The 130995-nt window shown below is 37.4% G+C and overlaps 4 protein-coding genes and 3 pseudogenes across 7 annotated transcripts; 2 read left to right on the top strand and 5 right to left on the bottom strand.

Annotated features, from left to right (window-relative positions):
• Nucleotides 1–14584: 14584 nt before the first annotated feature.
• On the bottom strand, nucleotides 14585–17398 carry LOC143568379 (uncharacterized). The gene is made up of 6 exons (XM_077054553.1): nucleotides 17370–17398; nucleotides 16236–16938; nucleotides 16103–16153; nucleotides 15301–15399; nucleotides 15044–15208; nucleotides 14585–14951 (listed from the first exon to the last, which is right to left on the bottom strand). Exons 2-6 carry the CDS (start codon nucleotides 16893–16895, stop codon nucleotides 14820–14822), a joined length of 1107 nt encoding a protein of 368 aa, XP_076910668.1. The 5' UTR covers nucleotides 16896–16938; nucleotides 17370–17398; the 3' UTR covers nucleotides 14585–14819.
• Nucleotides 17399–20624: 3226 nt separating this feature from the next.
• LOC143568387 (dehydration-responsive element-binding protein 1B-like) lies at nucleotides 20625–21261 on the top strand (annotated as a pseudogene).
• A 25702-nt stretch (nucleotides 21262–46963) lies between these two features.
• On the bottom strand, nucleotides 46964–48109 carry LOC143568378 (zinc finger protein CONSTANS-LIKE 3-like; annotated as a pseudogene). Its single transcript, XR_013141569.1, has 2 exons — nucleotides 47338–48109; nucleotides 46964–47265 (listed from the first exon to the last, which is right to left on the bottom strand). The product of XR_013141569.1 is annotated as a zinc finger protein CONSTANS-LIKE 3-like (transcript).
• A 3062-nt stretch (nucleotides 48110–51171) lies between these two features.
• On the bottom strand, nucleotides 51172–55894 carry LOC143568386 (uncharacterized). The gene is made up of 8 exons (XM_077054559.1): nucleotides 55795–55894; nucleotides 54800–55156; nucleotides 53080–54704; nucleotides 52012–52281; nucleotides 51855–51935; nucleotides 51661–51772; nucleotides 51485–51551; nucleotides 51172–51386 (listed from the first exon to the last, which is right to left on the bottom strand). Exons 1-8 carry the CDS (start codon nucleotides 55892–55894, stop codon nucleotides 51290–51292), a joined length of 2709 nt encoding a protein of 902 aa, XP_076910674.1. The 3' UTR covers nucleotides 51172–51289.
• A 3686-nt stretch (nucleotides 55895–59580) lies between these two features.
• Nucleotides 59581–62096, bottom strand: LOC143568385 (uncharacterized). Its single transcript, XM_077054558.1, has 2 exons — nucleotides 61773–62096; nucleotides 59581–60069 (listed from the first exon to the last, which is right to left on the bottom strand). The coding sequence occupies exons 1-2, from the start codon at nucleotides 62094–62096 to the stop codon at nucleotides 59581–59583; spliced, it is 813 nt and encodes a 270-aa protein (XP_076910673.1).
• Nucleotides 62097–70081: 7985 nt separating this feature from the next.
• LOC143568384 (bifunctional 3-dehydroquinate dehydratase/shikimate dehydrogenase, chloroplastic-like) lies at nucleotides 70082–73819 on the bottom strand (annotated as a pseudogene). Its single transcript, XR_013141570.1, has 10 exons — nucleotides 73713–73819; nucleotides 72681–72779; nucleotides 72364–72583; nucleotides 71937–72277; nucleotides 71795–71858; nucleotides 71606–71711; nucleotides 70772–70915; nucleotides 70530–70678; nucleotides 70284–70446; nucleotides 70082–70201 (listed from the first exon to the last, which is right to left on the bottom strand). The product of XR_013141570.1 is annotated as a bifunctional 3-dehydroquinate dehydratase/shikimate dehydrogenase, chloroplastic-like (transcript).
• Nucleotides 73820–93729: 19910 nt separating this feature from the next.
• On the top strand, nucleotides 93730–95308 carry LOC143568377 (CASP-like protein 1). 2 transcript variants are annotated; one of them, XM_077054550.1, is made up of 3 exons: nucleotides 93730–94162; nucleotides 94616–94745; nucleotides 94915–95308. In XM_077054550.1, exons 1-3 carry the CDS (start codon nucleotides 93891–93893, stop codon nucleotides 95137–95139), a joined length of 627 nt encoding a protein of 208 aa, XP_076910665.1. In that variant the 5' UTR covers nucleotides 93730–93890; the 3' UTR covers nucleotides 95140–95308. The 2 variants fall into 2 exon arrangements, with proteins under 2 accessions (XP_076910665.1, XP_076910666.1); XM_077054551.1 differs by having other exon boundaries at nucleotides 94925–95146.
• Nucleotides 95309–130995: the final 35687 nt, after the last annotated feature.

The following is a 130995-nucleotide window of genomic DNA, read 5'->3' as shown; positions in this document are numbered from 1 at the left end:
ATAAGCCCAAGATCCAAGATTCTTGGTTCTCATTTATTCCTCGCAGTCAGAAGGTCAAGTGCTGCACTGTTTCATTCAAGAGCCTTCATGACTGGTCTGAGAGATTTTTCTACATCAGGGCTGGTGTGATCCCCATCCGCATGACCATGCGCGCGATTTCTTCTGCGCCTGCGGATGTGGGTGTCCTCAAGAACCCAACTGGCGCCTGGGTAAACAAGTTGACTGCCGAACCATCCCCCGCCAAGAACATTTGCGAGGAGGCGCTGGTGGGGGTTGGCATGAGCAGGAGGTGGGCTGACAGCGCGACTGAGCCCGTTATCCAAGTTGACGGCTTGTGTAAGTTAATCTCATTCCATTACCTCTGCGCTAATGTACCTCGTTTTGCTGATATCATTTGACTTGTTTTGTGCAGTCAGCAAGGAGTATGTCCACGCCGCCTATGACGAGCATATGGAGGGTGGCTCCGTCGCGCTGGGCGCTGGGGAGGTTGGTTTCCCCGATCGCTTCGATGACATGTTCATCCCTGTTGATCTGGGATTTGTCTTTGACAGCGATGCGCCTGGTAAGCCTTTGTACTTATGCTTATGCCTTTATACCAAATTTGGCTAACATTTCCTTTGCACTTATTGTAGATGCGCTCGAAAACTACGAGCTGGAGCTCGCGGAAGAGGAGGAGGAGGAGGAGGCGCCCCAACTAAAGCGTAAGGCTAAAGGGAAAACTGGGGCAGGGGCCAGTAAGAAACAGAAGAAAGATGATGCCCCTGTTGCTCAGGATCCTCCTACCCAGGCGAAGGGACTTGAGAAAACCCAGGTGTTTACCACCAAGTTTTCCTTGTCTTCCCTGCCTCAAAAAGTGGGCAGACCTCCTGTCCACACGAGGTATGGTGGCGCTACCTCCTCCCTTCGCGCGGCGGAAAAGGGAAGCGGTGTTGCGCCTTCGACAGGTATACTTTGCTTATCCTTTGCCTATCTTTTATGGTTCTATGAGCGCGATTATGATAGAATTACTAACGAATCTTTGCTCACTCAAATGTGTGTAGAGCCGGCGACCTTGGTGGATCAACCTCAAGCGCCACAAGATGCCGAGGCTGCGCCGGAGGTCCCTTCGAAGTCCCCCGTTTTACCCTCAAAAAAGGGTAGAATGGACTTCATGGCGATGTTTGCCTCGCGAACGGAGTTGCGCCAAGGTATGTATTGCGCTTTTATTTTCTGACTTTTTTCTTTTAGATCAAGTCATGAACCATTTCTTTTTGTTGATTTTTTCATAGGAGTCATAGCTGGCGTACAAGCTGCTGGCGGCACTCCTGGCGCCTGTGCCAGCGCCGCTGGTTCTGCTCCTGCTCCTGCAAGTGCTGAATCTCCCCTCATCGGGATTACTAAGGAGCAGGAGGCCGTTTTACGCGCCGACATGGCGGCGTCGAGACCTCCTTCACCTCCTCCTGCGCACAGCCCTCCTCGCGAGACTGATTTTGGTTCTAGGTCGCAGGAGAAAAGGCCTGTTTCCGAGGAGGATGAGGAGTTTGAAGTTGAAGACTCCGACGGCGGCCGCGCCAGCCCTGCAGCGCCACGAGGTTTCGCGGCGGAGCCTTCTCGTGGGGCTGGCGCTGACTTTTCTGCTTCATCCCTGCAGGTATAGTTTCGTTTTTGCTCCGCTGCGCGGACTTCCATCTTAGTGTTTTGTTGACTTAGATAATTACATTGTTTTTGCAGGAATCCGATCACATTTACCGCCCGAGATGGAATATTACTGAGGACAGCACATTTCAGTCCATGGGTGTGTGTGCGGAATTCTGGGCTCATTCTGTGCCTCCAGCTGAAAGGAGGTTCCAGGAGGACCGCGCTCGCGATGACTTGCTCAACGATCATCTGTTTGCTGGGTCGGCCTTCTTTGCCGCCTCCCAAGAGCTTCGCTATGATTACGTAAAGGTACGTGATGCTCTTGCGGAAGCCAAGCAAGAGGCTAAAGTGTCTGCTTGGCATCTTTCTGATGCTCGAGAGAGAGCTGACAAGCTCCAAGCAGAGCTCAGTGAGAACAGAGCAAGTGCCAACAGCGCCTTCGTGAAGCGCGGGCATGAGCTCCAGGCTGCGCGGGAGAAGTTACAGGCGGCCGAGGCGGACGCGGCCAAGAACGCGCGTAGAGCGCGCGACTTGGAGCTGGACGCGGAGGCGCGTGACCAAGCTCTTGTCCAGTCTATAACTGAAAAATCATGACTGGAGAGTGAGGTTGCGCGCCTGAAGAAGGAGCTGGCGTCCGCGCAGGCCGAGAAGGATGAAGCCTTGGCGACGGCAGCGTCTAGCCAGGAAGCGCTCGAGCTTGCGCGAGCGGAAAAGGAAGAAGCCCTGGCGGCAGCAGCGTCCGACAAAGAGGAACTGAAACAGACTAAGGAAACTGTTGAGTTGTTAAACTCTCAGATTCCTGCTCTTGAGACGTCTGTTGCTTCCCTCGCGCAAGATCGCCAATGGCTAATCTCACAGGGTATGACTCGTTGCGCTTACGCGATGAAATATTCAGACGAGTTTCAGGCCCTTGTGATGGATTGCAACGCTGCCGCGCGCTTGGTGGGTCGAGCTGAAGGGTTTAAGGATGACTATGAATATGGGATGCTGAAGAAGAACCCATCCGACTACCCTTATCAGAGCGACGTTGCCTGCGCGGACATGGCCGCGATGGGGGAGAAGTATTTGAATACTCCCATTCCCATCCTTGGGCAGGTATTGTAACCTTAATGATATTACCTTGACTTATTTTCCAAGTCTTTTTTGTACTTATATTTTTCCATATGATTTGCAGATATCCGCGCTTGCTGACCAGCCCGACCTCGACGCGCTAAAGAAATTACTTGACGAGTGCGAAGGGGCTGGTGGCGGCGATGATGGCGCGGGGAATGCTGCTCCTGCTAGCGGCTCTGGCGTGGCCAAAGGATCTGCTCCTGACACTATTGTGACAGAAGACTCCATTCAGGATGAACAACTTGACTATGGTCAGTTTGGAGATGACGAGGAGCAGGCTGCGCCAGATGCTGAGGGCGGTGATGAGGATGATGAAGAGGCTGACGTCGACGTGGAGACTTGAGAAGCCCTTCATGTTTTTTGTTTTTTATTTGTAGTTTGTATCTCATCATCTTGTAAACTTGTAAATTTCAATGCTTTGGAATGAAATTTTGTACTTTCCTTATTCGCATCTTGCTCATTCCCCATTCATCTCTTTATATTGCATGTTTGCTTGTTGAATATAAGATATGCTTGCACGTTGAAATAAGAACAAGGTTGTTATGAAATTATTATACTTAATCCTTGTCATATTGTAAGTGACTTTGCCATATCTTGATTATGTTGACACGTGCCTTGGCGTTTTCATTATTCCTCTTTTGCGCGACGTTATCGCGCATTTATTATATGGAATTATGAGTTTTTTAGCCTTTACGTGTCAATATGTGTTACTCAGATATCCATTACAATTTCATGCGCGACCTCGACCTGAGACCTTAACAAATTTTTTTTGGCTTTTGCTTTGCCTTAGTTGTGCTTAGGTATTTTTATGGTCAGTCTGCGCAGCATGTAGGATGGATGTTGTGAGTGATTTGAGCTAAGGCTCACATTATTGGGCTAAGGCCCTGAGCTAAGGCTCATAATTTTGGGCTAAGGCCCTGACGTTTTAGAGTTAAGACTCGTTAACGCGTTTGCGCATGTATGTTTTACTTCGTTTTATTTTGTTTTGATGTCAATACAATGTTGTCATATTGCTCAAAATTAATAAAGGGAAGTGTGAAACATGTATGCAAAAGGTAATAGAATCCACATTAAGAGAAGATAGCGCGTATCATTATTCATAATGGCTTAAAAAGCCTTGATTACAAACTTGACATTTTTTACATGAAACATTTTCTAAGCTGTGCTGCGTTCCATGCGCGCGGGATCTTCTTTCCATTCAAATCTTTTAAGGCGTATGCGCCTTTTCCCAATTCTTCCAAGACTTGATAAGGTCCCTCCCAATTGGGGGACATTTTTCCCGGTTGTATCGCGCGGCTAGCTTCATTGTTTCGAAGGACAAAATCATTTTTCTTGAAGTGGCATTCTTTCACGCGCTGGTTGTAATATTTTTCCAGTTTTTTCTTGTATTTGGCTTCACTGATGATAGCCGCCTCTCTGCGCCCTTCAAGTAAGTTGAGATCCAACCTTCTTTCGCGCTCGTTATCAATCTTGCTCATCATGAGCACTCTATGGGATGGGCATCCAATTTCTGCTGGAATCATTGCCTCTGTTCCATAGGTTAGGCTGAACGGGGATTCGCCATTGCTGGTTTTGCTTAATGTCCTGTGTGCCCACAGGACATTAGGTAGCTCTTCGACCCAAGAATGGGATTCTCCCTCTAACCTTTTCTTCAGCCCATTCAGCACGCTTTGGTTAGCGCGTTCCACTTGGCCATTCCCCTGAGGGTGATAAACTGAAGTGAAAATTTGGTTGATGCGCAATTCCTTGAGCCAGCTGGATATCTTCTTGTCAGTGAATTGCTTGCCATTATCGCTCACAATTTCCATGGGCAAGCCAAAACGGCATATGATGTGGCTCCAGATAAACTGCTTCATCGCTTCGGCTGTGATTTTTGCTAGTGGCTTGGCTTCAACCCATTTTGTGAAATAGTCTACTGCCACTACCAAAAATTTTACTCGTCCTTGTGCTTGCGGAAGGGGACCCACAATGTCGATTGCCCATTTGTGGAAAGGCCATGCAGAGGTCACTGGAATCAAGTTGTTCTTTGGCCGCATGGTGTTTGGCGCATAGCTCTGACATGCTTTGCATTTTTGGATCTCTTTTAGAGCGTCCAAGTACATGCCTGGCCAATAGTAACCTGCGCTCATTGCCTTGGCAACCACCATGCGCGGGCCAGCATGTATTCCACAGATTCCTTCGTGTATCTCTCTGATCACATAACTTGCTTCCTCAGCATCTAGGCATTTCATGAGCGGCCCAAGATAAGAGCGTCGATATAATGTGCCATCAAGGAGTTCATAGTTCTGCGACTTGTGTCTTATCTTCCTCGCCTGTGCGCGATCATCTGGTACCTTTCCCTCCTTCAAGAATTCCATTATTGGAGTTATCCATGATGAAGGGGTTGTATGAGTTACAAGGACAGACTTCGCTACCACCGACGGGTTGCTCATAACTTCTACCCTGACATCTTTGCCAAAGTGATCGAAACTGGTTGATGCCATCTTACTCAGCGCGTCTGCAGATTTGTTTTCACTGCGCGGAATATGAATGATTCTGAAGCAGTCAAATTGCTCGATGAGCTTTTTCGCCTGCTCTAGATATAGAGGCATGGTGTTCTCTTTGGCATCATAAAGGCCATTGACCTGTGCTGCTACCAAGTATGAATCAACATGGGCCTCTAGCTTTTTAACTCCGAATTTGTGCGCGATGCGCAGCCCAGCCAGCAGGGCTTCATACTCAGCCTCATTGTTGGTGCTCTTGAAGTCCAACCTGATGGCATAAGTATATTCATGATTCTCTGGATCCACCAGTTTGAGACCTGCGCCGGACCCTTCGTTGTTTGAAGCTCCGTCAGTGAACAATCTCCAAACATTTTCTTCATCATTGGCTCGCGGAGGGTCTACCTCGCGCTGAGCCTCTTCAACTCTTCCTTCGGGGATTTCTGCGATGAAATCAGCTAAAACTTGCCCCTTTATTGCTGGACGGGGCTTATAGGCGATCGTGTGTTCACCTAATTCCAGGGCCCATTTTGTCAGCCTTCCCGAGAGCGCGGGGCGCCGCAAGACTTGCTGGATGTTGTAACCAGTTAGAACTTCAATAGGATGACCATTGAAATATCTATGAAGCTTGCGCGACGCGTGTGTTAGTGATAAAACTAACTTTTCCATGATGGAGTAGCGCGTCTCAGGATCTGTCAGCACCCGACTCACATAGTATATTGGCGTTTGGATTCCCTTGCGATCCACCAACAATACTGCGCCGATGGCGCGCTCTCCTGCTGATAGGTACAATGTCAAAGTTTCACCAGGAAGTGGAGCTGTGAGCGCGGGCAGATTTATCAAACATTCTTTAATCTCACTAAAAGCTTGCTCGGCCTCAGGAGTCCATTTGAATTGGCTTTTCTTTAAGCAGTTTCTCAATGTATTGACAAATGGGGTAGATTTGCTTGCATGGTTCGCTAGGAACCTGTTGATTGATACCAATCTACCATTCAGCTTCTGAACTTCTTTCATGGTGGATGGCGAGGGCATGTCAAGGATGGCCTCCACCTTCTCAGGGTTCACCTTAAAACCATCCTTGGTGACCATTACACCTAGAAATTTTCCCTCTTGCACGCCGAAAGTGCATTTGCTCGGATTGAGCTTCATGTTAACTTCCTTTAGGCGCCCAAGGGTTTCTTCGATGTCTTTGAGCATTTGTTTTTCCTCCCTACTTTTGATCACCAAATCATCCACATAGACTTCTAGGTTTCTTCCAATTTGCTCGCTGAAAACGGCATCCATAAGTCTTTGGTAGGTGGCTCCCGCATTCTTCAAACCAAAGGGCATCTTTGTGTAACAGAAAACACCCTTGTCGGTTCTGAAGGCGGTCTTGTCCTCGTCTTGTGGTGCCATTTGAATCTGGTGATAGCCCTTGTAGGCATCCAAGAAACATTTGAGCTTGAATGGCGCCACGGAGTCCACCTTTGCGTCGATGTTTGGGAGGGGGTAACAATCCTTTGGGCATGCTTTGTTGAGGTCCTTGAAGTCAATGCACATCCTCCATGACCCGTTACTTTTCTTTACCATCACAGGATTGGCTACCCATGTCTGGTATCGTATCGGGCGGATGATGTTTGCGCGCAGTAGATCCTCAACCTGCTCATTCATGGCCCTCGCTTTCTTATCCCCCATGACTCTCTTCTTTTGAGCAATTGGCTCTACAGACTTGAACGTGTTGAGAGAATGTTGTGCCAGGTCTCGCGGAACCCCAGTCATATCAGAGTGTTGCCACGCGAAGACCGACATATATGCCGTGAGCAATCTTTTCATTCTCAACCTCGTGTCGTCTGATATCGTTGCGCCAATTGTGATCTTCTGCTCCGGGAATTTTGGGTTGAGAATCCATTCCTCTGGCGCGTTGTCTGCCATTGGAAGTTTCATTCTCCCTTCCCGCGGAGTATTTGTCACTGCACACAAATGATCTCGGTATACAAAAGTTACACCTGTTGGTGTTGGGAACCCCAACGCGCCGTGCGCTGGCGACGGTATGGCGTTAAATTGGGCAATCGTTCCTCTACCCAAGATCATATTGTTGCAAGAAGTGGTGGGCAAGACCAAGAAGTTGTCAACTTCGGCTCGCTTGTGTTTCTCATCCCCCATAGTTAGCTCAAATTGTATTTGACCTAGGGGATGAATGATTTCATTTGAAACACCAGAGATTGGTGTATTCACAATTTCAAGCCTTGCTTGGTCTGCCGGATCCAGTTTTCTGAAACATTGCTCATACATGATGTCCGATTCGCTGCCAGTGTCCACCAGGACTTTTGACACTTCGTAATGAGCAATGTGTGTAGTGATGACAAGAGGACTGCTGATAGAAGGGCCTCCCCTGATTCTTGGGAAGATTACTTGTTGTTCGCGCCAATCTCCTTGGATTTGCGCGCTTCTCTTTCTTGATGTTTGCCCTTGCCTTCCTCCCTCGGCTACACAGATTCTTTTGTACTTTTTGCTGGCAGAGGCTCCTTCTGGTTGTTCACTTTCTGGTCTTGGGTTTTTCACCAGGTGAGCCAGCTTGCCTGATTTCACATCTTTTTCAATTGCATCCTTCAAGTGATGGCATGCATCAGTGTTGTGTCCCGTGGACTTGTGAAACTCGCAGTACTTGCCACTGTTTGATGGTCCCTTGTAGTGTAGTGGCTTGGGGCTTTTGAACTAGACATTCTCAGTGCTTAACACTTGTGAGGGTGTTTTAGTGAGGGGAGTCCAGATTCTTGGCAGAGGTCTGCTAGGATCTCTGCCGCCTTCCCTCTTGTCACCCTCCCCGCGATTACGAACGTCTTTTTGGGGCTGGGGTGAGCTTGGTTGCGCCTGCTTTTCTGCGGAAGAAAAACTGGTTGATTGCAACCTGGACCATACAGTGTTCTGTTTGCCCCTTCTTTCGCTGCTGCGCGGTGCCTCTGCTTGATGCCCTCTTTCTCTCGCTCTATCTTGGGCAATTTGTTTTTCATTTCTCGCGAAGACTCGCGATGCTTCCATTAGCTTGGCCCAAGTGGTTGGCATGCCATCTCTGCTTACGAGAGCTCGGCGGAGTTGATCACTGCGCGCGTCTTGTATAAAGGCCACGCGCAATAGTTGCTCAGTGATACCTCCGATTGCCAGAGACTCCTGATTGAAACGAGTGATGTAGTCTTCAATCGTTTCATCATTCCTGCGCACGCAGTGCATGATGTCATCAGGGTCGCGCGTGTGTCTTCGCTGTTGTACGAAGTGAGCTTGGAACTTTTCCAATAGTTCCTCGAACCCATCGATTTGCCCAGTAGGCAAGCTTTCAAACCAGACACGCGCCGCGCCCGTGAGGCAGCGAGCAAACATGTGACACCATGTTGGCATCGTCCAGCTTTCTAGGTTTCCAGTGTTGTAAAAACCTTGTAAGAAATCGTCTGGATCTGTTGTGCCGTCATATTTGCCTAAACCACTTGGCATCTTGGTCTTGTGCTGGATGGGGGCCTTCGCAATGCGCTCAGTGAATTTTGAATGTTTCACCAAGATGGCTGGCCTGTATGGGGTGGTTACATCCACTTGCCCTCTCACTGGTGGGCTGTATGGTGTGTGCAGATCCAGATCGGCTCTGGCTCCAGGCGCCATGTTCATGTGCGCGCGGAGCTGTGAGCCTCCTGCCTGAGTATCTCGCGTCTTCCTGACGCTGTGCACTTCTTCATCACTAAACTCAGCGTGTTCAGTGTGAACAGAGTGACCCTCTTCCGGCGCGCGCGCCCCTTTTGTTCCCTGAATGGCTTGCTTGTCAAACGCTAGCCTTTGTGTTAAGTCGGCTAACTTTCTCTGTTTGACCATCTCATTGTACTTGTCCATTAGACGTCGTTGCTCGTTTATGAGCCATTCCTTAGGGTCATTGGTTTCATCTTCTGGACCCATTGGTCCTTTTTGTTTCGCGCCGGCAAGATTTTGTAACGTGAGATCGTCTGGAGGAGTTTCAGTCTGGCCGTGAGGTGTTGTGATGAAGGGACGGTTACTGGTGGTGCGCGTAGAATCACGCGGCCCCCTCAGAAACTGCTGTCCCTCATTAACATCCTCACGTTCAATATCCTCCAGAACTTGATCGACGTTACGAGCACCAGAAACCATGGTGATAATTTGTTTTTTTAGAGATCTGATGAGATCTTGTTGCCGTTGTAACAGTGGATGGCGCCAATGAAGAAACGTGGATCGACCCACTGGTAGACGATCTACTTTCCTCGGGTGTGATTATGCTCTTCCACCGATGGATTCCTGGGATCTGGGTTCTTCCACCTACAAAATGAACAGCACTGTAAACTTACCCCTCAGAAAGGGACAGAGGGGTCCTCTTTGGGGTAACCCTCCGGTGTGAGAATAAGTGTTTGTAGGAGAAGATAATAATATGAGAGTAAGGAAATTTGGAGAGTATTGCTTTAATATAGCTGAATACTGTGTAGTTAGATGTGATTGTATGTACTTCCTTGTGGAGTTGATGTGGTATTTATAGTGCTAGGGTTTCCAATGATTGGGTTCAGACCCAATTAGGGCCTTGCTGGCCTCCTCCAATTGTTTTGCGCCACGTGTCCTCTGGGACACCTGGTGCTTTTTCATTGGTTATAATCACGTGGTAGCACATGGGTTTTGCTGAGTTGTCCACCTTTCATTGGCAGCTGTCAACATCAGCATATTCTTATTCCTTAAAAAGATACCTTCTGGAAGGTTGTCTGACGTGCACCATCAGGGTTGCCCTAATCCTGATTTGGATAAGGACGAGGTTGATTATGTGCATATGTGATACGCGCCTATCCTGAGGATGCGCGAGGTCTTCTCTTTATTCTCACGCCCAGATGTTTCATGCGCAGATGTGATATGCACAAGCGCGCGGATGCGCCACGCGCGGATGCGCCACGCGCAGATGTGATATGCGTGAGCATATGTGATGCGTGAGCATATGTGATGCCTGAGCATGTGATGCCTGAGCATATGTGATATGCGTGAGCATATGTGATATGCGCCATGCGCATAGGTTTTGGCTTTGTGCCTTCTTGATTTCAAGCCTCTTGTCTATATCTTGTGGGTTGACCCGCCTCGCTCGGTGTTGAGGCGGGTACATACCTCTTCAACCACATATATACTTTTTAAGAATCAACTATCGTATGGAAACAAAACACCAAGCATAAGCCCACACGTGGGAAAGAACCTAGTAACTTTTAAATCTCAAAGATAACAAAGTATAATGCTATTTTATTTTGTTAACAGTACAAATGTGTAATTAAAAAGGTTATAGTTATAAAGCAACTTTTATTTTTTCCATTATTAAAAAAATAATTAAATTGTAATATAAACTACTCAAGTTTAAAAAGTTCTCGTCAGAGAATCACATTTTGCAAGGTTAACATGATGCCAATCAAACTTTATGAAGCTAAGGGAAGCAAAGGGCTTGTAGCTTCGCCATATCAAAGTGTGTGAAAAGATGATTTTATTTTTTCGTGAATGGTAATTGAAGGTTGTAGCATTAGGGTGGACAAATGTGTTAAAAGGGTTTGAATTAGCCGGTTTAAAATAGATCGAATTTTATGAACCAAAGAAATTATATCCTAGTGATAGCAGTGTGTGTGAAAAGATATTCCTCCTCAAGTCTTGTGACAGACAAGTGTGTTCGGATGGTGTGTAAGATATCAAGTTAAAAGAAAAAATCAAGCTTTATGAAAGACACAAATTTTAGAAAATATAAATAGGAGAGAGTAGTTGTAAATGGGAAAGTGTTGGATGATACATATGCAAGGACGGATCTATAAAATGCTTATGGGTAACTCAAGTTACCCCTAAACTTTATCGGTGATGTGCAAAATCAATATAATTTTTTTATTCTCTGTTTTATGTATCCTATACATAGGATACCCCCTAAGTAAACATTAGGAAATTCTTAAGCAAGGGACCTAAAGTGAACTTGGACTCGCCTGAAATTTTTTTTCCAGTGCATGAATAAGTCTAGAAGATGACCGGAGCTTAAAGTGAAGGTTAGGTTGAAGAAGCTACTTGTTTTGTTTTAAAGTGTGAATTAAATATAAAATTTGTGTAAAAAGTAGGTCTAGTGAGTGTAGGGATAAGAACATTCTTATCCCTTCCCCTATTTTTAAATCTAAAAGAGAAAATTACTGTTTACTTCCCTGTGGTTTTAGGGCGGAGACACAATGAGTCCCTGAATTTTTCTTTGAACTGGTTGTGTCCCCATGGTTTCTGAAACGAACAATTTGAGTCCTTGTGGTTTCAGAAACGAACAATTTGAGTCCCTGTGATTTCAATATAATGAAAGTTTATCTTGAAAGTTAAGTAACGACAGAGACTCAAATGGTTCGTTTTTGAAACCACGGGGACTCAAACAATTCAAAAAAATTTTCGGGGACTCATTGTGCCACCGCCTTAAAACCACAGGGACGAAAACAGTAATTTTCTCAATCCAAAATACATTAAAAATCACTACTTCTTGTCTCTCATATTTAATTAAATAATACTTTTCTATACCTTTATCATTACATTTTTGATTTTCTCAACTCACAACCACTTTCAACAAATATTAAAAAATTATGCGGGGTGAACAGTTCTTTTTAAATATACAGAAAAATCGTTGTATTTTCTCTCTCCACTACTCGTAACACCCTAAACTGCTCCCCATATTATAAAAACCTCACTCACAAAAAATGAAGAATGAATTTGAATGCTCTTAATTTAGAGGATGAACAGTAACTTTTTAAATATACAGAAAAATCACTATTTTTTCTAAAATATAAAAACTTTTCACTCACATCATCCTGAATCACTCTCTAAATTATAAAAATACCCCTCACATATTATAAGGGGTTGGTTGAGAATGCTCTTAGATCTAGATTGATAAAACAACTTTTTCTTATTCTTTTTGGGTTGTGTTTATTTAACTGATGATTTATGAATATTTAATAGCCTTGCTTTAATGCTTATTAATGCTTAGTATATATAGAAATAAAGTTTATAGTATATATAGAGATTTCTATAAAATAAAATAAAATAAAAAGCCAGATGAATAGATGATTATATGAGATAATAATGTGATTCGACCCATTCGAGATTGGTAAATGATCCAAATGATTGTTCAATATACATATAATCGGGTGGGTCAGTAGTCCATTAGTAATCCAACTGGCCATTAAAAAAAATTGATTCAACCCGACCCAAACCGAATAATTTACCCGTAAGTTCAAAAAAAGATATTTTTGGTTACCCCTAAGATTTTTTCTCTAGATCCGTCACTGTACATATGACAATATGACATATGTGCGAATAACTAAACGAGTTAAGTCAAAAAGTTTTTACTATGACGTTAATTAATAAAAGAAGACAACGTGAGTAAACCGAATGTGTTGTTCATGCTCAAACATGAACCATATGACCCGACTCAATGGATCATGTCTCAAATTAGTAAAGGGATCATAATTAGACTCGTGAACTAACAAACTAACTTAAACTCATGATTAGAATTTAGAAAAAGGAAAATTTCCAAAATGCATGTTTTAGAAAAACATTCTATTTTTGTCCTTTAAACTTTAGAATTCCTAAAATGTCCTCTAAAATGTCCCTCTCTAACACATGGTAAACGATGTGTTAGACTTCCTAACATATTGTCAAAGACGTGTTTAGCCTATTGTTTGTTTCTTTTAATATCATATTATTATAACTAATTTTACTTATATTTGGTTTTTCTTTTATAACTTTTAATGTATAAAGTTTTATATAATTTCAAATATATCGTTGAAGCATGCTCATTTTTATCCACGGACCGACATAAACTTTACTCAAGCCCGAGCCGTGTCAAATTAATATAGAAATATTCAACAAAATTTGACCCCGCGCTGGGGATATAAGCTAGTATATCAATATATGGAAGAAAGGCTGACCATCTCTTGTTAGTTTCTACGTTCTCCATGCTAAACGCAACTAACATGAAATCGTTGTTGTACAATGTGCATCGTAAATGTATGCTTCATCAGACCCGCAAGGCCGCAAATGAACATATGTATTAGTCGGACTTCTCTCCCGTTGACAAAGTTAATTATCAGTTAAAAGATTCACTATATCATGTTTCATGGAAGAGCAAAATATTTTCAAGCAATCTTACCTTTTATGATACATTGTATTTTCTTGATATCTAAAACATTCTTTAAGGGCGCGTTTATTTCATGGACTTTTTTTAGAGGATTTGGAATTGGAATTGGAATTGGAATGAAATGGAATATTTGAGAATCCCTATCATGTGTTTGGTTGGTTAATATGTATTGGAATTGGAATCTTCTTCATTCTCGGTTTTTTTTTTAAGAACGTGGCAAAGGCGGAAACGTTTTAGTTTTTTTACATTTTTCGTTTTTGATTTATATTTTGAGTTATGATTTTTTTATTAATTTTTTTGAAATTTTTTTGGAGGGGTTTTTATTGTATAAAAAAATTAATAAAAAATTCATAACTCAAAATATAAATCAAAAACGAAAAATGTAAAAAAACTAAAACGTTTCCTCCTTTGCCCTCGTTCTTCAAAAAAAAAAAAATTCCGACCGAACCAAAACAACCCTTTTTTTAGTTTATCCATTCCGACCCTAACCCGTTCCGACCCATGACCCATTTCGACCCGACCCAACCCAACCCATTTGCCACCCCTAGTACTGATTAGGGTTAATAAAACAATCATTTGTTTTCCATAACAATCCTTATAAAATAGGCGTGATTTTAAAATCCCATGAAATATGGGATTTGATAGGATTTAATTTCCATTCCTATTCTTTCATTTAAAGAAACGAACATATTAATTCATGGGATTTAAAATCCCATTTCTTAGAATTCCTTTAAAATCCTTGAAACGAACAGGACCTAAGAGTTATTTGGGGAGTTTTGATGGTGGTGTGGTACAAAATTTTGTTCATGTGTATTTACCGGTGAATGCACTATCACATATAAATGGTTCTACCAACATATTAATTCGTTATAACTCTAGTGATTCAACAACTAGCTGAAACCGGTTTTATGTTAAGAACCGCGAGACATGCATAATACGCTGAACAGTGTGCATTAATAATTAAATGAGATTATGGGTAGACGATTATGTAAGCGTCTTATGTATAACACTTAACGCGAAAGGTACTGGTCCATTATGTTGTTCTCGGAATTCTCAACATATTTATTGGTTCTTATTTGAACATTGTTCCAATTTAAAATCATTCCATATGTGTGTATACAACTATACACGTGTATAACTCTGCCACAGCGAATTACTTCATCGGCACAACCACTTTCGAAAACCCTGATGTCACGAAGGGGGCGTCTCACGAAACAGATGTCACAAAGGGAATTTAAAATGCATGATGCTCCAAAAACAAGATTTGCAGAAATATTATATTTCGCAAGTTTAGTGTGGCATATATGAAACAGCCCCTTAATACTCTGGCAAACAATCCGAATCACGCTCCAGATTTTATGCCATATTAAGGGCTAAATGCCAACCAACAAAAAAAAAAATACCCTATGTATGTATATGCATATACATATGATTGAAAAAAAAATCAAATGTGATTTCCACCATCACAATCTTCAAGCAGTAGTAGGTGAAGCCTTGCAAATTGGGCACCAGTTCTTGAGACCCAGCCACTGGTTTATGCAGGGTGTATGGTACCCATGCCCACACTCCAGCCTTCCCACTTCATCTCCTCTCACAAATTCCTCCTATAAACATAATTATAGCATTCTTAATAATAATGTTAATTAAAACAATATATTAAGCTTATGCAAATGAATAAGGAATTAAGGATAACCACCTGACAAATACTGCATTTACTGTCTTCTGCACACAAAGCGTGCTTTGTTTTCTCGTTCTCTGATTGCAAAGATTCATATACGCTCGTTTTAATGCATTTTGATAGTTCTTCTTCAGATAATGCTGTGCTCACTGTTCCCATTTTCTCTTCAAGCACAAGTAGCTCCTGTGACAAAAAGCGCGCATGAATAAGGCTAATCGCAGCTTTTATCATGCACGATTAAAGATGTATAATGAAAGGTTATCGAGAAAATAAACCTCATATGACATGTTGTCAATATCCAGTCTCATGTCCCTATGTTGATCAAACAAGTTAAGCCAACCAAAGAATAAATTTGCCTCCAGTGACAGTATTTGCTGTAGAAGGAAAAATGCAGTTAGAATCGTGTGCAGGTACATGTTTCTTAAAACTTTACTTTCTGAAGTTTATAGTTGATAGGAATGTGCACTAAACCAAAAGAACCGAACCGAATTATAACACGAATAACCGACCCCATTAAGGACCAGCCGTCTGGTTTTATGTTCTTTAAAATATATGATATTTGGTTCGGTCTCGGTTTTGCTATAACCAAAAGCGAAACCGAACTGAAACAACTAACCATATCCAAAAATACCAAAAAAAAATAATAATAATAATCCAATTTTAAATAGTTTATAGGAAATTAATAAATTGTGGAGCCCACAAATTTTAGCCTTGTGTAATAATCAATTGATATTAACAAAAAATTTAGGCACAAAGTTTTAGGCCCATACAAATGGCGAAACCGAACCCATTGTAAAAATTGAATGAAAAAACAAAATCGGGCGATTTTCAAAATGGAAAACCGAATTGGTTCAGGACCAACCCATGCACACCAGTTGAGATGACAAAACAATTTATTGAATTGCATAAATAGTATATGTGTTAAAAGTTGCAAACTAAATGTATATTATTAAACTACTTTATTTTAATAAAATAATTTATTGTATACACTAGTTGTATACATTTAGAATTCGCTTTGTTAATCTACTAACTCCTAAACAGGTCAAAATCGCAACCTATAAATTTAAAACTAATTACCTCGTATGTTAACTCCTCGTCTTGTTGGTACCTATCAAGCGCCAATAATGCCTACAAATCACGAAACACAGATTACTATATATAAACAACATCAGGAACAAAAATATAAATAAAAACTTTAAAAAATCCCCACATCTGCAATCCCATTAATGTTTAACTGTCCTCTTCCACTAACATTGGAACCATCACTTGTACCATGATCACCATCAATCCGTGATTCCTGAGCCGGGGGCGTACTGGTAATAACACTACTAGACTGCTGATTAACTGATCCTTTAGAAACTTCCAAATTCAATTTCCGAGTCCTACCCGATGAGCCACCATTTTTTCTAGAAGAGTTAACATTTCTTGAGCTTTTAGTACCAGAAACATGCGCCTCATTAGCTGACACATCAATAATCTTTTTCCCTTTACCCAAGGAACTGCTTTCACCCCGGGCCAACCTTTTCCTCCCACCATTGTTTGACTCACTGGTTTGACCTCTTAAACAATTTCCCGCCTTTTTCTGTGTATTCTCTATAGATTTTGAGATGTTTTTGGACGTCCCCCCACCTTTGAAGCTCTTGCTAGACAATGCACAGAATGAAGGTTTCAAAGGTTTTGGTTTCTCTAAGGTTTTATCTTTAGTACTTTTAGTAGTATTATTATTATTAAGTTGGCCACCGCAGCCAATTCTGTTACATAACTGACCCGTTCCATCATGAGATGAAGCCGAATCTTTTACAGCAGCGGGTTGTTTCTTTTTTGGACCAGAATTCTCACGAACAGCTCGTTTGTTATAAGATCCATCCATATACTCGCTGTTCGCCTATTCGGTCTCTTATCTGTCACAAAAACTTTCTGATTTATATTTCATAAACCTCATCAAATCATGCAAAACCTTAAAAGAACACCTAAATCCATTCAAAATTCAATCACAAATTTCATAAATTAAACCTAAAAAATCCTAAATTCAATCACAAAGTTAAAAAATTGAATCATAAATTGAATCACAAAGGTGAAAAATGAAACCCTAAAATCCTTAATCAAAGCAAGCAGTTGATCAAGCATGAGCAATAAGAGAATCTGGATTCATAATTGCATATTTTAGGGTAATTTGAAGAAAATAAGAACATGAATTGCATGTTTTTAGGTTATATACATCTAACAACAATCATTGATGAGCACAATATGAAAAGCAAATTATAAAACCAATCAACCTAATCCCTAAAGCAAGCAAGAATATGTGTTTTAATGGGTACCGGCAGCAGCAGCAGATAAAATAAACCCTAATCGTGAAATATCACGATTAAGAGGGGTTCAATTGATTTGGCTGTTAATTGATTTGATTCACCACCTTATAATAATATTTTGCTTGTAACGAATTGGAGGATTTTGCGGAGAGAATCCGAAGGTGATGTGGGCGAGATTCATTCATCCGTCCGTTATATAATAATAACAATCTAAAATGGCGGGTGAGCACCACACAAATTGCACCTCAAATGTCCAGTCAACGGCCGTCGCGCCTAACTTTATTATAACCAATTCAAACTTAAACCCAAGTTTTAATACGTATATTACTATAATACTAGGATAGAACTCGGGCTAGTAATAAAAAAACAATTAAGAAAATAAAAAACATATAGAAAAATATAAAACAGTTATATCTTAGCAAACATTTGTACATTTAACAATAAAGCAACAACGTAAAAGTTGATGACATATACACAATATACATAATTTCAAATTAAATAAGGCACAAATGGGTTGAGTTGAGAATTAGAAATAATTACAAATTAACTCGAAACGAAACCCGACACCATATTAAAAATGGGTTTCTGAACTAATTCGTAACTCAAGACCGATGACCTGAATTAACCTGAAACATATCCGTTTGGCAAACCATTTGATTTTCCGAAATGAAATCCATAAAAATTATTGTTCTGTAACTAACTTTAATCTTGACTAGTTTCAATACTTGGAAGTCCTTTGCAAAATTTAGCAACTGAAATGGAATTTAAATTTACATAAAACTACCAATCATTGTCAAAATGATTATTCATGAAAACCATAACCTTAACAACACCAAAATGATGAGTAATCAAATGCAGATATTTATGGGAGGCATTCAATCAATGTTTTAAAAACCAGTTTTTTACTCGTACCGAATTGGGTTAAAAAATGATACAACCTGTTGAACCGGGTTATACCGAGAGGTTCAACCGGTTGAATAGTTTACCTTGTAATTTTCTATAAATGCAAGTTAAACTCCAAAAATAACTCAAAAGTAAATAATTCCATGACAAAAAATAATCCAAAAGTAATCCATATTAAAAAAAATAATACAAAATCACTCGATTTTAAAAATTAGTCATATAGTTTGCACGTTTGAATATTAATTGTTGGATGAAAAGTAATTTTGATAAAATATGGGCCGCAAATATCAAAAATTTCTCAGACTTCAAACCAGTTTGCCGGTAAAAACCGGTATTTTAGAAAAAAAAACCGCCGGTATGATGTTCTAGTAAACCGGCCAAAAATACCGGGCTCTAAATACCGGCCTGCTGTACGAAATCCGGTTTAACCGGTTCAATCGGCCGGTTTGAACTGGTTTTTAAAACACTGCATTCAATAGTAATGTGATTAATTGAATCTTTATATTAGCATAGTCGGGTTTGACCCCGTTTCAATACTTGAAAGTCCTTTGCAAAAAATTCGCACTTGCAGTTTGACTTTTCTTTGTCAAATGTCAATCTAATCTAAATTTAACTATTAACCGACTAACCTTGTGCAAAATGACCTTTTTTGCAGCCTTTTAGTCAAAACTTCAGAAATTGCTGCACCAGATTGTTGTATTTATCTCCTATCAAATAAAAACTCGGTTAATTTGTTTTGACCCGTGAATAGACCGTATCTTAAACTGACGGTTGACAAACAGAGTTTTCATAAAGTTCTTTTCTGACCCGTTGACAATTTTGTTGAAGAATTTTAATGTGATTAATCTGTTTCAGTAGTTGTCCCGTAATGGAATTCCAGAAGTAACGTTGTCTGCAAATCTTCAAAACTGATCACATATGTAATTTTTATCACATCCGTAAACACAGCAGAACTGTTCCGTAACAAATAAGAACTCAATCCGCAACATTCCGGTTAACCCGTTTGAAACTCCTTTAAGAACTTAGTGAACCTATTTAAAAAAATAAAAATAAAAAATAATAATCAAACAAATAGCAAAAACTTATAAAGTATAGTATTAAAAAAGTCATTAATCATCACCCATAGAGAGTGTTGAAGCTCCATAAGGTTAGTAATCCTGGTTTTGATATGAAGCTGTTAGCCCATTTGAAACTCCATTCATAAAATTACCACAAGCAATTTGTCAAACCCTATTCAACAAAATTCCAGAACGAACACAAAACCATGTTATTCGAATTATGAACCAAATTATGTATAATCAATTTCAATGGCTTAATTTCGATTGAACTTCAGTTGATCATTTGTATACTATAATTAATATATATATATATATATATATATATATATATATATATATATATATATATATATATATATATATATATATATCGTCTTCATCATCGTAGTGAATGATTTTGTTTAAATTCTAGCAATATTTATTGTATCATCGTCTTCATCACCCAAACGGATATATATATATATATATATATATATATATATAATAGGATTACATATAAATAGGGTATAATCATAATTGACTTAAGTTTTACGCTAGATAATACAAATAAGGTTGTTGGTGCAAGTAGAGTTAGGCCAAAGGTTCTTTCTTCATCTACTAAAGACATCTTTAAGCCATTTGAATTACAAAGAACTGGTTGACAATTTATAAAGCAAAAAATGATTATTCATGAAAACCAAAATCCTAACACCACCAAAACGATGAGTAATCAAATGTAGATATTTATGCAAGATATTCAATAATCTGATTAATTGAATAATTATATTGGCATAATCGGATTAGTGTATAATCGGATTAGGGTTGAGGAGTAGATGAATCGGGTTACATACGAATCAGATTGTGTAACGATCAACATGTAGATTGATCAATTGTTTTAACGATCGACATCAGCTTTGATACATACCTTTAGAGTTGAAGATTGATCGATTAGAAAGCAATTCTGAACATAATAGGCCAGTGGTGATTGTTTTGATTGTAGGGTTAGAAGATCTGAATAGGATGGTGATCAAGTTGGATTCCATAGAGGCGCGATTGCGATTTTGATTTTGATTTTGTAAAGAAATAAAAAAAAGAACAAAAAAAAAAGTAGGAAATGGCACATGACAGTTCGAAGAGATTTGGTGAAAAATCCACTCTTTTATTATATAGGTAGCGGTAGATTTTGAATTTTGGGCTTCGGTTAAAATATATAAATTGTTTTTAAGATCAACAAAAATCTTAACCATTAATTATTATATATTATTCTATATTTTAATAATAATAAAAAAAACCATAACTAACCTAACTATAATTCACATTCGTTTTTTCTATATTCTCTCGATTACTCACATGGAAACAATTGAATATGATGGTTGTTCTTCTCCCTCTTCATCATCATTGACTCAAACCGAGACTAATGAACAACAACTCACTCGGTCAACAAACCACTCGAAAAGAAAGTCGGGGAGGAAGAAATTCAAAGAAACGAGACACCCTGTCTATAGAGGCGTCCGTTTAAGAAAGGGGTCCAAATGGGTGTGTGAAGTTCGCGAGCCCTGTAAGAAATCAAGAATCTAGTTAGGAACATTTCCAACACCATAAATGGTAGCTAGGACTTATGATGCAGCAGCCCTAGCCTTACATGGTGATGACTCACCATTAAAGTTTAGTGACTTGGCATGTCTAATTAGACGGGCCAGGTCATCATCAACTTCTGATATTCGAGAAGCTGTTCTTGAGGCAGCCTTTTGCATTTGGGCTAAAAAGCTATGACACTAAGCCATCTTATTCTTTGGTATTTCAGATGAAAAAAGATGGCAAACCCTCTATAGCATCATTTGTGGACGAAGAGGTGTTTTTTAATGCACCAAGTTTTTATAATAGCATGAAAAAGGGGTTGGTAATTACGGCTTATAGACAGGGTGTCTCGTTTCTTTGTATTTCTTCCTCCCCGGCTTTCTTTTCAAGTGGTTTGTTGACTGAGTGAGTTGTTGTTCATTAGTCTCGGTTTGAGTCGATGATGATGAAGAGGGAGAAGAACAACCATCGTATTCAATTGTTTCCATGTGAGTAATTGAGAGAATATCGAATAAATGGATGTGAATTTATAGTTAGGTTAGTTATGGTTTTTTATTGTTATTACTAAGACCATCCTCAGAGGGGGGGGGGAGGGGCAGTGCCACGTCATTTGAATATTTTAGGTTCCGGGTTACAATCACGTCGAAAAGAGGGCGAAAAAATGCTAAAATAAGCAAAATGGGAGAAGGCCTGTCGCGCGGCACTTTGGGCTCAGTTTTTTAGAATCTTCTACAATTATTAAGTCTATAGGCTAAGATTTCTAGAATCTTCTACAAATATTAAATTTATGGGCTCAGATTTCCAGAATCTTCTACTAATTTTAAGTGTATGGGCCTTGAAAGTCTATATAAACACACATAAACTTAACCCTAATCATAACCTGAATAACCTGAATACCCTAGCCGGCTTGGACAAACTTGGGAGCTCAAAAGGAGATCTTTGGAGGGTTTGAAGGCAAGGAATCAGCCGGTGAAGTGCTTATCATCCAAGGGCGAAGACCACGGGCTTTATCGCCTCTAATCTTTCGTTCTAATTTATTTTCACCATGAATTCCTTTATTATTGTTTTGTTTTATTTTATGATGTTAGGCTAAACATTATAGACTGTCCAGGCTTATGATGAACCTACTTTGACGTTGTGTTTTAATTTGGGATTTATTTATCGTTATGGTTTTATGATTTAGTAAAAGGTTTAATTATATTAAAGTGATGCGTATGAATATTTAGGATTGTTTGATTAATTGTTATTATTCCATAGTTGCCTTGATTATTGTTTGTCATTATGATAGGTTGCTATTAGGTCATCTACTTTGTGTTTTTGACTATTTTATGATTGATTCGCGATTAGATCATAGGAATAATAATTATTAATTAAATAAACCTAAGTATACTGCTAACCTAAATCTGTAAAGTGCTAGGTTGTTGATAGATCTTTATTATGTGATCTTGCTAGATTTAGTTCTTCGTAAGGAGTTCGTCTAGGTTTGATTATCTAATTATTGTCTATTGAATTAATTAAATATATTAAATTGCCTTTGATTTACGCGCTGTAAGGTAGGATTTCGTATAAAGGAACTAAGTCATAAATAATTAGGTGACCGTAAGGAAACTTGATTTTTAATACTGGTGTGCGCTAAAACTTATTAGAAACCCATAGGTGTCTCTTGAGAAGGGTCAGGAGTCATGTTCGGGTTTTCTCTTAGGTGTCTATTTTACGATCCCAGTCCATAACTAAATATTTTTTCGATTAATTAACGACTGAAATTTAGGGGATTCTAACCTATGTAGTTATCTCATCATCATCTGAATTAAGTCCAAGTTCTAAGTTAAGTCGTCTTTAGTTTTCTTAATTAGTTTAAATTAGTTTATTAGTAAAACCCCCCTTAAACAAATAATAAATAAACAGTCGTGTCTGTAGTTGAGTTTAATTTAGCTAGTTTATGTAATTTAAAGAGTCTTGTGGGTTCGATATCCGGACTTACTTAGCTGTACTAGAGTCGACCGGTTCACTTGCCGGTTAGTAGTTTAGTTAAGTTTAAGAGTCTAGAATTTATTACTTAGTGTCTAGATTAGCGTGTTTTTATATAACCACTTTTATCACATCAAGTATTTGGCGCCGTTGCCGGGGACTCTTGGCGATTGCGTTATTAGCTTTGATTAGATTTATCTGCTACATACGTGCTACTTGTTTTGTTTTGTTTTGTCTTTGAGTCGTAGAAGTCTAATTAATTTTAGTTTAATTTTAAGTCTAGTTTAGTTTATTTATTCTTAGTTTTATTTTCGTATTTACATAGAGTCTACTCAGTTGGTCTTGTGTGCTTTTCAGGTTTATGCCACATCTTCGACCACCTCCGTTAAAATCTGAAACCTGTTCGTCTCCACCGAAGTCATCACCACACAGTTCACCGCCGTCGAGTCCCTGAACCATTCCCGATATTCAAATGGCCGACAACCGAACCGTTTACCAACAAGCCTTCGAGGGGTTCACCGTAGATCACTCGCCCATCATCACTCTCGCAATCAATAACCCTAATTCCTGGCAGATTCCCTCTTACGTCATAACCAATCTCATCCAGAGTAATCTATTCCATGGCCGTGACGATGAAGATCCACCAGCGCATATCAACCGTCTCACCAGTGTGCTCAGAACGTTCAATTTACAAGGTGCTAATGAAGATGCCATTTTCCTCCATTTGTTCCCGTTTTCACTTATGGGTCGTGCCGCCACTTGGCTCGATTCATAACCTGCGGGAGCATTCACTACTTGGGAGGCGTTGAGTACTGCTTTCTTGAAGAAATTGTTGATACATGTTTTGTACGTCTCGGTCTTTATTGTCTGATAATGTAATAGTTTAGTATTATAGGGGTTTTAATGTAAATATGCCATTTGCCTATTTGTAAGACACATTCACATTCGTATTAATGTAAGTCCCATTCGTTAACCCAGCTTAACGAATGGAACATAACGAATGAAGGATATTCGTTATGATAATGTATTAACGAATAAGTATGTTTATTCGTTAGGTTAATGTAACGAATGACTCATTCGTTAAGTCTATCTTAACGGAGGTTTTTTTATTTTTAATTTAATTTTGATTGTTGTTTGCTTTTGTGTGTGCATTCATGACTTCATATGAACAACTGGTTGGTAGCAAGATTGCAACAAGTGAGTTGACCGATGAAGACTACGACCAGATTGATCCCGATGATCTTAAACTGATGGATGTCAAATGGAATACGTCAATGATTGTCAGAAAGGTTAAAAGGTTTATGCAAAGAACCGGAAAAGACCTTCCTACTCTTAACAAGCGAGTTGGTTTTGATAAACTAAAGGTCAAGTGTTATAATTGCGGGGACTTTGGCCACTTTGCCAAAGAATGTGATAAACCAAGAAAAGAATATTCTGGTCCGCGCAATGCTGAGAGATCTCAAGGAAAGAATTCATTGGGAAATGATCAAGGTAAAAGGAGTTCTTCTGAAGGTGACAAGAATAAGTCAAACAACAATCAAGCTCTTGTCGTAAATGAAGGGGTTGATTGGTCTCAAAGGTTGTTGGGAAATCAGGCCAACCTTGCGGTATTTGAACCAGTTGATCAATTTGAAGATGCAAGCAGTGATCAAGTATCTGAAGAGAGCGACACATCAGACTCTGAAACTTATTTTGATCAGAGTTCGTCTGACAATTCATTTGTGCAAGTCGAATCTGATAATTCAAATCCTGATCAAGTTGAATCTTATGCTTGCATGGCTAAAATCAAAGAGGTATGTCCTAAACCTCAAGTTAATGTAACTGAATCCTCGGCTGCTGTGATTGAGTGTTCTGAATATGCCGATCTTAAAGCTAAACTTGAAACAGCGTTAAATCAGAACACTACTCTCACAAAATATCATTTTATGATCAATGAATGCTATAGACATAAATCAAAATTACTAGAACAATCAACACTTAAAATTCAAAATCTGTCTGAAAGCAATCATGATCTCAAAGCTGAGATTCAGTTTAAGATTATCGTTGTTGATCAACATTTTAAGGAGATTCTTCGACTCCGAACCTGTATTTCTAATCTCGAAAATGAAGTTATGGAACTTAAAAATAAACTTGGAAAATTTCGAGATTCCTCGTTTCTTTTGAATGTCGGTTTGGGGATGGTAGGCGGTACTTACGTCAATTCGGGTTCCCAAAGCTTCTTGTACTGCTTGCCAGAAATGAGAGGTGAAATGGCTATCGCGATCAGAAATAACTGAAACGGGTACGCCGTGTCGGGATACGATTTCATTGATGTAGATGTGAGCAAGTTTTTCGGTTGTGTAAGTGATTCGGATTGGAAGGAAGTGTGCGGATTTGGTTAGTCGGTCAACTATCACCCATATTGCATCGTTTCCTCTGGAGGTTTTTGGGAGATGTGTTACAAAATCCATGGTAATCTGTTCCCATTTCCATTGTGGTATTTCCGGTTGGTGCAATATTCCCGAAGGTTTTTGATATTCAACCTTAACTCTCGCACACGTTAAACATTTACTGACGTACGTGGCTATATCCTTCTTCATACCGGGCCACCAACAATACTCCTTCAAGTCCTTGTACATCTTATCTGTTCCTGGGTGAATGGAGTATTTGGACTTATGGGCTTCGTCCATGATCAGGTCACGCAGATTACTGAAAGTGGGAATCCAAACTCGGTTTTTGTAGTATAGAATTTCGTCAGTTCTTTCTTCAAAGTTTTGTTCGGTTCCATGCAAGTTTTCATTTCCCAAGTGATCTCCTTTCAGAGCTTCGTTTTGAGCAATACGAATTTGCTCAGTGAGACTGGTTTGGACGATCATTCCAAGTGCTCGAACCCGTAGTGGTTTGATCCTGTCTTTTCTGCTCAAAGCATCTGCCACTATATTAGCCTTGCCCGGATGATATCGAATCTCACAGTCGTAATCGTTTAACAATTCTACCCATCTCTTCTGCCTCATATTTAGTTCCTTCTGGTCGAAAATATGCTGTAGGCTTTTGTGGTCGGTGTATACTGTACACTTTGTGCCATACAAATAGTGCCTCCAGATCTTGAGTGCAAAAATAACCGCGCCTAGTTCCAAATCATGGGTGGTATAATTCTGCTCGTGCATCTTTAATTGTCGAGAAGCGTATGCTATGACTTTGTTTCTTTGCATAAGTACGCACCCTAAACCTTTCCGGGACGCATCACAATAAACTACCAGATCATCAGTTCCCTCTGGAAGACTTAGTATCGGGGCTTGGCATAGTTTATGTTTCAGCAATTGAAAAGCCGCTTATTGTTCTTCTCCCCACACGTAAGCGCGATCTTTTTGAGTCAAAAGAGTTAAAGGTTGGGCTGTGCTGGAAAAGTTAGCAATAAAACGCCGATAATACCCAGCTAAACCCAAAAATTGGCGGATCTCTTTCGGTGACTTTGGGGCTTGCCAATTTTTGATGGTTTCAATCTTACTCGGGTCTACATGGATACCGTGTCGGTTAACAACGTGCCCTAGAAATTGTACTTCTTGTAGCCAAAATTCACACTTTGACAGCTTGGCATACAACTTTTCCTGCCTCAACAGCTCCAAAATAGTTCGCAATTGCTGCTCGTGTTCCTCCTTGGTTTTCGAATATATCAAAATGTCATCAATAAACACGATAACGAATTTGTCGAGGTACGGTTTGCAAACTCGATTCATAAGGTCCATGAAAACTGCGGGAGCATTAGTCAGTCCGAACGGCATAACTAAGAATTCGTAGTGGCCGTAACGAGTTCGGAACGCCGTTTTAGACACGTCTTCCTCTTGGATTTTAACTTGATGGTAACCGGATCGAAGGTCAATTTTCGAGAAGTAGTTTGCCCCTTGGAGTTGGTCAAACAAGTCATCTATTCGTGGAAGAGGGTATCGGTTCTTGATGGTAACTTTGTTTAATTCCCGGTAATCGATGCACATTCTAAAACTTCCATCTTTCTTCTTCACAAATAATACCGGTGTTCCCCAAGGAGAATAACTAGGACGAATAAAACCCTTATCTAACAATTCTTGTAACTGGTTGGATAATTCTTGCATTTCAGAAGGTGCCAACCGGTAAGGTGCCTTAGCAATAGGGGCTGATCCTGGGATTAAGTTAATACGAAATTCAACCTGTCGGTTCGGTGGTAATCCAGGTAAATCGTCAGGAAAAACATTGGGGTATTCACGTACAACGGGAATTTCTTCTATGTGTTTCTCATCAGGGTTCTTTATAGTCACGTTTGCCAAAAATGTCATACAACCTTGGCGTAAACATTTCAATACTTTGAGATGAGACACGAGAGGTAACATCGAACCAGACTTCTCTCCCTGTACTACAATCACCTCACAATTCGAAAAGGGAATTTTAACTGTCTTGTCGTTACACACAATCTCTGCCTTATTCTTGGTTAACCAGTCCATGCCGACAATAACATCAAAACTTCCTAACTCTACTGGGAGTAGGTCAATAAGGAATGGGTGGTCATTAAGAATAATGGAACAGTTTTGGATTATTTGGTTGACAGTTATAGAGTTACCGTTAGCGAGCTCTATAGTATAGGGATTTGTTAGTTCACTAACTGGCATGTTACCCAAGGATACAAAACTAGTGGAAACAAAGCTTCTATCGGCACCAGTATCAAATAACACAGAAGCATATTGATCAGAAACAGTAAATGTACCTGTTACTACGTTCGGGTCTTGTCGTGCTTCTCCTAAGCCAATAACAAACGCGCGTCCCTGAGGCGCACCTGAAGTCGATGCTTGGTTTCGACCGGTGATTGCTCCTCGATTCAGCTTGGGGCAGTCCCTTCTAAAATGTTTCGTGCTCCCACATTCAAAACAAGCACGACGATTCACTACAGTTGAGTTTTGCTGAGCTGGTTGTTGACGAATTGGTTGTGGTCTCGGTAGTTGGGGACGACGGGGTTGGGTTGTCTAGGCTGGTCGGCTCACAATCTCTACACCTGCTCTGCAATTAGGGGCATAATGCCCAGTTCGACCACATTTTTGGCATACCGGTAATCTGCACTCTCCCACATGATGGTAATTACATTTGTCACACTTTGGCAAGGGTCCCTTATACCTGTCTTGCTTCGTATCGGAACCAGTTATAGCATAATTTCTGATTGTCGGACGTGCACGTTTGCTTGATTGTCCTCCTTGTGCTCTCGTCCCATAGTCAGTTCGTTTCATACCTGACGATTCCCCGACCATTCTCAACACTCCGCTTCTTACCAAGTCGAAAGTTACGATGCCGGCCTGAGTCACGGCATTCTCGAACGAAGTGTGACCCACGGAGTTCACCAAACTCCTCACTCCCAGGGCTAAACCCCAAATATAACGTTCAACTCGTTTATTTTCAGGAGTTACTAACCATGGTACTAAGCGGGCCAATTCATTGAAGCGGTTCGTGTATCCCAAATGATCCGCCCCACTCATCTCCAAACTCCAGAGTTCATGTTCTAATCTTTGAATTTCGTTCCTTGGGCAGAAATGTTTCAGCATCAGTGTTTTGAGTTCAGCCCATGTCATGCGATTCACCGTATCTTGACCTTTTATCTGTACCGTAGTGTTCCACCACATTAATGCGTGATCAGTAAAAGTAGAAGCAACATACTTGACAATGTTTTCCGGTGGACAATTACTAATATTGAGAACAGATTCAGTTTTCTCAATCCACTTGATTAATCCGTTTGGTCCTTCAGTGCCCTTGAAATTAATCGGTTTACAGGCCATAAAGTTTTTGATCGAATATTCCCTTCGAGGGGGGTTAGGGTTGTTATTGTTATTGTTTGGGTTCGGTGGGGGATTATTTGCATTGGTGGGGGTATTTGCATTAGGTGGGGGATTGTTATTTGCAACTGTTTCATTGTTGGTTGGGGGAGCATTATTGTTTTGTTGTTGGTTTGTTTGCATATTTGCGTTTACGCCGGCAGTTACTTGTGTTACAATAAGCGGGATTACTGCCTGCATTTGCCGAGCAATCATCTCGGCTATTTCTGCCTCAGTTATAGGGTTTGCTTTCTTTGGGGCCATTCTATAATGATAAACAAATATAAGCCAATTAGTACTAATTCCAGTCTACGGCACTGTATAATAATAATCACAATAAATGTTGTACAAGTAAACCAAATAACATACTGACATTTCACAAATTGTTCCGTACATTGATATCAAAAAGTACATAGACTTAGCCTGATAAAGGCCAGTGCTTGCATGTATATATCAAAATCTGTCACTAAGTGACTGTTAGACTTAACCCTATAAGGGTCAGTGCTTGTAATAATGTACAAAATTGTGCTCCACGTTAACATAACATACTACTATATACATACATGGAGTATCAAAAGATCATGTACACATATCTGTAATATCCTGCATTTATCCGTACAAACGATAGGCCAGCCACAAACATAAAAATAACAGCACCGTAATCACCCGGTAACAATTCCACAGCCGAATTGTCACCCTATCCAAACACCAGTGATGGTAGGCATCTGACTGCTGCAAGTTCAGTACTATCTGATGTAACGTCGATAAGTACTGGGTCATGTCCCTCCTCTCCTGGTTAATGTTAGCTGTAGCTATCGAGTGGTCTATCACACGGTCAGTCAGGACAGCCATCCAAGAGTTGTTTCCTGCATTTGGGAGGTCAGGGCGAGGAGAAGGTATACTCAGTGAACGAGAAGATGAAGTATCTATCCTAGGGCGTGAAGGTCCTCACCGGTCATGGGTAGATCTGAATGGAATGGAAGTAGGGTCGATCGGGGTTACCCGAATACGAGCAGTCTTCCGGACTCGTGCAGTAGCTGAAGTCGTCGGCGACAGGTGTATAGGTGGAGTGGGTAATCTGGCTACTCGAGCTGGTGAACGATACTGACTGTTAACTTCGCCTTGATCCCTACGTGGTGACCTGGGTGGATAACTATCGCATCTGTAACCGGATAGATCAGACACATTCCTGGGTAGTTCTCTACAGATAACTTCTTCTTCCACCTCTTCCTCCTCCTCCTCCGGTTCCTCTTCTGGGTCCTCCTCTTCTGGATCCTCCTCCTCTGGATCCTCCTCTGATTCTTCTTCGGGATTCTCCTCTACAGATATTACCGGTTCTTCTTCCGGTACGTAGTCGTTATTCCTTGACATGACTTTGCACAAAGGTTAGGTATAAGAATAATATCTATTGCTATGGCTAACTATTGTTGAGGAGATTAATTAATTAAACCAAATTTAATATTAATTATATTAGAATATAATATTAGCTTTATCAAGATTTTAATTATTATTATTATTATTTAAATCAATATTGAATATAAATGAATATAATATTCATAGTAAAATGTATCATTATCAACAGCATCGTACGTACACGTATTCATACACCTTGTTCCACATAAACACGTATGAGTGTTACATATATATATACTTTCCCATTACCTTTTATACACATATGTTGCCACTTTTACCTAATCACACGTTCCACGATTTCTCCCAGAATTCCCTCGTACAAGCAAGTCTGTTATTATGTTCCGGACCACAATAACTCACTTGCTCTACAAGTTCATCCCGACATCCATCAGTATATAATATTAATTTATTATTTAATTATTTTCCCAGAGTTAATCGAGCCTACGGTTATATTTTAGGTACCCAAAGGGATAACCTAATCCTTTATAACCAATGGCTCTGATACCAACTTCTGTCACACCCCGACTAGCACAATGCGGAAGCGTAAAACAGGAATGTAACAGACACCTCTGATATCATCACATTGTTTACAAAGAAACATTACAACTAATTTACAATATTTTACATTTCTTCGTTCTATCATTGTTTAAAAGTCTAGGCGATGCAAACAAAACTAATTCGTTAATTATACATTCTTACTACTAACATCCTTGCCTCTATTCACATAGCATCAACCACACACTTCAGACAAGTAACAGATCATCAAATTACTCCGATTTATGTACACCTGAAAAACAGTTTAAAACGGATCAACTACTAGAGTTGGTGAGTTTCACGAGTTTCAAGAAAACAGTAATGAGTGTTCACAAGTCAACACTTGTAATTATGAAATAAGTATGTATGTATGTAAATGATGTATGTGATGTAATTATGCTAAGCTACAGTGAAGCCTGGACTGTTCGTGCTGCGTGCCTCCATTTTCCATGCTCAATCAACCACTGTGGCTCCCCTTCCGCCCACAACATGCCTCGGTAGCTATGTCTAACACTACATAGCCTGTATGTTTAAATATGGTCATGTGCAAACGGCGCTATGTGACACGGCAATCAGGCCGATTCCGTTTGGGTTTGTCAAACCAATAGTACTATTCACAAGCCACCGGCTCGAAGTTAATCACTGTGATTGTGGGGACTTTCGTGTGTTAGCACTTAGATAATTCACATCATCACATGTTTCAGATAAGTGTATAGATATAAGCAAACATGCTTTTCACCCCAAAAGTTCGTAAAACAGTTTAAAAGTGGGGTCATGAAACTCACGGTTTTGTAGATATTCCGTACTGTATCAACTCGTGGTTTGTTCAGTCCGCTATCAGTAGTTCCTATAATTAATATTATAATAATATTAATATTTTAATATTATTATAATCTCAATACTAAACTGGGCTGTATAACTAATCTGGGTGTAGCGGGAACGCCCAGAAAGTGGCAATAGGCTTAGGTTGTGATGTTGTTCAATGTCTAATACTTAAAACTGAACTTGGCTCAGATTCCCGTTTTCCCAGCTGGACCAAGTTGTTCGTTTACGCGTTCAGAAAACAGTTATGAGAAAATAAGCTTGGGTAAATGTATTGGTTAATAAAATGATTAAATTATAAAGAAAGATCACATACTGGGGTCCCGGATTAGCCACGGGGCCCGTTTCCGCTTATTCAGTTTGATTTGAGAAGAAACGCGCACAATCCACCCGGATTGTCCAGGTTTCTCGTAGAAAAGTTCATTTTCACTTAACTAGTCCAAAAATATGATTTTTGATCACTCTTGGTGTTTTGATATTCCCGCAGATTCACTAGTCGCGAACTTGCCGGTTTTTATAAAAACTGAATTTGTTTAATATTCAGATTAGCATAATTAATTAATCGTTAATCATTAAATTATGAAAATTTAACCACTTATCAATTAAAATATGCAGATTTTAATAAAAATATTTCTGGAATTTATTTACTGATTTATTAATTTATAAAAATTCATTTTATCAGCTATATTTCGCCTGAAAATCGTCCGTTTACCCCAAACAATTTCCAAAATTTCACCAAAAATTCCCGAATACTCAATTCATGCCCCAAAACAACCTGTATCAATTCCATAATGTAAAAAGCTCGTGCGATATTCTTTTCGGCCCAAATTCGGCTATAAAAATTCACACGAACGCAAATAAATAAAACACCTTTAAACTTCTCTAAATGATCCCAAAATTCATATGTGATCAAAATACATCAAATCTGAGTTCCCAGAAAAATTTCATAATTTTTGAAGTATTTTAGCTATTTTTCCCAAATAAACGTCCCAATTCGGTAATAAATTCGCCAAATATTCTCGGATGGTTGATAAATTACCAAATTTGAACAGGGACTCATTGACATTGTCCCTGATGTACCTGCAGAATTTCATGTCCAAACAATATGCACATCACAACCTTAACCTAAATAGCCCGTAAGCGAGTGTTTCGGCATTACCTTAGCGGGTTTGGCTCGTTTCCGACCTTTTAATCAAGTTTTCAGGTTCTTGTGCTTCTAAGAAAGCTAGGTACAAGTCCTATATCACAAACCAAGCAATATTTCATCAACATAACAGCCCTTAAGTTAGGGTTTCGGCTAGTGTACAAAAACGAACTTTTGAACCGTAAAAACGTCGTTTCAACCCTTTAATCCGGGTTTATGGCCAAAAAAACTATCAAAACGGGTTCCTTACCATGTGTATGATCAAAACATGTTTATGGGCCATTTTTAGGATTTTTACACGGTTAGGAATGATTTTTAGTAACCAAGACATGTTTTTATGGTATTAAACAGGTAAAAAAGATACTTATTTAAGCTCTTACCTTAGGGTTTCTTGAGTTTTTTGGCTGGAACAGAGTTTATTTCCAGAGTTTTCAAGAAAATGAGGCCAAAATATCTTGTATCTAGTTTAAATATGAAAGCAAAACAAGGGGGGCTGCTGAATTGCGATCGGACCATCATGGGCCCACATTGGGCCCATTTTGGCCTAAATTTCTGATTTCTCAAGCCCAAACACGAAAAGCAAAGTCCAAATTTAGTTCGGGTTCGGTTTTTGGGGCGAAAAACTTATCGGGTGCGTTAAACAACGCGAAAACAAGTGTTTTTCGGCTAGTTTTGTGTAAAATTATAAAAACATACTATATGTTTGTAAAAATCAAAAATATTTTCACGGATCGCTTAAAACATTTCAAATAAGTGTTTGGTAAGTCTTTTTCGGCTTAACGGATGATACAATGCTTGGTTTGTAACTATCTTTCGCGTTTAAATCTATAGCGGGTGGTTAAACGAGCATGTTTTCGTTTAACTTGTTTGCTATCAAACTAAGACCATATTTCTAATATTTCAGCTTGTATAGATCGTATATCACTTATAAATGCCCCCCCGAGATATCTGGGTCATAACCCGACCCGTTCGGTTAATCGTTCGTTTGTTACGCAAAAGGCGTTTATTTGCTTAATCGGTAAATACGTACTGAGGTGTACCTTGTTTTGGCTCAAATGTCACAGTGCCATATCAGCATTACGATGGCTAGAGGAGCTCGAGTCTATCGTTATCATAAGTCAATGTACCTGGTTCAAAAGATTCAGTACGCGTCTCAACAATTCAAGGGTGAAGCTCTAGAATGGTGGAATGACTTAATCATGACGAAGGGTAGAGAAATCTTGTACCAAATGGGATGGGAAGCATTCAAAGAACTTGTAATACGAAGATTCTGTCCCATGCATGAAAGAGATCTTATTCAAACCAAGATTTTGAATCACAATGTGGAAAGCACTAATCTCAGAGAATACAATACTAAGTTTCATGAGTATTGTAGACTGGTACCACACATGGTAACACCCGAATACAACAAAGTGACCCAATATATCTGGGGACTGCCTCGAGAGATTTAAGACATGGTGAGCTCCAATCTGCCTCAACTGCCGACTCAGCCATGGAATTGGCTGGTTATCTCATGAATGGTCTAATCAGAAATCAAGAAGAAGATAAGAATGAGAAGCAAAAGGAAACAGAAATGGAGATAAAGAAAATGAATAAAAACAAAGAAAGGAGGAAAGGTCATTCAAATTTACAAGACCAGTCTGCTCAAACTGTGGAAGGAGACACCATGGGAGATGTTTGAGATCAACTAACATTCCCAAAACTAATCCACTAAATATATGTACCTTTTGCAAAAAAAAAAATTGGTCATTCAGAAAATAATTGTAGAAGGAAGACAGTTGTATGTTTCAACTGTGGAAAAAGTGGGCATTTCAGCACAGAGTGTCCGAAAAAGACAAACAACGCAAGTGGAAACGGTACTAGGAAAGGAAATGCCAAAATAAACATGTTAAACACACAAGAAGCTATGGAAGATTAAGAACAGAAGCAGATAAGAGTATGCTGAATGAATGTGCAAAATTCTAAGGCATTAGAAATAACTAATAGTTAAGTTAGCTCTTATAAACTGCTTGTACACTCGTTTTAAACGAGAAGTTTTGTAACCGTAATAGGGTATTTAAATCTCTAATGTAAATAAAGGAAAATATTAGCATATAGATCGTGTCTTTACACAAGAATGCTTATATTCATTATAGAGACTGTTTTATTCAAAGAATACAAAGACTATATAGTTAATATAGACCATCATCTATAGAAAGGTGAAGTAAAGAAAAAAATATATTGAATTAAATAGAAAGAATATGTCTTGAATCAAAGAAAATCGGTTATACGAACATTGAAAAAGTTCAAGGAGATAACCGTTGGATATAAACGGAAGAAATCCGTTAAGATCATAAAGCCAAGGACAACGCGAGACAAGTGGTGGTATCTTGAATGAATAAGTTGAAAAGATTCAATAGACTGAATCCAAGAGGCATTCTGGTTAACACCAGTAAAATGTTTAGAATTCAAAAGGTAAGATAAATAATTAAATGCAACTGGCCACTGTGTTTAGCAATTTATAATTACCTATGATATTCTGAATCATTGATCACTGATAATATCAATTAAGATGCAACAATACAACGGTTTCAACAATACATCAAAATTCGGAGTTAGACCTAAGTTAGCGAATCTCGAGGACGAGATTTATTTCAATGGGGAGGATGTAACACCACGAGAAGACCCTGTTCAATTTTGGACCAAAAACGACAATTCTGAAACCTAAAGGACTAAAAATGAAATTTTTGATTTTTCCAGACCCATCGCACTACGCGATGGGAAGATAAACAGGATCATCGCGCTACGCGATGCAGATTCCCAGAAGCTAAGAAAAAAGGGGTGCTGCGTTACGCGATGACCCAGGATCAAGAGGGCATCGCGCTACGCGATACCCCATTAAGCAAACCAGCCACGTGTCACCACGTGACAACACCTTAGCAATTGCGGCGTCGCGCTACGCGATGGCCCTGAGAAAAACCATCGCGCTACGCGACGGTCCCCAAAACATTGCCTATAAAAGGGGGCTACGGGATTGAACCATATTCATCACAATTTCACACTTACAATCACACACTTAACATTGGAAATTGTGCCCGGCTGTCGTAAAGTTCGAGGTTCAGTTTTCTTGAAGTTCAATGGGGAGGATGTAACACCACGAGAAGACCCTGTTCAATTTTGGACCAAAAACGACAATTCTGAAACCTAAAGGACTAAAAATGAAATTTTTGATTTTTCCAGACCCATCGCACTACGCGATGGGAAGATAAACAGGATCATCGCGCTACGCGATGCAGATTCCCAGAAGCTAAGAAAAAAGGGGTGCTGCGTTACGCGATGACCCAGGATCAAGAGGGCATCGCGCTACTCGATACCCCATTAAGCAAACCAGCCACGTGTCACCACGTGACAACACCTTAGCAATTGCGGCGTCGCGCTACGCGATGGCCCTGAGAAAAACCATCGCGCTACGCGACGGTCCCCAAAACATTGCCTATAAAAGGGGGCTACGGGATTGAACCATATTCATCACAATTTCACACTTACAATCACACACTTAACATTGGAAATTGTGCCCGGCTGTCGTAAAGTTCGAGGTTCAGTTTTCTTGAAGTTCAATGGGGAGGATGTAACACCACGAGAAGACCCTGTTCAATTTTGGACCAAAAACGACAATTCTGAAACCTAAAGGACTAAAAATGAAATTTTTGATTTTTCCAGACCCATCGCACTACGCGATGGGAAGATAAACAGGATCATCGCGCTACGCGATGCAGATTCCCAGAAGCTAAGAAAAAAGGGGTGCTGCGTTACGCGATGACCCAGGATCAAGAGGGCATCGCGCTACGCGATACCCCATTAAGCAAACCAGCCACGTGTCACCACGTGACAACACCTTAGCAATTGCGGCGTCGCGCTACGCGATGGCCCTGAGAAAAACCATCGCGCTACGCGACGGTCCCCAAAACATTGCCTATAAAAGGGGGCTACGGGATTGAACCATATTCATCACAATTTCACACTTACAATCACACACTTAACATTGGAAATTGTGCCCGGCTGTCGTAAAGTTCGAGGTTCAGTTTTCTTGAAGTTCGTGCGAGAGTCGGAGTTCTGATGCTTCGTAGATCGATTAAGAGAATAGGAAAACAAGGTTCTGCCAATCAAGTTGTCAATCTGCTTTAGTAATTAGCATTCCCGAGTATCGGTATAAGGTAGGGGTTATGCCTAAATATTATTTTATTATTATATTATATGGCTTAGATCATAGTCAGGGGTATAGCCCAAAACCTTGATCATTATTTTGTTTATAAATTCAAAGGTTATAGTTAAAATAATGTTTCTTCATAATTAAGAAAGATAAGCTTTTATATACAAGCAGATATAGTAGTTTCTTCATAATTAAGAAACGTAAAGATTTTACATACCAGGGTTATAGTCAATTCAATGTTTCTTCTTGACGAAGAAACCTATCAATAGATATTTCTTCATGAAGAAGAAACTTAACACATGATTTATAAACAAATGAAAAGACTACTGATTTATTTAAACAAATGATCAGTCAAGGTTTATAGCTATCAAAACCAGACTAAAGGTCTATAGCTGGATCAATGGACGATCCGGGTATTTATATAAACTTATTTTATTATAGATCAATCATCAATCATTCACAAGGGTTTTCAAACGAGATCACCACATCATTCAGAAAAGACAATCACAATCACAGGTGAATACGTTAAACCTTTTTCAGTCATTCAGATAAACGGGTTGTTTATCTTAAAACAGTCTGTCAAATATGAGATTACGTGATCTCTAAATTTTAAGGGATTACGTGATCCCTAAGTCACAAGGTAGATAATAAAAGAAACTCAGACCGAGTACACATGTGTCTGGATCCAAACATATCTGTTAACCTATCAATCAAGGATACGTGGCTACAGGCTAACAGACATACCCAAAGTTCTCCAATGGGCAACAGTTATTGGAGAACCATAATTGTGTGTGTATGGCTGTGGCACAAGTTCCCAGAAATAAGAGACGTTTCTGCTGAGTTTGTTCCAAAACTATCTTGTCAGTCAAATGTTTTCAGAGTCAACAATTCACCAGCATATCGCTGACGTATTTTTCCCCACATTACAGGAAAACAAGTATAGCACAGATAGCAAGAAATTAGAGTCATTCATGGAGATAGATGCTCGCAGATGGAGATGGCTCAGTTTTTAAATAAATAAAATATAGTAAACAAGAATAAACAAGGTTTGTAAACCCAAAATACTTGGATAGTTATTATCCAAGAGATTTTAAAATAAATTAATATTTTATTATAATCAAAGACTTCCTCTAATAACCCGCAACTCTGATATATTTTCAAAACAGGTACCAACTACAAGTGTCACGCCTAGGCCCTAATTCGGGGTGTGACACGAATTTATTTTTATTTTTCGGCCTTATCCTTGCATTGAGGACAATGCAAAATTTAATTGTGGGGATAGGACATTTCAGTCATAGTTAAATTTTAATCAGATTAAAAAAAAGAAATTTTTGAAAAAATGTCCCTTGATTTTGTCTCTTTTTGCATTTAAATAGAAGATTAGGATATTTATCGGGAATCGGTTTTTCAAACTACTAATAATATGAGATAATATTAAAGAAGGCGTACTAAGCTTGGGATGTGTCGGTAGGCCCAACTAATATTGAAATGTTTCCCATTGCATATTCTTAATAAACCTAATTAATCTTAGATTTTGTGGGTTCTCATCCTAAGGGGGGACAGTGAAGCTGAAATTCGATAAGGTATAGAGAGTATTACCATAAGCTGATTACCCTAAGGTGGTGAGAATGAAATGCACTTTAAAATTAGCACGCCACTTCGTTTTATGAAAATAAATAAAGAGTGGTGGCGCCCCGCAAGTGTCCAATTTTATACGAGCTTTAGTATTTAGTTATATATTTATAGGTTAAAGATGCTTAAGTGCACAAAAATAAAAAATAATAATAATAAAAATAAAAATAATATTAAGTATTCCAAACGTTGATCTGAAAAGAAAAAATGAGAAAAGTTATGTAATGAAAAATGCCAAAGAAGCATTCTCAAAAATAGAAAAAGAGGCCAAAGTGCACATACTAGACGAGACTGAGAGTTTACGTGTTACCAAGGGGATGGTGACTCTGAGGATACACTATTGGGGCTCGAAGTTTTTAGTCAATAAATATTTTCTTAGGGCATATATAGGACAAAGTCCAATAATATTTAGGGTATGCTCGTACGACCTCACTTGACATATCATCCATAATTCCATCTAAGTGCATTTTCTTCTTACCATTAAGGGGTTCTTATCTTACGGTGATATGTTGAACCAGTTTGCTTCAACTCGATTATTTTTAATTGTCTTTACTATGCTTGAGATGGGGTAGGTGGATCTTAACTCAAAAGGCATGAGACCCATAGGTTTTTGATATCACATGAACTTAAATGCTTAATGTGCGTGGGGGCTTGATATGCTGGTGGCTGGGTTTAACTGGACAACAATATCGGCAATCGCGGTTTTTACGTTTATCTGAACTTTAAGATAACATAATATGTTTTTAAAACTGTATTTCTCCGAGTCTAATCCCATTGCAATTAGACTTTTTCAGGGACGAAAAAGAGATAAGTGTGGGGATATTTGATATAAGGCTAAATATATATAAATCCTTTGTATATTTAATATAATATTTTATTAGTTTTCGTTAGGTTTTTATTAGAATTTGTATGTTACTAATTCATTTGAATATATTAGGTTCCGGGTTACAATCATGTCGAAAAGAGGGCGAAAAAAATGAGAAAAATAAGCAAAATGGGAGAAGGCCCGTCGCGCGGCACTTTCGGTTCAGTTTTCTAGAATCTTCTACAATTATTAAGTCTATAGGCTAAGATTTCTAGAATCTTCTACAAATATTAAATTTATGGGCTCAGATTTCCAGAATCTTCTACTAATTTTAAGTTTATGGGCCTTGAAAGTCTATATAAACAACCATAAACTTAACCTTAATCATAACCTGAATAACCTGAATACCCTAGCCGGCTTGGACAAATTTGGGAGCTCAAGAGGAGATCTTTGGAGGGTTTGAAGGCAAGGAATCAGCTAGCGAAGTGCTTATCATCCAAGGTCGAAGACCACGGGTTTTATCGCCTTTAATCTTTCGTTCTTATTTATTTTCACCATGAATTCCTTTATTATTGTTTTGTCATTATAGACTGTCTAGGCTTATGATGAACCTACTTTGATGTTGTGTTTTAATTTGGGATTTATTTATCGTTATGGTTTTATGATTTAGTAAAAGGTTTAATTATATTAAATTGATGTGTATGGATATTTAGGATTATTTGATTAATTGTTATTATTCCATAGTTGCCTTGATTATTGTTTGTCATTCTGATAGGTTGCTATTAGGTCATCTACTTTGTGTTTTTGACTATTTTATGATTGATTCACGATTAGATCATAGGAATAATAATTATTAATTAAATAAACCTAAGTATACCACTAACCTAAATCTGTAAAGTGCTAGGTTGTTGATAGATCTTTATAATGTGATCTTGCTAGATTTAGTTCTTTGTAAGGAGTTCGTCTAGGTTTGATTATCTAATTATTGTCTATTGAATCAATTAAATATATTAAATTGTCTTTGATTTCCGCGCTGTAAGGTAGGATTTCGTATAAAGGAACTAAGTCATAAATAATTAGGTGAACGTAAGGAAACTTGATTTTTAATACTGGTGTGTGTTAAAACTTATTAAAAACTCATAGGTGTCTCTTGAGAAGGGTCAAGAGTTCTGTTCGGGTTTTCTCTTAGGTGTCTATTTTACGATCCCAGTCCATAACTAAATATTTTTCCGATTAATTAACGACTGAAATTTAGGGGATTCTAGCCTACGTAGTTATCTCATCATCATCTGAATTAAGTCCAAGTTCTAAGTTTAGTCGTCTTTAGTTTTCTTAATTAGTTAAAATTAGTTTAAAATTAGTTTATTAGTAAAACCCCCCCTTAAATAAATAATAAATAAACAGTCGAGTCTGTAGTTGAGTCTAATTTAGCTAGTTTACGTAATTAAAAGAGTCTCGTGGGTTCGATATCCGGACTTACTTAGCTGTACTAGAGTCAACCGGTTCACTTGCCGGTTAGTAGTTTGGCTAAGTTTAAGGGTCTAGAATTTATTACTTAGTGTCTAGATTAGCGTGTTTTTATATAACTACTTTTAGCACATCACTACCCCTAGCTATATGCTAGGTCCGCCCCTGAACATAACATAAAATTTCATAATATTTCTTCTCAAGATGCCAGCCTCTCAGTCCCTATCATGTGTAATCCTCAAGCCAGCTCCTTTAACCTATTTACCTGCGTGCATACTAAAAGTCAGCTTAGAAAAATTTTATTTTCATTAATAAGCCTTTATTAATAATTCCTCAGAGAAATGGGTCGAGTTAAGTTTTACAACCATTCGAATTGCATACGAAACCAATCACATCGCATGGCTAAAGGAATCGTATGGCATGGATGCACCTAGTCGCATCGCATGGCTCCGCGAATCGCATCGCATAGATGCAACAACTCAAATCGCATGATTCAACGAATCGCATCGCATGGATGCAACCAATCGCATCGCATGGGTCCACGATTCGCATTGCATTTCCCCAACGAATTGCATCGCATGAATATACGATGTGTTTCTTCTTTATGCAATCAGACTTGGGGTTTTCTTCATTTAACCATTCTTTTACCCATTTAGCCCTTAAACACTCCTTATGCCCCTTTTTATTGCTCTGGTGAGTTTCGGGTCGTAACAACTTGGTCTTCTTGTTTTTACAAGGCCCCGAGGTTGCTCGTTCGCCCCCAACCGCTCGTTAACTTGCAGCTCAGCAAGTTTATGTTTTTTCTTGTGTTTCACAGCCCGATCTACTATCCTAACAACTTTCATGGCAAACCGACCTCAAACACTTAACCTTTTTAATTAAAACGTACCTTTTTGTATCCGGTTTTGCATCGGATCTGATTAGAAACCGGATTAGTGCTTTGTTACTTGTTGTTTAGGTGAAGATCTAACACAAACTTGTTTTGGTTAGATTCGGATATGGCCGAAATATGGAAAAGGGGGGGGGGTTTGTGTGTATTTTGAGTATGTGGAGGCAAGGTGAAAGAATGAGGGTTTTAGGGTTTTAAGGAGGGTTAAGGGGTGCTTATATACCCCAAACCCATGGACCTTAAGGCCCATTATCATCCCTTAGTCCATCTTTTATTCTAAGCCTACCACTCAAACCCGTAATTACTTAATAAGTTATATAACATCACACATTTAATAATAAAACTTTTTTTATTTAATATTCTCAAAGGACGGATGTTACATAGTATTAATCTCGTAATTAAAATAGTCTTAAAATATTAACAAATCGTTAAAATACCGTTAAAGTTTAAAAATAACTTTATAATTAATTCAAAATGTTTCAAAATAATAAAATATAAAACGCGTCATCTTTAAAATAATTTATTAACTTTTTTAATCCCGTTCGTTCGTCTTTAATTTTTGTCGTATTCTTTACTTATAGTTCGTGAGGTTCAACCGTTTTCAATTTCTTTAACGCACTTTCGGTTGCTTCGGTTTCATCATCGTGATTTCGGCTTTTATTGCATGTTTATCTTCAATTTCGAGGTGAGTTTTTCACACCCCCTTTTACTCTTTTATTACTTTTGGGGGTAGCACATGTATCTTACAACTTTAAAGTATTTGCGATATCGTTTACAAACTATAATTCATTATATGGACTTGTGTGTTACTTGATCACATGCTCGAACTTACTTGCATGTAGTAGCCTCAATAAGTATGATCATACGTCCCTCTTTGCACTCAGGACCATTTTGTTTTGAGTGGAAAAGGGCCTCATTATCCGAGTACGTTGGTTGTTACCAACTGGAAAGGACTTACTTGCGCGATTATCCGAGAACGTTGGTTGTTACCAACTGGAAAGGACCTTACTTGCTCGTTTAACACTTGTTCATAAATTGTATGATTTTTACGTATTTATATCAAACTGTGTGAACTCACCAACTATTTAGTTAGTTGACATTATTTTATACATATGCTACAGATACCGTTATTAGAAGATGAAGCTCTATGAAGACTCTAGACTTAGTTTATTTAAACAAATGGACAAAATGTTTAGTTGTATTTATTTTTCTTGTATTCTTTTATTTCAAACTTGTGTGTTACTTGATCACATGCTCGAACTTACTTGCATGTGGTAGCCTCAATAAGTATGATCATACGCCCCTTTTTTGCACTCAGGACCATTTTGTTTTGAGTGGAAAAGGGCCTCATTATCCGAGTACGTTGGTTGCTACTAGCTGGAAAGGACTTACTTGTGTGATTATCCAAGTATGTTGGTTGTTACCAACTGGAAAGGACCTTACTTGCTCGTTTAACACTTGTTCATGAATTGTATGATTTTTACGTATTTATATCAAACTGTGTGAACTCACCAACTATTTAGTTAGTTAACATTATTTTATACATATGCTACAGATACCGTTATTAGAAGATGTAGCTCGATGAAGACTCTAGACTTAGGTTATTTAAACAAATGGACAAAATGTTAGTTGTATTTATTTTTCTTGTATTCTTTGATTTCAAACTTGTGTATTTGATGTTGAAATTAATTAATGATAATATCTATATATCTATTAAAACAACATGTTTTACCCCTTTTCTATTGGTCCATTTGATTAATTTCCATAAATACAAAGCATTCTTAGAATTTCTTGATAATATAATAATTCAAAAATAAATTTAAAAATCACCAATATCATTTTGAAACTTAATTTGCATTTATGTCTATTAACCATATGTTACTTTGTAATTTTGAATTCATTTTGAAACCTAATTTGCATTTATGTCTATTAACCATATATTACTTTAGGACTATTGGTTTTTATTGGTCCCAAGTATTTCATTTTTGTCGGCGCTGGTCCTAACTATCACTTTAACTGCCAACGGTCCCAACTTTCACACATGTGTCTGCCACCAGTCCACGACTAACCGAGTACTAACTCCGTTATGTTTTAGATGACGTGTCCATCCTACGTGTTAAAAAACCTTGACGTGGCTGCCTGCGTGTATATTAATAACAAAAAACCCAATTTATATGTGTTGATTGGCAGCCTCACCAAACTCTCCGACCGAGACACCCTCTCCGTCGCCTCAACTGAACTCGAATCCATCGGCTGTCGAGGGCGATGGTGGAGTCGGCCATGGAAGGCGGCGATGGCGTCGACTGTGAAAGGCGGTGAGATCTGGGTTTGGTTTTGATGGTTAGGTCACGGAGCCTGAGGCCGCCGGAGAATGAGAGAGTTGGTGAATTGACGGAATGGATTTGTGGGTATCGAGATTGAAATGTGACCGGATATTTTTGAAGAGTGGTGGTGGAAGAAGCGACGGTGACAGCAGCGGCAGCGGCGACGGCCATATGGTGAGGGGTGTTTGGGGATGAATAAAATTGGAGTTTGGAAGCATTTTGTGAAGGAGGAGATAATAGGGTGGACACGTAGCTACTGATTCCAGCAGCCGGAGAGCAACGCCGGGAAACGGGGGGCCTGGGACTGGAGACAAAACAGAAAAGAGAAAAGGAAATTGGTTTTTGTTATTAATATACACGCAGGCAGCCACGTCAAGGTTTTTTAACACGTAGGATGGACACGTCATCTAAAACATAACGGAGTTAGTACTCGGTTAGTCGTGGACTGGTGGCAGACACATGTGTGAAAGTTGGGACCGTTGGCAGTTAAAGTGATAGTTGGGACCAGCGCCGGCAAAAATGAAATACTTGGGACCAATAAAAACCAATAGTCCATTACTTTATAACTTTGAATAAATAAAAAGAAATGACAACATGGATTTCTACCTATTTAACTTTAATTTTTAAATGTCCTTCAATCAACAGAAATTTTTGAACGGATTAATCCCAACAAGTAGGTTATATAGTTCTTTTTATGTGTGTCTAATCTATATCTATATATCTATTAAAACAACATGTTTTGCCCCTTTTCTATTGGTCCATTTGATTAATTTTCATAAATACAAAGCATTCTTAGAATTTCTTGATAATATAATAATTCAAAAATAAATTTAAAAATCACCAATATGATTTTGAAACTTAATTTTATTTATGTCTCATTAACCATATGTTACTTTGTAATTTTGAATTCATTTTGAAACCTAATTTGCATTTATATCTATTAACCATATATACTTTGTAATTTTGAATAAATGAAAAGAAAGGACAACATGGATTTCTATATATTTTAACTTTAATTTTTAAATGTCTTTCAATCAATAGAAGTTTTTCAAACGGATTAATTCCAATAAGTAGGTTATATATTTCTTTTTATGTGTGTCTAATTTCATTAACTTAACTCATATAAATTATTTGCTGTCTTTTACTTTTACCAGGTTCAAGGCATTAAATAAACAACTAAGAAAGCTACACATCTTCTTTCCTCTCATACACAATATACACCAATGCAAACTTCTTTTATTTTATTTTGGCTTTGTTTTCATTTATATTTCTATCATGACTATCTGCTAAAAGTTCAACTTTGTATGCATATATTTCTAAAAGAATAAAGATGTCTTTAAACTATAAGTAGTTAATGTTCTTCAATCTAGATGGAATTTTATGGATAAACTTTATGTAAAATTCAACACTTTATTACATAGGATATTAATTTTTTAATTATTGGTATATGGTTAAACGCTTTCTAATATGCCAACAATCCAACAACATTGGAGAAGATGAGGACAGAGTCAAAAATTAAATACCTTGGTTTATTATTTCAAAAATTAAAGAACTAGACAAGGAGGTTGGATTATATACATCATATATATTTCTTTTGGTCTTTTTTCTTTTGAAAATTATTCAACCACATTATAACTTATTATTTTCCCTTTCTTATTTTTTATAGTAAACTTTGAATTATAACACTAAATATTAATTTCAAACTTTTCTTGAAACTTGATTTGTGAGTAGCGGCAATGTATATTGAATGCCATTTAAAAGTTCTTTATAAGCATTCTACTATGTAATGTAATATTTTATAAGTCTATATCTTTTGATTTTATGTTTCTGTTTAAATGACTTGCATTTATAAATCATGTTTCCGTCCCAACAAACAAATAAAAAATATATTGTCGTTTGAAATTATATATGTTTAATTGACGATTTTTATATTTCCACCCGTGTAATACACGGGTCAATAACCTAGTTGTCACTTAATAGTGTCTCATGTGTTTTGAGTAATATGTACATCACACTCGGGCGTTTCCAGTTAAGCCGGGGTGTTACAGTGCTGCCGGTGATTTTGTGGTTTGTGGGTACATGAGGGTAAAAATGAGATGGCAGTGCGGGATTAACCGGTGCATGGATAATACCCATTAGTGCCACTTCCCCTTTTATAGGATTACGATTTCCATCACGACCAAAACAAGATACGAAAACAATTAAGTTTTGGGCTATCAGATTTAAGTATTTAACTTGCTAATTAACAGGTCGTGCATAAATGACATGCTTAATTAAATTAATCGTGTTTGAGCTGACATGTTTAAATCATTTAATTAAACAGATTGACTCGCACCAATTTGACCAACATTATTTTTTTTACAAATAGGCATGAATAACGTGTTTACGTTTTATAGCATAATCACTACTGGCCTTCTCATTTGACACATTTAGATAATGGGTCAAACGAGTCTTATATAGCTTACACGATTTTAAAGTGTCTGTGAGTTCATACTTTGAACATGAATAAAAATATAGGGCCTATCCGGCTTGAAGAGTTCACATTAACCCTAAAGGCGCAAACCAAACATCATGATATTCATATTTGGTACTCATGTTCTATGATTCAACCTAAAAAGTATTCCCCTGGCCCCGTAGCTAGGCATGTGTCAGTTGTAGGTGGCCATCACATAGTGACCCACCCATATATAGTCGTGATAAACATATTCTTCTTCCCTCATACATTATATCTGCACAATCTTTACATTCTTCACAACTCTTAGTCTCTTACTAACACGTACACGCCAACCATGACAAACCGACTTCAGCGATAGAGGTGCCTTAAAGCTAGCCTGGACGTTGCCGACAAGTTTCTATCCATCAAAATGAAACAAAAATTTTGAAGCAAAATGAATTCATCTCCACAACTATTGTTGTGGTGATCCTAATATTCATTCATCTATGAGACCGACTAACTTAACTATTGTACTAAAAACAAATAAACATTAGGGCTCAAATATTTTAATAATAAGTTTAATAATAATACAAGGAAGCCAAAATCGACGGTTAACAGTTACACCTAATAATTTAAATATATACACATAGATTAACCGAAAAGCTTAATGGTAACAAACGTTATTAGTACGACGGAACGACCCCGTATCGTCTGGCGAGATGAACACGTCACTGGCTTCCACCTCCGTTTCCGTTCGTTTTGCAAACCGTCCTTTGATCCTCGGTCTCGTCTCCGCGTACGCCTTCCTGGACGCATACCGAATCGTCTTCTCGAACTTCCTGTTCTTCCGCTTCTCTCTGTACCTTAAAACCCTAGCTTCTCGATCGAATCCCGTGACCGGCGTTGGATAAACCTCCGTCGACACGTCAGCAGCGGTGTGGCCGGGGACAACGCCTACGTCAATTTCCAGCGATGATGACGATACCTGGTATGAGAATTTCATAATTAGTTACTGTCATGATGAAACTGAGAGTTAAGTTAAATTGATTAAACTTACGCTTTGACTGATGGATCCAGATGTGAAATTGTACATGAACGGCTTAGATCCGGCGTAATCGATGTCATAAGCAGGTAATCCTTCAACTACATCTGGCGGAATCCGGTAATTGTGATTATTATTGTTATTATTATTAGTGTCCTGTACCGGAACAACGCCGTCCGTTGGAGAATTGTATTTTCGAACGATCGGATTAGCTTTTAGATCCGGCGTCTTCAGATCTATATCGATGTACGGATCCATCTCGTTAAACAAGTACTCCGATTCCGATTCAGTAACTTTCAGTTCATCATCCTCAGATCCGTCAGCTAGTTTATTCATATTTGGATTCGGAAGTAGCCACGACGCAGCTTCCGCCTCCACCGCGTCACTTCCGGCGACATTAACGTCAAAATCAAGTAGATAATGATGTTCGTGATTCTCACCGCCACCGCCGGCGTTGATTTTGGCTACTTCAGTTGCCGGATCGTAAAACGGAACCACCGGAAAACGCTCGTGGCGGCGAGCGAGAGGATTAGCGGAGTGAATATCGCGGTCGCACGTGACGCATAGGTTAGCAGCGTCGGCCTTGCACGTGATGCTTGCTGGAGCCTGCTCACAGACCTCACACATCCAGACGCGCGGGTGGCGTGAGGCGAGTTTGTTAGCGACGTGTACCTTGCCGTCGCATGGTATACAGAGGAAGGCGGAGTCTACTCTACAGAACAAACTCGCCGACGTCGTTTTGCATGAATCGCATAGGGTTGTAGCCATGGTCCAGTTCTCTTTGCCCGCGGAGGTTTGGTTATGTCGTTTTGAGTGTTTATGCTTATGATTTTTGCTTCTTGTTGTTCCAACTTCCAAAAGTCATATCGCATTCCTTCCGGTATCCATCAAGGCTATCCGCTTAGGGTGTAGAGCCAATGGTTGATTGCCACGTGGAGGAGGCTTAGCCAAAATGGGTGGAGGGACCTTTTTTTGCCATAATTGAGGGATGGGCAATGTTTTGATTCGGACAAATCTTGCCATTGACTTACGGTAAAAGCATGGGTTTTAAAACGTGTGGGGTGAGCAAAGTTTAATCCAAATAATTCACGGTTCAACTGCGCTCATTTAAACACTTCAATTTATAATGAAAGTGACACTTAAAGACTCCAATTTATAATAAAGGTATTGAGTTAAAGTCCAACATATGATAAAAAATAGAGGGTTACAGATTGGGCCATCGCGTTTTATAACTTATGATTGGTTTCCTTATGAAGGTGAAATGGAGATTATCAGGTGAATTTATGGTCTATTATTGATACAAATGGCCATTCCAAAAAATAAATAAATAAATAAACTCGTTTTTGAATGTGCCAACCGGTTAGGGTAATGGATAGTTACTAGTATTTGTGCCCGCGTGTTGCTGCGGGACATGTTAAATGCATTAAAATTGTTACCAATAAAATCCAAGTTGTAATAGGATTTGTTAGCAATAAAATATAAATTGTAACCCACGCGTTGCAGCAATGTCGACAATTCACAACGCAATACTCATTTTCTGTTAGTTTGTCAAGTCTTTTATGATATACAACAATAAATATAGTATGTCTATATTGTTTCGGTTCATTACGGTTTTGGCATGACGCCAGCCCAAGAAGATACACACAACACGATTTTAATGAACGACAAAATCAAATTGCTAAAACTATTATATAAAACAACATAATTCTTAAAACAAAGACATAATGATTCAGCAAGCAGCAGCCTCATCTTCAATTTGCATATCCATTCCTATTGTAGCAGCCTATGCCAAGCAAGCCCAATTCTTGGTCTTCACCACAACAACTTTAAACCCACCATTCTTAGCCACAACTAGACGTGCACAAATCGGGTTCAACTGGAAAACCTGAACCGGTTCGAAACCGGTTTTTTCACACCGGGTTGTAAAATGGAACCGGTTCCAATCAAGAACCGGTTCGGTTCCCGACCCGAACCGATGCCCAGATATGCTAACTTTTAAGAACCGGGTAGGGTATGAACCGGAACCGGTTTTTACGTAAAAACCGGTTCCACCGGCTTTTTTTGAAATTTAAATATTATAGCCGTTAGGAACCGGTTCCAACGGCTATATAGCCGTTTTTGACCGTTGGAACCGGTTTTTTAACTACAAATAGGTTATTTTCTTACTATAAATAGCAAGGTTTGTTTGTGTACTTGTTAAACCAATTCCAAAACTATAAAACACACTCCAAACCACAATTAACCTTAAACCGACAACAAATGGCAACTAATGATGACGTTGTTATGGTGATCGAAACAACAAGATGCCCCGATGTTTGGGTTCATTACGATTTGTGTCTCATGACCGACTCACATGAGTTGGCACGTTGCAAATATTGCTCGAAGTTTCTTAAAGCATGGTCCAACTCAACATTACGAAAACATACGAATAAGTATTGTCGAGAGAAAAGAAGGTTGGAAGCTAAAAAAACGGAAGTGGGAGAGTCGTCCGGCTCTACAACCCAAAAATAAGTATTCCCGGATTAAAACGACGGACTTTGTTTTTTATGTTTTAGTTGTTATGTTTAGTATCGTTTATGTTTTAATAATGTTTGTAATAGTTATTTTTTAAATAAATAAAATGTTCGTCGGGTAAATAATAATATTTAGTTGGATGGTCGGGTAAAGGAACGGGTTTGCTAAAGGAGTAGTATTTTAGTTTGTTTTTGAGTTTGGTGGTGAAACAAGTGGTGGAAACAAGTTATATATAGGTTTGGGCATCAAAAACCGGTTCCAACGGCTATATTACCGTTGGAACCGGTTCCAACGGATCTATTGTCTCAAAAACCGGTTCCAACGGCTATATTACCGTAGGAACCGGTTCCAACGGCTAATTGGTGTCTAAAAAACCGGTTCCAACGGCTATATTACCGTTGGAACCGGTTCCAACGGCTAGTTTGACTTTTGTTTGACCCTTCAAAAAAAACCCGTCGGAACCGGTTTTTCCAGGTACGAACCGAACCGGTTCCAATTAAGAACCGGGTAGGAACCGGGTTGGAACTGATACTGACATACAAATAGGAGAACCGGGTACGATTTTCGGATACAAAAATACCCAAACCGGGTATTGTACCAACCAGATTGGAACTGGAACCGGTTCCGGTTCGGTTCCACCAGTTAGGTTCCGGAACCGGTTTTTTTTGCACGTCTAGTGTAGACAAGGTAGGTGTGGTACTTCTAATTACACAAGACATTACCAGCCGTCATAGTTGACCTACTATAGAGATTTGTCTTCAGTTAGGCTTGGCTACTTTTTCTTTTAAACTAACAACAAAGCGCTTTTTTATATCAACAAGGGGCTACTAATTGTAAATCGACCATATTTCACAAAGTAATTACGCCCAAATCAAAATAAAATACATCAATAATTATGAAAATGCTTGATGATTTGCTCGTTTAGTGACTTTAATAACATGGAAGTCTATGTTTACACATAGAACGCACCACTAGTTCAAAGCTGTTGTTGCTCTCAATGACGGAACGAAACCAATAACCCTTATCATAATCTAGACAGACCGAATAGCTCTCAAACAACCGAAACAGCCGAGGACGTCACGTGAGGCCTCAAAAGATGACTCCATGACGATATTATTCTTTCAGTCTGATAATTGTTGTTCGACAGTTGATTCAATTATTAAATCACTATTCTCAATTCAGTTTTGTATCAAAACACCTACAAATTGGTAAAAAAATGAACATTTATTTTGTTCTCCAGAACACAAACCATACAAACCAACATGCTCATAGGAAGACTCGGGCTCGCTTAAAATTGTATATCTACCGAAAGCTGAAAACCACACGATCAAAAAAACAAGAAACAAGACTAACCGGCTCACATTTACATGCTAAAACCAGAAAATGAAAGAAAAAAAATCAGATACCGAGTGATATGTGCAGAAAAATGTCTATAAATATTGTTCATGAACATTTACTTCACTTTACCAACAGGCTTATACCGATTATCATCTTCTTTCAGCCAAATTGTCGAACGGGTTCTTTTCACATGATCTAAAAAGAGACGATGCCTGCCATTAAAAAGTATAAGTATTATAAGAAATTAAATATATGATTACAGAAATGATTAAAAATCCAACTATTAATAAAATGATTTAAGAGGGCCAACCTTTCATATTCCAGTCTCTGAGTAAGAATGCCATTAAGTAGAAGCTCTGAACTATAAATTGCGGTTCCTGCAATAATATACAATAGAAGGCAAAGTTTCAAATGATGTTTGATAATACTGCAATTTATTTACCCAAAAATAGTATTTATTTTATTAAAAATATAAATTATACAAACCTTTTTCAAGAAAAGGCAAACAGACTGCATAATCTTCTTCGCATGACAGAATCAACAATCCCTCATGAGCTTTATCATCATTCAATAAATTTCTGCCCATTCGTTCAACCACCTGAGGAAAGATATTAATATGTATTTATATATTATAACAAAATATAACAATAATAACTACATAAGTGAGAAATGTTACACACCACACCGTGAACAGCTTTGACCAAGCATGATAATATCTCTTTTCCAGGTTTTGTATTTGGTGTAATCAAGACTCCATGTCCCTGCAAGAAAATATAAACTATTAAAATAAAAGGTGTATTAGTATAATGATATTTTATGAAATCAATTTAACAATACCTTTAAAAGTGGATGTTGGGAAGCACGTGCTAATGAAGATGGAATACTGAAACCGAATTCTTTTTCTTTCTTAGCATCTCTTAATATGAATCTTTTTTCATCAATGTGACAGCAAGCTTGTCCACAGCTTTCAAGCCAGAGATGTGTAACTACTGGTTTCCCAAGAGCAATTGCTTCCAACATGTTCCTCGTACGAGCGAAACTATCTGCTATGAAGTGTGTTGCATCTGACATTGAAGACGACTCTGAAGCCCCCAATCGAGATAAAATCTGTGACAGTTGTGTCAGTCATGTGTAGCAGTTAGCAACCCGTGAAGTTTGGTAAATGTGTCAATATGGATAGGTTGGTTAACGAGCCTGGTCAAAATAACGGGTCAAAATGAGCAGGGCCGTGTACAGTTGGCATGATGTCCAATAAGTTTAGTTCTTTGTGCATACTTAGGGTGTAAAATATGACTATTTCGATAATAATCTATTTCTTAAGTTCAGATCATCTAGACTTATTTGGCATGTTTCCTTTTAGATAAACTTATTTATTTGACAATAACATGAAGTTAAATAATAACATTGTCTTATGGGTTGATCATAACAAGTCATTTTTATTGTTTATACGAGTTGACGACACGAACAACATCGAGCTGGGTCTGCCAAAAAAAACTATGTCCAAATATAAAGTTTTTTTTAATGTTCGATTCAGTTTGATTCTTACTGAAATCAGTTCGATTTGGTTTTCAGTTATGATTGAATAAAATCCAAACGGAATAAACCGAATAAACCAAAAATCGAACCAATGAACCAATCAACCAAACAAGATCGAATTGGGTCCGCCCAAAAAACTACAAAATCAAGTTTTTTAATAAATAATGTGTGTCCAAAATATTAGAAAAGATTATTTTACTTCAAGAATAACCTAACTTCAAAAAAAATTATTTAAAAGGTTTTAATGTTTTATGCAATATAACTAAACTTTGGTGACTTAAAAGTTCTTTGGGCTGATTTTCCTGTTCCCTTTTTAGCAACCATTTGGCTCATTAAGAAAAACGCATGAGTGCATGATCTGAATCAAACCTTTTTTTGCTGCTTGATTATATCTCCATCTAAGTGGCGACTGAACAGAACACGGATCAATGTCACATCTCTCCTCTGTCTTGTATCCTTGTTTGGAGATATCAATGATGAATCTGTAGGAAATAACCCATTGACTTCTTTGATAAGTGATGGTCTCCTGCATGACTGCTTTAAATATTCATCTCCCATGCAGATTGGAGATGATTCTTTTAAAGGTGTTGCACGGTTTACAGGAGTCGAGCATACTGAAAGATTTTGTTCAAATCTTTCTCTAGCTAACCCTTTTTCTTGTTCGGTCAAAGTAGCAGCTTTTGACCTTGTTAATCTAGAGAGAGATTGTGTACCAACTTCTTTTCTTGTTCTTTTGCCTTTTGGATGGAATCCAGTAAGAAAATTTATCTCCTTGTTTGGCTCGGCTATTTTAACAGATTGCCTGGTTCTACGAGGTGCGGGTGTAATGTTTTGAACACGCTGTTTTTTGACCGGCGTTTGGTTAACAGATGCAACTGGATTGTCTACCAACTCAAGTTCTACTCTTTTCTGTGACATCTTACGTGCTCTTTTTGCCACATCAGATGTCGTGTTGTCAAGATTCTCACTCTTTTTAGCAGCTGACTTGGTGCGCTTCACTTCCTTAAAATGATCATCACTCATCTTTGACTTTGACCGTGTTGTTCTGACTCCCTCATTAGACACGGGTAAAGATTGACTTTTTTTACCAGTTTCTTGCAACCCAAAGCATAATTCTTCCATTGCTTCAGCAGCCATTTGAGTGTCAAACCGAACTTCAGTCGTTGCCTGAATTGTTCCTTGAATATCTGTGCCACCTGGCATTATTGGCATATCAGTTGACTGATTATCCAAGTCTTTTATAAGATTCTTCCATAAAGTCAAATCCTTTATGACTGTTCCTATGCTTTTCCTTGATTTGCCATTTTCTTTATTTTTACCCGACACCAATTTCCTGGAACTTCTAGAAGGAACCGAAGATTTTACCTTCCGACTTCCACTTGCAAAAAATACTTCCTTCTTTTTTCTATAAAACTCTCCTCCTCCTTCATCTTCGAGATTATTATCCCAACAAAAACTCAGTCTTTTATCAAACTCATCGATAATACTAGCACTTTTGGCAAACGTTTGAGCCCCTTTAGCACTTAAAACCGGCTTTGACTTGCCTCCAGTTGACTTTCTAACACCAAAATCATCATCACACTCGATATTAACTTTCAAAAAGTTATCCACAAAGTCAAGTGCATTTGCTTGTGATGCATCCCCGGGTTCTTGAGAATCAAGATAGCTTAACCCGGCCAACTCAGTATCCAACACAGGCGACTTAGCTCCTCCACCAAGGTCAATTTTATCATTTTCATCTTTAGTTTCAGAAACTGTATCCACATCAAAAAGTTTTCTTGCAATTGACCTACCAAATCCAAATGTGTTTCCAGTTTCTTGATGATCAATTAGTTGGTTGACCTTTTCCGTGCCATGAGGTTGACTGTTTTCCAATTGTATTCTTCCATGTTCAATTGTATTCATACTTGTTTTAGGAGCTTTGTTGAGTGCTGTCAGGCCCGCAGCCCTCATAGATGCTGCACGAATTGAGGTAAATGTCCTGAAACCGGCTCCTGCCATGCATATAACATAAATTTGTTTTCATGGTACTTTTAACACTTATCATCAATTGTAAATTTAAAGAACAATAATTTTATTAAACAACTACCAGAAGTGTTATTCTCCTTGCATTGATGTAACTTCTCTGTGTGCTGTACATCTGCTGAATCAGCACAATCTCCCGTACCAAAGCCATCATCAGAATCATCCACAATTTCAGTCTTCTCAGTCCCTTCATTGTCACTAACCACTTCTTCAGTATCATAACCATCAAACAACTGAGTCTCATTCCCTTGAACATCATCAAACATGTCCATCTCCTCAATTTCATCCTCAACGTTCACCACTTGAGTCTCACCACACAGGTTAACCGGTTCAGTTTCACCATCAGGATCCATCACTTGGGTTGCTAACTCATCATGATCCATCACTTGGGTTGCTAACTCGGCCTCATCAACTCTATGACCTAATTTGTATGATTATATCAGCAAAGATGAAGACTGATACGACTGTAAACAAACCGAACGTTCAGCAAACTATTTTGTCGGGGAGTTCATTTAAGCACGTTTGTTTAATAAACAAACATGAACAAGTGATTTCGTTCGATTAGCTAAATGAGCGAACACAAACAGAGGCTATGTTCATTCAATTGTGTCCGAGAACATTTGAAAATGTATCCGCTAATGTTTGTTTATTTATGCTTGTTAGTTAAAGGTTTTTAAATATTTTTTATTGACTTCTCTAAGCTAATCATATAGATTTAACAAAAAAATATAAAGTAGAAAACAAAATAATATATGTGTATTAGATGATTAATTATATGCAAAATTAGCATATGAAAACGAATGTTAAAAAGCAACACCAATGCACACATGGTAGCTGGTGTGAACCGTTAACACTGACCATTCTCGGTTAGCCAAATCATATAAAACAAAACATTGTTTGTGTTCATTTGTGTTTGTGAACCATTGGCTTGTCTGATAAAAGCTTAACAAACTAACATGAACAAGACTCTGTTTAGTTCGGTTCGCCTGTTATAATAATATATAGATTGATCACTCAGTCATAACTGTAATTGATTGATTAAAAGCATAGTGTTCTTACCGAAGGATGAAGTTGGGGATTCGCATAGCTGACTATCGAAAACCTGCGTCTCATCGCCGCCAAAATCCCAAGTGCTGCTATCAGATTCGTCATCACCCATGTTGCAACGGAAGATCGTTAATTTTACAATTGAATTGCACAATCAGACAGACGTATTGGGAAGTGGAAGCATTACAGAATATCGTCAATTCGGTGGTGTTGACGTTTGATGCGACTGTGAGAGTTAGGGTTTGTTTCATTATTGGTAACAGGGGGACATTTGGGGAAAGCGGTGAAATTGACATAAATAATAATTATCGACACTTGCAAATCAATAATTATTCACTTTTTTTTACACTATATTTATATAATATCTATATATTTTTATAAATATAATATTAACATATTATTTTACTGTATATTTCAAAATACTTGATGAATTTCAAAAATCAACAACAAATCATGTTTCTCAAATAAAAATTGTTTCAGGTTTTTTGTGGAAGTCAAATTTGATTTTATAGATCAAAAGTTGGTAAATAGATTGTTGGGTACAATTTAACTACATTTAGATCAAAATTTGTTACAGGTCAAAAATTAAAATTTTGAGTATTTTTAAAAGTTTGAGAATGAAAAATAGATTTATCGTCAAATTTGTTATGGGTTTAAAGTGTTGATCTTAAAATGTCAAAAGTATGAAAGTTATAATTTTAAACATGATTCGGGTTTCAAGTTTATTTTTAAGGGTATTTTTTGAAATAATCAAAAGGTTCGGGATTTGACAAATTGATTATTTTTCCCTCAACTATTAAAACTTAAGAAAAGATTGCGAACACTTTCGACATGCCACCCCCATGCATATCAATGCTTCTAACTTTTATCAAATTTCAAATATTTATGTCAACATTAATTTTTCCTTCACTGGTAATCAGAATGTTGTATAGGAAGCATGTCATGCAAAGCTATGCTCAAATGAAACAAAATATTCACAAAATTGAATGGATTAACATGTTATTTTTTATGTTGTCATTATGACAAAGTCGAGAAACCCTCTGAAACTTATCAAAATCTTTTTTATGGTGTAACTCAGAAAAACATAGTTCTTGAAGAACATCCATTGTGACAATTTAATATCCTACTTTCCTTTGATGGGTGGTAAATTGATAAATATATCAATAAAGGTAACGCCTTTTTTATATTTAGGCTGAGTGTTTAGAACTACTATCGTATGAGAAGTCTTATTTTCAAAATTGGTTCATAACCATAATTCTTTCAATTATACATATATGACACCGAGAATGAATTTTTCAATAGAAAGAAGCATTATCGGGTACGATTTTGCATGGACATTTTTTTATTAAGTTCATTTAAAAAAACCATTTTGTGATATAAATAAAATCAATTTATGTACACATTGTATAGATACAAGCATAGATGTAATACATTTTTTTTTCATACATGCTATGTAATTATTTGTTTTATTTATAATTTTATAATTTGAATTATCCCGTGTGTAACATGGGTTCTAAAACTAGTAATAATAATAATCAAATGTGTTTTTTTAAATGGAAACTATGAATATAAATTAACCCAAAAAGGACACTATCATGGATTGTGTATGAATATGAATTCGCTAGATTAAGTATAAGTGACGCTAGAATAGCGTTATAGAGAGTTAAACAACGAATCATTAGCTAAAAGTCACAAACAAAACACATGAAATAAATATACGGGTTAAAACTTTTACGTTAACCACCTTCTCATGTTATGGTGACTGGTGAAGACGTTGAACCGTAAAGAAAATGGAGGTTGAATATGGGTACAACTTTAATGTAGGTTCTAAGGACGCCTATGAGGCAGGGCCGGCTGGTCGACCGACCACGGCGCAACACCCTGATAAGCTCGATTTTTTTTAAGTTATATATATATATATATATATATATATATATTTTTTTTTTTGATGTTTATTAATGTTTAAACCCAATTACTTAATTAATTTAAGGCTCAATTTTTTTTTTCGCATTTGACACAGAATTTTTTGTTCTTGAAGACGGCTCTGATAGTTGCTTAGATGACCTGTAGATTAAATGCGAAACTCCGTTTTAAATTAAACCTACATGGAAGCAAAAGCGGAGATAAAAATAAACACATGATAACGGTTTATTCGAAATTTTATGAAATATCATATTTTAAAAGTTATAAACAAAAAAAAACAAAAGGAAATTATAAGTGAGATACTTGCCAACTTGTAATTGGTCAAAATAAAATAAAGCTTTATAAAGTATAGGGTGTAAATGGCATTTAGTTAAAGAGGAAGGAGCCATATTGTACTCTGATCGCCTTCAATTTCCTCATTTTCCTTTTTTCTTCTTTTTCTTTTTTTTTTTTAAAGGCCAATTTTATAAAACCAAAATAAAGGGCCACTAGCAAAATACAAGGATCCTAAGATATAAGAAATAAAACGACAAACACAACTAACCAACCTATACAAGTGATCTACAAAGAAAAACAAAGGAAAGTTAACAAAGTTGAAACGACACCACTTCTCTCATTCTTGTCCCAATTTCTTGTTTCGACAAAGGAAAGACATGACCTTTATGTCATTTATTAGTTTCGCCCTTGAGAAACCTTATCATTAGAAACCATCTTGTTTCTCGTTAACTAGATCATCCAACATGTTATTAACACAATCGCTTGAATCACTTCTCATTCCATCTTGTTTCCTTTGAGCTTGGTTGGATATCCTATGATCTTCTGTATGGAGTCAAACAAATTATTAGCTTGGTTGGATTTTCTATAGCCCACAAATGTCTTTTCTATTCATATATAGTGGACTCCTTTTTCAGTACATGTGTACTTTCATGAGTACATAACCTAGTTGTGTGTATCTTCTTTGTTTAAACTCTAGTTCCTTCCGCCTGTCATGTCTAGAAGAAATACAATCTACATATGGTAAGATTATTCTATAAAGGAGGATAAAAATGAGAAGATGAGAAGGATTTGTAGCAAAAAAAATCCTCTTAAAAAAATAATGAGAAATTAATTTTAAAAAAATCATACCTCAAAATTTAATAAAAAAATGAAAAATATAAAAACATAAAAATGTTTTCATCGCTTCCTATTCACAAAAAAAACACTGTTGAGGAAAAAAGATCCGTGTCTTTTTATTTATTATTGTGTTTTTTTTTGTCATTGATTGTTTCTTTTTTTCCTTGATATTGTGCTTTTTTTTTCTTGATATTGCGTTATATTACTCAGCATTGTGTTATATTTTACGATATATTGTGTCTTTTTTTATTTATCATGTTGTTTGTTCATTTTCGGTATTGTATCTTTTCAGCGTTTCTTTTTATTTGGAACGGGAATGACGGAGGAAACATTTTGGTTTTTAAATTTTTTTTCGATTTTTATTTATATTTTGAGTTATGATTTTTCTATTATCTTTTTCAAATTTTTTTAAAAGCTTTTTTGTCTGGCCACAAATCCTTCTCACACTTCTTATTTTTGTCTTCCTTCGCATTTTAACTTTTTTGCAGTTTTTTTAACTTTTCCATGGTAATCGATTTCAAAACACTACTAAAATCACACCATCAAAGGAAACCCAAAAAAAGAAAAAAGGAAAAACATTTCTTACATTTCTGATATCCATTAGATCATCATGTACTACAAGTCTACAACACTTTAGAATGCACATAAATGGATGTTGCATGAAAAGGGTAAATCTTCAGAATGCTAATCACTTAACAGGTCAACACAGCTCCCAGAACATACAATATTCACATATTTCAACAAGTAACCAAGCTATGATCCCTAGTTAATGGAACCATTTGCAACCAGTTGCGCCATGCGAAATTTCCCATCCACATCCAACCGATCAAACATTTTGGCAAGTGGTGCACTCCTACCAATCACAGACATCGCTATAAGACGTTCATCAAGAATGAGTCCAGATAAACCTACCATTTGAGTCATAACTCTGTCCATCATTTCACTAGCTGCATTATCACCGATAATATTCTTGGGTTTCTCCAATGACTCCACACAAGTCTCACCTTCATTCCTTTTACGTTTAGAGCTGCACGCACACTCTCTAACCGCATAAGTTGAACCAGCATCCTCATCGGTGCGCACGCCTTTACTTTCCACACACGGGCTCACGTGGTTTTCTTCTACAACCCCTTCAGCTCCAACTCCATTTTCTTCAACACACCCAGCTCTTTTCTCACCATAGATGATGCAAAGCGTATCATAGTGGGGAAATGGTTGGTTTCTAAATCGATCAGCATCTCTTACATGAGTCTGCAAGCAACCACAAACACGCATTATATGCTTTGCATAACAATAGCAATAAAAACTTGTTTAGAGCATGCAGGAGACTGTTCATAAAATAAAATAAAGAAACACTTTCGAATAAAATACAACGCATGAATGGCATAAAGCATATAGAGCAGTAAATAATAGTGCGATTACAATTTGGAAAGCAATAAAATACAACTGATATAAACAAAACTGAAAGAAATGAGATTAACATAATTGTGGCTGAGCATCAGTGTTCAACACAGGCCCTTAAAACAAATTACACACCTGTCCATAGAATATGACTGTTTCCAAAGTACAATAGCCGAAGTCTTGTCTGCTGCTGGTGAAGACTTGAGCCCCTAATTGTACCTTGAAAAGTAGTAGGAAGATGATACGAACCCGTTCGGATCCAAGGGAGCTGAAGGGCCCAAGGAAGACGAAGAGCTAAAGGAAGTCGAATGGTCTAACTAACCACTTCAATAATTACTACAATTAGGTCTATTTATATGTTTGTGTTTTAGTTAATGGATTATCCATGTTTTATATATTAAAAAATATTAGGGTTTGTAAACCTTGTATTTGAAGAATTGCCATCTCGAATTGGCTAACCGGAGACTAGCGCATCTCGAATCGGGTCAACTATCCTTGTTCGTGTTTATTTTAATCTATCAAATTTTGGGGTTCTATCAGAAGATAAAGAAAGGATCTTCGGAAATCTGTTTGTATTTTTGGTGTGTGTTCCAACTAAGGAACACCTTAGTTTTATAGTGAAACAGTCCCGCCATAAATAAAATGAAAAATAAAGTGCAATTAATGTGTTTGCTGCACTTTCTTTGGTTTTAAAGATCTTGCTGAAGCTACGGATTTTCTGTTTCAACTGCTCCATTCAGTGGAATTCATGTTGTATCTGCAACTACAAGACCGGCCTCGCTATAAAGAAATGAAAAATTAGCCGTGCGTGTTGGCACTCCACGTCGCATCTAGTCCACGTGTCCTAGTCGTTCTACAAACCTGTACCGATCGTGCCTCGGTAGCAGTCGCACAAGTCGTGTGCTACCGTGTCTGCACCAGTTCAACCCGCCTAGATTGTACTAGTCGTGTGTGCACACGCACGGATATGTTGTGTGTTTGGACTAGGCATAGCAGTCGTGTCTATCCGGAGTCTGTATCTAGCCACACCACATCAGCACTTGTGCTAGCCAGGTTGCGCTTCACCAGCGTACATCCACATCACGAAGAGTGTGCCACAACAATGTGGTTCAGTTGCAACCTATAGTCGGCCTGGTTAAAAAGATGAAGATAGCTCTCAACGGTGTGGTGAGGTGAAGTGCGAAGTGCACTATTAAAGTGTCACATTGCGTCCATCACCAATGCTGCGTGCGTGTGCGAGTTAGGGTATTTTTGCATCCTTTAGGGTCCTCACTTTTAAGGAGAACAATATCTAAGCAAGGCTTGTAATTATAAACCACTTCAAAGCTAATTTTTTTATTTACTTTGGCAGCTCTAAAAGCCACAAACGCCTAACTTCAAGAATCAATATCTCATTCATCTTAGCTACATTCTAGACACCGTTTGTTTCGTTGCGAAGCTCTCACATCACAGAACACAAAATCAAACAAATAACACTTACACTAACCACAGTCACATAAATATCAATATTCAAAGTCAATGAGAAATACCACAAGTATTCCAACAAAACACACCTTGATGTACTCATCCCACACCCGATCATCCGCGACAACACGCGAACTCCGCGGGTTCCAACCGAAACCACTCATATGTTTAGTAATCAACATGTTATGCACAATGTAGAAGTTACTCTTCATTCTCTTCATCCTAATCTTCACAGGCTTAGGTGATTGCACCACTTTAGGGTCCATCAACTGTAGCACTGCTTGAGCATAGTCATCATCAACACGCACGTGTACATATTTTCCTGTTAGATGTAACTCCATGAGTGAATCAACTAGCATTGCATCTTCTTCCTTTGTCCAGAACCACTTATCTTTTCCAACATTAGCTGCCATATCTATATAAAAAAATAAGCACAGGTTAGTTACACAAAAGAAAAGAAACAAAATTCTGGTCAAATATTCAATTAAAATTAAACTGATGATCCAATAAAAGAAAAAGGAGCAAAAACTGGATTAGGGTTTATGAACGCACATAATCATATGCTTACTAGACGATCGAGTTGGCAAATATAAAGAAAAGCTTACAGGTGTCGTTCCAAGAATTTATACCTGACACGAGTCGCCCACAGGAAAAGAGGGGCTGAACAAGATATTTCCGATAACAATTGGCTTAGCCTATATTTATTTACAACCCAACTCAACCCAGCATTTAATAAAAAGCTAATATATCTCTCTTCAACCTGCACAACCCAATTTAACCCAACTTTTTTACTCTCATTCATAACCCAGCCTAGACCAATTTTTATTACATATATATGATTTATGCTTGACTTTAATTTATAAAATTTATTCTAAATAATAAAAATTTTTATTTTTTTAAACAATATTAATTTAAATATTAAAAGTTTCAAAAAATATTTATGTTTACGAAACATAATTAATATTACGTGGTTTGTTACAAGTTTTTATTTTTTTTTAAAAAAATACTACGAACTCATATAAAAATACATTTTCTTGAAAGCACACCGTTTTTAATAAAATTTATATCGAGATGTTTGTAAAAAAGCAATAACAAGATTGTGTTTTTAAATATTTAAAAAAATTAAATAATATAAGTTATTTAACAAAACTCAAATTCTATATGAAATGAATTGCTAGAAAAGAAAAAAGAAAAAGAAAATCAAATACTATACCAATAGAAAGATTACACCTTTACAAGATTTGGGTTGTGACCTAGGTTGAGCCATCGACCAGGTTGTGGCTTTATGTTGCCTTTTCCTTTTCTTTTTTATTTCAATGGGTCACAACCTCTTTCAAATGTTGTTGATAAATATAGTCTTAGGTCGTCCAACACCACTTGTATTCTCACACACCATTTTTTTTCTATAAGCTATAGTTAAAGCTTGTCGGTCATTGTTTCTAGTGCCTCGTATAGCCTTATGCAGGCTCTATAGGGCTATACGGGCATATAGACAATTTTTTATACACAATTTTAAATATTAATACGTTAATATGGCCGTATAGACCTACACAGACGTATAGACAATTTTTTGGACACAACTTTAAATATTAATACGTTAATTTATTACATTTTATAATGTATTAAGTACATAACATACTTGGCTAAATATGATATTTTATGATAGAATAAATTGTCTATTAACATTTACATAACATATTCGGCTAAATAATTTATAGTTGTACCCTGAGAACATTCGTTTAAGATTATATTATGTTACATTTTATAATAGTTATACACAATAATCAATCAATGATTAAGCAAACAAGAAAACAATTGGCCAAAACATACTGATAAACATATGGTCCACATACATAAAAATAAAAGTGCACCCCAAACATTTGGCAAAAGTTTTCTATACGGTCATATAGCCCTATACGACCGTATAGGTTTTATTGTGTGTCAGCTAGCAATACGAGCCATTTAACACCTATACGACTCGTATAGGTCTATACGGTCGTATAGGTTGAAAAAAGCTGTTTTTTATTGTCACACCCCGTTAAGCGAATTGCGGAAGCGTAAAACGGAAATGCAACAGATACAACTGGTATCAAATACATTGTTAATAAAGAAACATTACTAACTAATTTACAATATGTTATATCGTTCTAACATCTTTTACAAACTAGGTGATACAATTAAACCGGTTCTTCAATTACTTTGCTTCTAACTCAAATGCCCATGACATCAATCACCAATCAGACACGTAACGCACAGGAAATTACTTCTCATATCTGATCACCTGAAAAGCATGTTAAAATAGGTCAACTACGAATAGTTGGTGAGTTTTATAAGTTTAACGAAATCAGTTATGCGTACCACACAGTCATAGTTTGTATGTACGCGCGTATGTAAAAATACGTATTTACGTTTGTATAAATATGTACAGCCATATCCTTGTGTGTGCATATGCACACATGTAAGTTTATAATATAAATTCGAAATTTCGGTAAAATCGTGATTGTTTGTTCGTACTACCTGTTTCCAATTTCCGTGTTTAACCAACCATTGTGGACCCCCTTCCTCCCACAACGGTTCCACATAAACTCAACCACTGTGGCCCCCCTTCCGCCCACAACGGTTCCGCGTTAACATCAACCACTGTGGTCCCCCTTCCACCCACAATGATTCCACGTAAACTCAAACATTATATAGTGTACACGCAAATAATTAGTATATTCTACACATAGTATTTCCTACGGCTAATCACATAGCATGTATATAGACACATATATACATATAGTATTTATCACGTATCACCAAATACTGTGGCTCCCCATCCACCCACAATACGCATAATCACATTATTTTCTTAACATTCATGTCATAATCAAGTTAGTTCGTTTAATAAGTTGCAGCAGAACTTGGCTCATAGGCCATACTCAACTTTAGTTTATAAGTTACAGCAGAACTTGGCTCATAGGCCATACTCAACTTTAGTTTAGTAAGTTGCAGCAGAACTTGGCTCATAGGCCATACTCAACTTTAGTTTATAAGTTGCAGCAGAACTTGACTCATAGGCCATACTCAACTTTAGTTTATTACTATTGTGGCCCCCCTTCCGCCCACAATAGCCCCATAATCATCACAGACCACGTTATCCCCATGGCCATTACAGACCACGTTGTCTCCCAAATTAGTTATGTTTAACATTACATAATGTGTTTGTATAAACATGCTGTCACGTGTAATTTCATTATGTTTTGCAATTCGTATTATCTCCACTCAATATATCAATCAACGATAATAATCATCTTTCATCAGCACGTAGTCAATCATTATGTTTGTAGGGACTTTTCATATATAAATGTTCAGATATTTTATATCCTGATCCGTTTTTAGATAGATAACGTGTATAAACATGCTTTCCACCCCAAAAGTTCGTAAAATAGTTTAAAGAGTGGGGTGATGAAACTCACAGTTTTGTAGGCACTCAGTGCGAGGTCAGCTCGGGGTTCGTTTCCCTTGCTATCACTTAGTCCCTATAGTCCATATTATAATAATGTTAATATTTTAATATTATTATAATCTCAGTACTAAACTGGGCTGTATAACTAATTTGGGTATAGCTGGAACGCCCAGAAAGTGGCAATAGGCTTAGGTTGTGATGTTGTTCAATGTCTAATACTTAAAACCGAACTTGGCTCAGATTCCCGTTTTCCCAGCTGGGCCAAGTTGTTCGTTTACGCGTTCAGAAAACAGTTATGGGAAAATAAGCTTAGGTAAATGTATTGGTTAATAAAATGATTAAGTTATAAAGAAGGATCACATACTGGGGTCCCGGAGTAGCCACGGGGCCCGTTTCCGTTTATTCAGTTTGATTTGAGAAGAAACGCGCACAATCCACCCGGATTGTCCAGGTTTCTCATAGAAAAGTTCAATATGATTTTTGATCACTCTTGGTGTTTTGATATTCCCGCAGGTTCGTTAGTCGCGAACTTGCCGGTTTTTATAAAAACTGAATTTGTTTAATCTTTAAATTAACATAATTAATTAACCGTTAATCATTAAATTATGAAAATTTAACCACTTATCAATTAAAATATTTAGATTTTTATAAAAATATTTCTGGAATTATTTACTGATTTATTAATTTATAAAAATTCATTTTGTCAGTTATATTTCGTCTGAAAATCGTCCGTTTACCCCAAACAATTTCCAAAAATTACACAAAATTCCTGAATGCTCAAATCATGTCCCAAAACAACCTGTATCAATTTAAAAATGTAAAAAGTTCGTGCGATATTCTTTTCGGCCCAAATTCGGCTATAAAAATTCACACGAACGCATATACACAAAACACCTTTAAACTTCTCCAAATGATCCCAAAATTCATATGTGATCAAAATACATCAAATATGAGTTCCCAGAAAAATTTCATAATTTTTGAAGTATTTTAGCTATTTTTCCCAAATAAACGTCCCAATTCGGTAATAAATTTGCCAAATATTCTCGGATGGTCGAAAAATTACCAAATTTGAACAGGGACTCATTAACATGGTCCCTGATGTCCCTGAAAAATTTCAAGGCCTAAAAATATGCACATCACAACCTTAACCTAAACAGCCCGTAAGCGAGTGTTTCGGTATTACCTTAGCGGGTTTGGCTCGTTTCCGATTTTTTAATCAAGTTTTCAGGTTCTTGTGCTTCTAAGAAAGCTAGGTACAAGTCCTATATCACAAACCAAGCAATTTTTCATCAACATAACAGCCCTTAACTTAGGGTTTCGGCTAGTGCACAAAAACGAACTTTTGAACAGTAAAAACGCCGTTTCAACCCTTTCATCCGTGTTTATGGCCAAAAAAACTATCAAAACAGGTTCCTTACCGTGTTTATGATCAAAACATGTTTATGGACCATTTTTAGGATTTTACACGGTTAGGAATGATTTTTAGTAACCAAGACATGTTTTTATGGTATTAAATGAGTTTAAACAAGTACAAAAGCTACTTATTTAAGCTCCTTACCTTAGGGTTTGAAGGTTTTCTGGCTAGAGCAGAACTTGTGTCTAGAATTATCATGAAAAAGATATCACAAAATATCTTAGAACTTGTTTAAATATGAAAAGGGTTTAAGGGGGGGAAAGTCTTCTTTGGCGGGCTGGGCTCGTTGGGTCCCCTTTTGGGCCCATTTGGCCCACTTTTCTCGATTTACATACCCGAACGTGAAATGCCGAGTCCAAATTTATTTCGGGTTCGGTTTCTGGCGACAAAAATATATCGGGTGCGACAAACGGAGCTAAAACGAGTGTTTTTCGGCTAGTTTTGTGTAAAATTATAAAAACATACTATACGTTTGTAAAAATCAAAAATATTTTCACGGATCGCTTAAAACATTTCAAATAAGTGTTTGGTAAGTCTTTTTTGGCTTAACGGATGATAAAATGCTTGGTTTGTAACTATCTTTCGCGTTTAAGTCTATAGCGGGTAGTTAAACGAGCATGTTTTCGTTTAACTTGTTTGCTATCGAACTAAGGCCATATTACTAATATTTTAGCTTGTATAGATCGTATATCACTTATAGATGGCACCCTGGGATATCCGGACCATAACCAGACCCGTTTGGTTATTCGTTTGTTCGTTACGCAATAAGCGGTTAAACGCTTATTCGAATTTTAAGTACTAAGGTGTACTCGGTTTTGCCACGGATGTCACATTTATCCCCCTTATCAGTCATGCGTAGCCTATATATTGCCGTATAGGCTTATACGAGCCATATAGGCATATGGGGGTAGTGTATGAAGATCAAATTCCTACCAATTTGATTCTCACTTTTAATGATTGGTACCCATTTTTAGCAATTTATTTGATTCTCACTTTTTAATGATTGGTACCCATTTTTAGCAATTTTCACGAATACCGGTCTCAAGTTCATCTCTAGCGAAAACTGAAACACGGGTTGAAATTTATGAAATAGTTGTGTGTTTTTATACCTTTTAACAATAAAATGAATTGGCATATCAAAAGTTTTTATAAAGATGTTTTAAGGAGTGATTTATGGATTTGAAAGCTAGTAGAGTAGATGTTGTGGGGACGTTAGGGAGGATCATGAGAATGACGGCTCCATTACTCGGTCGGGTGAGGAACAATGCCTACAATGGCGCTTAGGGGGGAGCGACCCATGGGAATGTAGCTTTCTTTGCAAGACGTGGGGGCAAGGGGGGTTTTGAACAACAACAATCATACTCAGTAGTATCCCGTGAATAGCAAAGCTATTAACATGATCTAAGAAGGATGTGATATAGACAAATCGTACATCTATCCCAAAGGATAAAGAGCCTGCTTTTAAAGAGACCCCCGACTCAAAAACTAAAATATGGTAATGGAAAGTATATAATAATAATAATAATAATAATAATAAATAGAAAAACATTTTAAATAAATAAATATAGTAACAATAGCTAAAAAACATAGAACATAAAAAGCTATAATACCATACATCTTTCTATATCAAACGAGCTATGTAAGAATCCTAGAATAGGTAAACAATGCAAAGATCATCTAAGATATACATAAACTTAGGGTCCGTTTGGTATGAAGTAATGGAATGAATAAGGGAATGGAATGGACGTGGTAATGGAATGTACAAAGGAATGAAATGGATCATTACATTCCATTTTCATGCTTGGTTATCATGTAAGAATGAAATGATTCTTCACTTTGTTATTCTTAATAAATATTATTATTGTTAATAATAATAATAATATTATTTACTACAAATAATAAAATGATGATATTTATTATTATTAGTAGAAAATAATAATAATAATTAATAATATGAATATTTATTTAATAACTAGTTTTTAAAACTCGCGCGTTACAACGAGATTATTTAATCAAATAAAAATAATTGTAAAAACGTTGAATCACGCATGCGCGGTATGAAATGTTAACTCACCAAATTTAAATATAATGACAATTCTAATATAATAATAGTTATATTATAATATACAAATCAATAATGATATTAATAATAATAATACGCTATAATAATAATTATAATATAATTATAATAATAGTAATAATAACAATTATTATTATTATTATTATTATTATTATTATCGGGTCATTTTCATTCCCTGAAGGAATGAAAAAAAAAACAGCTCTTCTTAAAGGAATAAAAACTCTATAATTGGAAGAAGTTTCATTCCTTAAGGAATAACTCATTCCATTATCGCATGACAACCAAACATGTTTTAATTCATTCTATTGGAATAATTCATTCCATTCCACCATCCATTCTTTCATACCAAACACTACTTTAGTTTATAAGATAAAGTTAAAGCAAAACATCTCTTATCCTAAAGGTCTTTGCCATTAATTATACGTCTCCAAGAAGTCCTATCATCAATCATAGCCTTTAGAGAGGTCCAAGTTTAGCAAATCATGCTTAATCCTCTCATCCCAACTCCTAAGTCAACTTGAGCCGGCCTTCCACCCCTCTTCCCCTCTATAGTGAAGGTCTCCACTTCTCTAAAAAGAGTCCTCGACTGTTTCCTCTTCATATATCCTAACCATCTCAATCTCTCCTCCTTTGTCTTATAGGTTATACTAGCCATCTCAAGGTGGTTTAGTTTTTATTTTTTGTAATTATTAATTAATAAACAAACCGGTTATTTAAAATCATCTTAACCCATCACCACATTTCGTATATCAATCTGACACAACACATGTTTTTAAGTACAAACATGAAACCATTTCAATTTAACACAACACATGTTCTTAAGTATGAAATATGAAACCACCCGTTACACACTTTTTTTCTCACATTTCGGCCATGTTTGGATTCCTTATTCGCACCTTCTTTTGACTTATATAAATTGTTTTGATAAGTTACTCCCTCCTAACTTATTATCAAGATCTCATTTTTTCTTTCTTTAAAGTAACATTACCCAAACACCTTTTTAACTTATATACGTTAATAAGTTATTTTGAGGTAAAAATAAGGAATTCCAAACGCTTTCTATTTGGACTGTATATGAAATGAGCTGACTCAACTCAAGTCATGGTTAGCTTTCAACTAGGATGATAATGGCTCAACTCATGAAACAAGTCCCGTAATTTATTATAGAACTTTTACAATACTAAAGCCCACTCCATCCAAATATACAGGAAATAAGTTGGGAGCTATTACTTAATACCAAAGGCTATTTTACAAATAACAAAAATACAACAATAATCAAATTTAGCATCAGAAAACTGAAAGTACAAATGATACATAAACAACTGAAATTACCGCCTCCTTGCTTCTTTTGGCTGCTTTTAAACTTTCAGTTTCCGCATAAAACACAAGATAACATTTCATTCAAACTTAAATCATGAAAATCAGAGCACCCGTGTCGTCCCATTTACCTAAAACAGTTTAGCTTTAATGTAACTTGACGAAATTAAACAGTAACAAGACAAGATATAAAGAGATGCATACCATAACCGAGACGATCAATAATTGGCCATAATCTCCCTAAACAATTCCTTAGGTGCTGCAATGAAAAAGTGTTACAAATCTTATAACCAAACAGACATAATAATTTTCTGCATCATGATTTTTTATTTAAACCTTACTGGGCAATCCTGTAAATCTCTCATATTGTTGATAAGCCTGCCCTATAAACATTTCCACCCCTGTAACAATTAAGGCCCTGCATTCTCCAGCTTCACGAAGCAATCGGGTGATTTTTGGCGTGTAAACCGCATCAAATACCAATGCATACGACTTCAAAGCTTCCTGCGCATATTCATTTCAAATCATCATTAAATTTCCAAGCGCAAAACATCATAAATACAACACATAATCAGAACATATCATACCTTGGAAACAGGAGTTTGATCAATATTTGGTTGCATACCAATTGAAGTAGTGTTTGCAAGTATCATACCATCCTCCAGGTTGTAAGTGTTTAAATCAGCAAGAGACAGGGCCTTTCCACCTATTATCTCTGCGAGTTCTCTAGCGCGATCTACATGGCATAATAAAGGAACAACTTTAAGCAAACAATATTAGCATTATGTTCAAGTTGCAATTAAGTCAGGTATTGAGACTTGAGAGTAACCAAAAGTTCGGTTGGCTATCACTATTCGTGCACCCTTCTCTTTTGCACCATAAGCAAGTGCCTTTCCTGCACCGCCAGCACCAATGACCACAAATAGTCTACCATCCAAGGGGGACCCACTTGCACCATCTTGAATGCCCGAAGCTGCAACAGTACAGTGGCAATTTCAAAATTCCAAAGGTCAACTTGGTTGTGTTTTATCTCAAACAGGGTTAAATGAAAAAACAGCTAAAAGCGGAGCATGTCAAATGGGTCGAACGGGCTGAAAGTCCCCTCAAATCTATTATTGTTGCTATTGCTATTGTTGTTATTGTTGTTGTTATTATTATTATCTCATTCAACCTCTTAAAAATAATTTTTATTCAACGAATTGTTATCATTCTCACGATAATAATGTTGTTTTAAATAGGGGTGTATGCGGGTCGGTTTGGGTGGGTTCTGGGCTCAAACTAAACCAAAAACCTAAAATTAGGTTTCTAACTTTTGAAAGCCGTTCGGTTCAGTTTCAGTTTTTACCATTTCGGCTTGAAAATCGCAGACCAAAATAATGAATTTGGGCCTAAATTTTAAGTAAATTATTAATTATTAAACATTTGGACTCAAAATTTTTGGACCACACCATTTGTTAATTTCTTATAAATTACTATAATCTGTTTTTCAGGTTCGGTTCAGTTTGGGTCCAGTTTTTTCGATTTTTGGTTGATAGCAAAACTGAAACCAAAGCGAAAATTTGGTTTTTAAAAGAACGCTGTTGTTGAAAAAAAAGTGTTTGCAGCTCAACCCAACCCGGACCAGCTTTGACCCGACCTGTAATGCCTTAAGTTAGAAAGAAACCTCGTAGACCATCTTCAATAGCAGTAATAGCTCCTACATAATCTGTATTACAACCATAAAGTGTCCCATCGTCTCTCCTTACAACACAGTTAACCGCTCCAATTAACTGTTAAAAAAACAACCAATAACACCACCGCACCATTAATAACAATCTTTCTATGTTATTAACAATATTATATTATTATTTACCTTTGCAGTCGGATCAACCTCATCACAGCATTGAACTACAGCTTCTTTATGAGGAATAGTACAACTGCATCCAACAACAATGAATAAGATTTTAAACCAAAAATAAAAAATTATAAATTTTTATGAAAACATTAAATTCAACCTGAAGCCAGCAAAATCTGTATATGTCTCGAGAAAATTCTTTACATCATCCACCAACAAATGTACATAAACTCCATCAAACCCAATTGATCTGAAAGCTTTATTATATAACAAAGGTGATTTGCTATGCCCAACTGGCTTCCCGATAATACCATACACTTTTGTGTCGGGCCCGATTTGCCTGAAATTAAAGACATCCAAAAGATCCCGGATCGTAGGCTGCCCCGGTGCAGATTCCTTTCCCCGTTCAATGGTACCAAACGTCAAATATCCACCATATTTTGGGCTGAGTAATCGAGATATCAAGCCCCTCTCACCCATTGCCATTGATATTATTGGAACCTGTAGCATTAATCAATATAACTTATATACTTAAATAAAATGTCGTGCCAATGGTAATAATAACATGATCAGTGAAACGGGCTTACTTGAGACTGAGTGGTTATTTGAAAAACGCGTGCGACATCAGTTATATCTACAGCAGTTGTTGCGATCTTTACAATGTCAGCTCCTGTTGATTGTATTTTGTGAACAAGGTTGTTGAGGTCTTCTAACGACGGGGTATTTTTGGTAATTGTGTGAAGAAACAATGAGTTTGCATTTTGCAGGCTTATTTCCACCGGTTAAGTTTTTGAAATCATCAACAGCCTGCAAGTGAGTAACTGAAATGAGAAACCTGATAGAAATTTGAAACATTATGTATTATTATAGTTGATAAAGACAGTTGGCGTATCGTAGAAGGAACCTGAAGCTCAACATCAATGTGATCAGCTCCTAACTCCATGGCTAACCGGACAATCTGCTCTGTTCATCGCCATCATAATGACCACCTTCCCATTTTGGCCTACAAAGTAACACAGAATCAGAAAACAATAGGGGTGGATAACTAGTGTGAATTAATATGAAATAGCAGTGAAAAGGGTGGGGAGAGGACTGGATTGAATTAGGGTTTGGATATCCTCTTTAATTACACTAGAAGAAGAAGAAGAAGAAGAAGAAGAAGAACTGAAGCTATCGAATCTGATTTCAACAAGGTCAGCACCAGTAGATTTGGCCAAATTCATTTGGATCAGCATCTGATGGAGGGTATCCGCCATAATGGGTGCACATATTAGAGTTGACTTCCTCCTTTCACTTTCGACCTAATGAATTAATTTCCACTCCAGTTAAACATCAACTATTAATTACATAATACTGTATTATTATTATTAATGGAAATGCATAATGGGACTTACGACCTCCATTGCAGCGGCAGGTGTGTTAGTTTACTTCAGAGAGCAGTGTGTTGCTGCTGCTTTGTGGGAAGGTGGAAAGAATCTTGATTCTTCAACCGTTAGATTAGATGTATGTCAGCTTGTAATGTCACACGTTCGATCAGTTGAAAACTCCAAAATGTGTCCATTATCATATTATTATTCGACACCTGGTTTATTATGATCAGTGTTATCTTCTTTTGAGTTTAAATGAATTATATAAATAATAATAATGTTTTGATTACTCTAGTGAGATAACAAAAACGCAGGAATTGATCCTCTGGTGGATTTTTCGTCGGTATCACCTTTGTTTGTGGTGGTCCTTTTTTCTATAATTGGATTTACCGTCCAATCAAACGCTTGGTTGACCGTCCAAAAAAACAGCAAAAAAGTAATTTTGCGTCTAGGACTATGTAAAAATGACTTCGAACACTAGGGTGAACATAATTTCTATTTCACTTGAACGATTCTTCAAAGCTCTGCAACGTTGGACATTGAGGTATCGATTTGCAACGAACACATACTCTGTATCTGCAAATTGGAGCTTCTTTTTGTTTAATGGATGGTGTATTTTGGATGGTACGCCTTCCCGAGGAGGAACGCCTTCCGCTATTCGACCCGTACTCTCCATATGGCAAATAGATTTCGAATTTGTTTATAGCTCAAGTGTTTAAGCAGTTCATGAGCATACCATTATTGTTTACAGTAAGGTTTTCCATTGAGGTAAATTTACTCCATTGCAGGTATTGTGATGGAGGGATTTGTGCCACTTCAGAGAGGTCAGGTTTGTGGGAAGAGGGGTTAGGTGGAAACCATCTTGATTCGTCAACTTTGGATCGGTTAGCTATAGTCATAAAAATGTGTCCATTGTCGTGTTAACTTTAACTATATTATATTAATTCGACACGTGGTTTATTCCGATTATTGTTATCTTATTTCGGGCTAATTTTAAGTTGAAAAGTATCAAATGTGTTCAACCGGTGAGAGGTTTGGACTTGGGCGTGCAAAGTTGTTTTCTTTGGGAGGATAAGGTTTATAGTAGGGGTGTTCACGGTTTTTGGGTCAAACCATGAACCAAACCGTTGGTAACGGTTTTTGATTTTTGTAAACCAAAACCAAACCGTAGAACTTCTAAACCGAACCGAACCAAATCGTTAATAACGGTTTGGTTCCGGTTTGGTTTCGCGGTTTGGGAATAAAACCTTGAAATCTTGCTGATTGTTGCTTGGTTATGAGCATAGGATTAAATTATGTTCAAATCATGTTTATCATTTTTGAAACTAGGATTTAAGTTAAAATGATGTTCAGAAGCAATTGGGGCAGGGGTGTGAACTTTATGTTTAGAATAACTAATATAATGTTGTTATGAGGAATTATGAACCAAATTGTTGGTGTGGTGATGCATTAATTGTTGGTGTGGTGTCTTGAATCATAAAGGTGATCATCCCCAATTGAATTGTAGTTTTAATGAATTCTATATGAATCTAAATTGGAGTTTGGATATTGATGTCACTAGAAAGGGTGTAAAACTGAGTTTTGAATCGAATTTGAAAAGAAAAACAAAGATGATGCGCAGCTAATCTCGTTAATGGTGTGTCTTTAAAATTTTGTATAAAATCACAGAAAACTATAATAAGTGAGTAGCTTATATGGTTAAAAAGTCTTTTCAGTTTACTACATTTCATTTTCAGATATGAAAAGCTTATTTGGATTTTAAGTGGGGTAAAATGGCTGACTTCTGTAGCTGAACAGATATTTGAGCAAAGCTGATGGCCAAAAATTACACTGCTGACCTGTTTTTCTGGAATTTATATAAAATCAGTCGTATTGCGGAAAAATGTGTATTATATATGGTTAGAAAGATTTCTAAGTGTACTACGTTTTACCTTTGATCATGTTGAAGTAATTCAGGCCTTAAGGGTGTCAAAATCCAATGAGAACAGGTGCTGCACAGAACGTGCAACACTAAAATTGGGATTTTATATAAGATTATATTATGCCATGCTATATATTTTTTTATGAAGAAACTTGAAATGAGTAAATGAACGATAAGTGAAGAGTACTAATGGTTGGTGATTTGAATATCCGTCTTGTGTGTTCTAGTATTGAAAGTTGACATGTTATCAAGCTAGAGTGCTTTGAACCTTGGATGTAAGCGGGTCAAGTGGATGATCATGTTATAAAGCTCCTACGGGCTTAGGTGAGTGACTCTAACAATGATTGTTGATGTTAGTAGGTTATGTTTATAATTATACTATGTGATTTATCATTGTTGCTTATTACATTCTGTGTTGCTATGTTAAGTAGCGTGAGTGTTTGTGTGGATAACATGTTACATAAAATAGAGTTATCATGACTAATGTGACCATTATAAAAGTTTGGAGTCATAGAGATTGTGACCCTATTATAGTAGTTGATGGAGGGACACACCCATTCTGCTATGTTTGTCACACCCCAACCTAAGGCGGAAATGCCGGAGCGTGATCCGATTGCTCACAGCTCGAAGATACTATCATAATTATAAATGACAATATCTAATTAATTATTTTATTTAAATAATACACACAATAATCAAATACAACAAAACCATTCAAATAAATAAGTACAATCATTTGAATTCAAGTTTGTCTTCAATGTAACCCTAAGGTCTTTCTAAGTGTCCATCCTTCAACTCAGGCAACCTGCATATGCGTAGAAAATGGAGTTTTGTCAACAAACATGTTGAGTGAGTTTACCACCAAGTTTTGACACCAAAATAATGTTAATATGATAAATAAGCAAAACGTAATAAATGCGGTAATGAAATCAAACCATAAGCAAGTAAGTTGTCGATTAAACCATTGCCAAGCGAATCGGGCGCCGGTAAATCAACTATGAGCAAATAAATAGAATAAGACCGTTGCCAAGCGAATCGGGCGGTGGTCAATAGAATGAGAACCCAATACATGGGGATATGCGGGACCTCTCCGAGCACGAATGCGCACATAAACAAGTAAGCACATAACAAGTATATTTGATTAATCACACACAGATACACGTTTGCTGTTTTTGATATGTATGTATATATAGATAGGTATGTATAGTATGATATACACATATGTCCCCAAAATGTTTATGAAAATCGAGTAAAATAGGGGAATGATAAAACTCACCTGGTCGATTAAGCCAAACGGGAATGAATACGACAAGAACGATAATCACGCTCTTCGAGAATTACCGACAAGGATCCTAATTAAATGATATTACGAGTGAATTATAATGATATAATATGTATAACGAATTTAAGATTTCGATGTGATTTGAGTTACAATTATGATTTGGTATGTTATGGATTGAACGATTGATCTCTATGGATTATTGTTATCGTTAAATTATAAAAATCATTGTTTAACGTATAATCGAACTTACCAATAATTAGTTTGAACAAATATAAATTGAGATCTATTATATAATAATAATCGTTTAAATATATAATTATAGTAAAATTCATATCTTAAAATCGTAACGAATTTCGATAGTAAAAATGTAGTTAATACTTATAATACGTTTAATATGTTTATTATAATTTTGTTTTAAAAATAATACGTATATGACATATACACACACACACACATTGATAAAGACGTTTTAACAATGATAAGCCTCAATATTTGTGTCGGGTTTTAATAAAATAATAATGATTTATTATTATTAATAAGATATATACATACATACATATATATACGAGAACTTGTAACGAGATTTATTTGACACGAAACGTTTTAACTTTAGAGTGTCGGTTTAAAGAAAATATTGTTAAATTAATATTTAATATTAATTATAATATATTATAAATAATTAAATCAAATTAAAACCATCAAATAAAGGAAAATATAAAAAAAAATGGGCTGGCCGGACTCGAACCAGCGACCTTAAGCCAAACCAGACACGAGCACACACACACCAGCCATGCGAGCTGGTGTGTCAGCTGCTAAAAGTTCGTAAACGATTTTATATATACAGGAACGAATTAAAACCCAATTTGAACATAAACCCTAATCCCGTAAATGATCAATCCGTTCATCATTCGTTTAATTAAGGTTAGGGTTATTGTTCAGCATATCACAAAGATCACAAAAATATAATGCATTACCTGATTTGTTGATTATACACGGGTTAATCACGAGCTATAGGGCCGGCGGTAAGAAGACGATGAACAGGGTAAACGAGAACTCGATAATCAAATTGAATATAGGGGTTCTGTTTTAGCTGTATCTAGGTATGTGCAGAAACGAAGAATTGTATTATGATCAATCCTAGGCTATATATTCAATTTTTAGGTCAAACGGTTTGGTTTATAACTCAATTCGTATCGTATGTGATCTTGTTTCTTAATTAATTAGGACGGTTAGGCCGCAAATAGTAATAGATATCTTAACTATGATTCAATTCCTAATTTACGACGAAAATTGTGGCTCAAGCAAGATAAACGGGTCACGGATTTGGGCATATGGATACGGGTTAACAGGTTACGGGTTTGGGTTATGAAGATTTTGTATAGAAATTGCAATTTAGTCCTTATAGGTTGAAGATGGGATCAATAAGGGGTTAAAGTTTATGTTTGGGCTAAAATGTACGTTCTTGAAAGTTAAATATCTTTTAAATAAATAATAAATAAATATTAAGGATTCTAGAATATAAATTTTTCTACATAAACGTGATATTTTTCATTGTTAAGATTCCCCGAACATAAAACGGGTCGGGTTATGGATATAAGCTCGTACGTGGAAAACCCGAGCTGTTACAATGTTTACGCTGACGGAGGGGTGGCTTGCCATATGGTGAAAGACTTTGACACACAAAGTCGTTTTGTGATTGTCTTTGATGCACTTTTGGAATTATGATTTGGGGCTGCATTGTGGTGCTGAGCGCGCGCACACACACATATTCCGTTAATTAATCATACAATTGAATATAATTATGAGTTCTCACTTAGATATGGCTAATCTTTCGTGGTGATAATGTGTAGGTCATTTATGAAAGTGTTCGAGTCATGCGGACAAACGAGGCGACTATAGGTAAAGTTTTGATATGTGAGTGCCGAGATGATCAAGTCTTTTAAGATTGGGCATTACACAAGTATGAAGAATCATTCGGGTTGGAAGAATGAAGACTCCGGTTTAGTTATTGTATATTATGTTCATTTTTAAACCTTTATATTTGTGTTACTCTGAATTTGTGTATCTTTGAAACTTTTATATACACTGTATTCATATATACATATACACTTGTATATATAATGGGTTTCAATGGAAAAAAAGAAAAAGTATTCTGGTAGTTCATTCTGCATAAAAAAATTTTGAGGGGTAAAATAGTCATTCTGCACAGTCATTCTGAGGTCCAACCAAACAACACTTACTAGTTCAACACTTATTGACTCAGACTCTCTTAATCATTCAGAACTTTTACTGGTCCAGCACTTAATGATTCAGTAGTTGCCAAACAACCCCTTAATCAATTCGCAACTTATTAACCTAAGGTATAGGTCACAAAAATCCTACCTGGTGTCGATTAATCACTGGTCGGGGTTAATTCGCTATTTGGTCAAAATAAGTCAAGATTTGAAAATATATATATAAAGTTGGTATACATATTTTTATTTGAATAATTATATATGCATTCTAATATGATCAATCTCGATCAATCGATAGTTCTTACCCTAATACGTGACTAATGTTTAACGATTTCTACAACAATGAACGAGATAACGCTTATTCATTTTAGAGACGAAACGATATTACATTCCCGTAAAGGTTAGACTGAACTAGTAAATTTTGGAATAAGAAGCGAAGTTGTAAAATCCATCCATATAATTAACTAGGATATAGCCCGTGTAATACAATAATATACGTAATAATATACCTTGTCGTCTCAAAAATATATTAAAATACATTTATATGTCTAAAAATATGTGTAATACAACATATTATTATCTTATAAATTCATAGTAACATACCTTATGAAAGTATGATTTTGTTTTAATAATATAAATAGATAGATTAAAAGTAAATTAAATTATAATTTTAGAAATTATTTAGATGAAATCCTATATAGATAGGTTAATTAAAGACCATATAAAAACTATGTGGTAATATAATATTAAATATATAAATAGTTACCACAGCTGGTCCATTCTTCTCGGAAACCCTAGATCAAACTCCAACCGCCGCCAATGCAGGTATCACATATTCTGATTTCCAATCTTTTCTAAAATTCAATCTTCTTCTTCTTCTTCTCCTCCTCCTCTATTTCATTGCTTCAATTGTTCAAAAAACTAATTGTCCCGGTGTAAACATTAATAATATTAATAAAAAACTAATATGAAACCAAAAAAAATATTATTATTATTTCGTTCGCCCAATTCTCTGAGCTCGTTGTTTCTCTATTTTGACCTCTTCTTGCTTGGCTGATCTTTTATTATTAATCCATTCTCCTAAATTCAGTTCAACAACTACCCGATTTACAAAGGACAACTCTTGCAATTAGGTGACTCGATCAATATTGTTGACCCGATTATCTTCCCGATTAAATCCTTATGATCGACTAGATGATTATTATTTTTAAACATATCAAGCACTAAAATATCGTCTCAGTTTTCAAGATTGCCAAGACGGAGGGAATCATCGTAACCAAGCATGAGCAAATTGAAGTCTCGAGAAAACATCTGAGTGGCCCGACTCTCACAAGGATGCGAAGAGTGCACGCATTTACATGCTTGCCGTGATGGAACATAACCATCATGTCATACATGGTAACATCAAGGCCTTTAAAATTTAAACCAGATCACAACTAGAATCCAATTTACGTGGTTTCATCAGTTTCATGTTATTAGTAAATATAATGGCTAATTACAATACGGTGTTTGCATCTATTAGTGAATTGTCACAGTTAGGGGATGTTTGAGATTGCTTATTTTAATCAACTTATGACTTATTAACTTTTGAAAAAGTGAAAAGGTGTTTGGGAATGTGGGCTATTGTGAGGGGATAAGTTAATAAGTTACAAAGGTGTAACTTATTAACTTATGGGAGAAGTTATAAGGAGGTAAAATAAGGAATCCCAAACACCACCTTAGTAGACTTCAAACAACAAGACATCAAAGGAGAAGACCTCTGGTGTTATCATACGTTGGGTCCATATATTGTAATGAGCCATTACATTTAGTAGTAAGGTGAAGATGATGCCTTTTAACTTTAACCGCAAATGCAAAACCATGTAAATTTGGGTTCCCGGTTGCAATGCTGGTAAAATTTTGTAGGAGTAGATGCTACCATATATGAGTTATGGTTGTCTTCATCATAATGAAGGTGTTTCAAAGCATATGTTAACCACGGCACGTGTGTATTGTCTTTGCATCCATGTGAGGGTTGGGTCACTTAGATGCTTCTTGAGACTTCCATTGGCCTCATGCTTTCATCACCTTCCGTACGGAGATGATAATTTATTCTTGATATTTTTAAAAGTAATCACCTTGTTACCCAAAAGGTTCTTTTTTCCGGAGATTTGCGTGCAGCAATATTGATCAAGTCCTCTAGTTGTTTTCGCTTGGGAGCAATTCAGAAAGAAATGAGATATTATTGACAAGAAAGTTTTTGTGAATGGCGACCAGTTCTAGGATCAAGGTTAGTATTTGTTTGTTTCTAAACACGTGTATGTGATTGCTGGTTAACTTACCAATTCTTTGTTATGTAAAGTACTAAAGTGTATAGTGAGCTTGGTTAAAATTGCGCGATGCGCTACTATGCGTTTTGTTCCCTAAATTTGATGCGTGATGCAAACACGAGCGAGATTTACTTTCTAGAAAAAATATTAAAATTCCAAGACATTAGCAAATAAGCTAAATTTAAAACAAAGGCGTACTAATAAGGCAAAAAGCAAACTTTCGAAACAAGATATAGTAATTCAAAACAAAAGCATACTTGTAAATGACGGTAAGCTAGAATTCACACTTTTTCTCTAGAACATTATGCGCATAATAGCGCATTATGCGATTGACATCATAATGTGAAATCGCCGCATTATGCGAATGCAACACAAGTGTGACTAAGTGCTCTCAAACACAGCAAGTGAATAATGTGTGTATTTTAAAACCAAGAGGAGATAGTTTCGTTTTTTGGACAAGTAACTCCAAAAAAATTCAAACTTTTGTTATTGTTGATACTTGTCAAACTCCTAAAAACACTACTCTTGTGGTACAAAATAGACAAAATATATATTTAGATGTGTAGAAGTGGGCGTGTGGTGAACAGAGCCCATGATTAATATGAACTTTAATATCTTATAATACTGTGCAGGTTCCTGAATGTTTCAAAGCTGTTTTGATATTTTTTTGAATTTGAAGATTGAAATTAAGATAAGAACTTTAGTTTTCTCTTCATGTGTCAGTTAGAGTGTTAAGACAATTAAAAGACTAATCTCGTCTTTAGATTTTGTGGTTCAAGAAAATCTTGTGGTACAAAATAGACAAAATAGAAGTGGGCGTGTGGTGAACAGACAAACTCCTAAAAACACTACTAAAAAGCTATGCCTTTGTGGTTCAAGAAAATCTCAAGCCAAACAAAGTATGCTAATCGATTGTACGTAAGGAAAGCTATGCTTGGAGCGAAAATGACACTCGATTGTTTGTCTCTCTAAAGTCACTCTAGTTTGATTTGGTGTTCCAACCATCTACAAGTTACTATGATTTTGTGGCAGGTCCTTTTTAGTGATATATATTTTTAAATTTGGAGTATGAAATTGAAATTTGAAGTGAACTTAATACAGTTCATGGTAGCTGCCGTGGACAACATGTAACAAGCCACTTCCATGCTAGACCAAAATGTAAATTTCGACCGAATGGGATTGAAATGGTAAAACGCTGAAACTACAAGTGGCAATAATAAGAAGAAAATGAACAGTTTAACGATTTCTCAATAAAAGGAGATAAAGGTTAGGGCACATCAAACCTATTAATCCAATGGTTTCTCAATATAGGAGATAAAGGTTAGGAGATATATGGTTATGTTTATAAACATATATCTTGATTTTAACTCATTTACAAGTACTGTTTGGTGGTTAACTGTCATCAGTTAAAGATGATTGGCACTTACTTTTGCTTAAAATTCCATTTAAGAACAAATTAGGTCGAATCACAAAGAACAATATAAACAACCTTTGAATGTGGCTATATATGCATGATGAATGGATTCTAACTACTTAAACATCATTTGTGATATTTCTAATATTATACAATACACATCATTGCTTCTCTTTATTTTCAATTTGAAATTGAGCTTGAAGTTCCAACGTGTTTGCAATGATTTTAAATCTTCATTTGAAACGATTCTAAGCTATTTTACACAATAATTACCATTAATAGGTTAATTTGAAATCTCACCAATGAATGATTAGTTAAATAGTAGTACTTATTATGGAAGTTGAACGATTCTAATCACTTTAAGAGGTTATGACTTGAGTTCGAAACAGACTTGTAGTTTCGGTCTGGGTCGAATATTAAACAGGCACACACAATTGACTTCTGGAGTCTATCTTGAAGATAGTGGTCATCTCCTTGTTCATCTAGGTTTTGTTTATAAAATCAATTTGTCCATTTGTCCATTTCTTTCAAGTCCCATTTGATGAACCTTGACTACCAAAACTCATTATTGTACTTCTAGCCCTAAAAATTAATATTTTGACATTTTGGTGGAATTTATTTATAAAATAACTAGGTTTTATTTACAAGTATATTTAAGATATAATAATAATAAATGTTGACACGTGATAAAGGTATATTTATCATTTCAAAGTATTCAATACCAAAATGAGATGCTACATGCTTACATTATTTCCTTTGTCACTACTCTATTTCTTAGTAATCCATCCTTGACCCTCAAGTTTTGAATTATACTTTTCAACAGGTTTACTTAGTTTGAATATTTGCCAACAACATTTATAATTTATAATGGAAGTTCCTAATCATCTTTCTCTCTAAAATCTATACTTACTATCTATTTCCCTTCATCTGAATTTCTATGTCTATCTCTACTTTTAAAATTTGAAGATTCAGGAATAGTGAATCTCTATATACACATCTCGAAAGTTTAACAGTGCATTTGTGGCTTATACCTCAAGCACGGAAGAAAGAGAACCAAAAAAAAAAAAAAAAAGAAAGGAAATATAGAGATAGAGATGAAGAATACGATGTGGGAGGCTTTTAATAAGAGATAAATTTAGATAATATAAATTTTTAGTTAATTACAAGAATAAAGATAGAGAATAGATTTGAACGCTCTAAAATCGTCAATAACCTTTAAAGTTAATGGCCATTTTCGTCCTTGTGGTGTGCTACTTTCGCCACTTCAGTCCAAAGTTTGAAATTTTGTCAATTTAGTCCTTATAGTTTTAAACATTAGCCAATTGCGTCCCCCCGTCTAACGGCATCCAACTACGCCATTAGTTTAAGGGGTATTTTTGTCTTTCTCCTGTTTATTTTTAGTTAATGGTCAGTTTCGTCCCTGTGGTTTGATACCTTTGCTACGTCAGTCCAAAGTTTGAAATTTTGTCAATTTTATGTTTAATTTTTTTGTCTATACCCCCTAAGAGCATAATCCAAGACCAAAACTATCGAGTATCGACCAAAACAGGTCTACATTTACTCTGTCGACAACAATAATCACTCCACCCCCCTCGTATTTAGTTTCTAGACATTTCCTACGCTCTCCCCACATGGTGGAATTTATTGGTAAAGTGATTAAGGTAATTCCCTGAAACCGTACTATACCGATAAAACTAAAATCGTTTCTTTGGTTAATACATAATAGTTAGGGTTTAGAGATTAACATATTGTAGCAAACATCTTGGTCGAAATCAACATCATGAGGTTGAATATCCCACATTTCCATGTTTGCTCAAGAAATCGATACACTAGATCGCATGTGTGTTCTTCAAATCGTGGTCTTGTTCTTGAATTCTTCAAATTGACAACAACTCTAAGGTTGAATTCGACGAATTCAAGAACAATACCACAATTTGAAGAACACACATGCGATTTAGTACATCAATTTCTTGAGCATATATGGAAATGTGGGATATTCGACCTCCTGATGTTGATTTCTACCCAGATGTGTGCTACGATATGTTAATCTCTAAAGCCTAACTATTATGCATTAATCAAATAAACGATTTTAGTTTTTTCTATATAGTTCGGTTTTAGGAATTACCCTGACCACTTTGCCAATGAATTCTATCTTGGACTGAAGAAGCAAAAGTAGCAAAAAAATAAAAAAATAATAAAAAAATAAAATAAAAAATGAATTAAATTAAACATAAAATTGACAAAATTAGATTTTTGGACTGAAGTAGCAAAAATATCAAACCACATGGACGAAAATGACCATTAACTAAAAATAAACAGGAGAAAGACAAATATACCCCTTAAACTAACGACATAGTTGGATGCCGTTAGACGGGGGGGCGTAATTGGCTAATGCTTAAAACTATAAGGACTAAATTAACAAAATTTCAAACTTTGAACTTAAGTGGCGAAAGTAGCAAACCACATGGACGAAAATGGCCATTAACTCTAACCTTTATTATGAGAAAAATGTGTCATCAATGTCTAAATTCAGCATCTTGTACTCAATTTTGGTATTATGGTACTATGAATGAGTTGTCCAGGCAGGTTACTCTTTGCTAACTTAATCTTCTTGTAAATCTTTATCCTTTATGGAATTCCAATCTCATGTATGAACATGTTTAATCTCATTTTATGTGTCAAACATAAGTGGAGGAAGCAGTGGTGGCCCTGCAAATTCACATGCCTTGGCCGATCGAGCCTGAAAAAGTTTGTCCCCTAAGCCTTAGCGAACTAAATAATGTAAACCAATGTTTTCTAAACGATAATTAAAGTTATAGCAATAAATATAACAATTAGCAAAATCATGACATTAGAATGAGTTTATCATGACAAATAACTTATAAGTGTCTGAAGAGGTAGGGTCTCAACTCTCAAACCCACCTAAGGACAATAGAAGTCTCCACGGAAGGGCCCACAAGCTCCGTGGAACACTGACACTTGTTGAAATTAAAGAACATGGTGCTGACGGAGGTCTCACCCTACACCAAACATCCCTTTTGATATTCTAGAAGATTTGACCTTCACTAGGTATGCCAAAAAATGGAATGTATGTGTGAAAGAGACTCCCAACCAATAGAATGGCAACAACACATTGTTGATAGTACCACATACTATAAATGTTACCATCAGTCAGCTGCTTTATTCACCAACTCTCTTGAGGCACGTACAAGCCCTCTGATTAGTGGATATTCTGACAGCGCAATGACCCACTCCTCTCCCTTGTTCCGGGTATAAATACCACTTCAGTTCCAACAATAAAGGGATCTTAAGCTCTCCGTGCAAAATACTCTAGTGTTTACTGGTACCTTATATCCAGTCACCCATACTAATTCTCACGTCAGAGGGCTAAGTAATTAGGCCTAAGGTTAAACTAGTGTTTCTCAATGTCTTGTCGTTGGGCCACAGGCCCACCCCTGTTTGGAAACACCAATGCTTTCGGCCCATTCTAAAATTGTGATATATTGACTATGGTCCTATCACAATGATACCGTATCCATCTAAGAGATCTACTGTATCTTACATTAGCTCCATTTTAACGTATTAAATACTAACGCTTGAGACCAATCCATAATCATTCTGAAAGCAAAAAAGATGATAATTATGTAATAATTTATATGAAAAGATTACATTTATAATTAATTTTTAAACATATCATCGACATTTTATTCACAAATCAGACATTGTAAGCATTTAAAAAGTCATGTTCATAAGTATGTTAACCATCACATGAGACAAAATAAAAATATATAAATAGTTAAGCGTGCGGATTAATCAATGGCAACTTAATTAACGTGGCAATAAATTAATTTTGAATGAAATAATAACATCTTTGAACATGCAAGATTAATTAATTAACATATCTATTGCTCTTGGTCCCTTGGACCATGGTAGTAGAAAGCTGCATATATTCATATTCTTTACAGCAACAAAGCAACTTCGCTTTCAGCCTTTCAATGCTATTAACAACTCAAAAGTAATTATAATCCAATATTTTCTCTATGTCTTATACGATACAAGTTGTCTTTCTTTCATAAATCAAACCTTTTTTTAATTAGTAAATTGCATTTATTAACTGAGGTGTGAAGATTTATTAAATCTAAGAAACCATTAATCATCACTGAAAGAAGGTAAATCTCTCTTAATTTTATTAATGATTTACAACACTATAAATAATAATACTAGGCTAGTTACATGGAGAGAAATATGGTAAGTTACAACTGAATATTGACTATACAATTTGAATATGGAATGGAGTAATTCTAGGAGAGAATGGTGGATAACTATTGACTTTGTTGATTTGATTTACTATGTTGAGTGATGCGGTTGTTACCCCCCGGCAAGCGAAACGGCGGTGGATGTACCTGAAGCAAGTCTCGAAAATGTTCAAAGAGAGGTCTAGGCAAGCTCTTTGTGAAGATATCCGCAAGTTGAAGCTTGGTAGGAACAAACTTAGTGTGTAACTTTCCTGACATAACGAGTTCCCGAACAAAGTGATAATCCAAATCGATGTGTTTAGCACGCTTGTGAGAGACCGGATTTTGACTCATAAACAAAGCACTTTTGTTGTCGCATAAAAGAGTCGGCCGAGTCTTAGGAAGAGCATGTAGTTCATGTAGCAAATGAGTAACCCAAACAATTTCAGCTGTAGCATTCGCCATTGCCCGATATTCTGATTCACAGCTTGATCGTGACACTGTCGGTTGTTTCTTTGCACTCCATGAGACCAAGTTTCCACCTAAGAAAATTGAGTAACCATAAGTTGACCTTCTTGTTTCAATACACCTAGCCCAATCCGCATCCGAGTACCCTAAAATTGAAGCAGTAGTTGGTCGTGTGAAAACTAAACCATGAGAGATTGTTCCTTTGACATAACGGAGAATACGTTTAACCAATTGAAAGTGGTGATCGGTTGGGGAGTGAAGGTATTGGCAGGCTTGATTGACGGCGTAGGAGAGGTCGGGACGGGTGATGGTGAGGTACTGAAGAGCTCCAACGAGAGAGCGGTAAAGGGTAGGATCGGAAAAGGGATCACTTTCTTTGGTGAAAATGTCGGTTGAGGCGAGTGGAGTGGGTGCCGGTTTGGCTTCGGTCAGGCCAGCTCGTGTTAGAATGTCATTGGCATATTTGGTTTGAGTGAGAAAAAGACCATTGCTGTCATGAACTACTTCAAGGCCAAGGAAGTAGCTTAGCGAACCAAGGTCTTTGATGGCAAATTCCTGATGTAACCGAGCCGTGAAAGAGGTGATCAGGGAAGGTTTATTTCCTGTGAGTATTAGGTCATCTACATATACAAGGAGATACATGATGGAGTCTCCTTGACAATAGATAAATAGCGATGGATCGGCACGGCCACATGTGAAACCAAAATATAGAAGAAACGAGCTCAACCGTTGGAACCAAGCTCTAGGAGCTTGTTTCAAGCCATAGAGTGCTTTATTGAGTTTGCACACATGATTCGGAAACTTGGGGTCGATAAACCCGGGAGGTTGCTCCATGTAAACGGTTTCCGAAAGGTGACCGTTTAAAAACGAATTGTTTACATCTAGTTGGCGAAGAGACCAACGATTAATGACGGCTAATGATAGAACAAAGCGAATGGTGGATGCTTTCACAACCGGGCTAAACGTGTGATTAAAGTCTAGGCCTGGTATTTGAGTGAAGCCATGTGCAACGAGACGTGCTTTGTACCGATCAAGTGATCCATCCGAATGGTATTTGGTTCGGAATACCCATTTGGAGCCTACAATATTTGTAGAAGGTGGGCGAGGCACAAGGGACCAGGTGCGATTTCGGGTGAGGGCCGAAAGCTCATCTTGCATTGCACACATCCAATGAGAGTGTTTTGAAGCACTCTTGAAGCCTTTAGGGACACTGTTAGTAAGAAGTGCCGCATGAAGACAAGAGTGCATTACGGTAGCAAGATAGGACGTGTGTTTCGGATTGGGTTTGAAGGTGCCAACTTTAGAACGAGTTGTCATAGGATGAGATGATGCAATGGGAGATGGGGAGGGGAGGGGGCACGGGTGAGATTAGAGATGGGGGAGGGGTGGTGGACGGGGGTGGTGTTGATGGTGGTGGTGATGGTGGTGGAGAGTGGTGATGTTGTAAGGATTGGGTATGAACCGATGATGAGATATCGGTGGAAGAAGGAATGGGTTATGAGTCACAGAGAGAACAAGCGGAGTATTGAATGGTGGAGGTAGTTGGAGTTAGTTGAGTTGTTGATGTTGGGCCGATGAATTGGAGGAGGTGGTTGAGGATTGAGTGGTGGAGTTAGTTGGACTTTGTTGATTGAATGGAGATTGGGCCGAGGAGTTGGGCTCAGGAAGGGAGGACTGGGTAGAGGAAGCTGATGGATCATTTTGATTGGACTGGGCCGTAGGTTTAAGGGGGAGGATGGGCTCATCGGGTGTGGTATGAGCCGAAGGGTGAGGAACAATTGTGGCTTCGTCAAAAGTGGATAGGAATAATGAAGCAATATCCGATTGTGAGGAGTTAGCCACACATGGAAATGAGTTTTCATCAAATCGAGCATGCCGAGTGACATACATACGTGAGGATATAGGATCGAAGCATTTGTAACCTTTGTATTGAGGAGCGTATCCTAAAAAAATACAAGGTATACTTCAAGTTGCAAGTTTTTGGGGAGCATAATCACGTAGGTATGGATAGACACGACATCCAAATACACGAAAGTTTGAATAATTTGGAGTCGTAGAAAATAAAATTTCAAATGGAGATTTGTCATTTGAAATTTTAGTTGGTAAGCGATTAATTATGTAGGTGGCGGAACTAAAAGCATCAATCCAATGAGTGATAGGAACACTCGCATGGAAAAGCATAGCGAGATCGGTTTCTACTATGTGTCGATGCTTTCTTTCGGCACGACCGTTTTGAGGGGCGGTATATGGACACGAAAAACGATGAAATGTGCCATTTTCATCAAATATTTTTCGCACGTATTTATTGACAAATTCCGTGCCACCATCACTTTGGAAAACCTTTACTTTGCGTGAAAATTGATTTTGAACAAAACGCAAAAAAGTTTGAAGGACCGAATAAAAATCGGTTTTGTGCTTAAGAGGATACAACCACGAGAGTCTAGAAAAGTCATCCACAAACACAACATAGTATTTATATCTATCTTTACAAGTTATTGGTGATGGTCCCCATAGATCACAATGAACGAGATCTAGAGGAAAAGAAGCACGTTTTTCATTTATAGTAAATGGCAATTTATGTGATTTAGCAAGTTGACATGGAGAACATAAAGTAGGCTTAGGTAAAATAGATGTAAAAGATAAACAACCAAGTCTTTTTAATACAAGAATAATGTCAAAAGCAACATGACCCAAACGATTGTGCCACAATTCAAATGAGGCTTTATTAGATGAAACAGAAGCAACAAAAGCAAAAGACTTGTCCCGGGGCACGTAAAGACCGTTTTCACACCGACCTTGAGCGAGATGTTGGCTTGTTTTCTAGTCCTGGATAACAAAAAAGGAGTTAGAAAAAAGAACATCAACAAGAAAATCATTTGTCAACTTGCTAATAGAAAGAAGGTTTCGGGTTAAGGATGGAACAACCAAAACATCATTTAATTTAACATGTTTGGTTAACGAGACATGACCTTTGTGAGTAATGGGCAGAGATTGACCATTACCAAAGGTGACCGAAGACCCTCCTTTGTAAGGAGAAAAAAAAAGATAAATTACCTGTGTCATCGGTCATGTGACGGTCTGCTCCCGTGTCGGCAGCCCAATCGGGAGCATCCTCGTTTTGAACATGACATTGAGTGTAAAAGGCACGAGCAATATCTTCGTGTCCAGAAGCCGAGGCCACGAAGGATGAGAGTTTTGGGCACTTGTTTGCAAAGTGTCCATTGGTGTGGCACAGTTGGCAATGGGGTGGTCGACGGGTTCCATTGGAGGAGGAGCTAGAGGAGCCGGATGGTTGACCACGGGTATAGGAACCGGATGATGAACCACGTGTTTGGCTACGGTTTTGGGAAGAGCCAGTGGACCGGTTTTGGTTATTTTGAGCAATAAAGGCCACGGGAGGGTTGGTTGGGGGGATGGCCAAAAGAAATTGTTCTTGGCTCTCAGCTTTTGTGAGTAAGTCACGGAAGGGAAGCGGATCGCGGGTGGTGAGGATAGCGGTGGACCAACTCTCAAAAGTAGACCCGAGACCACAGAGAAACCAATGAGTTTTGTCTGTGTCTTTAACGGGATGACCAATAGCAGAGAGTTGATCACAGATGGCCTTGAATTGACGACCATAATCGGCTACGGTTGAGGATCCTTTCGTCAAGCGACGAAGATTGTCACGGAGCAGATGCATCTGTTCAAGGGAGGTGTTGTTGTAGGCCGCTTCAAGGGCGGTCCAGATTTGGCGAGCCGTGGTTAAGCCAAGAATTTCAGCAACAACCTCTTCGGTGAGCGAAGAGTTAAGAATGAGGATGGCCTGTTGATCGGAGATCGACCAGGCCGTGAACTCAGGATTAGGCTGCTCAACAGAGGTAGCGGTAATTGATTTCGGGGGTGGAGGGATAGAGCCATTGACATGGCCGAGGAGCTCTTGGTTGGTGAGAAGAGGCAGTAATTGATTTTGCCAATAGAGGTACTTAGTGGAAGAGAGTTTGATTGTGAGCATGTGGAGACTGGTGGCCATGGGAAGCTTAGTTTCGATGGTTGTGGAGGAAGAGGAGGAAGCGTTGGTGGTCATGATGGTGAGGGTGATCGGCTGATTTGAGAGTTACAGGGAATAAGACCTTGAGGGTGATACCATGAAAGAAGGTAAATCTCTCTTAATTTTATTAATGATTTACAACACTATAAATAATAATACTAGGCTAGTTACATGGAGAGAAATATGGTAAGTTACAACTGAATATTGATTGTACAATTTGAATATGGAATGGAGTAATTCTAGGAGAGAATGGTAGATAACTATTGACTTTGTTGATTTGATTTACTATGTTGAGTGATACGGTTGTTAATCACTCATTTTAATTTAATTCTTATAACATATTACAAGTCTAGGAGCTCAGCAATGGAGCCAAGATATGTGGGCGGGTTTGGTTATGATGTGTGTCATCATTTAACCGATCTAATAGAATTGAACCGAACTTGTATCAATTTGAAATAAACTTAATTAAAATATCACCCATGCTCTCCTAGAAGTCATCTGTTGAACATATTTTCGGCTTTTTCAGTATTACTAGTTCTCCGTGTTAGCATTATGCATGCTGTTAATTTATTAATAAATAATGCAACAAATTAACTTATATTGTCCCCTCAAAGTTTATCTGAGTGAATTAAACACGTACATCCAAAGTTATATTAGTTAAGTATGTAAAACTTCAATCACTAGGAGCCAAATACTAGAGTGTCTACATTCGACGGTTAAAGAGACTTAATAGCTGGGTTAGAGTTTATTCTTTCCGATATATATATTTGATTTAATTAAATGGGTATAGTTTTTAGCCTGTTTAGTTAAACATATGTTTGGTTTTGATTTGAGGAGCTTGTAAAATTTCAAAATTAGCCCGTATCAAAAGTTTTGTTCTACGGGTAACTGATCGAACCGAATTGTTGTCAATAACCGATTAACCATAACCAACTTAACTGCAGCTGATAGGCTATCATTCAATGGTTAACCAAAGCTCCGGTTATGGTTATGGTTTTGAGCCAAAACCGACTCATGCGCATCCACATCCCTAATCACCGATGGATATTTAAATATTTAATGGTTTATACAATCCATTTGGATTTAACGATTTGTCGTCATGCTTGTTGTTGATATTTTTATTTATTTATCACCAACAAATATTTAACATTTATATTATATATATTTTTCTTGGATTTGACCGATCCGTCAGTTATGCATCTTGGTGATATTATTATCGCTAAAAGTAAATTTTCTAGTGGTGATGATATCAGGTTATCGCTTCATATCCTTATGAGTTCTTTCTTTGTTGATCATGTGCTCCTCCGGACCTCCACACTTGTTTAATGGAATCATTTCCATCCAGTACGATCAAGAAAGATATTACTAGAGGCATATGATCTATATATTATTCTGATTTTAAATTTTTAATGCTTGGTATTGATTATGTAAGATGCATACAACATAAAATAATACTCATGGATAATCATTTGTTAATTTTTTTCACCGTTTTAGAAATTAAGCATGTTACAATGACTATCTTAGTAGCCTATCCAAGAATTAGTGGCTTATACACGGGATGCATATAAATGAGTTAGAAAAAAAAACCCAACTTTAAAAAGGTACGGCTTACGTTAAGTTTAAAAGTTTATGAACATAAATGTCTCAACTGGTCCAAATTCTATCATATGGAGCATTGATTTCAAATTTCACCACCTCAACTCTTAAAAACACCTTTTTTTCCCATTGTATAAATATTTGGTATAAATTTTTAGTGGTTATTTGGCAGCCTCTTAATGATTCCATTAAGATGCTATCTCTAAATTGGTAAGAGGTATATGAGTGTTTATGTTTACACTAATGGTTCATAAATCTTTTAATGGTTAAGTTTCAGAGACATGCATGAATAATTCAGTGGCTATCTTTTAATCAATCAGATCCTTTCATTATTCAGCATAAGACTGCCAAACAACTCCTTAGCATTCTATACTAGTGGGCTCCAATAATTATTTGAGCAATAAGTATTAATTTTTTTTTATGATAATACATTTGTATTCGTGTATTGTTTACGTTATGTTTTGAGGGTTTTAGATAGCGATTAGCAGAGTAAGTTTGAAAGGCCGAACTCGGCAATAGTGGTTTGCCATTTCTATTGTTTAAATTAACGTTCTAATTGTGAGAATCAATTAGTGTAATTACATATACACATAGTGTAATTATGTAATTACAACTACAATATAATTACACTATACTGTAAATGGCAGAACCCTTGAAGGTTCAAAAATGGCAGAACAAAGCTCCAAGAACGTTAATGGAGGACAAAATATCAAAGAACATCAATGGTTGATCCCCATATTTGTATCAAAACAAAATATTTAGTTAAACTTGATGAGTTCGCTAGCCACTCTAAAAAATAATCAAGTTTTACACGCTTTATTTTGAAGAACACTTTCTTACACCTAAACACCATATAGTCTTGCAATTGCAAGGATTTGACCTACACTATTATTATAGGGACAAGCATCATACCACCGTCAGGTCATATGGTATAACTCTTACATGTAATATTTCTAGAAATCATATAGAAGTTCTTGGTGGTTTCCTATCACACATAGTAAATCAAATATTATAGGTGCTCTTGGTAATATTAGTTTGGACATATATGTACATATAAACCATTAACTCATTAAGAACCGAATTTAGTTATATATTAATTTGATATAAAGGTATTCCTTTAATCACGTGACAACTAATTAACCCTTAAAAAACCCTTCACAAACAAACAAAATCACTTATCTATTTAAGTTTATGGCAATTAATATCCTAACCACAGTCATCCCATACACTTCAATTTGCTGCTCTCTACTATCCAACAATCATGGCATCAACCGAGACTGGAGCTCCTCCACGTGCCACCACGCAGACTTCGGTGAGGTGGTCATCAAAATTAACAAGGTACGTCTCTAATAGTGGCATGGTTGCTATTGAGAATCAAAGGAAGGTGGATGTGATCTTGAGGGCTTTGATGTTCGTATTTTCGTTGGTCGGGGTTGTTGTTATGGTCAGTTCTAAACAATCTGAGAGGATCCCGGTTTCACCAGTCATGATGATACGCGTTGATGCAAAGTTCACTCACTCCGCGTCATTTACGTAAGTAAATACATTTGTTGGTTATGGTATATTTCATTTAATTTATATATAACAGCAAGTAACATATCACTTTAACTTGGCATGCCCGGCTCAAGTTTTTCAGAGTCTAAAACGGATTCTAAATTATGATTTTTTTTTGTCAAAAGAGTACATTTTTGCTTACTATGCTAACACCCAGGAATATGACAAGACACATTTTTTATATGCGATTTCTAAAGGCATATGATCACACGCATTAGATATGTAACGCGTTTTAGTGAAAAATAAGCAAACTAGCTACTTATTTACTCTCATTGTCAAAAGCTAAAGTTAAATGAAGCTAAACCTTTATGGGCCCTTACGGGGCCCAAGCTTCAGCTTATTTCGTTATACAGTCGATCTGCCAATGATTTGATCGAACAGTATTAATGATATGTTCTTAATCATGTGTTTTATTTCATCGACGGCATGCAGGTACTACGTATCAGCATTTTCGGTTCTTGGCTTGTATAGCATGATCACTGGTTACTTATCATATTCAGCACTGAAGAAGCAAGAACGAATCTCAACAGGCCAGCTGTTACAACTCCTACTACTCGATACCGTACGACCTTGAACTAAGATCGAGCACACCTTTAAAACAGTCACACATATTAGAGTTAAAATAAGTTTCATGCACCGAAAATAACATTAACCTTTCAAGTAAACTAATCATTTGTTTTCTTTGTGAAACCCGAAATTTAAACGAAGCTATATATCTATTGTGTGTGCAGTTTTTGTTAGGAATCACTGCATCTGCAACAGGAGCTGGGGGAGGAGTGGCATATGAAGCACTCAAAGGAAACCCTCATATCCATTGGATGAAAATATGCAATATTTTTGATAAGTTCTGTGACCATCTTGCAGCTTCTGGAGTAATGGCGGTTCTAGCCTCGTCGATGCTCATACTGCTCATTTGGACCTCCGCTGGCGCCATGGCGAGAAACGCTGGAAGGTGATAGTTTTGGATCGGTTATGTGTTCTTGCTTGGTTAACGTGGGATTGGATTTGTGTATTTTCTATGTTTTCCTTTGCTTTATTCGGCTTATCCGTAGAAAAAATGTTATCCATGCTTGATGCATGGTTGATTATTGTAGTATTTTATGATGGTGAGAGCTAAGTAGCCAGGATTTTATATTGAAAATTTTACTATTGTTTTTCGCTTCTATGTTTTGATTGGAACATGTTCATTATTAAACTAATCATGCATATCGTTTTTGTCCGCTATTCATGTAAATAAACAGATTAATTTTATCACACTTAAAAACTTCTTAATTATTGATGTGTAAAGCAATGTATAAAGTATAAACAATAAAATTTGTCACTCGTATAATCAAGTTAACACGGTCACACTTATAAAGTTATACTTGTCTAGAAATGATGTAACTATTTAGGAAAAATTATTACAAAAAACAGTAAATCATGCAAAGAAAAAGTGTCTTATAACAATAGGCATAAACAATAAGAGATAGACGTATAATTCCTTTAGGCACCAACACTTCACAAGACAGCCGTGGAACCTAAGCACATTGATCTATACAATTTTGAAATACAATTAGGCACATTTGTAGCTGATACGCCGACACTTAAGCACTTCTGAAGCTTAAACACACTACCCCTTATAACTTTGAAATACGCTTAGACACAATTGTAGTCTATATGCTGATACTTAAGCATCTTTGGAGTCTAAACACATTGTCACATACAACCTTGAAATACGCTTAAGCAACTTTGCCCTTTGGAGTCTAACGCTATTTTTCTTTCCCTATTTTTATAAAAAGTTTAGTCACTTGCTTATTCGGGTAATTTTGCCTAATATGTAATATGATCACTTAGGGTGGTGGTGCATTATTTTATCATTTTCCTGTACATCATCCTCAAATCACTTTTTTTCTTCCTACCCCGTCATATCCCGATACTATACAAATTCATTCACTTTTTATCTCACCTATCTTAAAACTGGTTTTCAATTAACTAATTCAAGTAAATATTATCACAAAACTGGTTTTATAGTGCAAGACTCTTGTTCATCTAAAGTTTGGGAGCAAGCTCGATCACTTGAACAAGTAAGGGTAATCTCTTCTTTCTTACCCACACACACATGCAGCCTCCCTTTTTAAACAAAGGGAGTTGATATCTTCGAAGCTCGTAATTGTTGATATGCTTATTTGCTTTAGCTTTGGTAATTAGGCTACCCCATCATCAGAACTAAATATTTGGTCACACGTATTTTGCCTTTATGATCTACATGTAACTTCCTGATAACTTGTCACCATTTTTACCTTTTTATTATAAACATCGCACACATATATTGTCATTATTTACCTAAAATGTTCTTTTATAAAGTTTTGTTTTAATAAACTTGTAATCTATATTTTCCAATAATGGATATTAATAAAGCTAGAGTACTCCGTTAAATACTTAAATGCTTAGAGTTGTCCGTATTGACCATTGACCAATTGTTGTTTGTCATGCACTAGCTTTATGATCATTCGGTACTTAACGAATCACTCAAATAGAAAAACAATATAATAAATTCTTTTCGCATTTTGGTACACGCTTTAGTAAAACTTTTCCTTAAAAAAAGCCTTAACGTGGAAATTTAAAAAGAGAACATTAATTGGTTTAGTAGAAAAGATGATGCAAGTGGAACGAGTAAGGCTTTCATAACTTCCTCTAAGTTTCTCATTGGATATCTTATTAAGCACATGCGACGGCTTAAAAAGAATTTAGCGGACAAAACAAAATGTGACAAACTTTTCACCTAAACTCTCATGTCTATCTTTCCGCCACATTTGAAGACACAAACCTCAAGCTAACCATATGTTATGGTCAAACTAATTAAAGTGCCAATGCACAATCTAAACTTAGATAATTGGTGCATGTGGCTTTTAGACCTTGAGGTGCATTTTATGTATGCAAAATTATACATGTTTCATATACTATTTATTTTCAATTATTAATCTTTTTTAAAATGACATTGAAAAGTTTATGTAATTATTTGTCAAGCTTGATGATTACAAGATTAATCTATGTATAACTTTTGAATCAGTTTACCAGAAAAAAACGTACGTTGATTAAAGCATGAAGACAAGCTAGGTTGGTGGTCAACATAACAAGAAAAGTGAATTCAATACGTGCTGTATAATTAATCGTATATGGATAACATATTGATCAGTTTTTCATGAAAGTAATAGAAAACATCATCATCATCATCATCGTACTCAGTATATCCCACCAATAGCAAAGCTATAGTAGGGTCTGAGGAGGGTAAGATGTAGACAGCCTTACCTCTACCCCATAAGGATAGAGAGGCTGCTTCCGGTGAGACCCCCGGCTCGATAGTAGTTTTGCATCAAGCCTTGGACATAAGGCACATAGCACTCAATCATCGGGACACCGGCTGATCGGTGCATGTACCCTTGTCTTTCGGCTATCAACGCCACTACATGATGCCTGATTAACCGTCCGTCACTTTTAACGTTATTTTCACGAGATTAGTAAAATAACGTCAAAATTAGTGCAATTTCACTTTTGCCCACCCGAGGGTTCACACATATATACATCATATGTGCGCACCGCAAGCAGGGCTAAAAGTAATAGAAAACATGATAAATATTAATCCTATGAATCTGTTAGAGTAGGGAGAGTAGTGATGCTAGATTGTCGCTATCTAGTCAAAAATAAGTAAATCAGTGTCCTAATCATCTTAAGCTAGTCAGGGTAAGTAGGGTGTCGAACCACGAGGAGTATGTGGTCAGTGTACAGTGAAATTGATTCCTAACATTATAAAGTAATTCAAGTAACAGTGCTGATCACACTAGCAAACGATTTAGTTTTAATATTGATCAAACAAGTAAACAACTTTCAAGCAATTAACAAAGACAAATTACATCCAGGATTCAAGTAAGTAAACTAACAACTCTCTCATGCAACTTAACAGATTAACTATCAATGATCAACACAAATTGACTAACTAGATAAACCTTAGCATCCACGCTCGCTAACACACGGCACTGGTTATCAAACGGTCCCTGCCAGTGTGACTCAACTAAGGGCAAACGTATGCTTCATCATATTCAATTAGTCAAAACAATCCTATAAGCAATTATCATAGCAACTGGCACACTAATCATTCTGATCAAAATAAACCTAAACTGATTGAGTGCACAACAATACTAGACATTAATACTCACAGATTAATCAAAGATGGTTACAAATAATTCATTTTTAATACATGAGAAAAACTGTTAAATACAATACTCTACATCCCGGGCATGACTTGAAGGATCTAGCCGCATCTCGGTATCTCTCGGGCTGCGGTTATGATGTGATAGGACATATATGATGCCTTGAGATGATTGGAAGTGATGGTTTTCCTCTTTGCTGCTCTCTAAATCGAATGGAAAGTGAATGATGGCGTCTAGGGTCGTCAAAACCTGATATATGAAAAAACCCTAACTTTCACGATTCTGGGACCATCGTGTAGCGCGATGGTCTCTTGTCCTGGTCCATCGCACTACGCGATGGACCAAAAGTCAACGCCTGTTTAATAATTAAAGGGCATCGCGTAGTGCGATGCCCCACCTTCAACACCCATCGCGCTACGCGATGGGTCACTTTACTCAGCAGGTCCAAATATGTGTCTCAGTTTGTGTGCTGGACATCCCGGGTCTTCATTCCGTGCTCGTATAGGTTCAAATTAAGCGCGTTAAGTACCTGTGACCTGAAATACAATAAACACGTATGAAGTGTTGGAAGATTAAGCAAAGTGTGTGTGAATGAATGTCTCAAAAATTGAAGTGGTGAAACTTTGTCCCACATCGGTTGGGGAACAAAATTGAGAATGGTTTATAAGGTGCCATCCTCACTACACATTTGAAAATTTGTGATGTGTTTTACTACAACTCCTACCCGCGCGCAGGGGGGGGGGTGCAAATTTGGTTTTTCGGACTAAAAATCTATCGAACTCGTGCGTGCCCGCACGTCTCGCGAACACGAATGCAGCTCCGAAAACCCGAGCTCGCGTGAGGCGATTTTTTGCATTTATTTTTGAGATTTTCAAATCGTAATTGCTGGTCAATGGTTGTTAATGATCATTAATAATTATTTGGTTAATGTAAATAGTCATTATATTTTTGTTAATGATTGATCAGTTACATATTCTGCACTAATGACCATTATTGCATCTTAATGGGTCATTATTGAGTTGAATAATACAGTTATGATCTTGTGGTTATAAAACCAGGCCATATGCAGAAGTGTAATACACACCGAAAACACACAGCTCTCTCTTCTCTCTGCAGCATTATTCTTGATTTCGTTTCAGGCAAGTCGCAAGTCCGGCAGCACGCTACGGCTGCTTCGAATCGGCGTACCCTGGGAATAGACCGCGAATCTGTTTAAGGGAATTGTGTCAAACACAAGCCCGGTTCAATCGTTAACGTTTATTACTTATGTTTTTCTTGTTACAGTTTTAATACAGGATATCCAACAAACTTAAACATATTACTAATTCTTCCTATATTTTTCGTTTCAGAATGTCCCAGTCCATGAACACTGCCGTTTCTGCCATCGACACTTCCGCTGTTGCTGTCACAGCCAATGTGGCCACGCCACTGCCTAATACAGTCGTGTCTCATGCTGAGAAACCGGAAAAATTTACCGGTGTGAATTGACAGACAGTGGCCGCAAAATATATTCTTTTATCTGACCACGTTGAGCCTCGCGAGGTTCTTGATTGAAACCGTTCCCCATGTTGATGAAGGGGAAATGGATGCTCATTCGGTGAGCGCGGTTCAGGCTTGGAATCATTCGAATTTCTTGTGCCGGAATTATATTTTGAATGGTATGGTGTATGTGTTATACAATGTGTATTGCAAGGCCAACACTGCCAAAGAATTATGGGAGTCGTTGGACCGCAAATACAAAACCGAAGATACCGGTGCTAAGAAATTCATGGTGGCTAAGTTTTTGGACTTTAAAATGATAGACTCAAAAACTGTCATGAGCCGAGTCCAAGAGTTGCAAGTTATTCTTCATGATGTTCATGCGGAAGGAATGTCGCTTAGCGAGACATTCCAAGTTGCGGCTATGATTGAAAGATTACCACCAAGTTGGGTTGATTTCAAGAACTATCTCAAGCATAAGCGAAAGGAGACGACCCTTGAAGATCTTGTCGTTCGTCTTCGTATTGAAGAAGATAACAAAATTTCTCTAAAAAGGATTGATGGTCCTGGAATGGCAAAGGCCAATGTTGTTGAACATGGTCAATCTTCAAAGGGTAATAAAAATGGTGGAAAGAAATTTCATGGGAAAGGCTCCTGGTGTGCGTCGAATAACCCTATAACAATGACCCTCACAACTAAGCTTTAAATATAAAAAAGAATCCTAAAACCACACACAACAGGCAAGTGTACCAATCGCAAGTAGTATAGACCTAGGAAGTCTGAGTATCGAACACGTGGACACGTAAGGACGCTAACGATCACTAACCCTAGACAAGACCTACCTAAGAATAATATTTAATTGATTTTTTGATTTCTTTTTAACTTAACTGGACTACTAGACTGACTGACAAAAGTTACCTAAAATAGAAAACTTAATGACAAACTAACTGTATTGACTTTGGATGGAGAAAACGTCTACCTAGGTCTAAATCAAACTGTAGGCCTAACAAGCTAATGGGTTGAATGATATCAAGACACCGGTTCCTACAGATGACACGACTAAGGATCGCTCGGGCTCACTGGATTACCTCTCGGTCTCACTCAACAAGCCTAAACTACTCAAAATCGGCTAAAACGACCAAACCGGGAAACAATCGTTAACATGTTCTAGTGTTGACTCACCTCTCGGTCTCACCAACACTCGACCCTAATGGTAATGAACACTACACAACCAAGGATAGAGGAACAATTCAACTTAAACCAAATAGATCAACTAGTCGCTCAAAACACCTAAACCGGACAAGAAACGAACTCGCTCTCGCGCAATCCTTATTCTAGCATGCAAAGGTAATGAGACGACCCTAACATCTTATCACCTCTCGGTCTCTAAGAAGGTGCCTAACCACTGTACTTTAACCAAATAATCACGCAACAAAACCCTACGGTTGTACCTACCACAAACAAACCCTAAACACAAAGTCTATAATCAAACAATGCACCGATCAATCAACACAAAACTAATTAACCGACACAAGGGGTTTAAGCAATGAATTACCCAAAATTTCTAGCCCTTAAACACAACCTATTTCATGTCTAAATTAAACTTTACAATAACAATTAACATCTATCAATCAAACAATCCAACAAGCTCATCAAACACTAACAAATATCATCATTCCTAGGTAGAACTAACAAGTTTAGCCTCTAATCATATTTGGAAAACCATGAATACTCATTAAAAACATTGCATAACTCATCTCAATCATCTTAACAATCATGCAACAATCAATAGCAATCATAAACAAGTCAATCTCTAACACAATTGCAAACAAATTAACAATTGATCAAGAAAATAAAGTTTGATGAACAATGAAAAAGATGAAAGGATATGGATGATTCCGGGCTGCTCTTGGCTGTAAAAACGGATGGTGAATGATCCCGAGGCTTGGTTCTTGTCTCTTCTTCCTTCCCTAGCCGCCAAAAGTCCAAACCTTAGCCGGCACAAAGCCTTTTATTCTTTTCTCCCCTGCTGTCCAGTCCGATTGGACCCTAGCTGCCAAGTTAGGTTTTTTTTTTCTTTTTTTATGTTATAATATAATAGGAGGCTTGGGCTTTTTCATGATGTAAACGGGTCGGGCTTTGAGTTGTTTCTTGAAATCGTATGCGTAAAAGGCTTGTAAACTCCTCGAAAAGCTCTGTTTCTTCAATCTTTCACTCATAGCCTACAAGATAAAGATTAATATGTAAAACCTATCTAAAACGAGTTAAAACACATAAAATATAATATAATACGTAGATAAAAGGTGCGGAAAATAAGTGTATTTTACAACACATCAGCTCCAACCTTGGTCCTAAGGGGGGAGATTTGGGAAGAAGAAGTTTCAAGGAACGTGTTATAATTGTGGAAAGCAAGGCCATAGGGCCAATGAATGCAAGCTTCCAAAGAATGAAAATGCTTGACAAGTGAATATGGTTCGTGAGGTTGAAAACCTTGTTGCTATGGTCACGAACCTCTCGATTATGGTCACCAAAGTTAACTAGGTTGGGCAAGATAACAAGGATTGGTGGGTTGATACGGGGGCTACCCGTCATGTGTGTTTTGACAAAAGCCTCTTTAGCACTTTCAAAGAGGTGACGAATGGAGAGAAGGTTTTTATGGGAAACTCCACCACAGCCGAAGTCAAAGGCGGGGGGAATGTGATCTTGAAGATGACTTCGGGAAAGGAACTTACTTTGTCCAATGTGTTGTATGTTCCTGAAATTTGTAAGAACCTTGTGTCGGGGTGGCAGTTGAACAAGTTTGGTTTCAAAATGGTTATTGAGTCGGATAAGGTCGTGTTGACCAAGAATGGTGTGTATGTTGGTAAGGGCTATGCCCTTAATGGTATGTTTAAACTAAATGTAACCGTGTTTAATGGAATGAATGAGAACACTAATAGTTCTGCTTACTTGCATGAGTCTTCTAATGTTTGGCATGGTAGACTAGGTCATGTTAACTTTAATTCCATTCGACTTATGATTAAACTTAATTGTATACCAACATTCGATATTGACTCAAATAATAAATGTGAAACTTGTGTCGAAGCAAAACAAACAAGATCGTCATTTAAAAAGATTGAACGATTCACCGAACCCCTCGAGATGATCCACACCGATATGTGTGATCTAAAAGCAATTCCTACTCGTGGTGGGAGTAAGTACTTCATCATGTTTATTGATGATAGTACAAGGTATTGCTATGTGTACTTACTTAAGAGTAAGGATGAGGCTATTGATAAGTTTATCTTGTTCAAGGCCGAAGTTGAGAATCAACTAAAGTAGAAAATTAAAAGAGTAAGGAGTGACCGAGGAGGTGAATATGTTTCACCTTTTGTTGATTTGTGTGAAAGAGATGGAATCATACATGAACTCATGCCACCTTACTTCCCTCAATCAAATGGCATAGCGGAACGGATGAACCGCACTTTGAAAGAAATAATGAATGCCATGATGATAAGTTTCTGGTGTAAGCCAAGACATGTGGGGGGAAGCAATCTTATCGGCGAATTATGTCTTAAACATGATACCGAATAAGAAGAAAGATGTAACTCCATACGAATTATGGACGGGAAATAAACCATTATATAAATACTTGCGAGTATGGGGGTGCCTAGCCAAGGTAGTAGTAACACCCACCGAAACGGCTACTAACAGGACCCAAAACAATGGATTGTATATTTATAGGATATATTCGTCCCTGGTGGTGCATTTAGTTTTCTTGTGCATGATTCCAAGAACCCTGGAATAAACAAAGGCACCATACTAGAATCCAAGGATGCATCATGGTTTGAACATATGTTCCCATGCTTGGATAAAGGAAAACCGAGTTCTTCTAGATCGGTTGAGGAAATTGTTCTAGAAAACGAGGGTGCAAGAGATGAACCTCGAGAACAATCTGAGATAGAGGAAGTCAAAATTAGAAAGAGTAAACGGCAAAGGACTGAAAAATCCTTTGGCTCTGACTTCCTTACCTACATGGTAGAAGAGGAACCCCAAACGTACCAACAAGCGGTGAGTTCCTCAGAAGGACCTCAGTGGAGGGAGGCCATCAAAGGTGAGAATGTGAGATAGATTCTATCTTACAAAATCATACTTGGGAACTAGTGGATCTTCCTCAAGGATGTAAACCACTAGGATATCGATGGATCTTCAAGAAGAAGATGAAACCAGATGACACCATCGATAAGTACAAGGCAAGGTTGGTGATCAAAGGATATAAACAACGAGAAGGTTTAGATTACTTTGATACATATTCGCCAGTTACACGAATAACCTCCATTAGGTTAGTCCTTGCCATCGCCGCCATTATAAATCTGGAAGTTCACCAAATGGATATGAAAACAGCTTTCTTGAATGGAAATCTGGAGGAAGAGATTTACATGGAACAACCTGAAGGTTTCATAGCCATTGGGCAAGAAAAGAAAGTTTGCAAACTTGTAAAATCCTTGTATGGATTGAAACAAGCTCCAAAACAATGGCATCAAAGGTTTGATCATGTTATGCTTGATGCCGGGTTCAAAATCAATGAATGTGACAAATGTGTATATGTGAAGGACACATCAGATGGATATGTCATTCTGTGTCTATACGTAGATGATATGCTCATTGCTAGAAGTGATGACAAAATCATAACGTCCACAAAGAATATGTTAAAGACAAGATTTGACATGAAAGACATGGGTTTTGCGGATGTGATTTTGGGAGTTAAAATCACACGAACCCAAAATGGACTTGTTTTAAGTCAAACCCATTACGTGAACAAAATTCTTGAGAAGTTTAATGCTAGTGACTCTAATGTAGCTAGAACTCCCATTGACATGAGTTAACATCTAGCTAAGAATAGAGGTGAACCCGTTAACTAGTTGGAATACTCAAGAATTATCGGTAGCTTAATGTACCTTATGAGTTTTACTAGACCAGACTTAGCATATGCTGTGAGCAAGCTAAGTAGATACACGAGCAACCCAAGTTCAATTCATTGGAACTGTATGATTCGGTTGCTTCGGTACCTAAGATACACTCGGGAATACGGGTTGCATTATAATAGATATCCGGGAGTTATCGAAGGACACTGTGATGCAAATTGGATATCTGACACGACAAGAGCAACAAGTGGGTATGTATTCACACTTGGAGGTGTTGCTATATCGTGGAAATCGTCTAAACAAACGGTTATAGCTAGATCCACGATGGAATCAGAATTCATCGCCCTAGATAAGGCGGGCGAGGAGGCAGAATGGTTACGTCAATTTGTCGAGGATATACCAAGATGGCCTAAGCTGGCATCGGCCATTTGTATACATTATGATAGCCAATCGGAAATTGGCAGAGCTCATAGCACAATGTATAATGGTAAGAACCGACATATTAGACGTAGACATAATATGGTACAACAACTAATCTCTACAAGAATTATCACTGTTGACTACATGAAGTCAAAGGATAATATTGCGGATCCGTTAACAAAAGGCCTAAGTAGAGAGTTAGTTTAGAAGTTGTCCATGGGAATGGGACTAAAGCCTTTGAAAAATTAAAGGTTCATCCGAAGGAAACCTAACTCAACAGATTGGAGATCCCAAGAATTGAGTTCAATAGGAAAACCTAATTGTATGAATTAATGAGGTCACTGTGGGGGGGGGGGGGGATTACCCTACGTATTTAAAAGGTAGTTTATTGCATGGTCGGTAAGCTTCCTAGTCCATTCCTAAAAGTGACAAGTGTGAGGCTAAGCCTATGGCTTTTAATGATTTGACTAAGGTAGCCATACATGGTGAATCACCTATGTGAGAGAGAAGTGGGGTCGCTTCGAAGGGTATTGTTGGGGCACAATACTTAATGGCTCTCGCAGAACCAGGCTCATGTTCATGACCCTAACGAACATAACTATGAGGACTTGACTTTGTCTAGGAGAGTCTTATGTGAAGTGTATTGTCGTCTACACAAACGACAGATGAGTTCAAAGACATCGCTGTCTTCTCAAAGTCAGTGGGCTAAGTGCGCTTCATAAGCAAAGGTTCAAAGAGTAACATCTACCTATTGTATGCAAGATTCAACTACTGAAATTTAATCGAAATAATGTTGTTTTCGACCTCCATTCATGTGGGGGATTGTTGGAAGATTAAGCAAAGTGTGTGTGAATGAATGTCTTAAAAATTGAAGTGGTGAAACTTTGTCCCACATCGGTTGGGGAACAAAATTGAGAATGGTTTATAAGGTGCCATCCTCACTACACATTTGAAAATTTGTGATGTGTTTTACTACAACTCCTACCCGCACTTGGGGGGGGGGGTGCAAATTTGGGTTTCCGGACTAGAAATCTATCGAACTCGTGCGTGCCCGCACGTCCCGCGGACACGAATGTAGCTCCGAAAACTCGAGCCCGCGTGACACGATTTTTTGCATTTATTTTTGAGATTTTCAAATCGTAACTGTTGGTCAATGGTTGTTAATGATCATTAATAATTATTCAGTTACTGTAAATAGTCATTATATTTTTGTTAATGATTGATCAGTTACATATTATGCACTAATGACCATTATGGTCATTATTGAGTTGAATAATACAGTTATGATCTTGTGGTTATAAAACCAGGCCATATGCAGAAGTTTAATACACACCGAAAACACACAGCTCTCTCTTCTCTCTGCAGCATTATTCTTGATTTCGTTTCAGGCAAGTCGCAAGTCCGGCAGCACGCTAAGGCTGCTTCGAACCGACGTACCCTGGGAACAGTCCGCGAATCTGTGTAAGGGAATTGTGTCAAACACAAGCCCAGTTCAATCGTTAACATTTATTACTTCTATTTTTTTCTTGTTACAGTTTTAATACAGGTTATCCAACATGAAGTACCAAAGTTCCTATTATAAACTAATAAAACAACCAAGTTAACAATCTAAACTATGTACAAATAAACCGAACGTCAAGTAGTAACTGCAGCAGAGTATGACGTAGTCAACATGCTTGTCATCTTGATCGAGTTCCCCTTTAGGATGTATATTTAAGGATGGTGTTAGGGTTCTTAAGAGAAACCCGGTTTAGAAGAGAGGAGACACATAAAATTTTATGTGCGATTTTTTAATTTTATTATGATGTTAATTTATTCTCTCTCTATATATATACACACACAAGGGGAGACCCTTTATTAGTTAATTAAAGGTAATATGGCCAATCAACAATTATTCAACTAATATATAATAAGGTATAATTAATTATTTTGATCTATTATAATATAAATGATAATGATGATCATATAAATAAATATATTTATTAATATTTATTTTTACATTCTCCCACTTGGCCAAGTAATCATTTATTATGAGCATTAGATAAACCTGATCAGGAGTTAACACTCATTTTAGCTTTAAACTTAAATTGGAGCAGAAAAATACAGTTATTGAATTGAACATCAGCTCAGACCTCAATTAATCATACTGCAGTCCTTATTTAAAACCTAAGTAGTTATGATCAAAATTTTCAAGTAAGCCTTTCAGAACGTTTGATTTGTATAATAATTTATCTATATGCCACTATGCATGCAGAACATATTAAGAGATATACAAAACCTAAACTGGTGAGGAAAAATTAATAGTTAATCATTGATAGTACAATATGCATTGTACATGGTCATCAATAAACCCGTCATGATTATAAGCGCTTTCATAATACTTATGGGTAGTAGACCTTAAGTTATAGGATCCTTAAACATATCATGAATGCATTCGATATGAAAATTTAGTTTGCTCAATTCGTTCATAAACGGATAATTATTTTTGTATCGCATTTTAATGCAGCACCTCTCGAACTGTTACCGTTTGATAAAACATGGTAGCTGACTTTATCACAGTAAGCCTTCAACATACAATTTAGAGGGAACTAATAAACTTATGAGTCCACTGATAAATATTCAACAACATTTTATGGATTAGGTTGCTGTTATCAGTTCGTTATGACTCCTCAATGAGATAGGTATATTTGCCGACATAAGAATATATCCCAAAAATCACATTTTGTTATATTAGAACATAACAATGCTTAGAGTAATCAACTGGTTAGAATTCTCACTTCTTTTAAATTATATTCTCTCATTTCCTTTAAAGATATTTCAATACTCTTTTGGATCTTAGCATTAATCTAGACATATATAGTGTGTTGCAATATGAGTAATATCTGAACGAGTATAGACTTGAACCTACATAAGGCTTCTATTTAACGAAGCATGAGGTAATAATCTCAGTAATCCTATTATCCTCTAAAGGAGAGAAATATTGTTTGTTACATGCGTAAGGACCCATTTAAGGTAAAAATTATGGAACAAACCTAACGTCCCTTTGGGTCTATTTCAGAATGTTATGATGTCTATTACGTAAGGGATATCTCTGAGATCTATCAAATCAAAGTATGTATGAACAATGCTTTGACTTATGTAGCATATACTTGTCAAAAGAATGCCATCTATATAAGAACAAGTTTGTTTTAGTTGCTCCCACTAATCTTGAGGTGGGTACATTAATCCACTTGGATCTTGACGAAAATAATTGTATTAAGATTTCATCACACTTTGATGTGTTGCATTAACCAATGTATGGATTTTGTGAACTTACATACTGAATGTTCCTTAATCTTCAGTTTATAACTTTTAGGATGTTTTATGAACATATAAATATGTAAGCTGGTTGTTAGGGAAAGTTGTTTTAATATTCATTTCATCTAATGTAGCTCTTAACTATATAAGCTACTAGAACAGTAATAACCCTTAAACAAATCTTTTGTAATATAGGTAAGAAGATTCTTTGATAATTAGTTTCTCATTGAATATAATCTTTAACAACTAATTGTGCTTCTTATTGTCTTAGCGTTTTGTATTGGGATTTAGTTTAGTTACGAACACTCTTAGGTGATTCAGCCAAATCTCAAAACGTTATGCTGACTTATGGAGTCAATTATGTTTGATGCTAATGGTTTAATTATAAGGGGTAGGATCATTAAACTTTTCAACATCCATTTCAACCTTAGTTAGGGAGGCTACATAATCATCAAAGTTAGTAGGTTTTAAAACCTAAATGGCCTCCTAAGTTAATTATTGGGTACTTTTAAAAAGTCTCGGTTTTACGATTAGCTCTTGGTTGGGTTGCTATCATTTTCAGGATTCTAAGTGTGTAAGAGGTGTAATTGGAGTTAAATTCAGAGTAAAATTTAATGAGTCTCTTCCCCCGGCCTCTTCTACTGATAACAAGTCATAATAAGGACTTTTACTGCTCTTACTGACATTAGAAGCCTTTAGGATATGGTCAATATTTAAATAACAATAGATTCTAATAGAGAAACAAGTTAGTAATATAAGTTGTTGTAGTTTCTCATGGTGAGATTAGTTTAGTAAGAAATCTGAATATGCCCACGTTTAAGTAACAATGAAACTTTTGTAAGAGTAGTAGTAAATTATAAAGATATAAGTTTTAATGGAATAGTGTTGTGATGGAACAGTGTCTTGAATAAGAGGTGTAATTGAGATGATATCAAGTTTTCACTCCCCCATCTCTTGCAAATCTTTTAAGTTATGATTGAGACGCTTAAGGCTCCCACTGATCTTTAATATCTCTAGGAAAAATGCAGGAAAAGTTTCAATGATGTACGTAACGTGGGAATCTGTCATATATAAGTTAGACTTAGTTTAATTTCAATTACGACTAGATGCCATAATAAAATTAGGGACATATATTTATAAGAAATCGTATTAAGAATATATGAATGGATCTCTTTAAGACTGTTGGCCATAGAAGACATATTAGATACAAGCAAATAACCTTTTATATGATAAAAGAATTATGTCTGAATATTCTGTTAGAATAAGTTATACGAATGTAAGTGAAATATAACTTCTGGTGGACCCATACTTATTTCTTAAGCCAATTAATGTTTAGAGCATCTAACACATGATTTAAAATCACTAAGAATGAGCTTATATGAAAATTCACCCTCATCAACCATGTCATGATTTGTCATGAAATTTGGTTTTAATGGATGAATTTTATAGGTCTCATTTGTCTTTTGTTAAAATTTTAATTTTCATGATAACAAAAGTTGTGAAAGTATATAGTATCATCTAGTTCTATTTTATAAATGTTTCATTCCAGATATTAACAACAAATAATATGAGAGTTTACGGTAAGAGTGACTTTATGTTGGCTATGTAAACCTCACAACTATCATAATGTAGCTTAAGTATTGACACTAAATTCTAATTAATCTTTAGAATATTTAAGGTATCATAAAGCATAATTAGAAGACAGTTTATCATGGTTCTAATAACCTTAATATTTAAATTTGTCACTAATACTCATGTTAGTTATTTTTTAATTTTAGGTAAACATATAGAACTAAACTCAACCAATCATGTATTAATGAGAATATTAGGATTAGCAGACTTAAATATCATTAATATACAACTATCAATTTTAGCTACTTGTTCTTTTGAATTATGGATAGTCTTGTTGATTATGCCTAATCAAATGGCATATTTTTTGCAATGAGACTTCTCCTTAGAGAACTTAAAGCTAGAAGTAATACTTTTATTTTGTCCATGAACCTTAGAATTATTCTCTTTTAAGTTTTAGTGGTAGTGAGTTGAATAACATCTTATTTCCAATACCAGATATTTATTTTTTTTTTCTGTTTCTTTTTTTTTCTTGTACATATGTTGCTGATCAACACAGTCATTTTTTTTGTACTTTTGAGTGTTATAGTTGATTCTTGAGACATCAAATTGTATTAGTCAAAATTTAGTATGTAATGCACTGGAAAAGTGTAATTATTTCCATATGTAAGCCTTTAATTTTATGGGTCATGGCATTGCAGATTATGATGTATTCAGGGATACCATTTAACCTTATAGTTAGAATTTAGGAGCGCATGAATCTTAGGAGTTATTTTATTTAGTCTTAGGAATAACTAAATCTAGAATAACTTTAGTGATAGCATTTATTTAAATAAGTTCTTGATTATCATTATTATAAGAGACATTATGATTACTAATCCCTTTTGTTATACTCTAGTTTTCAATAGAATTATTGTTATTAGAAAGAGCGGTTGGATTGTCATATCATGTATTGAGGGATAATCAAAATCAAGAAGAGCTAAATGTTTATTGAAACCTTTTTTTGAAGCAAAACTCATATTGTGTTTTGAGATTATAGTAGATGCTTTAGATGAGATACTAATTTATGGAAGGAAATTATAGTGAGTAATGCTATGGGATATTAAAGTAAGACAGATTAAAATTTATGACCACTAGATTAATGAAGGATCATTAATGTGAGGATCATTATATTTTATTGAAGATGTGATATGTCTATTATTAACATCAAACTAATAGACTATAATAAAAGGTTCTACTTAAATAAAAAAATAAATCATCTTTGAGCAGAATAAAAATTTATTTAAGTATGTGTGCAAAACAATTGTAACACATCACTTTTGGACAGAAGTGAGACAATTATTTTAATTATGCACATGTTAGTTTTGCTAGATATAAATGTAATATAACACCTTTGGGCGGAAGTAAGACAAACTAACAAAGTTTTAGTTAGACTTGAATGATAGGGTAGATGTAACACATCACCTTTGGGCAGAAAGTGATACATCAAAAAATTCAATCAAGTTAAGCCTTTTATGCTTTGTAAAAATTTATAATATTTAAGTGTTTACAAAAAATAAATAGTTAATAGCAAAAAAATATTTATGGTAAGGATTTTTAAGTTTCTGGTAAAAACTTAGTTCTCAGAAATTTTGGGTTCTCGGGAAAGGTCAGTTTCCGGCTTTTAGTGGAATTTCGGTATTTGGGTGTTTGCGGGAACTTATGGAGTTTTCGGGAAAGCGTTGATTCCGGTATTAGTGAGTTTTCGGGTTTATGGGTTATAACCCCAAATCATTTTAAAAAACCCATAAATTCTAAGAACCCATAAACGGCTTTAAGCCAATAATACATGAATTTTTGAATAACCCGTAAACTGATTAAGCCCTTAACCGATGATCTTTACTAACTAAATTAATAATGATAAGACTTTGTTCAAATCTTTTAGTGATTAGCAATTATATCTGTTTCCTATTTTGAGTGGATTCAAATCTTTTAAAAAAAAATTAAAACTTTTAAGTTATCTAAAATTTAAAAAATTATTTCCCTTGTTGGGTCGGATTTTCTACAAGGAAAATTGGAATCTTCTCAACCTCCTCAGAAACGGCTAAGTATGGAATTCGAGCAAGCCCAGACGATCGAGCATGGTTTTTACTACTTCGAGCAAGGTTCTGAACCTTAAATGGTTGATTCTTCTAAGTGTTAAAGGCTTCGAGCAAGCTACACTTCAACGAGCAAGAGTATTCTTCTATCGAGCATGGATTGCCAATCGAGCAAACAGCTTGATCATACAAGTTCTAACCAAGTGTTACGAGCACAAGATGATCGAGCACATGGGGACGAGCATGGATGAAATAAGAGGATGTCACGTGAATCAAAGCAAAGACTTCGAGCACAGTTCAATTACCGAGCAAGATTTACATCCGAGCATGCTAAAGATTGCTGAATAAGAAAAGCTGAAGACATTAAGAAAAATGAGCTTGCTCGATGGACTTATTCGAGCAAAGCTTGAACAAGTCAAGAGGAATGAAGCGTACTAAAAGGGAATATATATTCTTCGAAAGAGAATATATTCCAAGTAAAGTCTGCTCGAGGACATTTACCGAGCACACCTAGTATAAGAAGTTTACTCGAGCAAGGTATATACCTTGCTCGAGGACTGTAACACTTGTATTTGATTTATATTTCATTATGTAATGATTAGGACTTCTAGAAGGAATGTCAGGGTCTATAAATAGACGTCCTATGATACCTTTTAGGGCACGGATTTCAGATGAAATACAGGCTGGCACGCACTGATTACGAAAAACATTCCATTTTGTTTGTCGTACAATAGCCGCCGCCGTCACACAAAACCCTAGACATTCCATTCACTGTTTCATTAATGAATCATTAAATATAGTGAATCTTTGTCTCTGAAATAGCATTTACTGATTATCATTTACTGTTTTGTGTTTTATCATTGTTCACAATCCTTCATTCCCAATCATTGGATATCCTGATTCCGTCGGGATATTCAATCGGTCTTTGGGTTTTCGAGTCGGTTTGTTCTTGTCGAACCTTTGCTAAGGTTTCACCCGACTCACGGTCCTGACAAGTGGTATCAAAGCTTGAGTAAGCTCACTGAAGACCACATGACTGAGGGTTTGTGAAGAAGCTTGAAGATTCACTGTGCTTTGCTGCTGAAAAACTCAGATCTGGTGAAATGGAAGACCAGGAAGTGTCAACCAACAAGATTCCAAGGCTGCTTGGACAAGAGAACTTCATAAAATGGAAAGTGTTGTTTGAAGCTGCTGTGAACTATAATGACCCAGAACTTTGGATGTCTATCACTGTAAGGCCCCGTCACCGGTGACCCTACTTTCGTGTTGGATTTACTCATAAACGTAGTTCTAAATATCAGAGTTAATTAAAACATTCACGGAATTTAAAAACTTTCATAAACCATTTCATAACAAAACACGTCTTGTCTTAAAACATCATTTTGTCTTTCAAAATAAACGAAACATTAAACTTAAACGTCTTGAGTCTTTCGATGCCAGCCTCTTATTCAGTGCCATGTGTCTCCTCAAGCGAGCTGCCTCATCCTACTCACCTGCGTGCATACTAAAAGTCAGCTACGCTGAGTGAGTTCTAGTTAATCATACACTATACAATACACATAAACTTATATTCTTTCATTCATACTTTCTTACTTTCATACTTTCTTTTGTATTAACTTACTTTCATATCTTACGTTATAAAGAGCATTACGCCCTACATTCCTCGAGTATTATTAGGGCTCGGTACCCTCCTTCCTCGAGTATTATTAGGGCTCGGTACCCTCCTTCCTCGAGTATTATTAGGGCTCGGTACCCTCTTTCCTCGAGTATTATTAGGGCTCGGTCCCCCTTTCCTCGAATATTAGCAGGGTTCGGTTCCCTAGTTCTCGAATATTAGTAGGGTTCGATTCCCTCTTCGTTACCATACAACCATCCTTTCCTTCTTTTATTAACTTTATCACATTCATACACATAAGCATACATATCATACTTACCTTATACTTAGCGTTACAACCTGACAGTACGTGCAATATCCGAAGATCGTTCACGTACCATCAAGCAATCATTCATACATATCACATCATTCACATAAGGCATACACTTATCTCTTAGGATAAGCGTATTAACAAACATATCGAGTATGCACACAGCCCCGAAAACATAACACATAAATGGGGCTAGAAACTCACCTGAACACGATTACGTTCACCGTTAATCGTAATCCCTTTCTTCAGTTGTGCACGGCTGACTGTATAACAAGTATACGTATCAATTAATTATTACTACTCATATCATCTTTCTAGTCTTAACTACTACCCACAACGAACGGGGGTCCGGGGGAAGCGCCCCTGGCAGCGGGGTCTAGGGGCGGCAGCCCCTAGCAGGGTCCAAGGGGCAGAGCCCCTGGCTGGGGTCGAGCTGCCAGGTCAGCTTGGAAAAATTTTATTTACATTAACTGTCTTAGCACATTTTTCATTAGGTTTTTAATTTATTTTCTAATCGAACTTGACTTTAGGCGAAGTTAAACCTTAGGCGAACTTAGCTTTAGGCGAAGTTAAACCTTAGGCGAACTTAGCTTTAGGCGAAGTTGTCATCAGGCGAACTTAGCTTTAGGCGAAGTTAACCTTAGGCGAACTGAGCTTTAGGCGAAGTTGTCATCAGGCGAACTTAGCTTTAGGCGAAGTTGCCATCAGGCGAACTTAGCTTTAGGCGAAGTTAACCTTAGGCGAACTTAGCTTTAGGCGAAGTTGTCATCAGGCGAACTTAGCTTTGCAGGCGAAGTTGTCATCAGGCGAACTTAGCTTTGCAGCGCAGTTGTTATCAGGCGAACTTAGCTTTGCAGGCGAAGTTCATCAGGCGAACTTAGCTTGCAGGCGAAGTTGTCCAGCTGCGGTACTGTTCGTTCTTAACTCCCTTAATCATCTTCGTTTCTTAACCAAATAACTCGATTTAGGTATCCACGGAATCGTCTTACCAGCGCCTACAAACCCTAACCATCAAATCGACCTAACGTCGATGTTTAAAGGGTCCGATTTAGGCATATAGGTTACGGGTTCTTTTATCAATCGATTAACCCATCAAATCATAACCATTTTCAGTAAGTTTAGCTTTGTTGGATTCGTTTTTACCATACAAACACAGATCTATCATTTCTATACTAATCCAAACCTAAACGAACAAGTTCTTGATATAAACGTACCGTAAATGAGTCGAACTACGAACACGAGCTGGTCTTGCTGCTTTGGTTCGTCAGGACGATCTAGCACCAACAAGCTCGGGTCCTCGTCTATGGATCTTGGTTCGGGTCGTGTGTGTTTTGAAGTGTGTTGGAGAATAAGATGGAAATGAATGATGGTTTAGGGTTTAGGGGATATTTATATCCCTTAAAGCCCATGGACCTAAGGCCCATTCTCATTTAACCCATCTCAATTAATCTAAGTCCATGATCCGTTCTTTACTCGATATTAATTAATTAATAACGCGAAATCACAAAACGTAACTTTCTTTATTCAACATTATAAATTTTAGGATGTTACAATCACTGAAGGGAACTATGTTCCTTCAGCAGCTCCAAACAACAACGCTGCGGTCGATTTGAGAATGAAAAAGAGGGATGATAAAGCTCTGTCAATGCTGAAGTTAGGGCTTTCATGGAAAATTTTATCCACTGTCAATCATCATAAAACCGCAAAGGATATGTATGATGTAGTGATTGAAATGTTTGAAGGAAACACTGAATTGAGAGATATTAAGAAAGATCGACTGAAGCAGTAGTTAGACAGATTTAAGTTCAAATAAGGAAAAAGGTTGAAGTCAGTGTTACAAAGGTTTATGACCATTGTGAATGAAATTAGGACCACTGATTTTCAGATTTCTGATTTTGAGCTTAACAAGAAGCTTCTGTCATCTCTATCTGGCTAATGGTACACTGCAAGCAAGTTTATCAAGGAAAAGTGTTGGTACATGTATGTCAGTAGTTCATAGTCTAGCATTTGTAATTGAGTCTGTAATGTAATTATGTTTTGTTTATGTTTGTTTTGTAATGCGCGAAGTTGTCAACAAGTTCGCTATGGCGAACTTGTTGAATCAGCGAAGTTATTGACAACTTCGCCTGTGGCGAAGTTGTCGTGTTTATATACTGTTTCAGACGAAACAGTTTGAAGTTGTTCGTTTAGGGTTTTCGTTTCAGTTTTCAGTAACCGAGTTACGTGTCATAGTCTGTAACGGTGACCTCGGGTCACGTGTTTGTTATCAATATAACGTGGTTGGTTTATTGCTTGTGTGTTCGATCTCTACATACTCTACACTCGTATCTACCTACGCAGGGATTCCGCACCTGCGTTGTTAGAGACATCCCGTGTACGATCCGTCCAGGAACCTACAATTGGTATCAGAGCCGATCGGCTCGATTGTGAGGTTCGGGATTTCACGCGGGTGTAGAAAACGTCTCGTTTGACCTATTCGCGGGACGTGTTTTTGTTGGGATTGAGTTTTGCTAGTGCTTGACAGTCATTTTCAAGCCTTTGCATTGATCGGGAGCTGCTGGATTGACGAAAACAGATCTGAACAAACTTCCCTGTTCATCGGGCGAAGTTACCGTTCATCGGGCGAAGTTACCATTCTTCAGGCGAAGTTGCCGTCGCTGGAATTAGGGTTTTTGGCGAAGATATAAGGATTAGCGAAGTTAACTACAACTTCGCTCACTTCATAAGTTCGCCTTAGCGAAGTTATCCGCAACTTCGCTTCAAACCCAAGTTCGCTCAACTCATAAGTTCGCCAGAGCTAAGCGAAGTTATTCTTAACTTCGCCCAAATCAAGCGAATTTAAGATCTCAGCGAAGTTCTCTTTCAGCGAAGTTAACCTTCAAGCGAAGTTATTCTTAACTTCGCCAACTGAGCTGTTTTAATATTTTTTTTGTTTTCCAGGTTTTTCAGGTTTTTGCAAGGATGTCGTCGATCAATATCTCCGACTTGGTCAAGATGGAAGTAGAAGCGGGGTCTGCCACTAAGGCCCCGAGGCTGATGAAGGGAACTGACTTCGTGGCATGGAAGGACAGATTCATCCAATACATCAAATACCAGGATGCCAAAATGTGGGTGTGCATCCAGGATGGATATATCCCTCCAACTGCGCAATACGAAGGTCGCGATGTGGTTAAGAAGTACAGCAAAATGGAGGACGAAGAGAAGAAAATGTACGAGGCCGAAAGCAAGGCCCATGCTGCGATAACAATGGCACTTCCTCAAGAGGTTCTCCATACGTTCCGAAAGTACACTTCTGCGAGAGAGCTTTGGGATGCTCTTGAAAATAGATTCGAGGGGAATGTGGGTATACGTGCATCAAAGATCAAACTCTTAAAAACCCAGTTCTCCGTCTTCAAATTTTTGAAGAACGAATCACTGGATGATATTATCACCAGATACTATCATCTAATGACAGAGCTCAGCAATTATTCAATTGCTTACCGAGAAGAAGAGATCGTTGAAAAGCTTCTCGATGCTCTCCCACCGAAGTGGGAAATGTACACCGTCCTTATGAGGGAAGACAGAGACTTTCCAAATTGTGATCTTGAAACGGCAGTAAACAAGCTCAGAACTTATGAGCTTAATATGGTTCGAAAGGAAACACCAACAGATCAGATACAAGACCCTGGTATGTATGGTGCTAAGGTTAACTCAGGCTCAAGTTCAAGGCCTGAATCTGCTGCTTTTTACTCGAAAGGGGAGTCAGGCTCTGACTCGTCTCATGAAGGAAAAGTTTCTGTAAACACGAATGGTGATGTATGTTTCGTTGCTGGAGGATCTAGTACTTCAAAGCCTCAAGCATCCACATGTAGTTTTTCTGCAAATGCATCTAGCAATAGTTATTCCAAGATGCCTATGAGTGTAAAATCTGCTGAAGAGCAGTTTGCAGTCTATGCATCATTTATTGCTTCCTATGAAAACTACATCCAGGGGAAGATTGTGGACCCTGCTGTTCTAGATGAGGATTATGACCAGATCGATGCTGATGATCTGGAGGAGATGGATTTGCAATGGCAAATGGCCATGATAGTGAGGAGAGTCAAGCGTTTCATGAATAAGACGGGGAGAAAGTTTGTTGGTGGTCGGCCCGGGTTCGACAAGTCCAAAGTAAGGTGCTATAATTGTCAACAGTACGGGCACTTTGCCAAGGAATGCAGAAATGAGAGGGTTGAACGAGGACAAGGTCGACCTACACAACACTCAGGAGTTAACAGAGAGATAAATGCCATGTTGACCAGAGAGGCAGGAGAGTACAACTGGAATCAACGCTCAAGTGGTTCTGGTGAGCAAGCAAACATGGCTGAGTCTGAAGCTGAAGAATGTAAGAAGGTTGAAGAAATTGAGAAAGCAAATGAAGAAGAAACCGCTTTCATGGCAAATGACAAAGATAATCGCTCCGAGGTAAGTCCTAAAACTATTTGTACTAGTTGTGAGAATTTGTCTGAGCAACTTAAAACAATAACTGATCAGTATGTCCATTTAGATGCTGACTTTAAAACTATTAAAGAAGATCACCATTTTACGAAAGCAAGAGAAACGAGTTATAAAATTAAAATAAAAGCATGTGAAAAAGACGTTCAAAGCTTAAAAATTAAACTTGCTGAGAAAATTGAAATAATTGATCTTAGTTATGAAGTTTTGGAGGAAAAAACTAAAGTGATTGCTGATCGAGATAAACAGATTGCTGACCACCAGGTAAAGGTGGTGGAACTGAACCGCAAACTTGAGCAGTTCAGAAATTCCTCGGCCATCCTTGATCACCTCGTGAGTGATCCAGGTACCTCTGCAAAGAGGGGAGGAATCGGATATAATGAAGTTCCACCACCCTTTAACCACAACTATACTTATAATCCGAGTGTTCAGAAATCTGTCGATTTCGAAGTTCCTCAGACAACTCCAATCAAGATTACAAGTGTAAAACCAAGTGTTAGCTGTGGAGAAACAAGTTCGAAAGTTTCTAATGTGAATATTTCTGTTTTGAGTCCAGTCTCATCGGATTCGGATAAGTTGTCCGAATCTGATCAGACAAAAGAGAAGGTAGGGTTACCCACCGATGGAGATACAAATAAAGTTTCTAAAAAGAGTTCTCCACTCAATCCGTACGTCCCACCTTATGTGAGACGAACGGCTGGTAACACTACCTCTACATCCAAACCAACATTTGACAAGAAATTGGAGAGTCGGTGTTGCTTTAGATGTAATAAGTTAGGGCATTTAGTTGCAGATTGCCCTCTGGAGCCGAGATTAAGAGGTATGAAGCCAAATAAAACTGAGTATAAGCGTCATTTTGATACTGCTAAAAATGAAAACTTTAAAAAATGCCAAAATGTAACGAATTCAAGTTTTCATAAAAACCAACCTCAGTTTTACAACCAAACCTCAAGATATAGCACCTTCAATTCTCAAAGGTTTGGAAGGCATTACACACAATCTGCAGGGAGATTCCCTAACAGGACTTACAGAAATTATCCTGATGCTAACTTAAGAAAGCCAGGGTACGGGACGTATCGATCCAAGACCAATTGGTCTTGGGTCCCAAGATTCTAACTCTTTGTTTTATTGTGCAGGAACAGTTGAACAGGGCTGCAAACAATCTTTGGATTGTTGATAGCGGCTGTTCCAGGCACATGACAGGCAACAAACACTTGTTGCAAGACTTAAAACCTGTTCAGGGAGCTAGAGTTAGTTTTGCTGGTGAAAGCGGAGGAAGGATTACCGGTAGAGGAACTGTGTCGAATGGGAGAATGACACTTGAAAACGTAAATTTTGTGGAGGAATTAAAGCACAATCTGCTGAGTGTGTCGCAGATCTGTGATAAAGAATACACTGTCCATTTCACTAAGAATGAAGCGATTGTATTGAAGCCTGGTTTTCATATACCAGAAGAATGGATAGTAATGAAAGCTCCACGTGAAACGAATACATATGTGATGGATATGAGGTCTACTGAAATGGCCACCGGAGAATCCTGTTTAATGACGAAGGCAAGCGAATCAGAATCAGAATTATGGCACAGGAGAATGGGACATATTCATCTTCGTAAGATGAACTTCATTGTCAAAAATGGGCTTGTGATGGGCGTTCCCTTAAAGAGTTTTAACTTTGAAGATGAATGCATAGCGTGCAAGAAGGGAAAACAACACAAGAAAAGCCATCTCACCAAGACAATCAACTCAATTGCTGGTACTCTAGAACTACTTCATATGGATCTCTTCGGTCCGGTGAATGTACAAAGTCTAGGTGGTACTTCTTACTGCTTGGTGATAACTGATGATTACTCGCGATACTCGTGGGTATATTTTCTGAAAACGAAAGACGAGACGACTCAGATGGTGAAGAATCTGATTACAAAAGTCGAGAACGTCATGAGTAAATCAGTTAAATTCATCAGAAGCGACAATGGGACAGAGTTCAAGAACTTTGAGATGGAAATCTTTTGTCTTCAGAAGGGTATTGAGCATCAATACAGCGCTCCGTATACTCCACAACAGAACGGAGTAGCTGAAAGGAAGAACCGAACGTTGATTGAAGGAGCCAGAACTATGCTGGCAGACTCAAAGCTTCCTGTGATGTTCTGGGCTGAAGCAGTTGCTACAGCCTGCTATGTTCTGAATCGGGTGTTAACCGTTAAGAGACTTGGAAAAACTTGTTACGAGCTTATGCACGGAAGGAAGCCCAACTTGTGCGGTCTTGAACCTTTTGGGTCTCCTTGTTCGATTTTGAAGACTAACTCGAAATTTGGTGAAGTGGCCGATGAGGGAATCCTAGTCGGTTATGTTGTTGGGACTCCCAACAGACGGGTCTTCAATACGTCGACTTGCAAGGTGGAGGTGGTTTGTAACACCGACATTACTAGTTACCAACCGCCAAAACCAAGCAATGGACCTGCTGAGCTGTTTGACTATGTTAAACTTTTTAAGTCGTTTAACGTACCTAATTTGGAAATTTCTGAAGAAGACGAAAGAGCTGTGACGAAGATGATACTTGATGAGGAAGAGAATATATTGCAACATCAGATTTTTGAGAAATCTCAACCTTCCACATCAAACACGATCGATACCCCTGCGGCCTCAACTGAAGATGAATTTATTAATCCTTTTCACTCTCAGCCAGAAACAACCATAGATGAGATCTCTTCGAACTTGGAAGACAATTTACATGTCAGTGCTGTACCGGCCACGAGAATTCACAAAGATCACCCATTGGAGAACGTTATAGGTGATGTGTCCTCGAGTGTACAAACCAGAAGTAGCCTGAATGAGCACACCTGTGTTTATACAAGCATAAAAGAAACAGGTATAATAAATGAATGTTTGTACTCCTGCTTTATAAGCCAAATTGAACCAAAGAATTATCAAATGGCTTTAAAGGACAGCTCGTGGGTCGAAGCCATGCAAGAAGAGTTGGCTCAGTTCGAGAAAATGGAAGTTTGGACCTTGGTTGAAAAACCAAAGAATGTGCATGCTATAGGCACGAAATGGGTGTTCAAGTGCAAGAGAGATGATAAGGGGATTATCGTGAGAAATAAGGCGAGGCTGGTTGTTAAAGGTTTTAATCAGCAAGAGGGTATTGATTACAATGAGGTGTTCGCTCCTGTTGCCCGGTTAGAAGCGATTAGATTGTTTTTGGCGTTTGCTGCATCTAAAAAGATGAAGGTGTTTCAGTTGGATGTGAAGAGCGCGTTTCTTAACGGGAAAGTTGATGAGGTTGTGTTTGTTGAGCAACCTCCGGGTTTTCCTGACCCAGACTTTCCGGATCACGTATACAGGTTGAGCAAGGCGTTATATGGGTTACATCAGGCACCTCGTGCCTGGTATTCAACGTTATCGGACTACTTGCTGGAAAATGGTTTTGAAAGGGGATTGATTGACAGTACGCTGTTTGTGAAGAGAGAAGGATGTGACTTCTTACTGGTTCAAGTCTACGTGGATGATATCATTTTTGCTGCATCAAGAGTATCCATGTGTCAGGATTTTGAGGCTGTCATGAAGAAACGATTCGAGATGAGTGCTATGGGTGAACTAACCTTCTTTCTAGGATTGCAGGTTGATCAGAAGAAGGATGGGATGTTCATTCATCAAACAAAGTATGTTCATGATGTGCTGAAGAGATTCAAGATGGAGGACAGTTCTCCATATGACACCCCAATCTGCGTCAATCACAAATTGGGCGCTGAATCAGATGGTGACGCAGATGTGGACCCTACTCTGTATCGGGCGATAATAGGTTCATTAATGTATTTAACTGCTTCTAGGCCCGATATAATGTTTTCTGTTTGTCTTTGTGCTCGTTTTCAGGCAAACCCAAAGGAATCTCACATGAAAGGTGTGAAGAGGATTTTGCGGTATCTTAAGGGCAAGCCGAAACTAGGGTTGTGGTACCCAAAGGGGGGAGACGTTGAACTGGTGGCGTATACAGATTCTGATTATGGTGGCTGTAATCAGAGTCGGAAGTCAACAACAGGAGGCTGTCAGTTTCTTGGAGGAAGATTAGTTTCCTGGCAGTGCAAGAAACAGACATCAGTTGCAATTTCAACATGCGAAGCTGAATACATGGCAGCATCCAACTGCTGCTCTCAGGTTTTGTGGATTCAGCAACAATTGCGCGACTATGGTCTGAATTTCTTACTTACTCCTATTTTAATTGATAACACTGCCGCCATCTCAGTAATTAACAATCCCGTGAAGCACAGTAAAACTAAGCATATTGACATTCGTCATCACTTCATACGGGATTGTGCTGAGAAGAAACTGATCAAGATCGAAAAAGTTGATACACTTGAAAATTTTGCTGACTTGTTTACAAAAGCGTTTGATAAATCCAGATTTCAAAACCTAATTGAGCTAAACGGGATGATCAATCCCGAGTAACCATGTCTTTGATTTAAAAAAAAAAAAAAAAAAAAAAAAAAAAAACATGGGTCATTTTTGCTTAAAATTAGTCGGCTACCTCAGTTTGATGGACATATCCTAGGATATGTTTTGGTCCTCGTTTCAACTTAGAGAATGAGGATAGCCATTAACCGGAAGACTGAAAGTGACCGGTGCAGCTATGACGTGTGTTCTTTCAGTTGCTGAAAATTAGTCGGTCATACTTAGTAAGAAGGACACATACTTGTATGTGGTCGGTCCAGTTGATCCATTGGATCTTCAGGATAGCCGTTTACCTGACGACTTTGACGTGATTGGGGCGATTGAATTTAAAGTTTTTTTTAAGGGAAATGAAATTAATTTTCAAGTCTGTTACTTCGTATGAAGTTCTATGCTGTGATTAACAGAAAATTGATCCAACCTTGGAAAATGATATATATACTAATCGTGTGTGCTTAACTAGTGAAGTTATTAGGCTTAAAAGGCTTTAGAACAGTCATTGTATGTCGTGGTAATTTTTATGGTGCGTAAAAGTGTATGTGATACTAACTTAAACTACTCGAATTTACGTGGAAACTCCTTAAGAGTTTTGAATGTCTTCACACATATCTTTCCGAATGATAGGCAGAAAAGCGACTACCCAGTCATACACGAGCCCCTGAGTGATCTGATTCCCGTGAAGAAAGCATTTCAAGACACTGCAGTGATCCAGATTCGGGACTTGCAGTAGTTTAATACTCCGAAGTCAATAAGAATGTTTGGTTAAAAAAAAAAAAAAAAAAAAAAAAAAAAAAAAAAAAAAAAAAAAAAACATGTATATTTTTAGTACTTATGAGACATAGTAACAATCAAGACTTCTCATGTCTGGAGTAAGAAGGGAACGGGAAGCAGTCAACGAGTATATACAAGTTAATCAGACACTATGGGTCGAAGTCAATTCGGGGTGACTTGGGTATAGCCAAAGACGCTTTGAGAATAGATAGAAGACACCATTATCTCTGAGATGTTGCCAACTTAAATTTTGAGCTTAACTGAACCTTAATCCGTATCACAGAAACGATGAAAACCATTTAAGTTATTTACATGCTTACAACCTGTTTCTCTATGTCATAATACAGCCAAACACGGATCTAAGTGACAGTCACATCGTTAGTATGATTCCTGTTAGGATCTTTTCTAAAACGTAGTGGTCCCTGACTAGACTGAAATTTGATCCCTTATTTCGTTAAAATTTTTCTAAAATTTTTTTTAGTTTTTGTAGTTATATTATTTTATTGTTGGTTACTGGGTCTTGATCATATTTGTTTAACTCTTTTTGGTAATTTCTAAGGTTAAATTCAGGATTATTCAAACTTAAAGGGCTGATTTTGAAAATTACGGGCGAAGTTGTTGAATTCAGCGAAGTTGTGCTTAACTTCGCCTTGGCGAAGTTAAGCGTAACTTCGCCTGAACCAACTCTGCCCTATATAAGGGATTGTAAACAGTAAACTGTATACTTTTTCTCGATTTACCGGCGAACTTGTTCTCAAAACCAATACATCCGGATCTTGTTATTCACTTTCGATTTCGATCTTGTGTTCCTTGTTTCTACTATACTAGTGGTATGTGTCGTCAATAACATCCTATCTTTCTCGTTATAGTTTTACCCGGTTCGAGACCTCGGGTCGTCGAACCTTAGAAACCAAGTTTTCCGACCTCACGTTACGTGTTCATGGACGACCTTTTCGTCCTAACACCATTGAAATATGTTGGACTTCATTGTTGGATCGTTAAATCGGTCCGAAACATCGGATAAACCTTGTTTGAATCTGAACAGTCGCCGTTTCAGATTCAGGCGAAGTTAAGGTTTACGCGAAGTTATTCTCAACTTCGCCAGTGGCTTAAGTTCGCCTTCAGCGAAGTTATCCACAACTTCGCTTGAAGCTTAATTTCGCCTATGGCGAAGTTATCCATAACTTCGCCTTGAACATAACTTCGCCTATTTCAAATTTTTTATAAGTTTATAGACGAACTTACAGATGAAGCGAAGTTGTTCCCAACTTCGCCTCAACTTTAAATTCACCTGTACATCACAACTTCGCATATGGTTCACAGCGAACTTGTGAGATGATTATATGGTCTCTAACTTGATTTGTTTTGTGCAGATATGGCTGCTGTTGGAGGTGCTGGAGGTGATGATGGTGATGAGCAACGACAATTCTTCCCAGCTCATAACCAATACATCACTTTGGATCCAGACGCACGAGGCGTTGAAGACTATAGGGAGATTATCACATTTCTCCAACGATCACGAGTTTTTCACGCGATCACTAATACACTACCCATATCTCTGCCCAACATTCAAGATTTCTGGCAGACGGTGTATTATGATTGCAGACCTGAGCCTCCAGTGATGCGAGCAACTGTCAATGGTCAAGACATACAGTTTTCCTCGGAAGACATACGGTTGGCTCTGCAGTTCGGTGATGAAACGAGAGACGACCCAACGGAATTCGTAGCTCCTTTCCGTGACGGAGCTTACTTAAGGATGGGTTATTCGGGTCCGCTGGGGGACTCGCAGAGGAGGAAAGGCTTTCTGCTGGATCAATGGCGCTTTTTGATGCATGTGTTGATAGTATGCATGTCCGGCAGAAAGGCAGGAACAGATGGGATGGGTGCGACGATGCAATCGGCTATGATTGCGCTGACTTACAACCGCAGATATTCGTTTAGTCAGCTAATCTTTTACGAGATTGATCGTCAGAGACGGGCGACGGCGCGCGAGCGTTTTATTATGTATCCTCGGTTCCTACAAATGATTATCAATCATGTCGCTCCGTCTGTACCGCAAAGACGCCCTATCAGATACGTTGAGTGCGTAACAAAACGTATCTTTGCTCAGTGCAGAACGTCGAGCACTCGAAGCAACCCTGAGCGGCGTCCCAGGCATACTCCACTTTTCGGGTATCTCATTAACCCGGAGTATGTTCCTGCAGGAGGGGACGAGTTCAGGGATCCGCAACCACATCAGGCGGCAGCACCTCATGCTGTATCAGCTGCGCCTGTTGTATCTTCTGCTGCTGTGCCAGCTACTATATCTCAGGCTGTGTCCACTGCTGAAAACGTTGATCTAGATGCTGCTTTTAGTGGACATGGTTTGTTTGATATGGATGTCTCGGGTCCTCAGTTTATGGAGGTTACCAGAGCAGCTACTTCGGTAGCTGACTCTGATCTAGACGAGACGTTTGCTGAGGCAAGAAGGCTTATGGTGTCTCGTGAACGGACTACGGGAAAGAGGCCGAGAACTGTGGGGGAGGATGAGGATGAAGTGGATGAAGAGGAGGCAGTACAGATTGTGCTAAGACGCTCAAGAAGAGAACAGAGAGGGATAGGTTCGGGAGCTGGAGAATCTTCAAGACTAGTACGTTTTGCTCCACCTGACTTATCTGGTATGTCTCTTATTCCTACTACTGCACAAGTTTCAGCGATCGAGACGTCGGCACCAACAATTGTGTCCCTACCACCTCAACCGCTTAATCCACCGGTGGTAGTTGCACGGTTTGTGGAGTCGACAATCACCTCTACTGCAGGGTTACCAAGTGTACCACCTGCGGTCACTTCTGCTGATGTTCCACCAACTCCATTGCCTACTTCAGATACCGAGAGGATTCTTTCGCTAGAGCGGATTGTTGCTGAACAGTCAAAGACTATTGACCGCCTAGTGGAATCAAATCGACTACAAGCTGCCCTCCTGGTAGAACATGGACGAATAATAGATGCCTTCAAGGATTACTTGGCATCTCAGGGGGAGAAGTCGTGTAGGGGCGATGAGTTGAGAACGAAAAGACGAGAAGATCATGACGATGATCCCAATGCACCTTCTGGTGCAGGTGATGAGCTGCCAAGAACCTCTCAGGCTCTTGGAGCTTCCACAACTGAGGGGGAGTCTACAAATGCAGCTGGTGATGATGTTGTAGTTGTGGATGACGACGCTGATGTTGAAGATGTTATTGATGCGTTGAAGGAGTTGGATGAGGAGGAGGACGATGAGTTGATGGATGATGATGACGTGTTGCCTATGGATGAGATTGAGAGGATTGGAGAACAGATTAATGTGGAAGATGTATTAGAAGAAGGTGAGATTGTAGATGAGTCAGTGGAACATGAGATTCCAGCTGTTGAGAGATCAGAATTGGGGGATGAGAGTGTGATAGAAGATACAGTATGGGAGGAGCAGCCGAACTGGAAAGAAGGCTGTGCTCAGTGGTTTGTTAAAACCAAGAAGCCTGCAGTGCCAACGATGTTCAGAAAGACTTATAATATAAAGGGCTATGCAGAGTCAAAGAAAGGAATCATATGCTGGTTGTACGACAAAGAGCTGAAACTATTTGTGATCAAACGGTACGACGGCATTCAGTACTTTAAGAGATTGTTGAGATCTCTGAATTCCTTACCAGAATGTGAGGTGAGAGATTTAGCGAGATTGGGGCTGATCAATAGAAGTAATGATGATATGGCAAGAATCATTGGGAAGATCGTCTGGAAAGAAGCCATTAAAGACAAAAAGTTTGAACTCCTAAAGCCTCAAAAAGGAAAGTTGATAGAAGACAAAGATCGTGGAATGAGGGCTGACGGCAAACCTTGGATGGTAATGAAGTATAAACCAGTCCGTCATTTGAAAGAAGTACCGATGAAAGTTATGCCCAAGAACGTCCTAAAAGATTTAAAATGGTGGTACGTGGATTGTGAGACAGCTGAGGCGGTAATGGAAGATGAGGATGAACAAGAAGTACTTCGGGTGTACGACCCGATGCATCTTGTTAATCTATCGAAGGATGATTTGAAAGTGCTCAACGAGAAGAAGATCTTCTACATTCCTGCTTGGAAGGATCAAGCTAGGAAATATCAAAGGGTAGTGTCGGTATGTGTGAGAGAAGGGGCGCACGCGTAGAGGTAAAGATTACAAGACTCAAGATTTGAAGATCAAGATATGAAGCTACTGCCAAGGGGGAGTCTGTTGGTACATGTATGTCAGTAGTTCATAGTCTAGCATTTGTAATTGAGTCTGTAATGTAATTATGTTTTGTTTATGTTTGTTTTGTAATGCGCGAAGTTGTCAACAAGTTCGCTATGGCGAACTTGTTGAATCAGCGAAGTTATTGACAACTTCGCCTGTGGCGAAGTTGTCGTGTTTATATACTGTTTCAGACGAAACAGTTTGAAGTTGTTCGTTTAGGGTTTTCGTTTCAGTTTTCAGTAACCGAGTTACGTGTCATAGTCTGTAACGGTGACCTCGGGTCACGTGTTTGTTATCAATATAACGTGGTTGGTTTATTGCTTGTGTGTTCGATCTCTACATACTCTACACTCGTATCTACCTACGCAGGGATTCCGCACCTGCGTTGTTAGAGACATCCCGTGTACGATCCGTCCAGTAACCTACAAAAAGGCAAGTTTTCCTAGCTTCAAACTGGATGATGTGATTGCCTTTCTTAAGGCTGCTGAGCATGAAATAATTGAAAATCACATGATTAAGGAGGATAAACCCAGTTTTCAAATGAACAATGCTCTCGTAGCACCGATGGAAAACCTCATAATCAAATCTCATCAACTAATCATTGAAGAACCATCAGACACAGGCTCAACCTGCAGTGGACAGTTAAGATTTAATGACCAATTGATTGAGGATGAGGCTCCATCTGCTGCTGGTGGACAATCTGCTTTCTTACACAACAACAGTGCCAATGGAACAGATTATCAAGCACTGTTTTCAATGTTCACTGATTCATATCATGCCTTTGTAGCCAAAAATCTCATCAATACAAGCATTGTGCAGGAAGACCTTGAACAAATTGATGCTGATGACTTGGAAGATATGGATATCAAGTGGCAGGCAGCCATGCTAGCAGTAAGAAGCAAGAGATTATACAACAGGATTGGTAGGACAAGTTTCAATGGACCTAATGAGAGAATTGGATTTGATAAATCTAAGGCCATTTGCTATAACTGTCAATAACCCGGTCACTTTGCAAGAGAGTATGATCTGCCTAAACAAGCTGGAAACCAATTGAACCAGACTTAATTCTACCAAAATCAGAACCAAAACTTCCAGCAAAGAACTCAAATCTCCAACCAGAACCCATATCAACACCAAAACAGAAATCAGCAACAAACCTTTCAACCTCAGAGAAATAATCAGATGCAGGTTCACACAAACCAAAATAGACCAACTCAAAATGTTGTGAACCAGCAAAAGGATCAAGGGAATGTAGCTGTTACAAGGGTGGCTCAGGATGGAGAGTTTGACTGGAGTAATCATGCTGCAGAGATGGAGAAGGCCAATGTTGCATTCATGGCCAAAATTCATGACAATGCTGAATCTTTCAACACTCAGGTACATTCTGATACTTTTATTTCTGATCTTCTTGCTACAATTGATGAATTAAATCAGGAGTTTGGAAAATGAAAAACTGAATGTGGAAGGAAGGATGTCTTTCTGAATGTGTATGAGGCAAGTGAGGTAACATATGAAAGTCAAATCAAGGGATTGGAGGATGATTGTATGGTATCATATCAAGCTCAATCCAGAATAAGAATTGAGATAGAGGGACTAAAGAAAATGTTTGTTGAAGAAAAACTCAAGAATGCAGAGTTGTTTATTGAAATGGAGTTTTTGAAAAACCTTGTTTCTACTGGAAACATTGTTGGTCATATTGAAAAAATGACAGAGGAAGAGAAGTACAAGAAGGTACCACCACCATTCTGTGACAGTTACCCATTAAAGGTTGATAAAGAGAGCAGGAGTGAGTATCTCAAACAGTTCAAGAATGTGTTTGATGATAAGCCTGAATTTATCAAGCAGTATGATGATGTGATTGTAGATCAGGATGGAGAATTTGTGATGAAATAGACTGATAAGCAAGAAACTATGATTAATGAACAGCTTCAAAGAGAGAAAAAGAAGTGGAGTGAATACTCCAGTGAAGAAATCAATTTTAGCTGTGGAAGCTCAAAGTCATCAAAGGGGAAGAAGAAGAAGAAAAGAGTGAACAAAAATAAAATTGACAAGATTCCAGTTCTGCCACCTATGACATCAAAGGTAAGAAAGAACCACGAGAGAATGAGAAGAGAACATGTACCATTTGATCTATGTGCTAGACCACAGCCAGTCATCAAGAAGAGAACAGAACAACCAATTAAATCCTCTTATGATCAGAGTCATCCACCAATCTACCCAGTCTTTTCCAATCATGAATTATTTGATATTGGAGATGTGGATTACGCTCCAAGATGAAGATATTCAAAATAACAAGAAAGAAGCTCTTCAAGAATGCCATCCAAGCTGAAGAAAATTGTTTTTGTCAAAGAAAAATATCCGCAGGCAATTGACATCAACAAGCCAATCAAGATGGATTTCTCCAACACTTTGAATCCAAAGACATCTTTAGGATTTGACTTCCCTAAACCAAGTGACAAGATCAAAGACAAGAAAATTCTTGAGGATATGGGAAGCTTTGCTAAAGTATTTTGCAAGAAACGTGATGGATATGGGAAGCTTTGCTAAAGTATTCTGAAAGAAATGTGATGCATATGGGCATCACACTGACTCTTGCTGGATTCTTGAGGATATCTTTGAAATTCCAGATGTGGTTAGTGGATTTGACATGAAAAGCTACAAAGAAATGTATGAGAGATACATGAATGGAAATAAACACCCATCTGAAGATAAGAACCATTAGCCTATGTTGGAACAAAGGCTCAAAACAATTTTGAAGATCAAAGAGAATGACCAAACCCTGACAAGAGCAGACAAGAACAAAAGGTCATTTAATGAAGAGAAAGCCAAGAGGAGACCAGGTGTTTTGAATGGTGATGAGAAGTTTCTATTAAAACAAGGATTTGAACCTAGAGGATTCAAGTGGAAGACAAAGAAGGAGGTAGAAGAAGGGAAGGACAAGGTGATTGAGCAAGTTGATAGTAGCATTAAGGTGTCTGCTGTGTACTCTGGACCAGAGTCAGACACTGATGAGGATTGTGAAGTTGTGTATGAAGATCCACCACCAGT

Source organism: Bidens hawaiensis, unplaced genomic scaffold (assembly GCF_021521415.1).
Source record: "Bidens hawaiensis isolate Kalapana, Puna unplaced genomic scaffold, B.hawaiensis_p1.1 tig00023984_1, whole genome shotgun sequence".
NCBI classification, from domain to species: domain Eukaryota; kingdom Viridiplantae; phylum Streptophyta; class Magnoliopsida; order Asterales; family Asteraceae; genus Bidens; species Bidens hawaiensis.
The sequence above is the reverse complement of the archived record's forward strand: the minus strand, read 5'-3'. Positions and strand labels throughout refer to the sequence as shown.

Coding starts and splice junctions, on each gene's coding strand:
- LOC143568379 (XM_077054553.1), bottom strand. CDS start 16,895: ATGGATGGATCTTATAACAAACGAGCTGTTCGTGAGAATTCTGGTCCA. Junction 15,209..15,300: donor TTGACAACATGTCATATGAG/GTTTATTTTCTC, acceptor TTTTTGTCACAG/GAGCTACTTGTGCTTGAAGA. Junction 14,952..15,043: donor GTAAATGCAGTATTTGTCAG/GTGGTTATCCTT, acceptor TTATGTTTATAG/GAGGAATTTGTGAGAGGAGA.
- LOC143568386 (XM_077054559.1), bottom strand. CDS start 55,894: ATGGGTGATGACGAATCTGATAGCAGCACTTGGGATTTTGGCGGCGAT. Junction 55,157..55,794: donor ATCCCCAACTTCATCCTTCG/GTAAGAACACTA, acceptor CATACAAATTAG/GTCATAGAGTTGATGAGGCC. Junction 54,705..54,799: donor CAAGGAGAATAACACTTCTG/GTAGTTGTTTAA, acceptor TATGCATGGCAG/GAGCCGGTTTCAGGACATTT.
- LOC143568385 (XM_077054558.1), bottom strand. CDS start 62,096: ATGGCAGCTAATGTTGGAAAAGATAAGTGGTTCTGGACAAAGGAAGAA. Junction 60,070..61,772: donor TGTGGGATGAGTACATCAAG/GTGTGTTTTGTT, acceptor GGTTGCTTGCAG/ACTCATGTAAGAGATGCTGA.
- LOC143568377 (XM_077054550.1), top strand. CDS start 93,891: ATGGCATCAACCGAGACTGGAGCTCCTCCACGTGCCACCACGCAGACT. Junction 94,163..94,615: donor ACTCACTCCGCGTCATTTAC/GTAAGTAAATAC, acceptor GACGGCATGCAG/GTACTACGTATCAGCATTTT. Junction 94,746..94,914: donor AACTCCTACTACTCGATACC/GTACGACCTTGA, acceptor TTGTGTGTGCAG/TTTTTGTTAGGAATCACTGC.